Raw genomic sequence first — 144,179 nt, forward strand, 5'->3', positions numbered from 1 at the left:
ACCCCTGACTTTACTCCCAAGACATTCCCAAACCACTCTTCCCCTTTACCCTTGAGCTTCGTTTCACTCAGAGCCAAAACATCCAGGTTCCTTTCCTCAAACAACCTATCTCTCCTTTCTTCACATCTTGGTTACATCCACACACATTTAGACACCCCAGTCTGAGCCTTTGAGGAGGATGAGCACTCCCCGCATGACTCCTTCTGTTTCCCATTTTAGAAAGTTAAAAATACAAGATATAATCTTTGTTGCATACACTCAATCCTTTGGCAGAATACTGTTCAACTTTACTACTGCTTCATACTCAATCATTGAATACTACCATCCTTAACTGAAAGGCATTTTCTGATATAAAACAAAACATTTACTGAAAAATGTTTATTCACTATATCAAACAAAAATTTGCTTTATTAGGAATGTGTTCAGCACCATCAGCAGAGAAATTATTACAAATATCTAGCAAAACTATCAATAAATATACCTTTGCAAGCTCTGTCATGCATAAATCTATTTTGCTATAAAATACTGAGGTAAAAACTTATACACAGAATGCATGCAAAGATGACACTATGAAAAACCTCCCAGCACTAGTAAATTTACATATGCCACCAGAGTACTAGCATTCACAGAAAAATCATATTAAAAACATTCAAACTTTAATCAGAAGTAAGATTTAACATATTTCAATGGAATACATTAAAAAGACATAATTTCCAGGAAGAGCCTCTAATACTGCAGCTTGCAAAGCTCAGCCTCAAAGTATGGCATTTCTTAATGATTGTAAATTTAGGAATAAATTGAAAACCAATATACAGTACATTTCTGTTCAGTTCATTCCTAACATTTTACTGAATATATCCTCAATAGCCTCAATGTAATCAAAATCATGACAAATATTACATCACATTATGAAATCAGAGTATAGAATGTTTAAATGCAAAGATGCAAATATATTTACCTATTCATATACTTGAGAGTGTATGTGTGTGTGAAATTACTTCTCGGCACAATAGTCTGCGTATAGAACTATATATCTGTTTGAGTACAGAAAGTCCTTGATTAGTAATGTTTTGCAGTTATATGACCGACATATTACATTCAGTCCTTAATCAATGTTTCTGTCCAGATGTACTAACACTGCACAATTTATCATGACTGTCAAAAATAGACACTCTTCCAGAACAAAACACAAAAGCAGAGGGGAACAGTAACTTTTTAAGTTAAGTTAGACACGATCAAATATTCTGAAGCTTGTGAATATGTTGCCACATTGCTAAGGTACACCCACATCCATTAACAATCGTAAGGGCTATGGTTAAAGATTCGTTTAAAATCAAAGAATATAAAAACTGCGGCTGCTTCACCGAATGCTTACCTATTCAAAAACATGAATGGATCAATACCAATATGGAATGGTTATAGACTTCAGTAATGAGACAGTAATAAGCTTATTTGAGAATCTGAAGAAAGATTCCAAAAAAGGTTAAACAATGCAGCCTGTTATTTACATCTGGTCTATTGCTATAAAAATCTATTTTTGTTTTCTTAAATAATGTGGAAAGGTTTTTAGCCTTGTTTGTTCACAAAAATATGCTTCTGATCCCTTGGCCTAGAATGCAATCCAAATCTAAAATACTGTCCAAGGGAACATCTATTCTTATTAACAGTTCTAATCTGTGCTCTCCATGAATACATCACTGATGAATGCATTACTGATATTAGTCAAGGATTTTCTGTGTGTAATGATAGGGTAGGAGAGATGTGTGGAAATAAAAAGAGTGCGGTTGGGATAGCAGAAGAGGGTGTATTGAAATGGTTTGGTCACATAGACAGAATGAGTGTGGAAAGATTGACAAAGAGGATATATGTGTCAGAGGTGGAGGGAACAAGGAGAAATGGGAGGCCAAATAGGAGGTGGAAGGATAGAGTGAAAAAGATTTTGAGCGATCGGGGCCTGAACACACAGGAGGGTGAAGGGCATGCAAGGAATAGAGTGAATTGGAATGATGTGGTATACTGGGGTCAACGTGCTGTCAATGGATTGAACCAGGGCATGTGAAGCGTCTGAGGTAAACCATGGAAAGTTCTGTGGGGCCTGGATGTGGAAAGGGAGCTGTGGTTTCAGTGCATTACACATAAACAAATGTGGCCTTTGTTGTTGTTTTCCGGTGCTACCTCGTACGCATGCGGGGGGAGAGGGGGGGTGTCATTTCATGTGTGGCGGGATGGCAGCAGGAATGGATGAAGGCAGCATGTATGAATATGTACATTTGTATATATATATATATATATATTTTTTTTTTTTTGCTTTGTCGCTGTCTCCCGCGTTTGCGAGGTAGCGCAAGGAAACAGACGAAAGAAATTGCCCAACCCACCCCCATACACATGTATATACATACGTCCACACACGCAAATATACATACCTACACAGCTTTCCGTGGTTTACCCCAGACGCTTCACATGCCCTGATTCAATCCACTGACAGCACGTCAACCCCGGTATACCACATCGATCCAATTCACTCTATTCCTTGCCCTCCTTTCACCCTCCTGCATGTTCAGGCCCCGATCACACAAAATCTTTTTCACTCCATCTTTCCACCTCCAATTTGGTCTCCCACTTCTCCTCGTTCCCTCCACCTCCGACACATATATCCTCTTGGTCAATCTTTCCTCACTCATTCTCTCTATGTGCCCAAACCATTTCAAAACACCCTCTTCTGCCCTTTCAACCACGCTCTTTTTATTTCCACACATCTCTCTTACCCTAACGTTACTTACTCGATCAAACCACCTCACACCACACATTGTCCTCAAACATCTCATTTCCAACACATCCATCCTCCTGCGCACAACTCTATCCATAGCCCACGCCTCGCAACCATACAACATTGTTGGAACCACTATTCCTTCAAACATACCCATTTTTGCTTTCCGAGATAATGTTCTCGACTTCCACACATTCTTCAAGGCTCCCAGGATTTTCGCCCCCTCCCCCACCCTATGATCCACTTCCACTTCCATGGTTCCATCCACTGCCAGATCCACTCCCAGATATCTAAAACACTTTACTTCCTCCAGTTTTTCTCCATTCAAACTTACCTCCCAATTGACTTGACCCTCAACCCTACTGTACCTAATAACCTTGCTCTTATTCACATTTACTCTTAACTTTCTTCTTTCACACACTCTACCAAACTCAGTCACCAGCTTCTGCAGTTTCTCACATGAATCAGCCACCAGCGCTGTATCATCAGCGAACAACAACTGACTCACTTCCCAAGCTATCTCATCCCCAACAGACTTCATACTTGCCCCTCTTTCCATATATATATATATATATATATGGGAGCAGGGGGCTGGAAATCCTCCCCTCCCATTCATAATTTTCCAAAAGAAGGGATGGAGAGGTGGGCCAAGTGAGGATAGCCCTAAGGCTCACTCCTCTGTTCTTAACGCTAACTCGCTACTGCGGGATAAGGCGAATATGTATGAAAAAAAAAATATATATGCGGTTGAAATAGCAGAAGAGGGTGTTTTGAAATGGTTTGGTCACATGGAGAGAATGAAAGAGGAAAGATTGACAAAGAGGATATATGTGTCAGAGGTGGCGGGAACGAGGTGATGTGGGAGACCAAATTGGAGGTGGAAAGATGGAGTGAAAAAGATTTTGAGTGATCGGGGCCTAAACATGCAGGAGGGTGAAAGGCGTGCCAGGAATAGAGTGAATTGGAACGATGTGGTATACCGGGGTCGACGTGCTGTCAATGGATTGAACCAGGGCATGTGAAGCGTCTGGGGTAAACCATGGAAAGTTCTGTGGGGCCTGGATGTGGAAAGGGAGCTGTGGTTTCGGTGCATTATTACATGACAGCTAGAGACTGAGTGTGAACGAATGGGGCCTTTGTTGTCTTTTCCTAGCACTACCTCGTACATGAGGGGGGATGGGGTTGTTATTTCATGTGTGGCGAGGTGGCGATGGGAATGAATAAAGGCAGACAGTATGAATTATGTACATGTGTATATATTTATATGTCTGTGTGTGTATATGTATGTATACAGTGAGATGTATAGGCATGTATATTTGCGTGTGTGGATGTGTATGTATATACATGTTTATGTGGGTGGGTTGGGCCATTCTTTCGTCTGTTTCCTTGCACTACCTCGCTAACGTGGGAGACAGCGACAAAGCAAATCAAATAAATAAAAATAAAATATATATATATAGTGTACATAAGATGCAGGTAAAATCACAAGGAAATGCAAAATTTGAAATGTCGAGTGCTTTCATAGAATTATATTATTAAGAATAACAATGTAACAGTACAGAAGCACTTGACACTGTATTTTCCATTTCTTGTGGCTTTATCTGCTAACCCAATATGTAACTTTTCTTAAAAAAAAAGTTGTTATTTACTGGGACAAACTTGATTTATTCAAAAACGTGATTTTTGTAATGGAAAAATAGCGAAACAAAAGAGGATGACAAATACGGAGTACAACCTTCACATATTCCTTCCTTAATGATGAGAAGTAAATCATCAACCACCACCCTTATGCTCCAGACCATCATGACCACTCATTCAAAACCCTGGATTAATTGTTCACATTTGATTTTGTTTTACAGCTACACAATTTCCCTATTTGTTCATCCAACCATATGCTTGTAAATGTCTCTACTTCAAGTCCCTTTCTGTCTGCTTCCTCTATATACCAATTTTGTCATCTTTATAGCGATGATTGGGCTAACATGATATGCAGTGTCTGCAAAAAAATACTTGTCTGCCTCCCATATATTTCCAAAGGTGATACATGGCTAAAGTTTATTGTGAGTTCAAGCATATAACACCCTTAGAGTGATATCATCATTCATATGATCACTGAGACTAGTGTTTCTAATGGTGTGAACACTAGCAACCTGCCTCATTAAGCCTTCGGCTGTTCTGAGGGAATGTTCTTTCTATACTCTTCCAGGATGCTACTTCACTTTAAGAATTTTGCTTCAAGGTGCTGCATTGCTTCCACCTGTGCTTTAAAATGGTTGCCTCATATCTTTCTAAGAAGAATAAGCCTGAATTTTTGTTTGGAAGCAAGAATATGTTAGTACATATGAAATTTCCAAGCTCATTACGCCCTCAGAATGCACAGTTAGGTGACTGCTTTCTGCAAAAACTCATCAGTGCCTCTCCTCAAACAGGAAATCAAGACCCTATGGACCCATAACAAGGACCTAGAATACTTAAGGAACCTTGTGAATTCCAAGTTCAGATGTCTGCAGATGGTAATCAAAGCCATATGGGAGATGAAAGAGTAATAAAATGCATATGAGAGATGAAAAAGTAATAAAATGCAAGTGTGACTGCCTTTGCAAATGTATGGGGAAGTGATCAAGATATTTTTGTGGACACTGATTTTATTACTTTTCTTGGAAAGTATACCGCCTATCTTCAGCTGATGCTTCCGTCTTTGCTGAGCATAGATATAGCAGAGATAATAGTTGCAGGCATGGATACATATATTCTCCCTTCCTCTACAGACATACCCTTTGGTTCAAGTACTCCTATTCTGAGAGTATTTACCCTAGTGCCCTGGTTTGGTGGACCTTAAAAAACTCTCCTTCCTTGAACTTGTATTGGGTTTTCATCTCTGCCCACAATAATTGCAAGTATATTACGGTGTGGTGAGAAATGCTCCTCCTCACAAATGATGTGTGATACCCTCTCTTCTTCTAATAAGGGTCATTCTGGTCTTTCTGCCAAAAATCTTTAAAATTATTCATCATTCTACAAATTCTTTTATTTTTCATTCTAACAGTACTATAGCTGGCTCTACTACTGATAAAGCAAATCTTTCACCAGTTCTCTTTTTTCTCTGCCTCCACCTTGAATGACTAACATTGCTTCACCCCCTTGATACACCATACTATTTCTGTATCCTGAACAAAAACCTTTTTGTGTGCAGTACAAAAAGAAAAACAACAACTCAGGATACAGGCAAACTGTATGAATTAGTTAGCTTCCTTCCTCAAGTTTTGAGAAGGTTTGCTTCTTAATATACATAAAAGATTGATTGTCTGTTTTGTTCTAGTCTGAAAATAAAACTTTTCCTGAAACTTTTCCTTCCTTCTTGGAAATGTGTATTAATAAAGTCTATCCCAATAAAAAGGGACCATTTTACTTCAGCTAACTACTGTTTTATTACTCTGACTTATACTATTTATCTATCTACATCTCCTATGCCCATTCCCTCCAGGAAATCCCATCAAGGGGATGGCCACTGCAAAAAGTCTCCACTTACACTATTCAGAAATTCTTTACATCTTTTATTAACGCCCATTTCTTTATGCATCTCGAATGTCTCAGCCCTCTCTGATCATCAGTATGGCTTTTATAAGGCAAGGTCTATTGGCAATATTATCTTGTATGTTATCAACATCTTGTAATCCTCTGCAAGAGTCTTTGGGGAATCTGTGTTGTAGCCCTTCATAATTTGAATGCTTTTGACAGGTTTTGATCCTAAAGCTCCAATCTTTTGGTTTTTATCCCTTGCTGTGTTTTCTCGTAACTAACTTAATGTCTGATCATCATATTTCTGTAATTATTGATGGATCAACCTCTCCTTCTTTCCATCAACAACAGTGTCCCTTAGGATCCTGTCTTATCTCTTATCTTCTTCCTTCTTTTTATCAACGATCTCCACTCTTCAGTAAATAAGTCAATTGCTCCTTTGCTGACAACTCAACACTGCTTTCCTCCACTTTTTAAACTGTTTCATCTCATCAAGATTACATTTGTGAACAATGATCTGGAAAGGAGTTCTTTATGGGGGTCTCATAACCTAATTAAATCTAAAATCTTTAAAACTCATTTATTTCCATGACTTCCATATTTGATGGTTGTATAATTTTTCCAAGCTGTAAAATAAAAATAAGTATCATAGATATGTCTAACCAATCTTAGAAACTGCATCATACAAATAGCCAAGTCTGCCCTTAAAATGTTGAAGTTCTGTTCAGATGCTGCAGAATCTTATAAGAGGTTGCTCACAAATAGCCAAGTCTGCCCTTAAAATGTTGAAGTTCTGTTCAGATGCTGCAGAATCTTATAAGAGGTTGCTCTAGTAATGTTTAGAGTTGATTCATCCTTGTAAAAAGTATTTCCCTTACTTCTGCAGCAGCAGTTCTAGGTAAACATACTTACTCGACAGAGTTGAATTTAAAGCAACATGGCTTATTAATTCTTCAATCATGACTTTAAAATCTGATCCATTTTCCCTTCAGTTCTCTTTCTTCTGTAAATAGAATTTTGGTTTCTGCTTCAGAGAACTGGCTACTTGAATGCCTCTGCCAATTAGCTAAATCATTATAACAATAGAAATATTTGTAATTTGTCGTGTAAAAAGAATAATAATATACCTAAAAACACAATGGATGAAAATATACAGAGAAAATACAATTCATATAATAAAGACTGGGCTACAACAGGGGAATAGACTTTCAATTGGACAGCCTCTAGGGAGAGGGTTTCAATAAGACGGTCTTTACACAAACTTGCAAGTAATTTTCAAAATATTCACAATGGTTGGAACAAAGCTGACCTTGCAGCAGTAAGTTAAAGTTTTTATGGGCTTGATGTGGTTGTGGTGGAAGACTGCAGCTTGGAAATGGGATATCTGGTTGTAGGATGTTATACTTGTAAGGATGATGCAGTAGCTTCTTGCTAAACTTGTAAGAGGCCCAGATGGATGTTGGAGATAGACAGAAGACCAGTGTACTTTGTGCATCTTGATAAGTGGTGTAAGAAGGTCCAAGAAATTTGCAAAACTTTTAAAGTATCTTTTCAAATAGCCCTCGTTGTGTAGTGGATTAGGAGCAAGACCAGGTCAGGCAGCCATAAGCAGGTTTGAGAGCAAAAGTTGTGAGTGTAGATGTTCTTGAGCTTAAACACAAGGAGTGTAGGTACCTTGAGACTGTGGAGAATGCAAAGAAGATAGCTGGAGGACTTGACAATGATGCTGATGTGTTCTTTCCAGCTTAATTCATCATCTATATTGCAGCCTGGAGGAGGACTGTTCTTTGTGACACAATTACAGTTAGGTTATTGATAACTCAAGGGTGGGCAGTTGTGATGTCTGTTTCTTTCCTTAATAAAACTTTAAAACTCTTTACTTCATGTTTTTCCCAACAGGTGCAATATGTCCATTTTCTAATGAAAGATTTTCCATATCCTTATGAAATATCACATTGTTTTTGTATTTACTTTTCCATTTCTTGAGCCCCTATTACATCAAGGCCTGGCACTGACAAGAACTTTGTCCACTATCAAAGACTTCAGTTCAAAAATACAAAAAAGGAAAAGGCTTACAACATATATGAATAAAGTGTAGTAAGCTCTTAAGTGACGAAGATGAATCTCACATTAGTTTTGTGTTATCTGAAGCATATCCTAACTGCCTAACTGGTGAAGACTGAAGAAGAAGAATATGGGAAAATCAATGCATTTTTATGATCACAGATTACTCACATGGCCCTCTAAAAAGTGAATTAACTTAACTGAGAGGACAAGATAAAGATACTTTCAATGTGTGAAACGAGTGGTATACAGCATTCAATCAACAGTTATGATAAAAGACCATCAATGGTGGATGAAAAAAGATGAAAACTTAGATGTGTATGTTATGCCCCTTTAACATGTAAAACCCATGATAAAAGAAAAGAGAGAACTTTAATAAAAATACAGGAAAATACTGCAATTCTATCTTCTCAATCTTCATACGCCTTATAATAAAAGTAAAGAGAAATGGGGGAACTTTAAAAAAAACATACTTTAAAATAAAAGCAAATAATATCTAATAACATTTCCTCTTTTGAATATACACTCTGGTGAGCCATTAGTTTGTAACGAATGTTGTCTAAAGTTGTATGCATAATGGGAGAACACATTTGCAGCCATTTACAAATCGAGAGAGCATCACCTAAAAAACTACAACTTTTAAGTAATATCGTACAAACAAAAAACTCCATAATCTGCTGGAAATCATAACCTTTGTTTGCTGATCATGACTATCTTGGGCATCCAAACTACTTTTTCTTTCATTTTCCATGCTGAGCAGAGTCATCAAGCGAGACATCCATTTACAAAGTCAGCAAATTGTCAGCAAAACACCAATACAACTGTGAGGCACTGATGGGATACAGTGTCTTTGCCAGCAAAGTTCAAGAAAAATTACAATCATTATACAGTTCACTTGCCATCATTTTCACTACTATTATAATAATATCACACTGGTCCTGAGAGTTCCAATGATATTATCAGTCCTCTTTCTGCCATTATTAAAAGGTTCACAAAAGGTAAAACCTAATACTGTAATTGCCAAAACTTTAAAAGCATTATGTGATAATGGCCAAGTTATATTTCTACTGCCATGGAAGGAGCTATCAAAACTTTTTATGCTAATCATTCTCCTTCATCTAATCATTACCATGAGACCATGAGAATATAAGTATTCATGTCTTCATCCTTCATATAAATACTATTTGTGTTTCTAATGATGATTGCTAACATACAGGGATATTCTTAAAAAAAAAATCTAAAATGAATGATAAAGACATTATCTGTTGTAACACCTAGCAAAAGACATTATCTGTTGTAACACCTAGCATATATTTATCAAACAATTTTTATAATTTCTTTTGCAATTCTATACTACTCATATTTCAATCTAATTTACTAGAAAACTATCACACATCTTTTCACTGGTCCCCTGGTCTTACTGATGAAAAGTCAAAACGTACTTAAACATCTTGTGTGGGGTTCATTGTCCACAAGAGAAATGAGCATATATTCACAAAATTAGTAAAGTTTTGCACCAATATATAAAGAAGCTAACAGAAACAAAACTAATTCCAATTCATTACAGCTAGTACTAATATGTAGAATGAATAACCATGCTCTCATTCAACTGAAACCCGATAAAATAAAAAAGAGGGTTTGCCAGAAAACGTGACTTGGACAGACTCCGAAATGCTGAGAAAGACACGTTATTGCCATATGAAAATGGGGCTGTGCAAATAGTTCGGTAAAAATAATCTATAGAATGTACACAGAAATGGGATAGCACCTGTGCTGAAAAAAAAATGAAGGGATAGCATCAATGCTAAAAAGCATGGAAATGTATCCTATAACTCTTTACCCACGCATACTCGAAATGTGAACAATGATGTAAGATAGATGTAAGATAAAAAACACAGATTACATGTACATTTTGTTAAGAATTAACTGGCATTATCTACATTTGAAGTATCAATTCATAATCATCTGAGGTATTTCATTTTGATACAAAACATTCTAAACTCGGATAAAGCAATGGCAGCATTGTATACACATCATACTTATTTCAGACATGAGTTTTTCTTGTCAGCCACATCCTGTGGTGCATTACTGAGTGTACAATCCTTTTCAGAATCAGTGATACAGTATTATACCTTTGGTAGCATCAAAACTATCTAAACAGGCTAATGTATACAAGATGTCGTAAGTGAAGTAATTAACTTATGATGTATGGGGTTTTTGGGCATCATTCACAAATATATGCAAAAAACAATCTTTTTGATATGTCATGTTTCTGGGATAGCTAACACTTCTGGCCTTTTCTACACCTTTTGAATCAACTCAGGTCACTGATTAATACAAGTAGAATATAGAAAATCCATAATCCTTAGGACCAATTGAAAGCTGAAATTTGGATACTCAACATTTTTAGAAATATTGGGCCACAGATTGTGGCCTACATATAACAAAACTTTAATGGAGTGTTATGCATACCTAATGTTCCATGTTTATCATATATGTGAATATATACTAAATAAAACATTCAATAACATTTACTGAAATCACTGTACAGAACTTACTCAAAATTCCTCCTTGTTCAAACTCTCAAGAGTATCAAGAAGACTACGGCAGAATTAGGCACCTACACAGATTTGTCTCTTTTATCATATACAATACACCAATGCCCTCTTATTTACCATTTTTTGTAAGATTTCTACCCTCAGCAAAATGATAAGTACTGTAAAGTATGCTTCCTCTTTGCAGTGGCACTAATATACTTTTGGATGCCATTACAAAGGCAGAATCTATGAAAATATCATATATATAAGAGAAAAAGCATGAAATTTATGGTAGACAGATAAAATGGTGGCATAGCTATAGCTGTGCATAGTAAACAAGGAAGCCAGCTATGAAAGCTCACACTCCAAAATGGTTTTTAATCTTGAATGCACTGTACCACAGATAATTAAAGTTTAAGGTTTTTAGAAAAAGAATTTTATATTCTACTTGTATTAAATTCAAACATTATTCTAATTATCAAAAGATGAAACATATCTGCTAAATTCTACAATAACATAGCTATTCATTTAATTATCTCTATTATGAATACTATTTTAGATAATTTGCATTCTATAAAAGAGGACTATGTACGTCTTAGGTTAAAAAGTCATTCATAATTTCTTGAAGGGTGGTCATGGTGGAGGCTAGCAATGTGGAAAGCATAGTATTTAACATGAATCACTTTACTGCAAAATTCAGATATATCCAAAAAATCTTGTCCTTATCTGCAATGTTTGCAGTTACCTCATGCCTTTACTGTATATTCCAAAACATGCTTTTGTTAGACATATGGCAGTTTTTGGCAAAATTCTCTGAGAATACAACAATTCCAGTATATATATTTACAGAACATCTCCTGCTTGGTATTTCATTATTCTTATAAATTTTTGGTACAAGTACTGGAAACAGATTATTGATGGAATTTGTAACTTTTCTGAAAAAATGTAAGTTCCAAGATTTATGCAATTTTACAATTTCAAGGTGAGTCTAATGTTGCCTCTGAAAACTTCAACATCTATCAAGTCTGAAATAAAAAGAAATGCCTGATAAGGACTTTCATTTTCCAGTGGATGTTGGTAATTTCTATCGTCACTCTAAAATTAACTATGCAGTGAAATGCTTAAAGTGCCTTTACAGAGAAATTTTTTATGTACCTCCATCATATAACCATATTCTAGTATATATTATTGGTAAAGCCACATTCTAGTTCTTAAATGTTTCTATTTACAAATGTCAATTATAAAACAGGTAGCAGGACAGTAAGGCTCCTCCATGGAGTTAATTGTCTTTACCGTACTACAGGTACACCACTGATTTTCCGGCACTCTTGGTTCCAAAGCCATGCTGGATTAACCATTTTGCTGGACCAACCGTGGTAACGTAATAATAATTCATCAACACACCTCTAACCCACTAATTATACATCTCCTATATGTTTGAACACCCTAAGATGGTAAGTCTGTCCTTAGATTGTTTGAATCCTGTGGGTTCTTCTTTGTCTTCTGTTGTTAGTGTTTTCCTAAGTGTGCATCGCCAGAATAATGGTTTCATCTGCATTATACACCTTCTCAGGACTGAGGTGCTTGTCAGTTATGAGTTTCACGAAATCGTCCACATACTAGGCACCTCCTTTGTGGCTTGCAGACCGCTTTTCTCTGCAGATTTTATTCATGGAAATTCCATGATGCTTCTTGAATCTTTGAAGCCATCCTACACTATAGTCATGCTCTTGTTGTAATTTGAGTTCTTTATGGAACAACGTAGCCTGGTCCATTGTCATGCAACCTGACAAGTCCACTCCATCACTCCAACGCTGTCGAAACCATTCCATCATCACTCCATTGTGCTCAGTACTCTAACCATCTTTCATAGTTTTTCTAATTGTCATTTGCTTCTTGGAATCGCTGTCTGCATAGAATTTCAATATTTTCTACCTTTACTTCTTTATATCATAATCAGTTGATGAACCAATACTATAGGTGTCACACAGCTTATGCACCGAAACATCATGGTCCATTTTTTCAACAGATCTACTTGGATCGATATGGACTGGTGTTTACGTTTGACAACACAGCTGACACTCTCATATGTCTTAGAAGCCATAGCTAGGGTTGAAGTTAAGCAAAATAAGCTAAGAATCTCTCAGAATTGTGGTATCACCTTCAACAAGTGCAGTGTGAAGAATGTAAATAAGTGCGCCCTACACACAACTCCATCTATGGCCGCCCAGTAAACTACTCAGGTGGCCGCAATAATTTCAAGTTCCCTCACATAATTTTGTTCGGATTAAAGGAGGTACCGAACCATCAGTTGCCAGAAATTCAGTGGTGTACCTGTAACAACTTGCATGATTAAGGCTGGGGACACTATTTCTGCAAACTAATTCCCTCAAAAGGTGCACTTGATTCACTCTGTATAAATGAGAATGGAATTAAAAGCTAGATAAATATATATCATGCAATACATAATAAAATCAGGCAAATCTGCTGCATTGTTAAGATCTTTACTCATAAGAGTTTGCTCTACAATCACTTGTTACAATAGATCAGCAAGAAAATGAGTGAATGACACTTCATTCAGATTGGGGTTTCCTATTTTGCCAGAAACTTGGTTTTCAAACTATGCGAAACTTGGACTCATAAAGGCAACTGAAACCTGATACATTCAAATATATACTTTACCCCTAAAAGAGGAAACTGCAAAGTCCTGTTTTGAAAATCTGAATGATAATAATATAAAAAAAAAGCGTTCAAGATGGAATGCCATAACAATACCATATACAATATTCTGCTAAATATCTAAGCAGGGGTTTCTCAAACTTAAAGAAAACTATCAGATACACCTCAATGAACATTTCTGTCACAAGGTCTAATATCTCTGTGTTAAAGTTCAAAGACTAACATGGGAATTTTACATTCTGATTTGCTAGGATATGTGAAACATCTACTTGTACAAGGCAAAACTAAGAATGAAATATATATATTAGGCTACATGTTATAAAGTCACCTGTGCTATGCAAAATTAAGAATAAAAGACGTGAAAATTACAAATTAAATAGCAAGTAAGATAATATCATTGGGTAAAAGAAAGAGTGAGCACAAAGAAAAGGTAATCAGATATTCAAACAAGTTGAGTCTCCTCTCAGTGGATGGGCAATGATTTTACAATGTGTGGACAACAGCACTGCAGCTTTCTACCATAAATGACACAAGTTTAGGATAAGTGAATTTTAGATCATATCAAACCTAGTTGAAAAGTCACAACCTTTCTTTTTATCAAGCCAAACCTGTCAATTCTTACAGTAGTTGCAGAAACTGACTGACCAATTCAAACATGTAAAACTAGCATAATGTGGGTGTTATTAGATTCTGCCTGCACAAGATTACACAGAAAGTGAAAAGACACCTGGATGAAAAATACAATCTTGCCAAGAATCTTCTCACTCTAAAGGGTTGTTCATCTTTTCCTTGCTTCTGACTGCAGAAATTCCTTGAAGCTGCAGGAGCCCCTTAAAAAAGGTCCTTGGGTGACATTTAAAACTAACAAACTGTGCTTTGTGCCCATTTGGCAACTTAATCTAGTGCCAAATATGAAACAAATCAGTTAAGTTACTTTTGGCTGACAATTAGTTTTTGACAGACGAATGGATGGAGATCAATCCTACAATTCCTTACTAGGGTAGCAACATGGGACTAGAAACAAAATAAATGAGTCGAGACTCATCCAACCGCTAGTTCAATGTTCTGGAGTTGCATGAAATGTTTAGGACACTATGCTTCTCAACATTTCAAATGAAACTCTGAACCCTGTCAAGAGGAGGCAACTGGTATATGTGTATGATAAAAAAAAATTGAACTGATAGGAAACATGACAAATCTTCGGTGTTCTACTCACAACAATGCTAAGATGTATAGTGACTAGTTAACATCTTAAAACCCTTTCTCTTTAATTATTAGTTAAGATCTTAAAACCCTTTCTCTTTAATTATTATGTACCATCTAAACCACTGAAAATTGGTCATATCTCCAATGATTAAAAAAAGTATGTAAAAGACAACATAATCAGGATGTCTTAAAATTTCAGTAATATATATCAAATTAAAAAGACGCCAAGTATTATGATGGATATCATATATTGTACTATACTCAGAATAAATTCCCCATGAAAAAATAAACTGTATATATATATATATATATATATATATATATATATATATATATATATATATATATATATTCTACACTGATACACAAAGAGTAGATTAAGTAAAACCATGACACCTTAATGCTTATACAATGAGCAAGTCTCTTTCATTCTGCTCCTCATGTATTCACCATAGTTAACATCACAAATCTTTAACTTGGTAATGGTGATTCATATACTAAGGTCTAAACTGGCAAAATTTTCCAAATATTCCAAAATCATGTATGCGGTAAAATGTAACATTCTTTTTCTTTCTTTCATACTATTCGCCATTTCCCGCATTAGCGAGGTAGCGTTAAGAACAGAGGACTGGGCCTTAGAGGGAATATCCTCACCTGGCCCCCTTCGCTGTTCCTTCTTTTGGAAAAAAAAAAAAAAAAATGAGAGGGGAGGATTTCCAGCCCCCCGCTCCCTTAATAAAAAAATATCTACGAAACCTAATAATCACAGTGTAACTCTGTCCAATGAAAGGAACTAAATTCATTTATGCCTATTATTAAACACTAACTTCTTTTCATGCAATGGATTGTGGGCAAAACCAAACTAGTTCAAATGAAAACCAGTTACTGACTTAACAACAGCATCACTATCTGCATGCATCAATACCAGCAGCCTTCAATATCTTTTTGGGGGAAAAACTAAAGAGCATTGGGGCCTAAAATAGCCCCTAGCTATGTTTTTGAATGCTAAGAGGTATAATCTGAACCTATTTCTAGGACAGACTAAGAGCTTTCCTAGAGGGGTTGTAATGGATAAAAAATGTGACAAAAATATATATGGTCACCAAATTCAGAAGGAACCAATCACACATTTTAGTTACGTAATCCACATAAATGATCTACATGCATACTTACTTTGCAGGTTTGCGTGAATTTCACGAACCATTGGAATCATGAAATATATCAATTTTCATGAATCAATAGTAAAAGCTCATGTTGGTCACATACATTTCAGAGGAACTCTTCCATCTGCAATCTTTCCAAAGTATTCAAACATGTACATATACCCAGAACAACTAAGAAGGTAGTCATGCATGATTATATTCTGCATACTGAAGATACTTCTTATGCAATGATATATATTATACTATTTGTGTATTAGAATAATACCAAGCCATTATTATTCATACTCATGTTGTGCTTTTCCAAAATAATCTGTTAACTACTTGTAGCAGCTTACCATCCTGATTTGTATAAAGCGATTTGCAAGTGTTCAATTACCCTTCCACATTCCCTGTATCATGCGACTTTTAGCTCAATGAAATTGTGAGATTTTGGATGTTTGAATATAATCAAAATGAAAACTCAAAAGAAAAGTATATTAACTAATGGGTAATAAAATGGAAGCATTTGGATCCATGAGAGAGAGAGGCAAGTTATGATGTGTTAAAAAATGACAACAAAAAAGAGGGGCACACAGACCAATAACACATCAATAATAATACCCTGGAAATATTTCTATTTTTGATATAAAAAAAGCTGTGGTATGCCATTTGAAAAAGTGACTGCATACTGCTCAAACATGAGTTTGTGAAAATAGGGAAATAAAGAAAATGGAAAGGAGTCCTAATGCCACCAGGATACACACAAGATGAAACTTTGATGAACTAAATATAATTTTTAGGGACATTGATTGTATCATACAATGCCAGTAAAGTTATGGAACACTTACAAAATATTTCAGAAATGCTTTAATGAGAGAAATAGAAGAGATTCTAATGGCAAAGGAGCCATGAAGCATTTAGAAGGTATAAGAGAGGTACGAGCAGATACATTTTGATAAAAACAATGAACACCATGAATGAGTATCCTAAACTATTTCACAAACTGACCAAAGAAAAAGTGTTCCAAATTGATGATGAGACTAAAGAACTCAGAGGAATGATTACCTGAAAAAGAAAAGGGCTCATATGAGGAACTTAAAGCTAAGTTTCCAAGTGCTTCCTCAAGCAATAACTCATCAGAAAGAGGGACAGATCACAGAAAACATTGACATTAAATGAAATAAAAAGAAGCTCATCAAGGACATCGTATGAGATGCAGAGTCCTGATAGTATCGATGTATTTTTTAAGGGAAGGGGCAAAAAACACTTGAGAGACAAGCTGCAAATTGCTTAGTGCAAACAGAATGGAAGAGAGCAAATCTCATGCTAACATTTTACAAGTGGTGATGTTGAATATATGTATGCTACAGGCTTATGTTAATGTCAACTATAGTTTGTAAACTACTGAAAATCAATATGCAAGCAAACAAATTAGAGCTTATAAAAAGGAAACTAAGCAAAACAGCACAGGTTCAAAGGGAGGAGGTTGTGCATCATAAATCATCTGAACTTTTATAATACAAAGAACAATAGCCTACTAGAGAGATTGTTGTGAGTTACAAGAAGCCAGCTGTCAAAATACCCTTAGAGAAACCCCCAAAAAATAACCTGGCAAGCTAAAGCTATAGAAAAGTTTCTTATGTGGATGGAAGGGAGGAGAAGACACACTGTAAAGCTACTTTTTCAAACTAGGTAAAAAAAAAAATTGTGCAAGGCTAAATCTTGTGGATGCTGTTAATCCTGTCCTATGTTAATTACTTTTCAAAGAAACTCAAATCATCCTGAACAAGTTTGCAGATGATGCTTAACTTTATACAGAGGAGTGAGGAATATTCAGTACTTTGACAACCTACAAAATGACTTACTAGGCTCCAGCACTAGTCAGATATATGACAAATAAATAGTAAGCCCAACCATATATACAGTGAAGATGGGACACAGTAAAATGAGGCCAGACTATGACTATCTCTTTGCTGGGAGGAATTTACAGGAATCCCTCTATTACAGGGATATAGGCATTGATATTGTATCTACTCTGTTGCTAGAAAATGACAATGGGAAGGCTATAAGGGAGGTAAACTATATACTGGTAGATGTTAAAACTGCCTCAAACACATGAACAGGACGATGTTCACAAATCATTCATAATACTTTTTTATAAACAAATTAAAAATATGCATCACCAGTATAGTCACCTCATTTACGGAAAAATGCAGATCTGCTGGAGAAAGTCCAATGGCAAGCAACAAAAATTGTACAGATTTAGGGGATTTCTGCTACAGGAAGAGGACAAGAGCAACAGACTTACCAATGCTAAAAGAGGGAACAATGATATGGCAAATCAATGTTTACCACTTCTTACTGACAGCGGAAGCCAGCTCCATTCATATAATCACAAGTTAAGCAGCACTATCTTTCAGTTTGTTTTCTGTCTATTTTGCATAGCATAACAAGACAATCATGACAAGTACAGAATTCTTGCAAACAATGAACACACTCTAAAATAAATGGTGGACTGATAGGGCTAACTAGTTTTCATATAACCTTAAATAACACCTTCCAAGTAATGTAGGGCAACAACAATACTGATATGTACGTGGACACAAGATGTGTGAAAATGACTGGGCAAGGGGTAGTCAAAAAGTTTTGAAAATGCAGCATAAAATAATACTGTAGAGCTCTGTTTTTATAATGTACAATGAAGAAGAACCTTTGGTTTAAAGTTGGGGCTAATATCATTAATGTTGTAGTACTTGTTTCAGACCAAGAACTTTAAGTTTGGCATCTGAGAACCTTTCGGTTATCAGCAAACTTTTATCACTGTAGTGTTATAAAATGTTCTTCCATAGAAAGTGTTTATGCGTAAGATATTCATCACTGATAGCTGTTTGTATACAATGATGATGGCCTTTATATCCCATAGTAACAAGATGGGCCAAAGAGTTCAAGGGTAGCCTAGAGGGTATTTGGGACAACCCCTAATCAGGATAGCATTCATTTACCACTGTTGAGGGTACTGAGACCCAAGATGAAAACCTGATGAAGGCAGACTGGTGCAGTAACATTGTCGAAATTGCCACTGAACTTGCAAATTAACATGGAAAAATTTGATGACTATCATCTTTGAGCATCTGAGCAAGTCAAAGGACTGGCAAGGTTAGTCTGTGGAAACCCTTGCACTTCGGATTGACACAAGGGGGTCATCTCAAGTTGTGAGGTGCTTGAACCCCATACAGCCAATTCAACCAACTTAATTTCTGGTCTGGTTAGAGACAATGAGAACTGGGTCCATCACTGGGATGTCAAGATCTTGTCTAGATTGGGATGCAATGGAAATAGTGGACCTCTCTGAACCCCAAGGAGTTCCAAATGTAGCCCTTGAGTGGCAATACTTTAGTCTTGATTTTCAGGATGGATAATAGGTTGGTCAGTTGGGCTTTGCACCTATCAACTGCTAAGGTCAGAGAGGTCATCAATGTCAGGTCATAGCCACCAATCAAAATATCTTCGACAATTTTAGGTTTTAAGATAATCATAAGACCACGTATACTCCTACAATGTATGTGGCCCATGATTTCCCGGGATGTCAAAAGGACTTTGCTAATTGACTCTCTGATGTGTAAAAACAACAATCACAGATGATCATCAGACTGGCCTGATTAAAGAATTACAAAATGCCATCAAGAAGAAAAGTCAGTGAATGCAGACTTTAGGAGTGTTCCTGCTCCTTAAGAATGTTTCAGTCATAAGACTCATATCTGCACCAATTATTTACTGCATATGGTTCTGAATAAATTAATGACCCCCATGCAAAAAATATGACCCAGAAGGCAGTTATCTAATTCAGAACTTGATATCCCACCTACATGGTTACCAATTTGAGGATGATAATCTTATGAAAGATTTCTAAAGCTTGGTTTGATCATAAGTTGGATGACCTCTATATGACTGGCATCATGAGCTTCAACTGAAAGACAAATGGAGGAAAGGTATTTAAGTCAATGAAGATTATACTGTACAAAGTGAGAAATGTTTGTTGGTCTCTTTATTTCATATATATATATATATATATATATATATATATATATATAGAGAGAGAGAGAGAGAGAGAGAGAGAGAGAGAGAGAGAGAGAGAGAGAGAGAGAGAGAGAGAGAGAGAGAGAGAGAGAGAGAGAGAGAGAGAGAGAGAGAGAGAGAGAGAGAGAGAGAGAGAGAGAGAGAGAGAGAGAGAGAGAGAGAGAGAGAGAGAGAGAGAGAGAGAGAGAGAGAGAGAGAGAGAGAGAGAGAGAGAGAGAGAGAGAGAGAGAGAGAGAGAGAGAGAGAGAGAGAGAGAGAGAGAGAGAGAGAGAGAGAGAGAGAGAGAGAGAGAGAGAGAGAGAGAGAGAGAGAGAGAGAGAGAGAGAGAGAGAGAGAGAGAGAGAGAGAGAGAGAGAGAGAGAGAGAGAGAGAGAGAGAGAGAGAGAGAGAGAGAGAGAGAGAGAGAGAGAGAGAGAGAGAGAGAGAGAGAGAGAGAGAGAGAGAGAGAGAGAGAGAGAGAGAGAGAGAGAGAGAGAGAGAGAGAGAGAGAGAGAGAGAGAGAGAGAGAGACACACACACACACTACCAACCTGTGCTAAGATTTTGCCAGAAAGGCTTGCTGAAATACTGTATACTGTTTTTCACTGCTGTCATGCCAATAACATAGCTGTCAATCCAAAGTTCATTAGGGACTGATCTTAACCATATACATGTCCTTTTAAATATTTCTGTAGTTACTCACTGTATTAAAATCATTTCCATCTTTCCAGCTGGGCTCTTGAATATTCTTGACTAATATCTTTTAGATATATTCCCAGACAATATTCCAGACCTGATAATTCTGTGCCTTTCCAACTGAGGTGCTTTCAGTTTTAAAACACTAATCTGGTGTTACCAAACTCTTCTTGCAAGATGTTACGCCCAGTGATTAATTTGTAAATGAAAAGGCAGAGGAACACAATATCATGATACGACTGGTGTATATTTACTAAAAACATTAATTTTTCATTAAGCTGATATTCTACTGAAACTTATCCTTTAAAATCTTAACTCCAATTCAACATACTTCTGAAGATACATATCAACAATCACTTTTAGAAAAAATCAGACATTTTCTTAAAAAAGGTACTGGAATGCCATTCATGAGTATTCTTGCCACCAATTAACCACTGGTTACACTGCAACTGAAAAGTCACCATCAGTATGGCTGCATCGTCACCATCATCAGTGGACAAAAAGGAGTGCAGTTTCACTGAAGAGCGACTTGTTCCAAAGGAGTTCATCATTTCTATGCTACTAATCATATTGCAGCAGAGTTCATCATTTCTCTGCTACTAATCATATTGCAGCCTTGAAGCTGTAAGATAATCATAAAAACGGTTCTTGGTTTATATAATTAATCAATCAATGAAACAGTTTAAACCCTACAATTTGCTGTCATTTATCTTTCCTTTCTTCATCATGGATTGTAAAGCTGAAGTTCTTTTGGCCTCTTGAGGTAATCACTTAGCTCCAGACAATCACACTTTGCCTGTTAAATGTTTGCCATTCTTCTCTAATTTGTATTTCTTAAATCATTTGACTGGGGATCTTACAATGTAGCACTATTCATTTTTATTTCTTATGTAGGCATTAAACATTTTCATCATTATCTTTGTTTCTTGTTGTGAAAGTTCTCATTACCATACCACTCTTTAACTGTCCTGACAATACCACCTTATCAATGTGTTCCTTAAATTAAAACTTCTCATTTATGTTAACTCATAGATCTTTTGATATTTTCTTCTCTTTGTCCCTTCCAATTGTAACTTTATATGGAGATAGTGATATGTTGTGAATTGTTCCATAACTTATATGCTAAAATTTCTCTTCATTAACCCACCCACTATGGCTGGTTCATATGTCACAGTAATTCACTTTCTGCTCACTGCAGTTGGGACATGTACAATCTTAGTCCTTGAATTGCCCACGAAATATATGGCCATTTACAATTGTGGTGGCATGCCATGTATTAACATCAGATGCTAGGTCCTCAACTTTTTCTACACACTGGTCAGTCTATGCAAATATGGCAAGGATGTCTGAAGTAATAATAAGTGAAGCTCTGAAGCTCTTAAAAAGTAAGCTATTAGAAAAGAAAACCATTTGCAATCATATGTTTGTGACAAAACTACTCCTAAACATACCTCACATCTTACAACATATGCCAAACAGTATAACTTAAAGGGCGCATAGCTTACATTTGGAATTTCTCATCAAGTTGAGTCATATTTCATTTTATCAAGAAAATTACATTCTAATTAATTCAACTAACAAAATCATGGTATGGAGATATATTCTATAATATGTGAGAGCCTCACACACAGTTTACAATGGACATTAAGACTCTTGGGTTAAAACTGCACTAGGTTCTCATTTGCCCCTTAATAAAAGATGACATTCAATTATTTTTGCAGTTTTCCCTTGTCTTTTGAACCTATCAACTTAATCACTAAAATGTCTTCTGCAAAATCCATGATTATACATACATTCCTTGACCTCCTTGTCTATGTTTGAAATTACTACTGCAAAAAGTACCGAAGCTACTAAATACTGTCCCTTGTGGTACTCCTGACAAAGTTCCTCTGCTTCAGGTACTTCATTTAGCTTCGGCAAAATCTAGGAAGACATGTCCAGAGCTGCCAACTTTGATTAGAAAAAAAGGAACATGGCAAAAATAAGGAATTTTGAGTAAAAAAAAAAAGGAATTTTGCAAAATGAAACTTACAACCAAATGAAATACAGGTTGCACTTTCAGTACAGGAAATTGTGATGTCCATTGCTCAAGCTGTTATAGCCATTCGTTTATCTACATGTAGATAATCCATAACTGTTCATTTATAACCAACAAAGTATCTTGTCAGTAGTGTTTCATTTCCAGTCCCAAAACTAAGTTAATAGAGTTCTAATGTTTGTTCATCCACATATATTCAGTCCTGGCTAAAGAGCTTTTAGTTACAAGCAGTGGTTGCCTGTTTGCACTTCTCCAGAAGCCTTTCACTGAACTTCAGTCAATGACAACTGGTTTTTAGCACTTTCTGTGTAGGAAATCTGATAATGTTTGTGGCAAGACTTGGGCAATATTCAGTGGAGTTTTTCCTTACCAGACTGAAAATTCTCTCATCTTCAGCATTGCTGTAAACAACTGACAGGAAAGCAAACATGATTCTGAGATGTACATACTTTTCCTAATAAGAAGACTTGTCTCTTAGTTGTGGGATGGCAACCTACAACTCATCAGCTCTTTGGTCAAGATATACACCTTCTAAAGTTCAATTACAAAGTTAGTCAGCAGAGTTTCTGGTCTGATTATTGAGTAATCAGTCCATTGACGGAAGAATTGTCCAATGTCACGATGGCTCCCTGACCTGAACTTTCTGCCATGCTGATATGTTTTTCCTGCTTAGGTAGGCCTGAATGTCAGTTGCCCCTCCATATGCAATGCTACAATCCAAAGCACAAACTTGACACTTTCTTGATGGCACAATGCAGGGCCACTTCATGGTGTATTCCAACCGAAAAGTCTGCTTCTTCCTGCTGGATTTTCAACCTGAAATCAATGCTATGAAATGACTTCATTCTTCCCCGGCTCGCTGATGACTCTCTCAATAATGCATACCACGATGCGTGTTATGAAAAACGGCAAGCCAAAACATCATAACATGAGGACCAAGTTTTCCAACGTGGGAGATGGCTGTAACATTCTGACCTCTTCAAACTCTTCCATTATGAAATGGTCATTGTCTAACCGATTTTCCTTATCATATCACTTTTTAAATGTTTTACATGGAAATGATTTGGCATTTGTAGTGGTAATATGAACATTTCACAGGTTTGTTAGAGATTAGCTGCAATACATTTTGCAGGAAAGGGTTGGCATACAAAGTAGTTCATTTTATCCCCGTTAATTAATGGTCAAGGCCCAAATAAACTGATGTGACAACGTAATTTACACGCTGAGGATTTGATTTTTCTCAAAGTTTTCATTGTTACTTTTCATCTGTCATTACTAGAAAATCTTAACAAATTAAATCTTACTACTTTGAAGAACAGCAATTGACGGAAGGGAACTAGTAATTTCTTATCCGCCTCTACTCAATAATTCTGCACAACTTTTTGGAAGCCTCAGGAGGGCCTGGCCTATGAGCAGGACTAGCCTGGTTATACAAGCTAAAGATATGATCGGATGACAAGACAGACTGTGCAACAATATGTGTGCAGTCATTTCTGCGAAATGGTCGGAAGTTGACAGATGTTCAACTGTTATTCTGTACACCTTCAGTACAAACGTGCACGATGAGAATATACAATAAGCATTACACAGTGCACCCCTGTGAACTTCCAATACATTACCTACACAACCTACACAATAAGTGTATAATACATGAACATATGAACAGAATATTAAAAAAAATGTATTTTACTAAGGAAAATTGTACTGCCATATTCATCTAAAAAAAAAAAGTAATAAATATGGCAAAAACATAATGGTTGGCAGCTCTTCATGTCAATTCTCTTTCCTTGTAGTATAATAACATACATATCAATGAAATGATGTAAAATTCAATTTTGTGTACTTTTCTCCTCGTACTATTCTGTGCTGGCCATCGTTTATGCAGTTGTTACTCATCACATGTTTAAGAATGCATTATCTTTATCACTATTTAATATACAGTACTTTAATTGTGATATGAAACTAACTGGTCTATAATGTTTTGGTAATAGCTTAGATTTAATGCATATACTCGTGAGTGTGTGTGTGTGTGTGTGTGTGTGTGTGTGTGTAAAAATTTGTGTTCTGTTACCTCTCTGTTCTCTCTATAACTCTTAATGTTATGATAGAAAATTCCCATTCTTTTCCTTGCATCATTCCCTACTTATATTCTAGGAATGCTAGAATTGCTAGGGGAAGGCAATGTGCATCAACAACTGCCAAATACAGTAAAAAATCACAGCAATACTTTACTGTTTACAAAAGAAAAAGGCGAGTTGAACTGCATACACATTGGTACAATTCACAGTTATGAGCAAAACAGATGAAACAATCCAATTATCTTATCAAAGTTCCTGAATGACTCTATATGAATGTTAGATAATCATTGAATAGGTGAAGCAATGTGTGGCCTGGGAAGAGAATATATGGGGAAAAAGGAACCTCATACTCTTCAGCAGCTGTTTCCTTTAATCACCAGGCACTTACACCTTAGTTTTTATAAAGGATAATATATACTTTCAAATCTTTTGCCTTTGATTTAACCACAATTGTGTCAGAGGTATCCCTCTTTTGCCTTTGATTTAACCACAATTGTGTCAGAGGTATCCCTCTTTTGCCTTTGATTTAACCACAATTGTGTTGAGGTATCCCTAAGTATGATCACTTTACATCTGCAGTTACATTTGAATGTCAAACATCAAGAGTAAGCTCTCACCATTATGAGCACAATACGACTGTGTGAGATGTTGTTCATCTGGAATGTAAATTCCCTAATTATCATAATCTTTAAAAGTTTTTGTTCCACTCATGTAGAGTATACATTGGATTTGGTACTATAGCAATGAATAAAATGCAAATTACAGCCTCATATGTTTAAACCCTGACAATTCCACTAATCAGGTCAAAACAAGTGGTCCCTTACTGTTCTAAAATCAGTCTCTTTCAGTAGTTACAACTCCAACTGATCCAAAACACTTTACCTGAATAATCATTCCAAATACTGAGGCTTAATTACTTTAGTCCTTCGGGTACATTCTACTTCTTTGCCTTTATGGCTTCACTGAAGAATTCCCTAAAAAGAGAAAGAAAATAATTGGTACAGTATATATATATACTAATATATATATATTAGGTACAGTATATATATATACTAATATACATATATTAAGTACAGTAGGGTTGAGGGTCAAGTCAATTGGGAGGTGAGTTTGAATGGAGAAAAACTGGAGGAAGTGAAGTGTTTTAGATATCTGGGAGTGGATCTGGCAGCGGATGGAACCATGGAAGCGGAAGTGGATCATAGGGTGGGGGAGGGGGCGAAAATCCAGGGAGCCTTGAAGAATGTGTGGAAGTCAAGAACATTATCTCGGAAAGCAAAAATGGGTATGTTTGAAGGAATAGTGGTTCCAACAATGTTGTATGGTTGCGAAGCGTGGGCTATGGATAGAGCGGTGCTCAGGAGGATGGATGTGCTGGAAATGAGATGTTTGAGGACAATGTGTGGTGTGAGGTGGTTTGATCGAGTAAGTAACGTAAGGGTAAGAGAGATGTGTGGAAATAGAAAGAGCGTGGTTGAGAGAGCAGAAGAGGGTGTTTTGAAATGGTTTGGGCACATGGAGAGAATGAGTGAGGAATGATTGACCAAGAGGATATATGTGTCGGAGGTGGAGGGAACGAGGAGAAGAGGGAGACCAAATTGGAGGTGGAAAGATGGAGTGAAAAAGATTTTGTGTGATCGGGGCCTGAACATGCAGGAGGGTGAAAGGAGGGCAAGGAATAGAGTGAATTGGAGCGATGTGGTATACCGGGGTTGACGTACTGTCAGTGGATTGAATCACGGCACGTAAAGCGTCTGGGGTAAACCATGGAAAGCTGTGTAGGTATGTATATTTGCGTGTGAGGACGTATGTATATACATGTGTATGGGGGTTGGGTTGGGCCATTTCTTTCGTCTGTTTCCTTGCGCTACCTCGCAAACGTGGGAGACAGCGACAAAGCCAAAAAAAAAAAAAAAAAAAAATTTGTTTATGGATGGGGTTGTTAGGGAGGTGAATGCAAGAGTTTTGGAAAGAGGGGCAAGTATGAAGTCTGTTGGGGATGAGAGAGCTTGGGAAGTGAGTCAGTTGTTGTTCGCTGATGATACAGCGCTGGTGGCTGATTCATGTGAGAAACTGCAGAAGCTGGTGACTGAGTTTGGTAAAGTGTGTGAAAGAAGAAAGTTAAGAGTAAATGTGAATAAGAGCAAGGTTATTAGGTACAGTAGGGTTGAGGGTCAAGTCAATTGGAAGGTAAGTTTGAATGGAGAAAAACTGGAGGAAGTAAAGTGTTTTAGATATCTGGGAGTGGATCTGGCAGCGGATGGAACCATGGAAGCGGAAGTGGATCATAGGGTGGGAGAGGGGGCGAAAATCCAGGGAGCCTTGAAGAATGTGTGGAAGTCGAGAACATTATCTCGGAAAGCAAAAATGGGTATGTTTGAAGGAATAGTGGTTCCAACAATGTTGTATGGTTGCGAGGCGTGGGCTATGGATAGGGTTGTGCGCAGGAGGGTGGATGTGCTGGAAATGAGATGTTTGAGGACAATGTGTGGTGTGAGGTGGTTTGAACGAGTAAGTAACGTAAGGGTAAGAGAGATGTGTGGAAATAAAAAGAGCGTGGTTGAGAGAGCAGAAGAGGGTGTTTTGAAATGGTTTGGGCACATGGAGAGAATGAGTGAGGAAAGATTGACCAAGAGGATATATGTGTCGGAGGTGGAGGGAACGAGAAGTGGGAGACCAAATTGGAGGTGGAAAGATGGAGTGAAAAAGATTTTGTGTGATCGGGGCCTGAACATGCAGGAGGGTGAAAGGAGGGCAAGGAATAGAGTGAATTGGATCGATGAGGTATACCGGGGTTGACGTGCTGTCAGTGGATTGAATCAGGGCATGTGAAGCGTCTGGTGTAAACCATGGAAAGCTGTGTAGGTATGTATATTTGCGTGTGTGGACGTATGTATATACATGTGTATGGGGGTGGGTTGGGCCATTTCTTTCATCTATTTCCTTGCGCTACCTCGCAAACGCAGGAGACAGCGACAAAGCCAAAAAAAAGAAAAAAAAAAAAATACATGTAAGGCATATGTACGTGTAGGAAGAAAGGAAAGTGATTGGTTCTCAGTGAATGTAGGTTTGCAGCAGGGGTGTGTGATGTCTCCATGGTTGTTTAATTTGTTTATGGATGGGGTTGTTAGGGAGGTGAATGCAAGAGTTTTTGAAAGAGGGGCAAGTATGCAGTCTGTTGGGGATGAGAGAGCTTGGGAGGTGAGTCAGTTGTTGTTCGCTGAAGATACAGCGCTGGTGGCTGATTCATGAGAAACTGCAGAAGCTGGTGACTGAGTTTGGTAAAGTGTGTGAAAGAAAAAAGTTAAATGTGAATAAGAGCAAGGTTATTAGGTACAGTAGGGTTGAGGGTCAAGTCAATTGGGAGGTAAGTTTGAATGGAGAAAAACTGGAGGAAGTAAAGTGAATCATAGGGTGGAGAAGGGGGCGAAAATCCTGGGAACCTTGAAGAATGTGTGGAAGTCGAGAACATTATCTCGGAAAGCAAAAATGGCTATGTTTGAAGGAATAGTGGTTCCAACAATGTTGTATGGTTGCGAGGTGTGGGCTATGGATAGAGTTGTGCGCAGGAGGGTGGATGTGCTGGAAATGAGATGTTTGAGGACAATATGTGGTGTGAGGTGGTTTGATCAAGTAAGTAATGTAAGGGTAAGAGAGATGTGTGGAAATAAAAAGAGTGTGGTTGAGAGAGCAGAAGAGGGTGTTTTGAAATGGTTTGGGCACATGGAGAGAATGAGAGAGGAAAGATTGACCAAGAGGATATATGTGTCGGAGGTGGAGGGAACGAGGAGAAGTGGGAGACCAAATTGGAGGAGGAAAGATGGAGTGAAAAAAATTTTGAGTGATTGGGGCCTGAACATGCAGGAGGGTGAAAGGCAGGCAAGGAATAGAGTGAATTGGATCGATGTGGTATACCGAGGTCGACGTGCTGTCAATGGATTTAACCAGGGCATGTGAAGCGTCTGGGGTAAACCATGGAAAGTTCTGTGGGGCCTGGATGTGGAAAGGGAGCTGTGGTTTCGGGCATTATTACATGACAGCTAGAGACTGAGTGTGAACGATTAGGGCCTTTGTTGTTTTTTCCTAGCGCTACCTCGCACACATGAGGGGGGAGGGGGATGTTATTCCATGTGTGGCGAGGTGGTGATGGGAATAAATAAAGGCAGACAGTATGAATTATGTACATGTGTATATATGTATATGTCTGTGTGTGTATATATATGTGTACATTGAGATGTATAGGTATGTATATTTGCATGTGTGGACGTGTATGTATATACATGTGTATGTGGGTGGGTTGGGCCATTCTTTCGTCTGTTTCCTTGCGCCACCTCACTAACGCGGGAGATAGCGACAAAGCAAAATAAAAAATAAAATAAATATATATACACATTATCCCTGGGGATAGGGGAGAAAGAATACTTCCCATGTATTCCCTGCATGTTGTAGAAGACGACTAAAAGGGAAGAGAGCGGGGGGCTGGAAATCCTCCCCTCTCATTTTTAATTTTCCAAAAGAAGGAACAGAGAAGGGGGCCAAGTGAGGATATTCCCTTGAAGGCTCAGTCCCCTGTTCTTAACGCTACCTCGCTAATGCAGGAAATGGCGAATAGTATGAAAAAAAATATATATACACATATGTATATGGTGAGTAATGTGGCAGTTAAGGGAATAATTGGTGTACATGGGGTGTTCAGTGCTGCAAATGGAAATGGTGAAGAGGTTGTAGATTTGTGTGCTGAAAAAGGACTGGTGACTGGAAATTCCTGGTTTAAAAAGAGAGATATACATAAGTATACATATGGAAGTAGGAGAGATAGCCAGAGAACATTACTGGATTACATGTTAATTGACAGGCATGTGAAAGAGATACTTTTGGATTTTATGTGTTGAAAGGTGCAACTGGATGGATGTCTGATCATTATCTTGTGAAGGCAAAGGTCAAGATTTGTAGAGGTTTTCAGAAAAGAAGAGAGAATGTTGGGGTGAAGAGAATGAGTAGAGTCAGTGAGCTTGGGAAGGAGACTTGTGTGAGGAAGTACCAGGAGAGACTGAGTGCAGAATGGAAAAAGGTGAGAGCAAAGGACGTATGGGGAGTGGGGGAGGAATGGGATGTATTTAGGGAAGCAGTGATGGCTTGTGCAAGGAATGCTTGAGGCATGAGAAGCTTGGGAGGTGAGCAAATTAGAAAGGGTAGTGAGTGGTGGGATGAAGAAGTAAGATTGTTAGTGGAAGAGAAGAGAGAGAGGCATTTGGACAATTTTTGCAAAGAAATAGTGCAAATGAGTGGGAGATGATTAAATGAAAGTGGAAGGAGGTCAAGAGGAAGGTGCAAGAGGTCAAAAAGAGGGTAAATTAGAGTTGGGATGAGAAAGTATCATTAAATTTTAGGGAGAATGAAAAGTAGTTTTGAAGGGAGGTAAATAAAGTGCGTAAGACAAGAGAACAAATGGGAATATCGGTGAAGGGGGCTAATAAGGAGGTAATAACAAGTAGTGGTGATGTGAAAAGGAGATGGGGTGAGTATTTTGAAGGTTTGTTGAATGTGTTAGATAATAGAATGGTAGATATATGGTGTTTTGGTTGAGGTGGTGTGCGAAGTGAGAGGGTCAGGGAGAATGATTTGGTAAAGAAAGAAGAGGTAGTGAAAGCTTTGCGGAAGATGAAAGCCGACAAGGCGGCGGGTTTTAATGGTATTCCTGTGAGATTTTTAATAAAGGGGTGACTGTGTTGTTGACTGGTTGGTGAGGATATTCAATGTATGTATGGCTCATGGTGAAGAGCCTAAGGATTGGCAGAATGCATGAATAGTGCCATTGTACAAAGGGAAAGGGGATAAAGGCGAGTGTTCAAATTACAGAGTATTCCTGGGAAATTATATGGGAGGGTATTGACTGAGAGGGTGAAGGCGTGTACAGAGCATCAGAGTGGGGAAGAGCAGTGTGGTTTTAGAAGTAGTAAAGGATGTGTGGATCAGGTGTTTGCTTTGAAAAATGTATGTGAGAAATACTTAGAAAAACAAATGGATTTGTATGTAGCATTTATGGATCTGGAGAAGGGATATGATGGAGTTGATAGAGATGCTGTGTGGAAGGTATTAAGAATATATGGTGTGGGAGGCAAGTTGTTAGAAGCAGTGAAGTTTTTATTGAGGATGTAATGCATGTGTACGAGTAGGAAGAGAGGAAAGTGATTGGTTCTCAGTGAATGTCGGTCTGCAGCAGGGGTGTGTGATGTCTCCATGGTTGTTCAACTTGTTTATGGATGGGGTTGTTAGGGAGGTGAATGCAAGACTTTTGGAGAGAGGGGCAAGTAGCAGTCTGTTGTGGGTGAGAGGGCTTGGGAAGTGTCAGTAGTTGTTCGCAAGTGATACATGCACAGACATATACATATATACACATGTATATTTTCATACTTGCTGCCTTCATTCATTCCCGTCGCCACCCTCCCACACATGAAACAGCACCCCCCTGTCCCTGTGCATGTGTGAGGGTGCTAGGAAATGACAACAAAGGCCACATTTGTTCACACTCAGTCTCTAGCTGTCATGTGTAATGCACCGAAACCACATCTCCCTTTTCACATCCAGGCCCAACAGACCTTTTCATGGTCTACCCCAGATGCTTCACATGCCCTGGTTCAATCCAGCACGTCGACCCCAGTATACCACATCGTTCCAATTCACTCTATTCCTTGCATGCCTTACACCCTCCTGTATGTTCAGGCCCTGATTGCTCAAAATCTTTTTCAATCCATCCTTCCACCTCCAATTTGGTCTACCACTTCTCCTTCTTCCCTCCATATCTGACACATATATCCTCTTTGTCAATATTTTCTCACTCATTCTCTCCATGTGTCCAGACCATTTCAACACACCTTCTTCTGCTCTCTCAACCACACTCTTTTTACTACCGACTTCCATATTGTTTCATTCTACTCATCTTTCATATCAATCTGCCTCTCTAGATATTCTTCCACTTAAAAATAATTCCAATGCACATAACACTATATCTGGATAATCCTGAAACAGTAACTCTTGAAAATCTCCCATCCTAAGAAGCTCACTTATTGACAATCCATCTCTTGTGTGCTCTTCCCAATTTCTTTATCTTAACAAAAGAATTATCCACCATCATTACTAGTGACTGTAACATTGTAAGAGGTTTTCACTGAAACCCTTTTAAAAACTCTCTTCTTGCACACTCTTCTCATCTTCATTTTCATCATTATATCTAAGTATATTCTATTCAAGTATTGAATAAACATCAAATTTTTACTTTCTCAAGTGTACTGTATTCAGCTGAGTAGAGTTCTGTTAGGAATTTATATAATATTCCCCCTCACAAATGCCTTTCAAATCTTTTAAAGCTCTCAGAACAATGCCAACTCTTTTTACTCACACAGTTTCCTCCTTTCACTAAATGTTTCTTGACATCTAAACTTATTCAAAGCTTCTAGTTTCAGTCTCTTCAAGGCTCTCAACATCTTTATCTTGTTTAATTTACCAGAATAATCTAAAATACTAACACAATGTACTGACTTGGGTAGAACATCATCATATTCATACAATGCATGAGAATGCTGCCATTCACTGCTAACATGGCTGAACTTCATCCACCATTCTCTCATTTTCAATCTTAGTTCATAATCAACCTATAATGACACTTAGCCATGGTAACTTAAACAACTCAGATGCACTCAAACTTATTTTCATATCCATCAAGAAATACCTCCATGATTATAGATGAAATTAAATTAGAAAGCTGGTTTCCTCAGCTTAACCTTACTTACTAACTGAACTATTTTTGTCATGTTACGGTCTTTTACTTTATACATGTTTGCTGAAAAAAGGACTGGTGATTGGGAATACCTGGTTTAAAAAGCGAGATATACATAAGTATACGTATGTAAGTAGGAGAGATGGCCAGAGAGCGCTACTGGATTACGTGTTAATTGATAGACGCATGAAAGAGAGACTTTTGGATGTTAATGTGCTGAGAGGTGCAACTGGAGGGATGTCTGATCATTATCTTGTGGAGGCGAAGGTGAAGATTTGTGGGGGTTTTCAGAAAAGAAGAGAGAATGTTGGGGTGAAGAGAGTGGTGAGAGTAAGTGAGCTTGGGAAGGAGACTTGTGTGAGGAAGTACCAGGAGAGACTGAGTACAGAATGGAAAAAGGTGAGAACAAAGGAGGTAAGGGGAGTGGGGAGGAATGGGATGTATTTAGGGAAGCAGTGATGGCTTGCGCAAAAGAAGCTTGTGGCATGAGAAGCGTGGGAGGTGGGTTGATTAGAAAAGGTAGTGAGTGGTGGGATGAAGAAGTAAGATTATTAGTGAAAGAGAAGAGAGAGGCATTTGAACGATTTTAGCAGGGAAAAAATGCAAATGAGTGGGAGAGGTATAAAAGAAAGAGGCAGGAGGTCAAGAGAAAGGTGCAAGAGGTGAAAAAGAGGGCAAATGAGAGTTGGGGTGAGAGAGTATCATTAAATTTCAGGGAGAATAAAAAGATGTTTTGGAAGGAGGTAAATAAAGTGCGTAAGACAAGGGAGCAAATGGGAACTTTAGTGAAGGGCACTAATGGGGAGGTGATAACAAGTAGTGGTGATGTGAGAAGGAGATGGAATGAGTATTTTGAAGGTTTGTTGAATGTGTTTGATGATAGAGTGGCAGATGTGGGGTGTCTTGGTTGACGTGGTGTGCAAAGTGAGAGGGTTAGGGAAAATGATTTGGTAAATAGAGAAGAGGTAGTAAAAGCTTTACGGAAGATGAAAGCCGGCAAAGCAGCAGGTTTGGATGGTATTGCAGTGGAATTCATTAAAAAAGGGGGTGACTGTATTGTTGACTGGTTGGTAAGGTTATTTAATGTATGTATGATTCATGGTGAGGTGCCTGAGGATTGGCGGAATGCTTGCATAGTGCCATTGTACAAAGGCAAAGGGGATAAGAGTGAGTGCTCAAATTACAGAGGTATAAGTTTGTTGAGTATTCCTGGTAAATTATATGGGAGGGTATTGATTGAGAGGGTGAAGGCATGTACAGAGCATCAGATTGGGGAAGAGCAGTGTGGTTTCAGAAGTGGTAGAGGATGTGTGGATCAGGTGTTTGCTTCGAAGAATGTATGCGAGAAATACTTAGAAAAACAAATGGATTTGTATGTAGCATTTATGGATCTGGAGAAGGCATATGATAGAGTTGATAGAGATGCTCTGTGGAAGGTTTTAAGAATATATGGTGTGGGAGGCATGTTGTTAGAAGCAGTGAAAAGTTTTTATCGAGGATGTAAGGCATGTGTACGTGTAAGAAGAGAGGAACGTGATTGGTTCTCAGTGAATGTAGGTTTGCGGCAGGGGTGTGTGATGTCTCCATGGATGTTTAATTTGTTTATGGATGGGGTTGTTAGGGAGGTGAATGCAAGAGTTTTGGAAAGAGGGGCAAGTATTCAGTCTGTTGTGGATGAGAGAGCTTGGGAAGTGAGTCAGTTGTTGTTCGCTGATGATACAGCGCTGGTGGCTGGTTCATGTGAGAAACTGCAGAAGCTGGTGACTGAGTTTGGTAAGGTGTGTGAAAGAAGAAAGTTAAGAGTAAATGTGAATAAGAGCAAGGTTATTAGGTACAGTAGGGTTGAGGGTCAAGTCAATTGGGAAGTAAGTTTGAATGGAGAAAAGCTGGAGGAAGTGAAGTGTTATAGATATCTGGGAGTGGATTTGGCAGCGGATGGAACCATGGAAGCGGAAGTGAATCATAGGGTGGGGGAGGGGGCGAAAATTCTGGGAGCCTTGAAGAATGTTTGGAAGTCGAGAACATTATCTCGAAAAGCAATGGGTATGTTTGAAGGAATAGTGGTTCCAACAATGTTGTATGGTTGCGAGGCGTGGGCTATGGATAGAGTTGTGCGCAGGAGGGTGGATGTGCTGGAAATGAGATGTTTGAGGACAATATGTGGTGTGAGGTGGTTTGATCGAGTAAGTAATGTAAGAGTGAGAGAGATGTGTGGAAATAAAAAGAGTGTGGTTGAGAGAGCAGAAGAGGGTGTTTTGAAATGGTTTGGTCACATGGAGAGAATGAGTGGGGAAAGATTGACCAAGAGGATATATGTGTCATAGGTGGAGGGAACGAGAAGTGAGAGACCAAATTGGAGGTGGAAAGATGGAGTGAAAAAGATTTTGAGTGATCGGGGCCTGAACATGCAGGAGGGTGAAAGGCGTGCAAGGAATAGAGTGAATTGGAACGATGTGGTATACCGGGGTCGATGTGCTGTCAATGGATTGAACCAGGGCATGTGAAGCGTCTGGGGTAAACCATGCAAAGTGTGTGGGGCCTCGATGTAGAAAGGGAGCTGTGGTTTCGGTGCATTATTACATGACAGCTAGAGACTGAGTGTGAACGAATGGGGCCTTTGGTGTTTTTCCTAGTGCTACCTCGCACACATGAGGGGGGAGGGGGTTGTTATTCCATGTGTGGCGAGGTGGTGATGGGAACAAATAAAGGCAGACAGTATGAATTATGTACATGTGTATATATTTATATGTCTGTGTGTGTATATATATGTGTACATTGAGATGTATAGGTATGTATATTGTGCGTGTGTGGACATGTATGTATATACATGTGTATGTGGGCGGGTTGGGCCATTCTTTCGTCTGTTTCCTTGCGCTACCTCGCTAACGCGGGAGACAGCGACAAAGCAAAATAAAAAAAAAATTATTATTATTATTATTATACTTTGTCGCTGTCTCCCGTGTTTGCGAGGTAGCACAAGGAAACAGACGAAAGAAATGGCCCAACCCCCCCCCCCCATACACATGTATATACATACGCCCACACACGCAAATATACATACCTACACAGCTTTCCATGGTTTACCCCAGACGCTTCACATGCCTTGATTCAATCCACTGACAGCACGTCAACCCCGGTATACCACATCGCTCCAATTCACTCTATTCCTTGCCCTCCTTTCACCCTCCTGCATGTTCAGGCCCCGATCACACAAAATCTTTTTCACTCCATCTTTCCACCTCCAATTTGGTCTCCCTCTTCTCCTTGTTCCCTCCACCTCCGACACATATATCCTCTTGGTCAATCTTTCCTCACTCATCCTCTCCATATGCCCAAACCACTTCAAAACACCCTCTTCTGCTCTCTCAACCACGCTCTTTTTATTTCCACACATCTCTCTTACCCTTACGTTGCTCACTCGATCAAACCACCTCACACCACACATTGTCCTCAAACATCTCATTTCCAGCACATCCATCCTCCTGCGCACAACTCTATCCATAGCCCACGCCTCGCAACCATACAACATTGTTGGAACCACTATTCCTTCAAACATACCCATTTTTGCTTTCCGAGATAATGTTCTCGACTTCCACACATTCTTCAAGGCCCCCAGGATTTTCGCCCCCTCCCCCACCCTATGATCCACCTCCGCTTCCATGGTTCCATCCGCTGCCAGATCCACTCCCAGATATCTAAAACACTTCATTTCCTCCAGTTTTTCTCCATTCAAACTCACCTCCCAATTGACTTGACCCTCAACCCTACTGTACCTAATAACCTTGCTCTTATTCACATTTACTCTTAACTTTCTTCTTCCACACACTTTTCCAAACTCAGTCACCAGCTTCTGCAGTTTCTCACATGAATCAGCCACCAGCGCTGTATCATCAGCGAACAACAACTGACTCACTTCCCAAGCTCTCTCATCCCAAACAGACTTCATACTTGCCCCTCTTTCCAAAACTCTTGCATTTACCTCCCTAACAACCCCATCCATAAACAAATTAAACAACCATGGAGACATCACACACCCCTGCCGCAAACCTACATTCACTGAGAACCAATCACTCTCCTCTCTTCCTACACGTACACATGCCTTACATCCTCGATAAAAACTTTTCACTGCTTCTAACAACTTTCCTCCCACACCATATATTCTTAATACCTTCCACAGAGCATCTCTATCAACTCTATCATATGCCTTCTCCAGATCCATAAATGCTACATACAAATCCATTTGCTTTTCTAAGTATTTCTCACATACATTCTACAAAGCAAACACCTGATCCACACATCCTCTACCACTTCTGAAACCACACTGCTCTTCCCCAATCTGATGCTCTGTACATGCCTTCACCCTCTCAATCAATACCCTCCCATATAATTTACCAGGAATACTCAACAAACTTATACCTCTGTAATTTAAGCACTCACTCTTATCCCCTTTGCCTTTGTACAATGGCACTATGCATGCATTCCGCCAATCCTCAGGCACCTCACCATGAGTCATACATACATTAAATAACCTTACCAACCAGTCAACAATACAGTCACCCCCTTTTTTAATAAATTCCACTGCAAGACCATCCAAACCTGCTGCCTTGCCGGCTTTCATCTTCCGCAAAGCTTTCACTACCTCTTCTCTGTTTACCAAATCATTTTCCCTAACCCTCTCACTTTGCACACCACCTCGACCAAAACACCCTATATCTGCCACTCTATCATCAAACACATTCAACAAACCTTCAAAATACTCACTCCATCTCCTTCTCACATCACCACTACTTGTTATCACTTCCCCATTTGCGCCCTTCACTGAAGTTCCCATTTGCTCCCTTGTCTTACGCACTTTATTTACCTCCTTCCAGAACATCTTTTCATTCTCCCTAAAATTTAATGATACTCTCTCACCCCAACTCTCATTTGCCCTTTTTTTCACCTAAAAACAAATTCCACATAAATTGTCTATCATTTATAAAAGTAAGTAGTTTTATCATGAAAGTAAGGTGTGTGTGCAAACTGGTAGAGAGAGGGGTGAATGGTGGGTCTGCAGCAGGGGTGTATGATGTCACTAAGGCTATCTAATTTGTTCATGCAATGGGTGATGAGGAAGGTAAATACAAGGGTCTTAGAGAGAGGGGGCAGGTATGCTATCTGCTGGGGGTTGGGGGACTGGAAGATGAGTCAATTGTTACTTACTTATGACACACTGCTGGTGGCAGACTTGAGTGAGAAACTGCAAAAGCTGGTGTCCGAGTTTAAGGAAAAGTGTGAAAGAAGCAAACTGAAAATAAATGTGAATAAAAGGAAGTTTATTAGCTATAGCAGTGCAAAGAGACAAGTTAGTTGAGGAGCTAATTTGAGAAGAAAACTTGGAGGAAGTGTTTTATATACCTGATAGTGCAAAAGGCAGCGAATGAAAGCCGTGATGAGTCATGGGTAAGTGAGGCATGGAAGATGGTCAAGTCTGAAAGCACAGTTGTCCTGATGCTGTTGTACAGATGGGAGGCATGGGCTATAAATGATACTGTATAGAGGAGGGGCAAATGTGCTGAAATGTTTGAGGACAATGTGAGGATGGTTGAGATGACTGTGGAGGAAGAGCTGAAATGGTTTAGACATATGGAAAGAATGAGTGAGAAGAGGATAACAAAGAGAAATGTTTTGGAAGTGGAGAGGACAAGGAGAAGGTGAAGAACAAGTTGGAGACGGAAGGACAGAGTTAATAGGATTTTGAGTGCTTCGGCCCTGAAAATGCAACAGGGTGAAAGGTGTGCACCAAAGAAAGTGAACTGGAGCAATGTGGTATACAGGGGGTGATGATCTATCACTGGAAAGAAGTAAAAAAGCAGCCAGGGAAAAGCACAAAAAAGTCTGAGCTCTCTTGTATGCTCATATGGCTCCGTTCATAGGTGAGAAATAAAATTTGTGCACCAAGTTTGAGAAGACATTGTTGACATGAATTTTGAATTTCCATGATGAAGTTCTTTCTCCAATTAAATTCCTAAACTAGGTTCAGTCTGAATCTGAGCAAATCTGTCCTTGGCTAAATAACGTCCACTGTTCTATCAATACCTGTATCTGATAATGTACTAAAGTACATCTTTTTACAAGCTTTATTTTTCTGGCAGCCTATTTCTACCTGTTACTCCAATTATATTTTTGTCGATAACATTCACTCAATAAATTAGGACTAAAAGATCTTCCATAGATTTTACCTCGCAAAAAACTCATCCACTTCTACCCAAAATGCAGTCTTGACTCCCTGTACTCATGATTATATGGTACAAAAGAAAATACCATCAAAGCTCAAAAATCCAAATTTCAAGTAAGCATACAGCTCATAAATTGATATAGTTTCAGATCTAAAGCATATGATGCTTGCTATATAACAAAAAGCTAATATATGAAAAAAATCAGATAACTTTTTTTTAGCATGCAAACCTTCTAAAAAGGATAATGTTGGAAAAACAACAATTTGCAAATCAGAGGCAATGTAATGTCATCTTAAAATTTCGTGCTAACCTTGAAACATAAAAAGGGTATGACTAATCATAATTCAATGTACAAAATGAAGTTAGCAGTGTAGTGTATGAAGCAGTGTAGTGTCCAAGTGGTTTAAGCAATGCAGTAATGAAAAGGTGCCTATTTCTGGCTCTCTTTTATGTGAAAAGGCCTGACAGTTTCTACGTTAAAAACTGAGAAATCTTCAGGAACCTACACTTAGCTTGGCCCAAAGGTTTTCAGATCTTTTAGTCTTGACTGTCAAATAACAAAGCTTAACTTATCCAGTCCAATTATGTGCTTGACAGCAATGCAGTCAACCTTATTATCACATCATTCATCTTTAATATCCAATGCCTTCTCTTCCATAACTAATGCCATTCTCTAACAAATGTGTTCATGCATTTTTCCTCCATTCTTCATTAAGGATTCTTTTTCCAACTCTGCCTCACATATGTCATACATATTCAAGCCTTTTTTAACCTAAAGAAGTGTGTGTAAGTTTCATTTGTTTTATGCCGTAATTCAACCCTCTCACATAATACCGAGTCATGCCTGGAAAAGCCATAAAATCATACATAACGAAAACCTGATCTTGGCTTAAAAACTGTTACAACAGTAACTGTCATACCTGAGAATCTGTGGTAGTTCAGGAGCACGGCATATGTATTTATGAGCATAACCAAATTTGGCAGGAAACTCCACAAACTTCACTGGTGGAGCACTCTCTGGGCGCACTCTTTGGGCTGTCTCATACAACTACAAAAAATAGTGGAATAAATAAATTAAATCTTTATATATAATTCTAACATATCTACAATTCATAATCTTACAGTTACTAAAACTGCTGATAACTTTATAAGTTGGAGATGGATAACAGGTCAAAAAGAAGAGACAAAAACAAGATGATTAGTACAGCTTTCTTTGGGTAACAAAGGAAGGACCAGTAATAAGTCATGGCCTAAGATCAAAAGATGACTCACCTTTTGACCTAATGCAAAAGGAACAACAAGGTCATCTTCAGCATGCAGAATAAGGACTGGAGTCTGAACATGCACAATATGGTCGTCACTACGGAAGTCAATCCCAGAAGTTGCCAAAGGCTCCAAGAATAACCACTCAAACCTTGGCATTTTGCGGAATATCTGAAAAGCAATACAAAAATATATGATATTTGTTTCAAGTAATGCCTAAGCACCTCTCTTTATATCTTTCACTAACAACTTAACTTCCTTATCTAACAACTCGCTTCCCTATCTCGCATGCCCACAACCTACCATTCACACACCACACACTACTCTTGGACATGTAAGCACATGTATGCACTGCTTACCTAAACATCTCCCATTCCTCATTCACCCCCAGTTTCATTCACTCTCACCTTCTACCATTCTTCACTCACTCTATCCTGGTATCTCCCCACACAAGCCACTTTTTCATTCTCACTCACTTCCACCATCCTTCTCATTTCCTCTCTTTCTGAAGCCTTTATAAACTTTCATCCTCACTTTCACCATGAAGTAATAAGACATCCCATCAGCTGCCCCTTTGAGCATATTCACATTCAGAAGTCTTTCTTTAGCATGCTCATCAATTAAGGCATGATCCAATAATGCCTGCTTATCATCAGCCCTACTCATCCATGTACACTTATGTATGCCCCTCTTTTTAAATCAAGTATTCCCAATCATGAGTGCTTTTCAGCACACAGCTCAACTAGCTGTTCACCATTTTCATTCACTTCATCCATGCTCGTATTCACATCAAACACCAATATTGCACAATTCCTCACCAAAATTGTTGACATACTCACTCAGCTCCTTCCACACATTGCCTCTCTTCCTTAATCCGTTTGCTACTGGCTGCATAAGTATTAACAATCATCCACCTCATATAATCATTCATTTTCACCCACATCTTTCTGGGGATCACAACCTTAAACTCTACACATTCCCTACAACTTCTTCAGCAAAAGTGCCACCCCTTTCTTTGCTTTCACCATCACACTAATCCCAGACTTTAACCCTAGAACATTCTCAAAATGCAACTGAAACTGCTTGTCTTTTACTGTGATGGACAATAAGTCATCTATACTCCTAGCCAGAGCAGATAATGCTATAATTGCAAGAAATTTCAATCCAGGTTAAAAATTCTATTCATATTTGTTTGTTTACTTATTACTACTTTTCAATATACTGAAAGGGATAGTTCTGTTTGTATCATTTCCCTCTACTGAAGGGATGATTTTGTTTGTATCAAATGCTTAGAAAATGCTGATCCAAGCCCTTGAACTAATGCTATTGCAACTCATGCACCCCTCCTCCCTCCTACAGACATCATCCCTAACCTCACACCAAGATAATAATTTGCTCAGCTTCTCTTTCCATCTACTTTAAAAATTCAACGAACTGGAATAATCGAAAGGATAATCATTAAGTTAGTATATCAATACTGTTACAATATTGATGACATCACTCAACGAAGAGTGGCAATAAATCTAATCATTTGCTTTTTCACTTACTAGGTATATCACATACAGATCTGAGACCATATTTTGAGGGGCCATGTTTCCAAAATCGATAAAACTCTAAACACTGAACACTGACTGATCCTGGGGATTATGGATCTTGAAACTCTGCCTGTACTTACTTTACTGAAATACAACTTTTTAAATTTCTTTTCACCATTCTTACTCACAGTTTTAGCTATTGGGTTTTTCATCTTTAATTTGTGATGAAATTTCCTTTAGCTGAGGCCTTCTGATTCTGATCATGTTTACCTTTTCCATTCAAAGTGCATACTTCATTGAGAGCTACAAAACTTTCCATGTAAATTACACTCCAAAGACCTATCTTATGATTAACTACATCGACAAGATTTTATGACTGAACAGTAATTTTTTTTCTTTTCTTTTGCTTTGTCGCTGTCTCCCGCATTTGCGAGGTAGCGCAAGGAAACAGACGAAAGAAATGGCCCAACCCACCCCCATACACATGTATATACATACGTCCACACACGCAAATATACATACCTACACAGCTTTCCATGGTTTACCCCAGACGCTTCACATGCCCTGATTCAATCCACTGACAGCACGTCAACCCCGGTATACCACATCGATCCAATTCACTCTATTCCTTGCCCTCCTTTCACCCTCCTGCATGTTCAGGCCCCGATCACACAAAATCTTTTTCACTCCATCTTTCCACCTCCAATTTGGTCTCCCACTTCTCCTCGTTCCCTCCACCTCCGACACATATATCCTCTTGGTCAATCTTTCCTCACTCATTCTCTCCATGTGCCCAAACCATTTCAAAACACCCTCTTCTGCTCTCTCAACCACGCTCTTTTTATTTCCACACATCTCTCTTACCCTTACGTTACTTACTCGATCAAACCACCTCACACCACACACTGTCCTCAAACATCTCATTTCCATGCACATCCATCCTCCTGCGCACAACTCTATCCATAGCCCATGCCTTGCAACCATACAACATTGTTGGAACCACTATTCCTTCAAACATACCCATTTTTGCTTTCCGAGATAATGTTCTCGACTTCCACACATTCTTCAAGGCTCCCAGGATTTTCGCCCCCTCCCCCACCCTATGATCCACTTCCGCTTCCATGGTTCCATCCGCTGCCAGATCCACTCCCAGATATCTAAAACACTTTACTTCCTCCAGTTTTTCTCCATTCAAACTTACCTCCCAATTGACTTGACCTTCAACCCTACTGTACCTAATAACCTTGCTCTTATTCACATTTACTCTTAACTTTCTTCTTTCACACACTTTACCAAACTCAGTCACCAGCTTCTGCAGTTTCTCACATGAATCAGCCACCAGCGCTGTATCATCAGCGAACAACAACTGACTCACTTCCCAAGCTCTCTCATCCCCAACAGACTTCATACTTGCCCCTCTTTCCAAAACTCTTGCATTCACCTCCCTAACAACCCCATCCATAAACAAATTAAACAACCATGGAGACATCACACACCCCTGCCGCAAACCTACATTCACTGAGAACCAATCACTTTCCTCTCTTCCTACACGTACACATGCCTTACATCCTCGATAAAAACTTTTCACTGCTTCTAACAACTTGCCTCCTATACCATATATTCTTAATACCTTCCACAGAGCATCTTTATCAACTCTATCATATGCCTTCTCCAGATCCATAAATGCTACATACAAATCCATTTGCTTTTCTAAGTATTTCTCACATACATTCTTCAAAGCAAACACCTGATCCACACATCCTCTACCACTTCTGAAACCACACTGCTCTTCCCCAATCTGATGCTCTGTACATGCCTTCACCCTCTCAATCAATACCCTCTCATATAATTTACCAGGAATACTCAACAAACTTATACCTCTGAAATTTGAGCACTCACTCTTATCCCCTTTGCCTTTGTACAATGGCACTATGCACACATTCCGCCAATCCTCAGGCACCTCACCATGAGTCATACATACATTAAATAACCTTACCAACCAGTCAATAATACAGTCACCCCCTTTTTTAATAAATTCCACTGCAAGACCATCCAAACCTGCTGCCTTGCCGGCTTTCATCTTCCCCAAAGCTTTTACTACCTCTTCTCTGTTTACCAAATCATTTTCCCTAACCCTCTCACTTTGCACACCACCTCGACCAAAACACCCTATATCTGCCATTCTATCATCAAACACATTCAACAAACCTTCGAAATACTCACTCACTCCATCTTCTCACATCACCACTACTTGTTATCACCTCCCCATTTGCGCCCCTCACCGAAGTTCCCATTTGCTCCCTTGTCTTACGCACTTTATTCACCTCCTTCCAGAACATCTTTTTATTCTCCCTAAAATTTAATGATACTCTCTCATCCCCAACTCTCATTTGCCCTCTTTTTGACCTCTTGCACCTTTCTCTTGACCTCCTCTCTCTTTCTTTTATACATCTCCCACTCAATTGCATTTTTTCCCTGCAAAAATCGTCCAAATGCCTCTCTCTTCTCTTTCACTAATAATCTTACTTCTTCATCCCACCACTCACTACCCTTTCTAATCAACCCACCTCCCAATCTTCTCATGCCACAAGCATCTTTTGCGCAATCCATCACTGATTCCCTAAATACATCCCATTCCTCCCCCACTCCCCTTACTTCCATCGTTCTCACCTTTTTCCATTCTGTACTCAGTCTCTCCTGGTACTTCCTCACACAAGTCTCCTTCCCAAGCTCACTTACTCTCACCACCCTCTTCACCCCAACATTCACTCTTCTTTTCTGAAAACCCATACAAATCTTCACCTTAGCCTCCACTAGACAATGATCAGACATCCCTCCAGTTACACCTCTCAGCACATTAACATCCAAAAGTCTCTCTTTCGCGCGCCTGTCAATTGACACGTAATCCAATAATGCTCTCTGGCCATCTCTACTACTTACATATGTATACTTATGTATATCTCGCTTTTTAAACCAGGTATTCCCAATCACCAGTCCTTTTTCAGCACACAAATCTACAAGCTCTTCACCATTTCCATTTACAACACTGAACACCCCATGTATACCAATTATTCCCTCAACTGCCACATTACTCACCTTTGCATTCAAATCACCCATCACTATAACCCGGTCTCGTGCATCAAAACCACTAACACACTCATTCAGCTGCTGCCAAAACACTTGCCTCTCATGATCTTTCTTCTCATGCCCAGGTGCATATGCACCAATAATCACCCATCTCTCTCCATCAACTTTCAGTTTTACCCAGTAATTATATCAATAAAACACAAAATGAATGAGAATAAGCATTACAATATGCACTGCTTGTGTTAATTGATAACAAGGAAACCTATGATGGCAATCTAAACTTACTGAGGACAGTGGGTGGAACTTTATTTCATCTTTGATGTTATTAAAGGGCGATTCCAATACAAGTGCAGTAGGGTGGTCTCCCTCTTGGCACAAATCTCCAACAGCATGTGTTGATACTCTGTAAAAGTAAATGAACATATGAATGCACTGGAAAAAGCATTCTTGCACTTTTAGGAACAACTATTCAGTAAAGTTTCAGCTCAGAGCTTGTTTTTATACTAAACTCCTCCTTTGCCCTCTCCATGTAATTCCCTTCAAGCCACTGGGTTAACCTGCTCAAGGCAGGGAACATATGACCAACAATGTTACTGTAATTAACAACTATATTTGACTATATTTGTAATTACCAACACATGGTACAATGAGGGAGTCTTACCCTTATTTTAAACTTCTTCCATTCACATACGAACATATACGACATTCAATCACCATAATAATATCAAGACAAAGAAACACAAAATAAATGCCCTCTGAACACTACTGGCACCAAATTTGGACATGAAAAAGAATCCTTCAACATCCCATACAAATAATTCATTTACTCTAAACAATGCCTCACCTGTAATTTGTAATTACCAACACATGGTACAACGAGGGAGTCTTACCCTTATTTTAAACTTCTTCCATTCACATACGAACATATACGACATTCACTCACCATAATAATATCAAGACAAAGAAACAAAATAAATGCCCTCTGAACACTACTGGCACCAAATTTGGATATGAAAAAGAATCCTTCAACAATCCATACAAATAATTCATTTACTCTAAACAAAGCCTCACCTGTCTGGTCTTCTAACCTCTCCTAAGCAAATATAATAAAGGTGTAAACCACACAAAATAATGCAATCACAACAATCACTGGCTATTTAACAACCACAAACACTTAATACTTTCACAATAAAATACAGATCTTCCCAATACAGTCCTACCACAACATGCTTGGCACTCAACTCTATGCAACAGCATCTGAGCCCTCCCACCCAAACCACTCTATAAGTAACCACCATCTACTTACACTTCAGTAAACTCTACTCACAGATTTCTTCCCCCCCTTCCATCCCTAACAAGTATGTAACAAGTACAAAACACATGCACACTCATTCTTAAACTCCATCCCAACTGACACATGCCCATCAGAAACTATACTCCTCATACAAAATCGAGTCATACTCTCACACTTATGCTCTGGACATCATCCATCACTACAACACACTTTCAACACATCCTAAGTCCCTACATGCCCATGATGCAACTACCATAATTGCCCTGCAGTCTCTGCACTGATAGAAGGAAATCCTAAGGCATATTCAAAATGAGAGGAGGAAACCCTAAGGCATAAAGTAAATAAGTACTTTTATTCATACTTTGTTGCTCTCTCCTGAGTTAGCGAGGTAGCGCAAGGAAACAGACGAAAGAATGGCCCAACCTACCCACATACACATGTATATACATACAAGTCCATACACGCACATATACATACCTATACATCTCAACGTATACATATATATACACACACAGACATATACATATACACACATGTACATAATTCATACTGTCTGCCTTTATTCATTCCCATCACCACCCTGCCACACGTGAAATAACAACCCCCTTCCCCCTCATGTGTGTGAAGTAATGTTAGGAAAAGACAACAAAGGTCACATTCATTCACACTCAGTCTCTAGCTGTCATGTATAATGCACCGAAACCACAGCTCCCTTTCCACATCCAGGCCCCACAGAACTCTCCAAGGTTTACCCCAGACGCTTTACATGCCCTGGTTCAATCCACTGACAGCACATCGACCCCGGTATACCACATCATTCCAATTCACGCTATTCCTTGCACGCCTTTCACTCTCCTGCATGTTCAGGCCCCGATCACTCAAAATCTTTTTCACTCCATCTTTCCACCTCCAATTTGGTCTCCAACTTCTCCTCGTTCCCTCCACCTCTGACACATATATCCTCTTTGTCAATCTTTCCTCACTCATTCTCTCCATGTGACCAAACCACTTCAAAACACCCTCTTCTGCTCTCTAAACCACACTCTTTTTATTACCACACATCTCTCTCACCCTTTCATTACTTACACGATCAAACAACCTCACACCAAACATTGTCCTCAAACATCTCATTTCCAGCACATCCACCCTACTCTGCACAACTCTATCTATAGCCCACGCCTCTCAACCATATATCATTGTTGGAACCACTATTCCTTCAAACATACCCATTTTTGCTTTCGGAGATAATGTTCTCGACTTCCACACATTCTCCTATGCTCCCAGAACTTTTGCCCCCTCCCGCATCCTATGATTCAATTTCGCTTCCATGGTTCCATCCGCTGCCAGATCCACTCCCAGATACCTAAAAACACTTTACTTCCTCCAGTTTTTCTCCATTTAAACTTACTTCCCAACTGACTTGTCCCTCAACCCTATTGTACCTAATAACCTTGCTCTTATTCACATTTACTCTCAGCTTTCTTCTTTCACACACTTTACCAAACTCCGTCACCAGCTTCTGCAGTTTCTCACCCGAATCAGCCACCGGGGCTGTATCATCAGCAAACAACAACTGACTCACTTCCCATGCTCTCTCATCCACAACAGACTGCATACTTGCCCCTCTTTCCAAAACTCTTGCATTCACCTCCCTAACAACCCCATCCATAAACAAATTAAACAACCATGGAGACATCATGCACTCCTGCCACAAACCAACATTCACTGAGAACCAATCACTTTCCTCTCTTTCTACATGTACACATGCCTTATATCCTCGATAAAGACTTTTCACTGCTTCCAACAACTTGCCTCCCACACCATATATTCTTAATATCTTCCACAGAGCATCTCTATCAACTCATCATATGCCTTTTCCAGATCCATAAATGCTACATACAAATCCATTTGCTTTCCTAAGTATTTCTCACATACATTCTTCAAAGCAAACACCTGATCCACACATCCTCTACCACTTCTGAAACCACACTGCTCTTCCCCAATCTGATGCTCTGTACATGCCTTCACCCTCTCAATCAATACCCCTCATATAATTTACCAGGAATAACTCAACAACTTTTACCTCTGGACATTTTGAGCACTCACTCTTTCCACTTTGCCTTTGTACAATGGCAATAAGCACACATTCCGCCAATCCTAAGGCACCTCTCCATGAGTCCATACATACATTAAATAACCTATACCCAACCAAGTTCAATAATACAGTCAACCCCCTTTTTTAATAAAATTCCACTGCAGACCATCCAACCTGCTGCCTTGCCGGGCTTTCATCTTCCCCAAAGCTTTTATTCCTCTTCTCTGTTTTACACAAATCATTATTCCCATAACCTCTCACTTTGCACACACCTCGACCAAAACACCCTTACCGTCTGCCATTCTATCCTTCAAAACACATTCAACAAACCTTCTGAAAATACTCACTCAACTCAATCTTCTCACATCACCACTACTTGTTATCACCTCCCCATTTCGCGGCCCCTCACCGAAGTTTCCATGTGCTAACCTTGTCTTACGCACTTTATTCACCTCTTCCAGAATCTTTTATTTCTACCCTAAAATTTAATGATAATCTCTCATCCCCAACTTATTTGCCCTCTTTTTGACTCTTGCACCTTTCTCTTGACCTCCTCTCTTCTTTCTTTTATACCATCTCCCACTCAATTGCATTTTTTTTCCCTGCAAAAATCGGTCCAAATGCCTCTCTCTTCTCTTTCACTAATAATCTTACTTCTTCATCCCACACTCTCTACCCTTTCTAATCAAACCACCTCCAAATATTTCAGCCACAAGCTATCTTTTGCGCAATCCATCACTGATTCCCTATTACAAATCCCTTTCTCCCCCCCCAACTCCCTCTTACTTCCATCGTTCTAACCCTTTTTCCATTCTGTACTCAGTCTTCTCCTATGGTATTCTAACACAAGTCTCCTTCCAAGCTCTCTTACTATCACCACCCTCTTCACCCAACAATCACTCTTCTTTTCTGAATGACAACATACAAATCTTAACCTTAGGCTACTCTAGACAATGATTCAGACATCCCTCCATTACTCCTTCTCAGACACATTAACATCCAAAAGTCTCTCTTTCGAGCGCCTGTCAATTGACACGTAATCCAATAATGCTCTCTGGCCATTCTCTACTGTACATATGTTATAATTATGTTTATTCTCGCTTTTTAAAACCAGGTTATTTCCCAATCACCAGTCCTTTTTCAGCACAAAATCTACAAGCTCTTCACCATTTCCATTTACATCACTGAACACCCATGTATACCAATTAATTCCCTCAACTGCCACATTAATCACCTTTGCATTCATCACCCATCACTATAACCCGGTCTGTGCATCAAATCCAATATCACATACATTCAGTGCATGCCAAAACACTTGCCTCTCATGATCTTTCTTCTCATGCCCAGGTGCATAGCACCAATAATCACCCATCTCTCTCCATCAACTTTCAGTTTTACCCCAGTAATATATCAATAAAACACAAAATGATGAGGATAAGATTACAAATTGCACTGCTTGTGTTAATTGATAACAAAGGGAAACCTATGTGGCATCTAAACTACTGAGGACAGGTAGGGTGGAACTTTATTTCATCTTTGATGTTTTTAAGAAGGGCGATTCCAATACAATGCAGTAGGGTGGTCTCCTCTTGGCACAAATCGCAACAAGCATGTGTTCGAATACTCTGTAAATAATAACTGAAACATATGAATGCACTGGGGAAAAAGCATTCTTGCACTTTTAGGAACAACTATTCAGGGTAAAGTTTTCAGTCTCAGAGCTTGTTTTTATTACTAAACTCCTCCTTGCCCCTCTCCAGTAATTCCCTTCAAGCCCTGGGTTAACCTGCTACAAGGAGGGGAACATATGTCCAACAATTGTTACTGTAATTAACATCTATTATGTGACTATATTTGTAATTACCCAACAATGGTACAATGAGGGAAGTCTTACCCTTATTTTAAACTTCTTCCATTCACATACGATACATATACGAATTCTATAACCTTATATTATCTAAGGAACAAAGAAACACAAAATAAATGCCTCTGAACACTTACTGGCACAAATTTGGACATGAAAAGGAATCCTTCAACATCCATACAATATAATTCATTTACTCTAAACAATGCCTCACCTGTAATTTGTAATTACCAAACACATGGTACAACGTAGGAGAGTCTTACCCTTATTTTTAACTTCTTCCATTCACTACGAACATTATACGACATTCACTCACCATAATAATATCAAGACAAAGAAACAAAAAAATGCCCTCTGAACACTACTGGCACCAAATTGGGACATGAAAAAGAACCTTCAACAATCCATATCAAATAATTCATTTGACTCTAAACAGAGCCATCACCTGTCTAGTCTTCTTAACCTCTCCTAAAGCAAAATATAATAAAGGTGTAAACCACACAAAATAATGCAATCACAACAATCTTGGTATTTAACCACCACAAAACTTATACTTTCACAATAATATACAGATCTTCCCAATACAGTCCTACCACAACATGCTTGGCACTCAACTCTATGCAACAGCATCTGAGCCCTCCCACCCAAACCACTCTATAAGTAACCACCATCTACTTACACTTCAGTAAACTCTACTCACAGATTTCTTCCCCCCCTTCCATCCCTAACAAGTATGTAACAAGTACAAAACACATGCACACTCATTCTTAAACTCCATCCCAACTGACACATGCCATTTAGAAACTATACTCCTCATACAAAATCGAGTCATACTCTCACACTTATGCTCTGGACATCATCCATCACTACAACACACTTTCAACACATCCTAAGTCCCTACATGCCCATGATGCAACTACCATAATTGCCCTGCAGTCTCTGCACTGATAGAAGGAAATCCTAAGGCATATTCAAAATGAGAGGAGGAAATCCTAAGGCATAAAGTAAATAAGTACTTTTATTCATACTTTGTTGCTCTCTCCTGAGTTAGCGAGGTAGCGCAAGGAAACAGACGAAAGAATGGCCCAACCTACCCACATACACATGTATATACATACAAGTCCATACACGCACATATACATACCTATACATCTCAACGTATACATATATATACACACACAGACATATACATATACACACATGTACATAATTCATACTGTCTGCCTTTATTCATTCCCATCACCACCCTGCCACACATGAAATAACAACCCCCTTCCCCCTCATGTGTGTGAAGTAATGTTAGGAAAAGACAACAAAGGTCACATTCATTCACACTCAGTCTCTAGCTGTCATGTATAATGCACCGAAACCACAGCTCCCTTTCCACATCCAGGCCCCACAGAACTCTCCAAGGTTTACCCCAGACGCTTTACATGCCCTGGTTCAATCCACTGACAGCACATCGACCCCGGTATACCACATCATTCCAATTCACGCTATTCCTTGCACGCCTTTCACTCTCCTGCATGTTCAGGCCCCGATCACTCAAAATCTTTTTCACTCCATCTTTCCACCTCCAATTTGGTCTCCAACTTCTCCTCGTTCCCTCCACCTCTGACACATATATCCTCTTTGTCAATCTTTCCTCACTCATTCTCTCCATGTGACCAAACCATTTCAAAACACCCTCTTCTGCTCTCTAAACCACACTCTTTTTATTACCACACATCTCTCTCACCCTTTCATTACTTACATGATCAAACAACCTCACACCACACATTGTCCTCAAACATCTCATTTCCAGCACATCCACCCTACTCTGCACAACTCTATCTATAGCCCACGCCTCTCAACCATATATCATTGTTGGAACCACTATTCCTTCAAACATACCCATTTTTGCTTTCGGAGATAATGTTCTCGACTTCCACACATTCTCCTATGCTCCCAGAACTTTTGCCCCCTCCCGCATCCTATGATTCAATTTCGCTTCCATGGTTCCATCCGCTGCCAGATCCACTCCCAGATACCTAAAAACACTTTACTTCCTCCAGTTTTTCTCCATTTAAACTTACTTCCCAATTGACTTGTCCCTCAACCCTATTGTACCTAATAACCTTGCTCTTATTCACATTTACTCTCAGCTTTCTTCTTTCACACACTTTACCAAACTCCGTCACCAGCTTCTGCAGTTTCTCACCCGAATCAGCCACCTGGGCTGTATCATCAGCAAACAACAACTGACTCACTTCCCATGCTCTCTCATCCACAACAGACTGCATACTTGCCCCTCTTTCCAAAACTCTTGCATTCACCTCCCTAACAACCCCATCCATAAACAAATTAAACAACCATGGAGACATCATGCACTCCTGCCACAAACCAACATTCACTGAGAACCAATCACTTTCCTCTCTTTCTACATGTACACATGCCTTATATCCTCGATAAAGACTTTTCACTGCTTCCAACAACTTGCCTCCCACACCATATATTCTTAATATCTTCCACAGAGCATCTCTATCAACTCATCATATGCCTTTTCCAGATCCATAAATGCTACATACAAATCCATTTGCTTTCCTAAGTATTTCTCACATACATTCTTCAAAGCAAACACCTGATCCACACATCCTCTACCACTTCTGAAACCACACTGCTCTTCCCCAATCTGATGCTCTGTACATGCCTTCACCCTCTCAATCAATACCCTCCCATATAATTTACCAGGAATACTCAACAAACATATACCTCTGTAATTTGAGCATTCACTTTCATCCCCTTTGCCTTTGCACAATGGCACTCTGCAAGCATTCCACCAATCCTCAGGCACCTCCCAATGAGTCATTCATTTTCTTATTTCTATTTATTTATTTTGCTTTGTCGCTGTCTCACACGTTAGCGAGGTAGCGCAAGGAAACAGACGAAAGAATGGCCCAACCCACCAACATACACATATATATACATACACGTCCACACATGCAAATATACATACCTATACATCTCAACATATACATATATATACACACACAGACATATACATATATTCACATGTACATAATTCATACTGTCTGCCTTTATTCATTCCCAGTGCCACCCGCCACACGTGAAATAACCCCCTCCCCCCCCTCATGTGCGCAAGGTAGCGCTAGGAAAAGAAAACAAAGGCCACATTCGTTCACACTCAGTCTCTAGCTGTCAGGTAATAATGCACCGAAACCACAGCTCCCTTTCCACATCCAGACCCCACAGAACTCTCCAAGGTTAAGCCCAGACGATTCACATGCCTTGGTTCAATCCATTGACAGCATGTCGACCCCGGTATACCACATCGTTCCAATTCACCCTATTCCTTGCACACCAGTCACCCTCCTGCATGTTCAGGCCCCGATCACTCAAAATCTTTTTCACTCCATCTTTCCGCCTCCAATTTGGTCTCCCACTTCTCGTTCCCTCCATCTCTGACACATACATCCTCTTGGTCAATCTTTCCTCACTCATTCTCTCCATGTGACCAAACCATTTCAAAACGCCCTCTTCTGCTCTCTCAACCACACTCTTTTTATTACCACACATCTCTCTTACCCTATTATTACTTACTCGATCAAACCACCTCACACCACATATTGTCCTCAAACATCTCATTTCCAGCACATACACTCTCCTGCGCACAACTGTATCTATAGCCCATGCCTTCGCAACTATATATCATTGTTGGAATCACTATTCCTTCAAACATACCCATTTTTGTTTTCCGAGATAATGTTCTTGACTACCACACATTCTTCAACGCTCCCAGAACTTTTGCCCCCTCCCCCACCCTATGATTCACTTCCGCTTCCATGGCTCCATCCGCCGCCATATCCATTCCCAGATATCTAAAACACTTCACTTCCTCAAGTTTTTCTCCATTCAAACTTACCTCCCAACTGACTTGTCCCTCAACCCTAATGTACCTAATATCCTTGCTCTTATTCACATTTACTCTTAACTTTCTTCTTTCACACACTTTACCAAACTCCGTCACCAGCTTCTGCAGTTTCTGACATGAATCAGCCAACAGCGCTGTAACATCAGCGAACAACAACTGACTCTCTCCCCAAGCTCTCTCATCCACAACAGACTGCATACTTGCCCCTCTTTCCAAAACTCTTGCATTCACCTCCCTAACAACCCCATCCATAAACAAATCAAATAACCATGGAGACATCACACACCCCTGCCACAAACCAACTTCACTGAGAACCAATCACTTTCCTCTCTTCCTTCACGTACACATGCCTTACATCCTCGATAAAAACTTTTCACTGCTTCTAACAACTTGCCTCTCACACCATATATTCTTAATACCTTCCAAAGAGCATCTCTATCAACTCTATCATATGCCTTCTCCAGATCCATAAATGCTACATACAAATCCATTTGCTTTTCTAAGTATTTCTCACATACATTCTTCAAAGCAAACACCTGATCCACACATCCTCTACCACTTCTGAAACCACACTGCTCTTCCCCAATCTGATGCTCTGTACATGCCTTCACCCTCTCAATCAATACCCTCCCATATAATTTCCCAGGAATACTCAACAAACTTATACCTCTGTAATTTGAACACTCACTTTTATCCCCTTTGCCTTTGTACAATGGCACTATGCAAGCATTCTGCCAATCCTCAGGCACCTCATCATGTCATTTTTTTTTCTTTTTTGCTTTGTCGCTGTCTCCCGTGTTTGCGAGGTAGCGCAAGGAAACAGACGAAAGAAATGGCCCAACCCACCCCCATACACATGTGTATACATACGTCCACATACGCAAATGTACATACCTACACAGCTTTCCATGGTTTACCCCAGATGCTTCACATGCCCTGATTCAATCCACTGACAGCACGTCAACCCCGGTATACCACATCGATCCAATTCACTCTATTCCTTGCCCTCCTTTCACCCTCCTGCATGTTCAGGCCCCGATCAAACAAAATCTTTTTCACTCCATCTTTCCACCTCCAATTTGGTCTCCCACTTCTCCTCGTTCCCTCCACCACCGACACATATATCCTCTTGGTCAATCTTTCCTCACTCATGCTCTCCATGTGCCCAAACCATTTCAAAACACCCTCTTCTGCTCTCTCAACCACGCTCTTTTTATTTCCACACATCTCTCTTACCCTTACGTTACTTACTCGATCAAACCACCTCACACCACACATTGTCCTCAAACATCTCATTCCCAGCACATCCAACCTCCTGCGCACAACTCTATCCATAGCCCACGCCTCACAACCATACAACATTGTTGGAACCACTATTCCTTCAAACATACCCATTTTTGCTTTCTGAGATAATGTTCTCGACTTCCACACATTCTTCAAGGCTCCCAGAATTTTCGCCCCCTCCCCCACCCTATGATCCACTTCCGCTTCCATGGTTCCATCCGCTGCCAGATCCACTCCCAGATATCTAAAACACTTTACTTCCTCCAGTTTTTCTCCATTCAAACTTACCTCCCAATTGACTTGAACCTCAACCCTACTGTACCTAATAACCGTGCTCTTATTCACATTTACTCTTAACTTTCTTCTTTCACACACTTTACCAAACTCAGTCACCAGCTTCATACATACATACATTAAATACCCTTACCAACCAGTCAACAATACTATTTGCCATTTCCGTTCTAGCATCACCACTACTTGTTATTACCTCCCCATTAATCCCCTTCACCAATGTTCCCATTAGTTCCCTTGTCTTACGCACATAATTTATCTCCTTCCAAAACATCTTTTCATTCTTCCTAAAATTTAATGATACTCTCTCACCCCAACTCTCATTTGCCCTCTTTTTAACCTCTAGCACCTTTCTCTTGATCTCCTGCCTCTTTCTTTTATACATCTCCCACTCATTTGCACTATTTCCCTGCAAAACCTGTCCAATGCCTCTCTCTTCTCTTTCACTAATATTCTCACTTCTTCGTCCCACCACTCACTACCCTTTCTAATCTACCCACCTCCCACATTTCTCATACCACAAGCATCTTTTGCGCAAGCCATCACTGCTTCCCTAAATACATCTCATTCCTACCCCACTCCTCTTACGTCCTTTGCTCTCACCTTTTTCCATTTTGCACAGTCTCTCCTGGTACTTCTTCACACAAATTTCCTTCCCAAGCTCACTTACTCTCTCCACTATCATTACCCCAACATTCTCTCTCCTTTTCTGAAAACCTCTACAAATCTTCACCTTCGCTTCCACAAGATAATGGTCAGACATCCTTCCAGTTGCCCCTCTCAGCACATTAACATCCAAAAGTCTCTCTCATGCACCTATCAATTAACACGTAATCCAATAACGCTATCTGGCCATCTCTCTTACTTACATACATATACTTATGTATATCTCTCTTTTTAAACCAGATATTTCCAATCACCAGCTCTTTTTCAACAAACAAATCTACAAGCTCTTCACCATTTCCATTTACAACACTGAACACCCCATGTACACCAATTATCCCCTCAACTGCCACATTACTCACCTTTGCATTCAAATCATCCATCACTATAACCCAGTCTTGTGCATCAAAACTACTAACACACTCACTCAGCTGCTCCCAAAACACTTGCCTCTTGTGATCTCTCTTCTCATGCCCAGGTGCACAGGCACCAATAATCACCTATCTCTCTCCATCCACTTTCAGTTTTACCCATGTCAATCTAGAGTTTACTTTCTCACACTTTATCACATACTCCCACCACTCCTGTTTGAGGAGTAGTGCTACTCCTTCCCTTGCTCTTGTCCTCTCACCAACCCTTGACTTTACTCCCAAAGCATTCCCAAACCACTCTTCCCCTTTACCCTTGAGCTTCATTTCACTCAGAGCCAAAACATCCAGGTTCCTTTCCTCAAACATACTACCTATATCTCCTTTTTTCTCATCTTGGTTATATTGACACACAATTTAGACACCCCAATCTAAGCCTTCGAGGAGGATGAGCACTCCCTGCGTGACTCCTTCTTCTATTTCCCCTTTTAGTAAGTTAACATACAAGGAGGGGAGGTTTTCTAGCCCCCCGCTCCAACAGCCAGGATAAAACCCAGGACCCCTATGCAACAAGCGGGAGCGCTACCACTAGGCTATGATTGCCCCTAATAGGGAAATGACTATTCGAATACTATGTACTCGAATTCCTTTCGTCTCGCATAGGTGAGCAATGGGGTCTACACTGGTCACTTCCCATCAGGCTCACACAGCCAACAGATAGCATTTTACCGAACCTAACTGTACAAGGCGGAGGTATATGAATATGAACAAAGTGCATATGAACGCGCACCAGGATCGAACCTGGGACCCCTGTGCAACAGGGTCTAGCTGTCATGTGTATATCCTCCCATATAATTTCCCAGGAATACTCAAGAAACCTATGCCTCTGAATTTGAACACTCACCTTTATCCCCTTTGACTTTGTACAATGGCACTATGCATGTATTCTGCCAATCCTTATGCACTTCATCATGATTCATACATACAATGAATATCCTTACCAACCAGTTAACAACACAGTCACCCCCTTTTATAACAAATTCCACTGCAATACCATCCAAACCTGCTGCCTGGCCGGCTTTCATCTTCTGCAAAGCTTTTACTACCTCTTCTCTGTTTATCAAACCATTCTCCCTGACCCTCTCAATTCACACACCACCTCGACCAAAACACCCTATATCTGCCACTCTATTATCAAACCTTCAAAATGCTCACTCTATCTCCTTCTCACTTCATCATTATATACATTTCTTTTCATACATATTTGCTACTTCCCACATTAGTGAGGCAGTGTCAAGAACAGATGACTGAGCCTTAGAGGGAGAAACTTTACCTTGGCCCTTCTATGCTCCTTCTTTTGGAAAGGTAAAACAAGAGGAGAGGATTTCCAGCCTACCGCTTCCATCCCTCTTACAACATGCATGGAATATGTGGACAGTATTCTTTCTCCCCATCCCAAGGGATAATAAATGTATCCTTGTCATACTTAATACTTGAAGCCACTTAACTCACACCATTCATTCTTCATAACTCTAGTTTTTCCCACGGTGAGCACTATGCGCTAGCCCTGCCTTTTGGAAAAATGGTTGGAGCAGGTGATAGTTGTAGTAGGTAGGAACATTCAAGCTGGAGCATAAGGTAGTGGTAGTTGGTAGGAGCATTAAATAAAAGTAGTCAGTAGGAACAGTAGGTAGAAGCCTCAGCAAACACTACACTACAGTTGCCCAGTGCCAGTGGCCTGTTAAGGGTGTGACACTATAGGCTAAGAAGCGGCAATGAAGTTCACTTGTTATAGTGACTCTATTAACATGGCCACCCCTTTGAGGGAATTTCAACTGGAACAGGTGTCAGGCAATCAAGGTTAATAGGTAGTATGTTTGAGGAGAGAAACCTGGATGTTCTGGCTTTGAGTGAAATGAAACTCAAGGGTAAAGGGGAAGAGTGGCTTGGGAAAGTCTTAGGAGTAAAATCAGGGGTTGGTGAGAGGACAAGAGCTGAGGAAGGAGTAGCACTACTCCTGAAGCAGGAGTTGTGGAAGTATGCGACAGAGTGTAAGAAAGTAAATTCTAGATTGATGTGGGTAAAACTGAAAGTGAATCAAGAAAGATGGGTGATTATTGGTGCCTATGCACCTGGTCATGAGAAGAAAGATCATGAGAGGCAAGTGTTTTGGGAGCACCTAAGTGAATGTGTTAGCAGCTTTGATGCATGAGACCTGGTTATAGTGATGGGTGATTTAGATGCGAAGGTGAGTAATGAGGCAGTTGAGGGTATAATTGGTGTATGTGGGGTGTTCAGTGCTGTTAATGGAAATGGTGAAGACCTTGTGGATTTGTGTGCTGAAAAAAGACTGGTGATTGGGAATACCTGGTTTAAAAAGACAGATATACATAAGTTACATATGCGAGTAGGAGAGATGGTCAAAGGGCATTATTGGATTGTGTTATGATAGGCGTGTAAAAGAGAGACTTTTGGATGTTAATGTGCTAAGAGGGGCAGCTGGAGGGACGTCTGATCACTATCTGTGGAGGTGAAGATTTGTATAAGTTTTCAAAAAATAAGAGAAAATGTTGTGGAGAAGAGAGTGGTGAGAGTAAGTGAGCTTGGAAAGGAGACTTGTGTGAGGAGAGAGCAAGTACAGAAATGGCAAAAGGTGAGAGCATATGACATGAAGGGGAGGGTAAAGAATAGGATGTATTTAGGGAAGCAGTGATTTTTTTTTTTTTTTTTTTTTATACTTTGTCGCTGTCTCCCGCGTTTGCGAGGTAGCGCAAGGAAACAGACGAAAGAAATGGCCCAACCCCCCCCCCCCCCCATACACATGTACATACACACGTCCACACACGCAAATATACATACCTACACAGCTTTCCATGGTTTACCCCGGACGCTTCACATGCCTTGATTCAATCCACCGACAGCACGTCAACCCCTGTATACCACATCGCTCCAATTCACTCTATTCCTTGCCCTCCTTTCACCCTCCTGCATGTTCAGGCCCCGATCACACAAAATCCTTTTCACTCCATCTTTCCACCTCCAATTTGGTCTCCCTCTTCTCCTCGTTCCCTCCACCTCCGACACATATATCCTCTTGGTCAATCTTTCCTCACTCATTCTCTCCATGTGCCCAAACCATTTCAAAACACCCTCTTCTGCTCTCTCAACCACACTCTTTTTATTTCCACACATCTCTCTTACCCTTACGTTACTTACTCGATCAAACCACCTCACACCACACATTGTCCTCAAACATCTCATTTCCAGCACATCCATCCTCCTGCGCACAACTCTATCCATAGCCCACGCCTCGCAACCATACAACATTGCTGGAACCACTATTCCTTCAAACATACCCATTTTTGCTTTCCGGGATAATGTTCTCGACTTCCACACATTTTTCAATGGTTCCATCCGCTGACAGATCCACTCCCAGATATCTAAAACACTTCATTTCCTCCAGTTTTTCTCCATTCAAACTCACCTCCCAATTGACTTGACCCTCAACCCTACTGTACCTAATAACCTTGCTCTTATTCACATTTACTCTTAACTTTCTTCTTCCACACACTTTACCAAACTCAGTCACCAGCTTCTGCAGTTTCTCACATGAATCCGCCACCAGCGCTGTATCATCAGCGAACAACAACTGACTCACTTCCCAAGCTCTCTCATCCCCAACAGACTTCATACTTGCCCCTCTTTCCAAGACTCTTGCATTTACCTCCCTAACCACCCCATCCATAAACAAATTAAACAACCATGGAGACATCACACACCCCTGCCGCAAACCTACATTCACTGAGAACCAATCACTTTCCTCTCTTCCTACACGTACACATGCCTTACATCCTCGATAAAAACTTTTCACTGCTTCTAACAACTTGCCTCCCACACCATATATTCTTAATACCTTCCACAGAGCATCTCTATCAACTCTATCATATGCCTTCTCCAGATCCATAAATGCTACATACAAATCCATTTGCTTTTCTAAGTATTTCTCATATACATTCTTCAAAGCAAGCACCTGATCCACACATCCTCTACCACTTCTGAAACCACACTGCTCTTCCCCAATCTGATGCTCTGTACATGCCTTCACCCTCTCAATCAATACCCTCCCATATAATTTACCAGGAATACTCAACAAACTTATACCTCTGTAATTTGAGCACTCACTCTTATCCCCTCTGCCTTTGTACAATGGCACTATGCACGCATTCCGCCAATCCTCAGGCACCTCACCATGAGTCATACATACATTAAATAACCTTACCAACCAGTCAACAATACAGTCACCCCCTTTTTTAATAAATTCCACTGCAATACCATCCAAACCTGCTGCCTTGCTGGCTTTCATCTTCCGCAAAGCTTTTACTACCTCTTCTCTGTTTACCAAATCATTTTCCCTAACCCTCTCACTTTGCACACCACCTCGACCCAAACACCCTATATCTGCCACTCTGTCATCAGACACATTCAACAAACCTTCAAAATACTCATTCCATCTCCTTCTCACATCACCACTACTTGTTATCACCTCCCCATTTACGCCCTTGACTGAAGTTCCCATTTGCTCCCTTGTCTTACGCACCCTATTTACCTCCTTCCAGAACATCTTTTTATTCTCCCTAAAATTTACTGATAGTCTCTCACCCCAACTCTCATTTGCCCTTTTTTTCACCTCTTGCACCTTTCTCTTGACCTCCTGTCTCTTTCTTTTATACTTCTCCCACTCAATTGCATTTTTTCCCTGCAAAAATCGTCCAAATGCCTCTCTCTTCTCTTTCACTAAAGATGCACATGGCATGAGAAAGGTGGGATGTGGGAAGATTAGAAATGGCAGTGACTGGTGGAATGAAGAAGTAAGGTTGTTAGTGAAAGAGAAAAGAGTGGTATTTGGATGATACTTGCAGGGAAGTAGTGCAAATGACTGGGAGTTATATAAAAGAATGTGGCAGGAGGTCAAGAGAAAGGTGCAAGGGTTGAAAAAGAGGGCAAATGAGAGTTGGGGTGAGAGAGTATCATTAAATTTTGGGGAGAATAAAAAGACATTTTGGAAGGAGGTAAGTTGATGCACAAGACAAGAGAACAAATCAGAACATCGGCAAGTGGGTGGGCAACAACAGGTAGTGATGAAGTGAGGAGATGGAGTGTATTTTGAAGGTTTAATGAATGTGTATAATGATAAGAGTGGCAGATATATGGTGCTTTGGTCAGGTTGGTGTGTGAAGTGAGAGGTTCAGGGAGAATGGTTTGGTAAAGACAGAAAAGGTAGTGAAAGCTTTGCAGAAGATGAAATCTGGCAAGGCGGCGGGTTTGGATGGTACTGCAGTGGAATCTATTAAAAAAGGGGGTAAGGATATTCAATGTATACATGGACCATGGTGAAGTGCCTAAGGATTGGCAGAATGCATGCATAGTGCCATTGTACAAAGGTAAAGGATATAAAGGTGAGTATTCAAACTACATAGGCATAAGTTTGTTGAATATTCCTGGGAAATTGTATGGAGGGGTATTGATGGAGAGGGTGCAGGCATGTACAGAGCATCAGAATGGGGAAGAGCAGCATGATTTCAGAAGTGGATCAGGTGTTTGCTTTGAAGAATGTATGTAAGAAATACTTAGAAAAACAGATGAATTTGTATGTGGCATTTATGGATCTGGAGAATACATATGATAGGGTTGATAATGATGCTTTGTGGAAAGTTTTAAGGTATATAGTGTGGGAGGTAAGTTGCTAGAAGCAATGAAAGTGTTTACCAAAGATGTAAGGCATGTGTATGAGGAGGAAGAGAGAAGAGTGACTGGTTCCCAGTGAAGGTCGGTTTGTGGCAGGGATGTTTGATGTCCCCATGGTTGTTTAATTTGTTTATGAATGGGGTGGTTAGGGAGGTAAATGCAAGAGTTTTGTAGAGAGGGGCAAGTATGCACTCTGTTAGGGATAAGAGGGCCTGGGAAGTTGTTTCCAATGATACGGTTCTAGTGGCTGATTCGTGAGAAACTGCAGAAGTTGGTGACTGAGTTTGGAAAACTGCATGAAAGGAGCAAGTTGAGAGTATATGTAAATAAGAGCAAGGTTATTAGGTTCAGTAGGGTTAAGGGTTAAGTTAATTGGGATGTAAGTTTGAATGGAGAAAAATTGGAGCAAGTGAAGTGTTTTAGATATCTGGGAGTGGACTCAGCAACGGATGGAACCATGGAAGTGGGAGAGAGTCACAGGGTGGGGGAGGGGGCGAAGGTTCTGGGAGTGACGAAGAATGTATGGAAGGAGAGAACGTCATCTTGGAGAGCAAAAATGATCATGTTTGAATGGTAGTTCCAACAATATTACATGGCTTCAAGGTATGGGCTATATATAGGGCTGTATGATGGAGGGTGGATGTGTTGGAATGAAATGTTTGAGAACAATATGTGGTATGAGGTGGTTTGACTGAATAAGTAATGAAAGGGTGAGAGAGATGTGAGGAAATAAAAACAGTGTGGTTGAGAGAGCAGAAGAGAGTGTGTTAAAATAGCTTGGACATATGGAGAGAATGAGTGAGGAAAAATTGACAAAGAGGATATTTGTGTCAGGTGGAGGGAACAAGAAGCGGGAGACCAAATTGGAGGTGAGAGGATGGAGTGAAAAAGATTTTGAGCGATTGGGGCCTGAACATACAGAAGAGTGAAAGGCGTGCAAGGAATAGAGTGAATTGGAACAATGTGGGATACCGAGGTCAATATGCTGTCAATGGACTGGACCAGGGCATGTGAAACATCTGGGGTAAACCATGGAAAGGTCTGTGGGGCCTTGATGTGGATATGAAGCTGTGGTTTCAGTGCATTACACATGACAGCTAGAGACTGAGTGTGAATGAATGTGGCCTTTTTTGTCTGTTTTTCCTGGCGCTATCTCACTGAAGCAGGGGGTAGCGATACAGTTTCCTGTGGGGCGGAGTAGTGACAGGAATGGATGAAGGGAAGCAAGTATGAATATGTACATGTGTAAGTATTTATATGTCTGTGTGTGTATGCATATGTATGTATATGTTGATATGTATATGTATGTATATGTGCGTAAATGGGCGTTTATGTATATATATATGTGTGTACGTGAGTGGATGGGCCATTCTTCGTCTGTTTCTTGGGGCTACCATGCTGATGTGGGAAACAGAGATTATGAAATATATACATATACATTGGTATTTATATTCATTTATCATACTTGATTGCCGTTTCCCGCATCAGCGAGTAGTGCCAGGAAACAGGCAAAGAAAGACCCATCCACTCGTATACACACATACATACATATGCGCCCATACACATACATATACATATCAACTTATACACATACATAAACACACATGCACATATTTATACCCACTTGCCTTCGTCCATTCCCAGCGACATCCTACCCCAGAGGAAACAGCATCGCTACCCCCTCCTTCAGCGAGGTAGCACCAGGAAAAACACACAAAAAAGGCCACGTTTGTTTACACTCAGTCTAGCTGATAAGTGCAATGCACTGAAACCACAATTCCCTATTCACATCCAGGCCCCACAAACCTTTCCATGGTTTACCACAGATGTTTCACATGCCCTGGTTCAGTCCACTGACAGCAAGTTGACCCCAGTATACAACATAGTTCCAATTCACTCTATTCCTTGCATGCCTCGCACCCTCCTGCATGTTCAGGCTCTGAATGCTCAAAATCTTTTTCACTCCAACCTTCCACCTCCAATGTGGTCTCCGGCTTTTCCTTGTTCCCTCCACCTCCGACACATATATCCTCTGTCAACCCTTCCTCACTCATTTTCTCCTTATGTCTAAATCATTTCGACACACCCTCTTCTGCTCTCTCTCAACCACACTCTTTATTATCACACATCTCTCTCACCCTTTCATTACTTACTCGATCACATAAGTCCTGAAACATTCCATTTCCAACACATCCACTCTCCTCCGCACAACCCTATCTATAGCCCATGCCTCACAACCATATAATATTGTTGGAACTACTATTCCTTCAAACATGCCCATTTTTGCTCTCTGAGATAATGTTCCCTCTTTCTACACATTCTGCATCACCCCTAGAACCTTCACCCCCTTCCCCACCCTATGACTCATTTCTGCTTCCATGGTGTCATTTGCTGCCAAGCCCACTCCCAGATATCTAAAACAATTTACTTCCCCCAATTTTTCTCCATTCAAACTTACATCCAAACGAACTTGTCCCTCAACCCTACTGAACCTAATAACCTTGCTCTTATTCATATTTACTCTCAACTTTCTCCTTTTACACACTTTTCCAAACTCAGTCACCAACTTCTGCAGTTTCTCACTCAAAGCAGCCTCCAGTGCTATATCATTGGCAAACAACTTAACCACTTCCCTGGCTCTCTCCTCCCGACAGACTCGCCTCTCTCCCCAAAACTATTGCATTTACCTCCCTAACCACCCCATACATAAACAAATCAAACAACCACGGGGATATCACACACCCCTGCCACAGACGCCCTTCACTGGGAACCAACTACTCTCCTCTCTGCCCACTCTTACACATGCCTTACACCCTTGATAAAAACTTCTCACTACTTCTAGCAGCTTAATCTCACACCATATATTCTTAATACCTCCCATAAAGCATTTCTATCCAGATCCATATATGCCACATTGGTATTTTTCACAAACATCCTCTACCACTTCTAAAACCACACTGCTCCTTCCCAATCTGGTGCTCTGTACATGCCTTCTCCCTCAAGCAATATCCTCCCATACAATTTTTCAGGGATTCTCAACAAACTTATGCCTCTATAGTTTGAAAAGTCACCTTTATCCCCTTTGCCTTTATACAATGGCACTATACATACATTCTGCCACTCATTAGGCACTTCTCAATGATCCAAACAGACACTGAATATCCCTACCAACCAATCAATAACACAGTCACCCTTTCTTAATAAATTCAACTGCGATACCATCCACTTTTGCCAGATTTCATCTTCTGCAAGGCTTTCATCGCCTCTTCTCTCTTCACCAAACCACTCTCCCTAACCCTCTCACTTTGCACACCACCCTGTCGAAAACACCTTACATCTGCCACTCTATCAACAAACATTAAGTAATCCTTCAAAATCACTATATGTTATCACTTCCCCCTTTCCCCCTTCACCAATGTTCCCATTTCTTCTTTTGTCTTTTGCTCATTATTTAACTCTTCTCGAAACATCTTTTTATTCTCCCTACAGTTCAGTGATACCCTCTCACCCCAACTCTCATTTGCCCTTTTTCATCCCATGCACCTTCCTCTTGACTTCTTGCAGCTTTCTCTTATACATCTCCCAGTCATTAGCACTCCTTCCTTGCAAGACCATCCAAATGCCTCTCTATTCTTTTCCACTAGCAAATCTACTTCTTTATCCCAACTCTCATTACCCTTTCTAATCTGCCCATCTCCTATCTTTCTCATGTCACATGCATCTCTTGCACCTGACATCACTGCTTCCTGAAATATATCTCACTCCTCACCCACTCTCCTCACTTCATTTGCTCTCACCTTTTGCCATTCTACACTTAACCTCTCCTGGAATTTCTTCACACAAGGTTCCTTTCCAAGCTCACTTACTCTCACTACTCTCTTCTTCCCGGCATTGTCTCCTCTTTATTGAAAACCTCAACAAATCTTCACCCTTAACTCCACAAGATGGTGATCAGATATCCCACCAGCTGCCTCTCTCAGCAAATTTACATCCAAAAGTCTCTCTTTTACATAATCTAATAATGCCCTCTGACCATCTCTCCTACTCACATACATATACTTGTGTACATCTCTTTATTTAAAACAAGGTATTCCCAATCATGTCTTTTTTCAGCACAAATCCACAACCTCCTCACCATTTCCATTCACAACTCTGAATATCCCATGCACACCAATGATACCCTTAATTGCCACATTATTCACCTTCGAATTCAAATCACCCATCACTAATAAATGGTCTCACGCACCAAAACTGCTGACACACTCATTTGCTCCCAAAACACGTGCCTCTCATGATCTTTCTCTTCTCATGACCAGGTGCATGAGCACCAATAATCACATATCTCTTGCCATCCACTCTAGTTTTACCCAAATAAAACTAGAATTTACTTTCTTAAACTCTATCATGCTCCCACAACTCCTGATTCAGGAGTAGCTCTACTCCTTCCTTAGTTCCTCTCCTCTCACAAACCCCCAACATAACTCCTAAGATGTTTCCAAACATATCCATTTCCACATGACTGTCTAATGACAGGATTAAACAAGGAATCCCATTACAGACTCAAAACCATCTGAAAATAAAAAACTTCAGGTTATTACATCTGCTATTACATTCATCTGAAATAGATGTAAAGACATATCCTCCACTGAATCTAATTCATTCATGAATGAACACAAGGCCTTTAATATTTTTACTCTAAGATTGGTTCACTTTCTATCATTGTATTTGTTTGGCCTTAATACACTGATACACTGTCACTCATGTATTCTCATTTGCTCCATAACTTATATGTTCAAATCTATCTTCATTAAATTCCATAAAGTTCACCTGCCGATTTGTCACATGTCGTCTAATCTTTTTTGGCATTTCCTTATGATCAGCTTTTGATGCAATCATTCTGTTTATGCTGGTGTCATTTGCACAGTGCCTTGCTATGCCTTCTTTTAATGCTCTGTTGATGTCCGATATTAAAAAGAGTAAACAGGCTAACATCATTCCTTGTGGTGTGCTTGAGAGAACTTCTTCAGACATGATTCTGTTCTGTTTGCTACAACTACTTCTGAACTTCTGTTAGTTAAAATTCTGTATTCCATCTAATCATCTCACACATATAGTTATGTTTAGCTACTTTCTCGAGTAAAATGTGGTTTGCTTCTTCAAATGTCTTTGGATAATCAAGAAAAAGTGTACACTCTCTCACCTTGCATCAGACTTTCAAATGTCATTGGAAACAGCTAATAATTGGGTCTGCAAAGTTTTTCCTGGTGCAAATCCATGTTGGCCTTTGTTTATGTGGCCATTTTGGATCAGGTATGCTTATATGTCCTTTATTGCCCATTTAGAGACTTCTATTACATGTGAAATCAAGCTAACTAACCTATGCTGCTTAGGTATTAGCTTGAATCCTTCTCCGAATATCAATACTGCATGTACCATTTTGTGAATGCCTGAAATTTTGCTTCCACCCTGACTTTGCTCTATCATAATATCATTAGTTTTGCAAATGCTGCTTTTGTCTTCTGAAAGATGACAAGTATATCATCTGGTCCTAGAGCTCAATTTTTCCTGGCCAGATAATTGCTCAGATAATGTCATCTGATATCTCAATATGTAATTCATTTTCATCATTTTGATAAAAAGTTCATTATTCACTTTTTCTCTGCATTCTGAGCTGCATAGCATTCTTTTTATTGTTCAGTTAACATTCTGCATATTTCCTTCGAGTCATTTTCATACTTTTCTCGCACTTTCAAGGGTCGTCTCCAATTTCTTGCATAGTGGTATGCGAACAATAACTTTGGGTTCCTTTCCACATTTTGTATAAATCTCTCTTCATTCATTCTCTGTTCACTTCTATGGTATTTCATTATTTCCTCATCTGTATTCCTTATTTTCTTAACAAGCTCTAACCTTTTCTTCTTTTCCCATGCTCTTTTATATTCAATCACACTTTTCTGTCCCTTGGTATCTTTTGTTTTGTTTGGTATTAACCCAATGACTATTTGTCTAATTTTCTCAAGAGTACATTTTTGTGTTTGTGACTAGGATATTACCTTTAAAGATCATATTCCAAACTGTATTCAAAATGTTTTCAGCGACTGTGTTTGTTACAAGGTTATTACCTTTGAATAGGCTTCTACAGCTTATATTCAAAATCCTTTCGATGATTGCTCTCCCGTCTGATGCTTCATGTCATTTAACCTTTTGATGTCCTTCGCTGCTGCATCCCACTCACATTTGTTTATTTCCACAGAGTATGCTGCAGTGAATTCTATGATATTATTATCTGATAGAGGCCGGTTTCATTCACTTGTAACCTTAAAATGTGTTATAAAATGTGTTATGTCATTTGTGAAGATACAATCATTGTATTATTCCCTCTTATTGGTCTGTGGTTTACTGTAACTGGAGAGAGAGAGAGAGAGAGAGAGAGAGAGAGAGAGAGAGAGAGAGAGAGAGAGAGAGAGAGAGAGAGAGAGAGAGAGAGAGAGAGAGAGAGAGAGAGAGAGAGAGAGAGAGAGACAGAGACAGAGAATCATTATCATATATATATAAACACCATATTTTTATCATTACAAAATAATTCCAAAAGTACATACCCTGTGCCAAGTGAGTGACCCCAAACAAATAAAGGTGAAGAGCCAATCTTTTCATGTACATATCTATACACAACTTTTGCATCATGCACCACCCCTGGTTCATTTGGCTGCACAGGGGAAGAGTCTGCATAGCCTGTAGGTAAAGACACAGAAATCTGATATAGCATCCGTCATAAAATTATATTTTCCTGCTCAAATGAGTTATACCCTATTTGCAACTACTTGCTTGTACTGTTCACGTAGGGAGTCAAACGTGTGAGCTCCAATCTCTTAAACATACTCTACTCTCATTTAGCTTATAAATCTATGTATGCCGACTTGTATTGACCATACATTTAATCACTTTATTCCATTCCTCCACTATTCTTATGCTATAAAAGATATTTAATCACTTTATTCCATTCATCCACCATTCTTATGCAATAAAAGAAGGTATCTAACATGTTTCTTGGTTGATTTCATGCTGTGTCCTCTGATTGTCGTAACTCTACATCTCTAGAAGAACTGTTCACTGCCTTCATCATTAATCTGGTTTAGAAACTTGAAGGTCATTGATGAGGTCATCCCTCACTCTATTCTCTTCCATGATGATTAAATTAAAGGTTTCTAGCCTTTCCCCTGTACCTCAGCTCCCTTAATTTTGGCATCATCTTTGTTGCCCTACTCTTGAGCTTCTGTATTAGCTCTTTGTTCCTCTTTTGGTGTGGTGACCAAACTTAGAGAAGTTATTTTCAGTTTTGGCCTTAAGAGGGATATGAACCAGCTTAATAAAAATTTCTCAATCATATACTTGAGAGCTATTCTCATATTTGCCAGTAGACAGTTGGTTTCCTTACTTATTTTGATACTGTGGGACTCTGGTTGTGGGTTAGGGATGATGTTGACTCCCAAATCCTTTTCACAAACAGAATCCTGGATCTTGTTACCACCTGGAAACAATCATATTGAGGCCCTCTATCAATATGATCCATTGCCATTACATTTGTTGAAGATAAATTTCATCAAACACGTGTCAGACCAACTTTGGAGTGTGGCAAGGTCCACTTGCAATATGATGCAATCCTCCACCTTTTCATCATCTAAGGAGTCCATATCTTTAAGAAAGTCATCTAAATAGACCAAGAGGATAATGGTTCTAGAGCAGACCCCTGTGGCACTCTTCTGATGCCCTTGACCCATTCTGAGAAAACTCCCAACATGCATCCTTTGTTCCCTTCCACTTAGATTATCTTCAATCCATTGAAGAGGTTTCTCCCTGAATTTGACAGGTGACTCAACTTATTAGTCAGCCTCCCATGCAGTACAGTGTCAAATGCTTTCTGGCAGTTCAAATATAGACAATCTACCCAGTCTTCCCTTTAGTTTATGACAAAGCTCTCTCTTGTAGAAATCTAAGTTTGTTACACATGACCTCCTTTCCCTAAAACCATGCTGTCTATCACTTCAGTGATTTCTCTTCTATGGAAAGTCATTCATATTCTTTCTATTATCTTCTCTAGAGCCTTACAGAACACACTTGTCAAAGACCTGTTTGTAATTCAGTTTTCCTGATATCCTTTGTTATACATAGGCAAGATGTTTGGCACTGCTACTGTGCAATGACATCTTGAACTGTCCACCAAGAGGTGTCTCTTGGCATCTGCATATATATTCAGCAAATATGGTGAAATTTCAGTAGGAACATGAGCCTTGTATGGGCCAAGACCTTTGAGCATTTTGTTAATGTCTTTTCTAGATATCTCAGCATTTTCTAAAACATCCTCTCCAGTAAAACTCACTGGTGATGGGGCTATAATGCCTTCCACCGTGAAAAAACTATTGAACTTGTGATTCAGTTCCCCACATATCCTTACATCATCCTCTACAATTCTTCCTTTTGTAACTGTTAGCTTGATTAGCTTATCTTTAACTCACAATTTACAAGTGATGAATTCTTAGAAGTTTTGGATATTTTCCTGCCTTGTCCACAATCTTCTTTTCAAAATTTCTTTGTACTTCTCTTATCCTGCTATACTCATTGCTTGTTTCCTTACACCTAGCAAAATCTGGCTGGCTGGAGTGTCATCTATATCTTCACATTTGCACATCTTGAGGCTCCTTTGCATTTTGACATTTTAAATTGAACCATTTTTCCCTCCACCTTAACATTTCCTCTATATTCAAGGATATAGGTACCCACAATCCAACTCTTTTACTGTAAATTTCACAGAAACTCTTGACTACTGGTTCTTGGCTACTGAACTCAAATTCCCAATCTGTTACTGTGGACACTGTTGAGGTTTAAGTAGTTTCCATGATCATACCTCCCCTTTAGATCTTGTTTCACCTCTGTTCTTTTTAATTCCTCACTTACCACATAGTTAAACTTAAACAGTACACAATCACTTTTTCCAAATGGTGTATCGAATACAATGTTCTCATTACCTGTTACTGTGTGAAGGTAATGCCTATTGACACTCTTACAATCATATGTCTCCATGACTCCCTGTAATCATGAGAATTTTAACTTTTCCAATCTATTTCTTTATTGCTGGAATCCTCAATCATCAGAGAAGTGCATGTTTTATGGCTTCCTGTATCATCCTGATTGTTCCTTTGTTGTATATTTGTTCTGGATCATCGAAAGTCTTTCGAGGATTACATAAACAAAACTGTACATTTATTTCCTTCAGTTATTCTTCCCATTATGTATTGTCTGAATGGGCCATCTTCCCTTATTTCTTGAACTTATGGCTATCTTTTATTAATAGACCCAAAGTGTCCCTTTCTTTGCCTCACATAAACCTCTTGGCAGACCAGGTGGGACTTTCTCTCTTTGGTAGATTTTGCTCCCACAACTTCACCAATAGCAGGTGCAATTTTGCTACTACAATCAATAAACTCTAGCTCTTTACCAATTACTACCAATATGTCAATGTTTGTACACATTACACTCACTCTGACATATCCATCACCTAAAATTCCCGATCTGTCTGCAGTGCTGTAAGGGCTTTCTGTCCTTTATCCCTTTTGACATCTCTCCCTTTTTTGCCTTCTGATTGTATTTTTGCTTTTTCATTTATGATAACTCCAGGACCTCTTTTTAAGAGAGTCTTGACCCTAACCACGACCTTTTACCAGAGGTGCCTGTAGCCCTGAGCTGTACTACTTCCAAAGGCAGGAAAATGGGGACTCATTTGGAGGGAGACGTTCGATGATGAGACTACTTCCTCTGATACAGCCTCATCAAAGGTGACTTTTCACTTGCGGTGGAAACTCGTGCAAGTGGAGTCTGGTAACACCTTCATGTCTTTATGTCATCTATCTTTTTATGATTATCCCAGTCTTATTATCAAGTACGGACTATACCTAAAAAAGCTTACCATCAATATACCACACTCTTTTATGATGTAAAAAAGACTATCTAATTCAGCAACTGTTAGTGCTTCATAGGCAAATCAAATGACATATAGATTCTTACTGGTGATGAAGGATTGAGGTAGGTGGTGGTGGAGTGGGATGAATAGTTTGTCAATCAATCGAAATTACGTTTATTCATTTCAGTGGTATGCAATATCTTAGTAAAATAAAGATAGGTAGAGGTATAAGTATGGAAGTGATGAAAGAACCAAGGGAATGGAGCATGTGGTACAGCTAAACTGAGTGAAAAAAAAAAAGAGGGGTTGTATGAGAGATCTGGCATGGCAGGAAATGCAAAGGGATTAAATCATGGAGTGGTATAGCGGGTGAAATGCAAGATTCTGAGGTGGTTAGGAAATGTGGAAATAAAGCAAGATGGGGAGTTTACATGAAGAGTATACAATAGTATGATTAAAGGGTTTAGTGAGAAAGGAATACCACCAATGACATGGGGAAATAGAATGGAGGAGAAATGGTGAAAGACAGAGGAATGTTGCACATAAGGGAGGCATGTATGGTTAGGGACAAGCGGTGACTCTTTTGCCATGACCATCCAAATGATGGGAGTTCCAGGAGGGGACGGGCATCAGAGATATATACAGTTAGTATGTAACATCTATGTTGGTGTATTTGGCCATTATATTACCTATTCTAATAATCTTAAGTTATGAGGATCTCACTTTCATAGCACAATAAAAATACTACAGGAAAATGATGATCATTATATCAAAAACACCAGCAGCAGCTGGAACCAATAAGATTCTACTGCTATATTACTTGATATCATATTTATTTTTATTTATTATACTTTGTCGCTGTCTCCCGCGTTTGCGAGGTAGCGCAAGGAAACAGACGAAAAGAAATGGCCCAACCCCCCCCCCCATACACATGTATATACATACGTCCACACACGCAAATATACATACCTACACAACTTTCCATGGTTTATCCCAGACGCTTCACATGCATTGATTCAATCCACTGACAGCACGTCAACCCCGGTATACCACATCGCTCCAATTCACTCTATTCCTTGCCCTCCTTTCACCCTCCTGCATGTTCAGGCCCCGATCACACAAAATCTTTTTCACTCCATCTTTCCACCTCCAATTTGGTCTCCCTCTTCTCCTCGTTCCCTCCACCTCCGACACATATATCCTCTTGATCAATCTTTCCTCACTCATTCTCTCCATGTGCCTAAACCACTTCAAAACACCCTCTTCTGCTCTCTCAACCACGCTCTTTTTATTTCCACACATCTCTCTTACCCTTACGTTACTCACTCGATCAAACCACCTCACACCACACATTGTCCTCAAACATCTCATTTCCAGCACATCCATCCTCCTGCGTACAACTCTATCCATAGCCCACGCCTCGCAACCATACAACATTGTTGGAACCACTATTCCTTCAAACATACCCATTTTTGCTTTCTGAGATAATGTTCTCGACTTCCACACATTCTTCAAGGCCCCCAGAATTTTCGCCCCCTCCCCCACCCTATGATCCACTTCTGCTTCCATGGTTCCATCCGCTGCCAGATCCACTCCCAGATATCTAAAACACTTCACTTCCTCCAGTTTTTCTCCATACAAACTCACCTCCCAATTGACTTGACCCTCAACCCTACTGTACCTAATAACCTTGCTCTTATTCACATTTACTCTTAACTTTCTTCTTTCACACACTTTACCAAACTCAGTCACCAGCTTCTGCAGTTTCTCACATGAATCAGCCACCAGCGCTGTATCATCAGCGAACAACAACTGACTCACTTCCCAAGCTCTCTCATCCCCAACAGACTTCATACTTGCCCCTCTTTCCAAAACTCTTGCATTTACCTCCCTAACAACCCCATCCATAAACAAATTAAACAAACATGGAGACATCACACACCCCTGCCAAAAACCTACATTCACTGAGAACCAATCACTTTCCTCTCTTCCTACACGTACACATGCCTTACATCCTCGATAAAAACTTTTCACTGCTTCTAACAACTTGCCTCCCACACCATATATTCTTAATACCTTCCACAGAGCATCTCTATCAACTCTATCATATGCCTTCTCCAGATCCATAAATGCTACATACAAATCCATTTGCTTTTCTAAGTATTTCTCACATACATTCTTCAAAGCAAACACCTGATCCACACATCCTCTACCACTTCTGAAACCACACTGCTCTTCCCCAATCTGATGCTCTGTACATGCCTTCACCCTCTCAATCAATACCCTCCCATATAATTTACCAGGAATACTCAACAAACTTATACCTCTGTAATTTGAGCACTCACTCTTATCCCCTTTGCCTTTGTACAATGGCACTATGCACGCATTCCGCCAATCCTCAGGCACCTCACCATGAGTTATACATACATTAAATAACCTTACCAACCAGTCAACAATACAGTCACCCCCTTTTTTAATAAATTCCACTGCAATACCATCCAAACCTGCTGCCTTGCCGGCTTTCATCTTCTGTTTACCAAATCATCCTCCCTAACCCTCTCATAAGAGGCATAATATCTTAAAAATCCTTTCAATAATCTTAAATATTCTATCATTCATTGGAAAGAACATTAAAAAAAATTCATATTTTCTTTAAATCTCTTGCCATTGCAAAAACTAAATTTTGTTACATGAACTTCCAACTTTAATTCTCAAATGTCACTACTGCAAAATGTCTATGAGAGCCACTGTTCTTTGGGAACCTCCAGTATAGAAATATTCTGGTAATGTGACATATTCAAATGGCATATTTCTAGGTGGCAATGGAGAATGACATCAAAATCTTACCTCTGTAATCAAATGCCACCACATGATAATCCAGCTTTCTGAGGACATTGTACAGTTCTATCCTATGAGCAGTTGCACGAGATGAAGTGTTACCATGCAAATACAAAATGACTGGCCTATGATCACCTAAGCTTTCTTCGAACCAAGCCACGCGGTCAGCTGATTCCTCCTTTGGGGCTGAAGAGATTAGAGAATCTGGTAGTATGTGCCTGGAAAAAAATCGTTTTCAAAATTGAAAAACAATTTCCTCACAATAGGCATAGCCTTGTGAGCATGTGAAAGAGCATCTTCTAAGTTGGGAGGTTAAAACACCATACCTCCATAAATAGAGCATATCCATGGGGATTCACCTTCTTCAACCACCATAATAGCTACAGGGCTGTTGATTCTTATTAATATTGACTAACAACAATTCATCAACCTGCCTGTACCTATGAAGTTGTGTGGAGGTGAGGTACTGTCATGCAGCCAGCCAACACCATCACTTGCTGACCAGTGAAGTCTTTGCCAGAGCCTTTTACTGGTAAGTGTTAAGAGGTGGTGTTATGAAAATGAAAGAGGGGATGGAAGGATGATAAATATATGTGGATGATCATAAAGTTCTGTGTATGATGCAAAAATGGTTTTTCTTTCTCATAAACCTATATTTCTTACCTGCGGACATAAACATACGACAGCCTACCCACATGAAGTAAAACTGACTTAAGAAAAACCAAATTAGAATATAAAAAAAGAAAGAACCTTATCATAGTGACACTTGGATTTTGCTCTGGATTATATTCTTATGAGGGCAAGAAAGCTAATCCATGCTGAGAGATCAATCAGATCTAAGAATAGGTGTTACTTTATCAAGCTTTCATTGAAAGCAACAATCTATTTATTTATATATATTTTGCTTTGTCGCTGTCTCCGGCGTTTGCGAGGTAGCGCAAGGAAACAGACGAAAGAAATGGCCCAACCCACCCCCATACACAATGTATACACACACACACGTCCACACACGCAAATATACATACCTATACATCTCAATGTACACATATATATACATACACAGACACATACATATATACCCATGCACACAATTCACACTGTCTGCCCCCATTCACTCCCATCGCCACCTCGCCACACATGGAATACCATACCCCTCCCCCCTCATGTGTGCGAGGTAGTACTAGGAAAAGACAACAAAGGCCCCACTCGTTCACACTCAGTCTCTAGCTGCCACGCAATAATGCCCGAAACCACAGCTCCCTTTCCACATCCAGGCCCCACACAACTTTCCATGGTTTACCCCAGACGCTTCACATGCCCTGATTCAATCCACTGACAGCACGTCAACCCCGGTATACCACATCGATCCAATTCACTCTATTCCTTGCCCGCCTTTCACCCTCCTGCATGTTCAGGCCCCGATCACACAAAATCTTTTTCACTCCATCTTTCCACCTCCAATTTGGTCTCCCACTTCTCGTTCCCTCCACCTCTGACACATATATCCTCTTGGTCAATCTTTCCTCACTCATTCTCTCCATGTGCCCAAACCATTTCAAAACACCCTCTTCTTCTCTCTCAACCATGCTCTTTTTATTTCCACACATCTCTCTTACCCTTACATTACTTACTCGATCAAACCACCTCACACCACATATTGTCCTCAAACATCTCATTTCCAGCACATCCACCCTCCTGCGCACAACTCTATCCATAGCCCACGCCTCGCAACCATACAACATTGTTGGAACCACTATTCCTTCAAACATACCCATTTTTGCTTTCCGAGAAAATGTTCTCGACTTCCACACATTCTTCAAGGCTCCCTGGATTTTCGCCCCCTCCCTCACCCTATGATTCACTTCCGCTTCCATGGTTCCATCTGCTGCCAGATCCACTCCTAGATATCTAAAACACTTTACTTCCTCCAGTTTTTCTCCATTCAAACTAACCTCCCAATTGACTTGACCCTCAACCCTACTGTACCTAATAACCTTGCTCTTATTCACATTTACTCTTAACTTTCTTCTTTCACACACTTTACCAAACTCAGTCACCAGCTTCTGCAGTTTCTCACATGAATCAGCCACCAGCGCTGTATCATCAGCGAACAACTGACTCACTTCCCAAGCTCTCTCATCCACAACAGACTTCATACTTGCCCCTCTTTCCAAAACTCTTGCATTCACCTCCCTAACAACCCCATCCATAAACAAATTAAACAACCATGGACACATCACACACCCCTGCCGCAAACCTACATTCACTGAGAACCAATCACTTTCCTCTCTTCCTACACGCACACATGCCTTACATCCTTATATTCTATTCATATTTATTTTATTATGCTTTGTCGCTGTCTCCCGTGTTAGCGAGGTTGTGCAAGGAAACAGACGAAAGAATGGTCCAACCCACCCACATACATATGTATACACATACACGTCCACACACCCACATATACATACCTATACATCTCAACGTATACATATATATACACACACACAGACATATACATATATACACATGTACATAATTCATACTGTCTGCCCTTATTCATTCCCGTCGCCACCCTGCCACACATGAAATAACAACCCCCTCTCCCCGCAAGTGCCATTTACTTACATCAAGAGCTTCATTTGATAACCTCAGCTTTGAAAGGACTGCCAACATCTGACTCCAACACAAAAGGATATTACTCACATAAACTGAAAAGAACCAAGAAGACTTAACAAATGTTCTATGCATTTCTATGAAACATAAAAAAACCTTTCAGCAACAAATTCTGGTACTGAAAAACTATATTGATTAAAAATAAACTTCCACTTAGAAGACTCTAAAACCATGTACAACACAGCAGCATATTCACACTCTTCTCCTAGGTCCTGAAGGCTAAAAGGAGCAGTTTTTCTCCTAAGAAAAGTTGCAAAGACATATTTCCATTACTTTGATATTAATAAAACAAACCAGCTATGAAACATAAAAAAATCTTTAAAAGCGTCCATCTATGATGTGAGCAGGGTTCTACCAGAATCCAAAGAAGAAAGGGTTTTAACAATCTCTACCAGATCAAGCTAGACAAATTCTGGTACTGAAAAACTATATTGATTAAAAATGAACTTCCACTTAGAAGACTCTAAAACCATGTACAACACAGCAGCATATTCACACTCTTCTCCTAGGTCCTGAAGGCTAAAAGGAGCAGTTTTTCTCCTAAGAAAAGTTGCAAAGACATATTTCCATTACTTTGATATTAATAAAACAAACCAGCTATGAAACATAAAAAAATCTTTAAAAGCGTCCATCTATGATGTGAGCAGGGTTCTACCAGAATCCAAAGAAGAAAGGGTTTTAACAATCTCTACCAGATCAAGCTAGACATTCTTAACTAAAAATTCCACCAACAATGGCTCCTGCAAAGCACTACTCCATATAGGTTGAGAGTTACTAGCATCATTCTTGCTAGAAAGCTGGAGACCAACTCTAAACACATCGATTCAGGAACTAGTGCTGACTGGTGATGGAAGGGTGAAGGAGCACAAATCATTTCCAAACTTTCTTCTCTACTCTATTAGAAAAAATAAACATGAAGATTTCAAGAAAAAATTCTAAAACTGAATTTCTTTTTGATGGAACTGACTCTGCAAGAGATTCTGAGGAATCTCATGGGTAGGAAGGGCTCAACTGCATTAATCTCTGGCACTCAGGATGTCTATTCCACTTTTTTAAAAGCTACCAGAGTCACTTAACTTCAAAAATCAGAAATAATGATGTACACTACCTCTAAAATCTTCACAGAAGGAAAAGAAATCAGCTTATGTAACTTTGCTCATTAGGTCAAGGTATTAATACTAGCTACCCTTGAAATGAATTTCTGAGAAATAAATGTTCTGAGAAAAGCATTTGGCCTTCATGGTTAATACCTCTAGCTGAGTGTTCATCTCTGACAAACTGCATCAAATTTAAAGCGACCAATTTCATAATCTTTTCAAACTGCAAAGTCCTTGACCTCAATGGGACAACTACCAATAATCATGCAAAATTCATCATGGAAGAGCACTTGAAAAGCCCGATTCTTCTTGACTATTGATCTTTGTAGGTAACTGATCAATGCCAGTTTAGAAGGGTATAAACCTGTTTATAAAATGGATGCTCTCCACACCCTGAAACTCACAAATTTTCCTTGCTGGTCCATCAAGTGTTTCTTAAAGTCCATATGGTACATCTCTTACTATAATTATAAATGTAACTAACTGACCTCCAAAATGCCAACTCTTGGCCAGTAACACTGCTAAGATGCTGTACAGGACTGCATCACTATTCTTCCAACTAGATGATTTGCATTTAATGCTCTGATGATTAATCCCTTGTTCAGTATCAAACTGAAAGGACCAACTGCTATATGACTGACATTCAGTCATATACTCAGACTTATAAGACCATCTGTTCTAGAATAAGAAAATTTCCCACAACAAAGATTAAACCTACTTCAAGAAAAAACAATGCCAAAGAAAAATGCCACATCCACATTCCTTTGACCTAAGAAATACAATAGAGATTTTGAAGGGTGAAAAAACTATTCTCTCTAAAATGGTGTCCTGTAAGCAGTGAATGAATAAATCTTGTTATATGCCTGTTAGGGCTTGTTCAACCTCTTCTTCAATGAGGATGCAAGAGCCTAAAATACTCTTTGTTAATGATGATGATGTTAACAGCAAAATGCTCGTCTTAATGGGGTCTACTCAAGGCCAATCAACATCCACCAATGAGTTTTGAGTTACTGGACCTACCTCCTACTGACTGCTCAAAGCTTATACATTTGAAAGACTGTGAGTGCTAGTCCAAGGTGGTCACAAAGTGTAAGAAAAAAGGTTTTTCAGGAAACTGCCTGTAGGTAATCACTGAGGAGATAAAAGGTTTTTCAACTACCAAAACCTACATTTCTCTCCTCTGTGGTCTGTCCTGCATGCACTGAAAGCATACTCACATAAAGGAAGAGGTTTGGAGAAAAACCTGTAACCAAAAAAACAATAGTTTCTACCCTAATGGTCTAAGAATTTTCTGAAGAATGTCAAGCAGAAAGAAAACATCCTGTCATTTGCACTACAGCTGTGGCAGAGATTGCCCAAGTCTCAAGCTCTAAAATGAATGCTTTTATAAGGCATGCTTTAGAATCACATACTCTGTCAGTAGGAGGAAGGTTTTAGAAGAAGCAGTGTATCAGAAGAAGACTTACTAATGATATGAATGTCCATTTTCTTTCTCAATAATACTCTGTATCATTCAATTTTTTTTTTAATCCAGGGAGAATAATTCTAAATTCAAAAGTGGGGAACTTCCTTAATGACATAACTACTCTGGAAAGGGTCCAAATCAAGACAAGATCTACACCTCTTTAAACCAATACCAGCACCAAACCCTAAATTGCACATGACAAGAGGATTCTTGCTCTCTTCAATTTGTGGTGCACAAGGAGAAACCTTTACATATGCCCTACTCTTCAACAACAGAAATTGCAGTCTCAATGTGCAAGAGTTCTCAAAAAATGATAAAAAATATCTGCCTTTTGCATAATGAAACACGCAAAAAGGATAAAGATACAACTGTGATAAAAGACCAAGGCAGTGATGAAGATACTGCTGATTGATGTAATTATGGTCAACAGGTCCACACTATGCAAGCTGGAGCAAGTGCATGATGGTGGTTGGCCAATTAGTGCTAACTCACCTCCATTGCATGAGTCACTGGCCTGGGAAGGTTCTTCTATGGTTGTTGGTCCTTATGAGCAGAACTCTGCTAGCTCATGGTGGTCAGGGTAATGAATCCTCCAGGACACACACTACTTAGGTGGGAGGAATGGTACTTTAATCCTAACCAAGCAAATACTATCGAAGATGCTCATACAGCTTGTTGTTAGGTGAAAATGTAAGTAATAAAGATTTCTCAAGAATACATACTTGCTTCTACATCGCTCAGGTTCAGCCTCCTAAAAAGTTTCAAACTGAGAGAATCATAGGATGATCAGTCATCTCTATTCTATAGCTTCCCTAAACTGTAAGCAAAATGTAATCTATACTGCTGCTTCAGCTTCGTTCTTCATTTATATCACTTAACCTTACACTTAAGTATAGTTTATGCTCCATAGTGGAATACATCTAACAGTACTGACAGGAAGAAATGCAAAGTAAAAACAATGAGTAAACTTACACAAACTGAAGGAGAATGTTCTTAGAGATCTAACTATAACTACTACAAGAGACAGTTAGAAGAGACAGTATGTAACAATAAGAATTGAAAAAATGACTTACCATACTCCAACTCTGACATTCTTTTCTGTCTGCAAATAGAAGTTGCGTGTTCCAGGTAATCCTTCTTTCTCAGGAAGATAGTAGTTCACATGTTTTGGGACATTTACTGCCAAGGAGAATGAAAAGTTTTATATGAATCAATTGCAAAAGAAATGAAAACTGAGGAAAAAATCTGTTCTATGATCAAAATGCAGAAAATTTAAGTACAGAAGCAATATAGAGAATAAGGTAGAGAACTGCACAGAAGCAGTATGGAGAATAAGACCGAAAACTGCACACAATAAAATATACAGTATGTGAAAAATCCATTCTTATTTTCAGAGTACTGCTCTGGATGCTAGAATGTCCCTGTAGGAAAGAAAAGAACAGGAGTGCCATTAGTCTGAAACTCTCTTAAAGGAACTGCAGACACACAAAAATAATCATACAATGAAAACAGTGAAGGAGCTATCAGGATGGTGAAGGAAGCAATGAGACACTCCTCCCGCAGAGATGGTAAAGTTTCAACAATGGGGATATATATTTTCTTTCATGCTAGCTGAGATGGCATGGGCAGCTGAGGTCCTAATCAAGGCCAACTCATTAATGCTATAAATATATACTGTATAACCCAGCTTGAGCCAGGTACCCATTTCATTGACCAACAGCTGCGTTGACTGTGGGCTGACTGCTGCAACCAGGATTCGAACCTATGTGCTTGACTCTATGAGTCACGGTCAGAAATGCAAACTGCTTCACCATGGGAAGTCATATTGATTATAAGGAACTACAACGGGAAAATATAGACTCTCATATGGATAGAAGTTCATAGATATACAAGTTCCTAAAATGTAAACAGAATATTTTCCTATATCAGCCAATCATGGAGCATACAAAAACCAAAAGGCCAATACATCATCTCTGCTTGGCATCATCTTACATATAGAGGCATGGAAACTGAATCTACACACATAGAAGCATGGAAATTGAACATTTTTTATTATAATCATTATTATACTTGATCGTCATATCCTGTGTCAGCGAGGTAGTGCCAGGAAACAGATGAAGAATGGCCCATCCACTCACATACACATATATATAAATAAATGCCTATACATGCAGATATACTTACATATACATACACAAAGATATACATAAAGACACATGTACATATTCATACTTTCTTGCCTTCATCAATTCCTGTTGCTACCCCGTCCCACAAGAAACAGCATCACTACCCCCAGCTTTAGTGAGGTAGCACCATGGAAACAGACAAAAAAGGCCACATTCATTCACACTCAGTCTCTAGCTGTCATGTATAATGCACCAAAACCACAGCTCCCTATCCATATCCAGGCCCCACAGTTCTTTCCATGGTTTACCCCAGATGCCTCTCATGCCCTGGTTCACTGACAGTATGTCAACCCCAGTATACCACATTGTTCCAATTAACTCTATTCCTTGCACGCCTCTCATCCTCCTGTATGTTCAGGTCCCAATTGCTTAAAATCTTTTTAACTCCATCCTTCCACCTCCAATTTAATCCCCCACTTCTTGCTCCCCCCACCTCTGACACATATATCCTCTTTCTCAATCTTTCCACACTCATTCTCTCAATATGTCCAAACCATTTCAACACACCCTCTTCTGCTCTCTACCATACTCTTTCCATTTCCACACATTTCTCTTACCCTTTCATTAATTACAAATTCAAACCACCTCACACCACATGTCCTCAAACATTTCATTTCCAACATATCCACCCTCCTCTGAATAACCCTATCTACAGTACATTCCTTGCAACCATATAATATTGTTGGAACTACTATTCCTTCAAGCATCCCATTTTTGCTCTCTGAGATAACATTCTCTCCTTCCACTATTCTTCATCGCTCCTAGAGCCTTCGCCCCCTACTGCACCCTGTGACTCGCTTCTGCTTCCATGGTTCCATTTGCTGCCAAGTCCACTCCCAGATATCTAAAACACTTCATTTCTTCCAGTTTTTCTTCATTCAAACTTACATCTCAAGTAACTTGCCCCTCAACCCTACTGAACCTAAAAATTTTGCTCTTATTCATATTTACTCTTAACTTTCTCCTTTCACATACTTTTCCAAACCCAGTCACCAACTTCTGCAGTTTCTCACTCGAATCAGCCACCAGAAATGGATCATCAGCGAACAACAACTGACTCACTTCCCAGGCCCTCTCATCCCCAACAGACTGCATACTCACACCTCTCTCCAGAACTCTAGCATTTACCTCCCTAAACATCCCATCCATAAGCAAATTAAACAATCAGGGGGATATCACACACCCCTGCTGCAAACCGACCTTCACTGGGTACCGATCACTCTCCTCTCTTCCCATTTGTACACATGCCTTACATCCTTGGTAAAAACTTTTCACTGCTTCTAGCAACTTACCTTCCACACCATATACTCTTAAGACCTTCCACAAAGCATCCCTATCATATGCCTTCTCCTGATCCATAAATGCCACACACAAATCCATCTGTTTTTCTAAGTATTTCTCACATACATTCTTCAAAGCATACACCTGATCCACACATCCTCTACCACTTCTGAAACCACACTGCTCCTCCCCAATCTGATGCTTTGTACATGCCTTTGCCCTCTCAATCAATACCATCCCATATAATGTGACGTATTGACTTAAAGTGCTTGCTGCAAAGCTTATCCCTCTGTAGTTTAAGCACTTATCTTTATCTCACCTGCCTTTGTACAATGGCACTATGCATGCATTCCACCAATCCTAAGGCACTTCACCATGATCCATACATCAACTGAATATCCTTACCAACCAATCAACAACACAGTCACACCCTTTCTTAATGAATTCAACTGCAATACTATCCAAACCCGCCACCTTGCTGGATTTCATCTTCCGTAAAGCTTTCAATACCTCTTCTCTCTTAACCAAGCCATTTTCCCTGACCCTCTCGCTTTGCACACCACCCTGACTAAAACACCCTACATCTGCCACTATCATCAAACACATTCAACAAACCTTCAAAATACTCACTCCATCTCCTTCTCACTTCATCATTACTTGTTATTACTTCCCCCTTGCCCCATTCACCTATGTTCCCTTATGTTCTCTTGTCTTACGCTCATTATTCACCCCCTTCCAAAACATCTTCTTATTCTCTCTAAAGTTTAAAGATACTTTCTCACCCCAACTCTCATTTGCCCTCTTTTTCAACCTTGCACCTTCCTCTTGATATAACATATCAAATGTAATACATTAATCGAGAAAAGTGATCAGGTACTCCTTGAAGTTGACCATGTAGGTTATCAAGACACATTAGTGGAAGCAGAAGTTAAAGGTGGACTCAAAGAGAAGACATAATCATGGCAAATCTGGAGAGACGAATAAATTCTCTTAAGAGTAATAAGAAAGGAGTTCTAAAACCAGAGTACCGGCCAATGATATAAAAGGTTCTGTGAAATCTATATTGAAAGTCATACAGGGGTGACAATGGATGCAAGTAGAATAGATTGGTCAAAAAAAGAGACACGATTTAATAGAGAGAGCCAAAAAAAGCAGAAGAGCTTGGAAATACAGAGGACATTTTAGCTACTCAGTATTTGGAAGGTATGGGAGGGCAAGAAATGAAATCTGCAAAATAAGGAGGTAGGAGCAGAGAATCTCTGAAGAGAGAACTGAGAATATGGTACAAGACTATCCAAAACTTCCGAAAACTAATCAATGATTTAAGACATGGTTTAATAATGAGAGCCAACAAGGTAAAAGAGATTGGAGATACACACACTTCAGCTATTCATGACTTGAAAGGTATAAAAGGACAAGAAATGAGTACTGCAAAATAAGAAGGTAGGATTAGAGAATCTTTGAAGTGAGTACCAAGAACAAGGTATCAGATAATCCTTAATTCCAAAACTTTTCTTCATGTTCATTAGGAGCAAATTATCAGTAGAAAAGCAGTTAATCAGCCTACAGAATCTGAATGGAAGAAGCACCGTAGATGATAAGGAAATATGAGAAGCACAGACAGACTGTCAGGGTGGAAGGGGTCCAGAATGGCCATGCTCCCCTCTAAGGTAATGTTCAGGATCCGTATAAATAAATGTTCTGCCTTTCACTATTGTCTGAATTTTGCAAGATATTTTGTCATTTTTGAATTTGTCTAATTGGCTTTAATGCATGAGGTTTTGTTTTTCTAGCTTCTTTATCATAATCATGAGTGGTTACTAATGACATTGTTTTGATTGGCTGGCTGGTAGATATCCTCCTGTGACCCCACTTCCCCCAGTATGAGTTACACCGGCATGATGGGAGTTAATTATCAAATGATAGCTTGTGAAAAATGTTGGTAAAATCCTTGTATTTGTTACTTGAACTCACAGGCACAGTTAGGGTACTGGGGTTTGGGTGGGATTACAACTTTATAGTAACAATTCCCCACAAACACACAGAGAAAAGCTTAAATCTGCTCCTCATGTGAAGAGTTAAATGATCACTTTAAAAGTGTTTCCACAGTGAAGACACTATTGCCCTAAAGTCAGCAAGATGGGATGGGGAAGAAGTCTTAGAGGTTACTGAAGCGGACAAAAAAAAGACATACCCAAGCTATCAAAACACCCTGACCAATATAAGGGTCATGTTCCCAATGAAGTTTCTCCATATGTGCTGAAGGAATGTGCAGAGACAATTGCTCAAAAGGTTACTAAAGGAAGGCACAGAGATATAAGAGTGGAAACGGGCAAATATCATGTCTGTTCAAGAATGGTGATAAGGAAATTGTGCTGAACTGTAGACCTATCTCTCTGACAGGAGTGGAAAAGATAATCGGAATGCATACAGTCATTTGTTTGCAAAAGAGAAACTACCCAACTGGGAGACAAAATGGATTCAAGGAAAGGAGGTCAAGCATTACAGATCTTAAACCTATATGGCAGAATCAGCTTCATTTTAGATGGAGATGCAGACTGTGCATATCTGGACTGACTGAAAGCTTCTGACAATGCACCAAATTGGGGGATGAATAAGAAGCAAAACCCACGATCTGAAATAAGAGGTAGGCTCCTTCACTGGATGGAAGATTACCTTAGCGGAAGGGAGCAAAGAACAGAGGTTAAAAGGGCACTTTTGGAATAGGCTGGGGTCATCAGCTGCATGCTACAAGGCTCAGTTTTGGGCCTTCTATTTTTGGTATTTGTAAATGAGTTTCCTGAAGAGGTAAATTCTTACTTGAACATGTTTACAGGTAATGTCAAGATCATGAGACCAGGAAGGAATAATGATGATTCCATTAAATTACTCCCAAGTAGGTCTGATAAGTGCATAATGAAATTTAATCCAATACATGCAAAGTAAAAAGGATGGGGAACACTTAAAGAAAGCTTTGGTACAATTATCACCTTGTGGGAAACATGCTACAAGATTCTGTATTACAGTGACATTGTGCCAAACCTGTCACCAGAATGCCACCTTAGAAGAACTGTTAAGGAGGCAAACTGGATGCTGGCAAATACCAGTGGCACAGTATCACATTTAAGTATATGATAAGAAAATCTCTGGCAAATTGTGAAAACAATCAACATGATCAAACAAATTGTTAGAATTCCCAGCTTTCTTTCTACAAAAACAAAACAATAATACATTTGCTTACGTAATGTACAAAAAAAAAAAAAAAAAAATGTGCAACTCCATGGATGACATCAGCTCAACATAAAAGTTAAAGCAAGTTGTTAATTTGTGACCTGTAGCCAGGTGAATTACCATCTAGGAAGGTGAGAGGGGATACTCTACTGTTATTAAGCGATGCCAGTGTAAAGTGGAACTAATATATTCATGATAACTCAGTTAAAGAGTAAAAGGATGAAGACAGGATGATCAATTTTGCATTTCAAATTTGTAGGGTCCAATCTGGTTTACATAAATATACAAGACTAAAACGAGTCCAAATATTACTAATGAAAAGGAAGAAAAAACTGACAAAACAATGTACTTTTTGGTAGGATGCATTAACATCAATTATGCACTTTACATCAATTATGCACTTTCGTCACATTACTAAATTCCTTACCAAAATTGAGAAAGACAATGGTTCGCTGGAGAGCTGGTGAGTAGTGAAAGATCAGTGGCAGAATAATGTATACCACAAATAAAGTTATGACAGCACCAATTACCACTGTCTTCAAGGCTCTGCAAGACATAAAACTGAGTGTAAACAACGTAAAAAAGCTACGACACAATGACGTACAAGAGCGAGTTATAATGTCAGTATTAAATGAAATGAAAGTACATAAAATGGTAGATCCATACAGGTTTCATACAAGAATATTGAACAAATCCAAAAATGAGAAAGCTGACCCTTAAGAGTGGTACTGACTGCAGTGGCCAACATGAATATGATTGAAAAACCTAAAACTTTTTCCTTTACAAAATGATATATCAGCATTCAAAAACAAAAAAAAAAAACTTAAAAAGTTATATGAAGACCTCTGTTTTGGCCTAGTCCACTAGAGTGAGGGTCTGACAACTTCCAATTAGAGAGAGAGAAAAAAAAAGCAGCCAAGATACTGTTTTCTTACTGTCTTTTCAACTCGATCTCATGGTCTATTCTTATTCTATTCTCAGGCACAGCATTGGTGATGAATAACATGAATATTTCTAGAAATATTACAGTGTATACACAAAAAATCAGTGTGATTGGCCGACTTGTGTTGGGGGGATATAACGAAGGCTATATTTGTTCCCTAAACTTTTCACACTCTACTCTTCTTTCATACATAAGAACAGCACTAGTGGTGAACACCCTGAATACATTTATCAAAAATAATACACTGATCACACAATTTTTTTTGTAATATCTTTCAATAGTGAAATTTTTCTAATTATATTCACATTACTCACCAGCAGTGCTGTGCCTGTGTAAGGAATACGAGCAGAATGAGAGCCAAAGCTTAAGATTAGGAAAGCAACAAAAGCTTCCATCTCCTCTCATGTACCACCCACATTCCATCACAATGATTTGCAGTGTGACAAATGTGATATCTTTTAATATAATCATGTTTTTCATTCACCATCAACACGGTTCCTGTGTCTGAAATAAGAATACAGCAGGGAAACAAGTCAAAGAAAAAGGAAGAAACAAGATCTCTCCATTCCCACTTCCTACAAGGAGCAGTCAGACATGTCAACCACTCCTCCCTTTACCCCTCACTCAGATGTGGACCAAGCTTAAAAAAAAGAGAAGTGTATTTTCAATTACTTTTGAATAACAATCCATCATTTCATGGAGGAAAAAAAAAAAAATTTATTTTTTCCTGCACATTCTGTTAGACTTTTTGGACCATGTCTGCAGATAAGGATTAATGAAAATTCTTGGCTAATATGACTTAACCTTATCCCTTATAGTTCAACACAGCATAATCAAAGGTATCATGGAGAGACATTATTTGAATGAATACTCATATAGATCCTTGAAATTCCCACACAATGATTTCCATATATCTTCAGAAGAAAAACCAAGTGTGTTTTATTGAAAACTGTGATGTAAACTACAGAAGCAAATCAAAGTAACACGAGCTTTATACAGGTACTTCATTCAATTAACAGTCTTATATAATTATAAGATCAGTGCTGATAAGACAAATGTGTGGTAAATATGATGATCATCCAGTCCATCCCCAATAGCCACGTGTAAATATCTTCCTTGTGTCCACATAAATGATTGTACAAACCACGTGCCACTAAGCCAACGAAGACCCCAATGGGGATGAATCAGAGTTCATGTGCCCAAGGCATGTACTTGAAAAATGGATGAACTTCTGATGTATATACTTCATAATTGGCAATATCCCATACCTGAAGACATAAAGTACATGCTTCAAGGAATTCCTTGTATCATAGAGAAATAAAACGTGAAGGCAGTGATGTAGCTTTAGCATACTGTGAAAATATCAGCCCTCTCGGCCAAACTGCTGGTTGTAGACAATGACCACAGAAATCTCAAAATTCATTGGAACCAGAGCTAGAAGAATGGTGCTGATGCAGTTTGAATGTGCATTGAATATTTCAGCCCTCTTGTTCAAACTGTCTGGTGTCCATGATGAAAACAATGCTTTGCAGACTGGTGGATGAACCAACGAAGATGACAAGATTAACTAAAGATTTTCATTATCTGCATAAATCCACGTGCATTTATTGATATCAATGGACTTCTCAATATGTTACTGATAGCCCCTCATGATTAGTATGAGAGGCTGAGAGCCATCTAAAATAATAGTTCTATTCTAAATTGATGTCTTTGACTATTATGATTTCCAAATTAGATTTTAGAAGGAAATCCTGTGATAAGGCCTACTATCATACTATCACTGATGGAGACAGAGTGCTGATGTCATACAGAATATCAAAATACCAACAAAAGAGAAATACTCAGCATAGTATTAATACTGCTGATATAGTTACTTACATTCCACCCATCCATAACGATACAAGGAAAGTGAGGTATAGGAGACGTTTGATCATTTTCTATGTTGCTAGAGTTGCCCCCTGTTGATCATTGACCTGGGAATAATAAATTACCTGAACCACAATACAGTCTGGCCAATTCCTGTATGTTTAGCCCATTCATAAGATATTTTCACAATGTGAGAAATATGGCTGCCATAGAAAGGTAGAAGTCATCTAGTTAATACCATGATCTCAATGTGGTTATAACATTCTTCTACCACACTGCAGCTCAAGAAAACTTAAGCTGAACCAGTTAACAGTAGAATTTGTAATTGGTTATACTAATAGAAAATAACAGAAATACTAGAATGAAATAATAGAAAAGTCCTCATTAAAAAATTAACAAGCATAGTGAATAAATGAGGAACCAAAAGTGTACATTATTTCAAATGATTAGATGAAAAGTTTATGTATGATGCAATCATCTGCGTAAAAGAAAAACGCGTAATTATACAGCAGGTAATTCATTAGAAATATGCAAAGGTTCTGGCTTTGAGATCTTTGTACTCCTAAAGAATCAATGTTTTGTACAAAAATAAGGCTTTGAGCATTTGGGTTTTTCATAAACATCATTCTTATCTTTTGAAAATAAATACCCCAATGAGAGGATGGTTTTTCCTTAATGCTGACATCTCTTACCTTTCAAAAATAGCTATCCAAGAGCAAGGAAGGTTATGAAGGAGAGGGGAAAATGGGGTTGAATAATACAAAAAGTAAATCAAAATAAAATACTGAAAAACAAAGTTATTTTGAAATACTAAAAATGATATGAACAATATTATAACAAGTACTGTCCCTTGTTTAAAAGGACATGAACTTTTTTTTCATATCTAGTGAATAACATCATACAACATAAGGCTCGAGATGAAAACGTAAAAGACAAAGTAATACATGTTTTCCAAAAAAATATGAGAAGCTGATATCTCTAGAAATTCTTTTTAATATCTGGTACCGTTCAAATATAATATGATACTTTTAGAATTTGCTATCTTATTCTCTGACAGAGATGGAATACCAACTTCTCTTTAGAGGAGTGGAACATCCAACTGGATTTGGAGTATGTTTCTACATGAAAAAAGGGAAGACAATTACATAGCATTGTTATGATATTATGAAATAAATATGTTGCATTGAATGTTCGGTGTGTGATGTGCAAGAACTGGTACCCCAATATGGATGGAAACGACAGTACTTTATTGGATATTTAGTAGTCTTGGTTCAAAAGTGCTATTTATGGTAAAAATAATGGCCACACAAGTTCCTTATCAGTGCATGAAAATCATATACCTGACAATATGGGACAGTGATATACTATATTCGTCTTTTGTTGTATTTACTATCATGCTAGCCAAGACAAGTTGCTGGCTGGCAACATTCATCCACTTGGCACTTTGCTAAAATTTGTAAATCAATTTAGGAACCCAATAAAGATCTATTAGCTATTAGCAAAATACTTTCATATGCATCCCTCTTGGTCGACTTTTATGGATTTTTTCCAAAAGTATGCCAATCAGTGCCTTAAACTATTGATTGGATACCGTATGGTCTTATTCCACTATACTCCTCCACTTCAAAGCCCTGCCCACTTTGTGAAGACTGTTTTGAGAAAGCAGAAGCTGCAGGTAAAAACCCATTGTACTTCAGCTTTACAGTGTCAGGAATTCATTGGTAACACGTGTCAAAATCTATACGGAAGATATGCATCTATTTCATAATAAATTATCTTACAACACTTACCCACCAATTAATTTTCTCTCCTCTGATTATACAAACACATGATTTGGATTCCATTTGACATACCTACTGCATTACAGCTACTTTTTAGTCTGCAAGTCCTGGCACAGAAACTTTGAGCATGTAGATCGATTCCACAACTTTTTTCCTCTTTGCGGGTCAAATGAGTTCAAATAATCTTGTTTCATTTTGATAAGCAGGGCCATAATTAAAAAATCTGTACGATACTAGGGCTTTAAAAAACCCAGTTTATTAACTACACAATCTTCCTACCACACTCACTTCCATTAGGGTATCAAAGTATTTAAGCATAATTTCTTAAAGAAACATAAGGGAGAAGGATGCTACCGTGCAAAAGATACAACGACTATCATGACTGGAGAAACTAGATTGCTACAGTGATAAAACATAACGCAAAACGTAAATAGAAAAACAGTCTCTCTGAATAAGATTTTTGCAAGAAATATTTCACCTATAAAGCAAGTGATAGTAATATAAGTAACACAACAATGACATAAATAATAATAATAATAATAATGATAATAATAATGGTAATAATAATAATAATAATAATAATAATAATAATAATGATAATAATAATGGTAATAATAATAATAATAATAATAATAATAATAATAATAATGATAATAAATCAAACCCTGTTGCATGTAGACTTATAAAACTATCATTACCTAGTGACAATTTATGAAGTTTGAAGCGTATTAACCACCCATGTAAACCAAGAGGTTCTTTGCACAAAGAGAATCATATGACATCCTTCACTTTTCCGTTCACCCAAAGACCCTGAAATTGCTAACCTACTTATCTGGTTTTTTAAGTCTTAAATATGAGATTCAACCGATCCAAATCCAAATATTAATGTTTGTCTGATAGTCAAATACCCACTTGTCTCCCGAATTTCTATCCGATGCGAGAATCTTTAGAGAGGAAATTATATGCTTACCACCTTTAAGGGTTGGTATCAGCTGAGCCTTGATTGTTATGCTATGGCGGCGATGTAAACACCACCCAGAATGACAGCTGGATCAAAGAAAACGTGGCTTCGCTGTTGAGGGGTAACCAAGTGTACATTTTCGCTTACCCCCCCTAACAAACTCTAGTGATATCAGTTAGATTTTGGCATAGGTTTTCGTAAATGCCTTGAGAAAAATAGGTCTAATCTCTCAATGGCTGAAGATACCCGAGCGTTTGAAAACTGGAAAATATGTTTAAGAGGTTTTAATTGACTCTAAGCGCCGAGATTTCGAAACTTATATTGATAATTGGCTACTCTGCCGGTGGTTGACATCGATAGATTAAATGTTATTTTGCTCATCAGTTTCTTTTGCACTATCTTTGTTTCGTTAAGGTTAGCTAACGTTTCGCTGAGGTATGCTACCATCCCGTAATTGATGGTTGGAAAAGGTATATTGGTTTAAGCGTTTTACAATAGCCCATATTTTAAGGTGGAGGCTACCATGATCTCTAAGGCGACCTCTGTGGTTTGATTAGATTGGCTTCAGACGCATCAACTGCCAAGGTTACTTTCATCATACAACAATTCTGAAGGAAATCTTAATCAAATATGACCTTTTCGCTCATCAGGAGTGTTTTATGGGCTATGGATAGAGTTGTGCGCAGGAGGATGGATGTGCTGGAAATGAGATGCTTGAGGACAATGTGTGGTGTGAGGTGGTTTGATCGAGTAGGTAACGTAAGGGTAAGAGAGATGTGTGGAAATAAAAAGAGCGTGGTTGAGAGAGCAGAAGAGGGTGTTTTGAAATGGTTTGGGCACATGGAGAGAATGAGTGAGGAAAGATTGACCAAGAGGATATATGTGTCGGAGGTGGAGGGAACGAGGAGATGTGGGAGACCAAATTGGAGGTGGAAAGATGGAGTGAAAAAGATTTTGTGTGATCGGGGCCTGAACATGCAGGAGGGTGAAAGGAGGGCAAGGAATAGAGTGAATTGGATCGATGTGGTATACCGGGGTTGACGTGCTGTCAATGGATTGAATTAGGGCATGTGAAGCGTCTGGGGTAAACCATGGAAAGCTGTGTAGGTATGTATATTTGCGTGTGTGGACGTATGTATATATATGTGTATGGGGGTGGGTTGGGCCATTTCTTTCGTCTGTTTCCTTGCGCTACCACGCAAACGCGGGAGACAGCAATATATATATATATATATATATATATATATATATATATATATATATATATATATATATATATATATATATATATATATATATAGGAGGAGAAGTGGGAGACCGGGTTGGAGGTGGAGAGATGGAGTGAAAGGGATTTTGAGTGATCGGGGCCAGAACATGAAGGAGGGTGAAGGGCGGGCAAGGAATAGAGTGAATTGGATCGATGTGGTATACCGGGGTTGATGTGCTGTCAGTGGATTGAATCAGGGCATGTGAAGCGTCTGGGGTAAACCATGGAAAGTTGTGTGGGGCCTGGATGTGGAGAGGGAGCTGTGGTTTCGGGCATTATTGCATGACAGCTAGAGACTGAGTGTGAACGAATGTGGCCTTTATTGTCTTTTCCTAGCGCTACCTCACACACATGAGGGGGGAGGGGGATGGTATTCCATGTGTGGCGAGGTGGCGATGGGAATGAATAAAGGCAGTCAATGCGAATTGTGTGCATGGGTATATATGTATGTGTCTGTGTGTGTATATATATGTGTACATTGAGATGTATAGGTATGTATATTTGCGTGTGTGGACGTGTATGTATATACATGTGTATGGGGGTGGGTTGGGCCATTTCTTTCGTCTGTTTCCTTGCGCTACCTCGCAAACGCGGGAGACAGCGACAAAGCAAAATAAATAAAATAAATAAATAATATATATATATATATATATATATATATATATATATATATATATATATATATATATATATATATATATATATATATATATATATATATATATATATATATAGGAAGTCTAGTGAATAAGCATTGCTGAAGCAGGATTTGGCCAGCAGGAGAAGAACCATCATAATGGGGTCACAACTTGCAATGTAAGACCACTTGATTAAGCGTCGCGTCATAAGAAGAACCATCATAATGGAGTTGCACGGACTGTGATCCTTGCTGTGGTTACAAGAATGTTCTTCCGCCCACCAGTGATGTTACTACGTTTGTGAATCAAGAACCATTGCAACACAAACCTCGCCAGGTGGTAGAGTGTCCCGCAGTGTATCGAGACAGACTTCCCCAGAACTTTTTTAAAGGGGAAGTAAATGTTTATAGTTGTGTTACTGGAGTGATAGTTTTCATACATGGTGCTTTGACAAGAAAATAGTGAAATTGGAAAAAATGTAGCTTAGACATTGAAGCTTATTGATACAGTGGTTAAATTGATGAGAACTACTATTGATGTTTGAGTAAATAAATTATACATTTCCCTTTTCCATAGCCAGAGGTTGAACCATTATGTGACATTCATTTTCTCATTTCATTTCAAGCTAGAAGTTTCAGTTTTCTAAATTATTTCTTACATTTTTCTTATGTATATATATGTATATGTGTGTGTGTGTGTGTGTGTATATGTGCGTGTGTGTGTGTATGTATATATATATGTATATATATATATATATATATATATATATATATATATATATATATATATATATATATATATATATATATATATATATTTTTTTTTTTTATACTTTGTCGCTGACTCCCGCGTTTGCGAGGTAGCGCAAGGAAACAGACGAAAGAAATGGCCCAACCCACCCCCATACACATGTATATACATACGTCCACACACGCAAATATACATACCTACACAGCTTTCCATGGTTTACCCCAGACGCTTCACATGCCTTGATTCAATCCACTGACAGTACGTCAACCCCGGTATACCACATCGATCCAATTCACTCTATTCCTTGCCCTCCTTTCACCCTCCTGCATGTTCAGGCCCCGATCACACAAAATCTTTTTCACTCCATCTTTCCACCTCCAATTTGGTCTCCCTCTTCTCCTCGTTCCCTCCACCTCCGACACATATATCCTCTTGGTCAATCTTTCCTCACTCATTCTCTCCATGTGCCCAAACCACTTCAAAACACCCTCTTCTGCTCTCTCAACCACGCTCTTTTTATTTCCACACATCTCTCTTACCCTTACGTTACTCACTCGATCAAACCACCTCACACCACACATTGTCCTCAAACATCTCATTTCCAGCACATCCATCCTCGTGCGCACAACTCTATCCATAGCCCACGCCTCGCAACCATACAACATTGTTGGAACCACTATTCCTTCAAACATACCCATTTTTGCTTTCCGAGATAATGTTCTCGACTTCCACACATTCTTCAAGGCTCCCAGAATTTTCGCCCCCTCCCCCACCCTATGATCCACTTCCGCTTCCATGGTTCCATCCGCTGCCAGATCCACTCCCAGATATCTAAAACACTTCACTTCCTCCAGTTTTTCTCCATTCAAACTCATCTCCCAATTGACTTGACCCTCAACCCTACTGTACCTAATAACCTTGCTCTTATTCACATTTACTCTTAACTATCTTCTTTCATACACTTTACCAAACTCAGTCACCAGCTTCTGCAGTTTCTCACATGAATCAGCCACCAGCGCTGTATCATCAGCGAACAACAACTGACTCACTTCCCAAGCTCTCTCATCCCCAACAGACTTCATACTTGCCCCTCTTTCCAAAACTCTTGCATTCACCTCCCTAACAACCCCATCCATAAACAAATTAAACAACCATGGAGACATCACACACCCCTGCCGCAAACCTACATTCACTGAGAACCAATCACTTTCCTCTCTTCCTACACGTACACATGCCTTACATCCTCGATAAAAACTTTTCACTGCTTCTAACAACTTTCCTCCCACACCATATATTCTTAATACCTTCCACAGAGCATCTCTATCAACTCTATCATATGCCTTCTCCAGATCCATAAATGCTACATACATATCCATTTGCTTTTCTAAGTATTTCTCACATACATTCTTCAAAGCAAACACCTGATCCACACATCCTCTACCACTTCTGAAACCACACTGCTCTTCCCCAATCTGATGCTCTGTACATGCCTTCACCCTCTCAATCAATACCCTCCCATATAATTTACCAGGAATACTCAACAAACTTATACCTCCCCTTTGCCTTTGTACAATGGCACTATGCACGCATTCCGCCAATCCTCAGGCACCTCACCATGAGTCATACATACATTAAATAACCTTACCAACCAGTCAACAATACAGTCACCCCTTTTTTAATAAATTCCACTGCAATACCATCCAAACCTGCTGCCTTGCCGGCTTTCATCTTCCGCAAAGCTTTTACTACCTCTTCTCTGTTTACCAAATCATTTTCCCTAACCCTCTCACTTTGCACACCACCTCGACCAAAACACCCTATATCTGCCACTCTATCATCAAACACATTCAACAAACCTTCAAAATACTCACTCCATCTCCTTCTCACATCACCACTACTTGTTATCACCTCCCCATTTGCGCCCTTCACTGAAGTTCCCATTTGCTCCCTTGTCTTACGCACTTTATTTACCTCCTTCCAGAACATCTTTTTATTCTCCCTAAAATTTAATGATACTCTCCCACCCCAACTCTCATTTGCCCTTTTTTTCACCTCTTGCACCTTTCTCTTGACCTCCTGTCTCTTTCTTTTATACATCTCCCACTCAATTGCATTTTTCCCTGCAAAAATCGTCCAAATGCCTCTCTCTTCTCTTTCACTAATAATCTTACTTCTTCATCCCACCACTCACTACCCTTTCTAATCAACCCATCTCCCACTCTTCTCATGCCACAAGCATCTTTTGCGCAATCCATCACTGATTCGCTAAATACATCCCATTCCTCCCCCACTCCCCTTACTTCCATTGTTCTCACCTTTTTCCATTCTGTACTCAGTCTCTCCTGGTACTTCCTCACACAAGTCTCCTTCCCAAGCTCACTTACTCTCACCACCCTCTTCACCCCAACATTCACTCTTCTTTTCTGAAAACCCATACAAATCTTCACCTTAGCCTCCACAAGATAATGATCAGACATACCTCCAGTTGCACCTCTCAGCACATTAACATATATATATATATATATATATATATATATATATATATATATATATATATATATATATATATATATATATATATATTATCCCTGGGGATAGGGGTGAAAGAATACTTCCCACGCATTCCTCTCGTGTCGTAGAGGGCGACTAGAGGGGACGGGAGCGGGGGGCCAGAAAAACTCCCCTCCTTGTATTTTCTAACTTTCTAAAATGGGAAACAGAAGGAGTCACGCGGGGAGTGCTCATCCTCCTCGAAGGCTCAGACTGGGGTGTCTAAATGTGTGTGGATGTAACCAAGATGTGAAAAAAGGAGAGATAGGTAGCATGTTTGAGGAAAGGAACCTGGATGTTTTGGCTCTGAGTGAAACGAAGCTCAAGGGTAAAGGGGAAGAGTGGTTTGGGAATGTCTTGGGAGTAAAGTCAGGGGTTAGTGAGAGGACAAGAGCAAGGGAAGGAGTAGCAGTACTCCTGAAACAGGAGTTGTGGGATTATGTGATAGAATGTAAGAAAGTAAATTCTCGATTGATATGGGTAAAACTGAAAGTTGATGGAGAGAGATGGGTGATTATTGGTGCATATGCACCTGGGCATGAGAAGAAAGATCATGAGAGGCAAGTGTTTTGGCAGCAGCTGAATGAGTGTGTTAGTGGTTTTGATGCACGAGACCGGGTTATAGTGATGGGTGATTTGAATGCAAAGGTGAGTAATGTGGCAGTTGAGGGAATAATTGGTATACATGGGGTGTTCAGTGTTGTAAATGGAAATGGTGAAGAGCTTGTAGATTTATGTGCTGAAAAAGGACTGGTGATTGGGAATACCTGGTTTAAAAAGCGAGCTATACATAAGTATACGTATGTAAGTAGGAGAGATGGCCAGAGAGCGTTATTGGATTACGTGTTAATTGACAGGCGCGCGAAAGAGAGACTTTTGGATGTTAATGTGCTGAGAGGTGCAACTGGAGGGATGTCTGATCATTATCTTGTGGAGGCTAAGCTGAAAATTTGTACGGGTTTTCAGAAAAGAAGAGTGAATGTTGGGGTGAAGAGGGTGGTGAGAGTAAGTGAGCTTGGGAAGGAGACTTGTGTGAGGAAGTACCAGGAGAGACTGAGTACAGAATGGAAAAAGGTGAGAACAATGGAAGTAAGGGGAGTGGGGGAGGAATGGGATGTATTTAGCGAATCAGTGATGGATTGCGCAAAAGATGCTTGTGGCATGAGAAGAGTGGGAGGTGGGTTGATTAGAAAGGGTAGTGAGTAGTGGGATGAAGAAGTAAGATTATTAGTGAAAGAGAAGAGAGAGGCATTTGGACGATTTTTGCAGGGAAAAATGCAATTGAGTGGGAGATGTATAAAAGAAAGAGACAGGACGTCAAGAAAAAGGTGCAAGAGGTGAAAAAGAGGGCAAATGAGAGTTGGGGTGAGAGAGTATCATTAAATTTTAGGGAGAATAAAAAGATGTTCTGGAAGGAGGTAAATAAAGTGCGTAAGACAAGGGAGCAAATGGGAACTTCAGTGAAGGGCGCAAATGGGGAGGTGATAACAAGTAGTGGTGATGTGAGAAGGAGATGGAGTGAGTATTTTGAAGGTTTGTTGAATGTGTTTGATGATAGAGTGGCAGATATAGGGTGTTTTGGTCGAGGTGGTGTGCAAAGTGAGAGGGTTAGGGAAAATGATTTGGTAAACAGAGAAGAGGTAGTAAAAGCTTTGCGGAAGATGAAAGCCGGCAAGGCAGCAGGTTTGGATGGTATTGCAGTGGAATTTATTAAAAAGGGGGGTGACTGTATTATTGACTGGTTGGTAAGGTTATTTAATGTATGTATGACTCATGGTGAGGTGCCTGAGGATTGGCGGAATGCGTGCATAGTGCCATTGTACAAAGGCAAAGGGGATAAGAGTGAGTGCTCAAATTACAGAGGTATAAGTTTGTTGAGTATTCCTGGTAAATTATATGGGAGGGTATTGATTGAGAGGGTGAAAGCATGTACAGAGCATCAGATTGGGGAGGAGCAGTGTGGTTTCAGAAGTGGTAGAGGATGTGTGGATCAGGTGTTTGCTTTGAAGAATGTATGTGAGAAATACTTAGAAAATCAATTGGATTTGTATGTAGCATTTATGGATCTGGAGAAGGCATCTGATAGAGTTGATAGAGATGCTCTGTGGAAGGTATTAAGAATATATGGTGTGGGAGGCAAGTTGTTAGAAGCAGTGAAAAGTTTTTATCGAGGATGTAAGGCATGTGTACGTGTAGGAAAAGAGGAAAGTGATTGGTTCTTAGTGAATGTAGGTTTGCGGCAGGGGTGTGTGATGTCTCAATGGTTGTTTAATTTGTTTATGGATGAGGTTGTTAGGGAGGTGAATGCAAGAGTTTTGGAAAGAGGGGCAAGTATGCAGTCTGTTGGGGATGAGAGAGCTTGGGAAGTGAGTCAGTTGTTGTTCGCTGATGATACAGTGCTGGTGGCTGATTCATGTGAGAAACTGCAGAAGCTGGTGACTGAGTTTGGTAAAGTGTGTGAAAGAAGAAAGTTAAGAGTAAATGTGAATAAGAGCAAGGTTATTAGGTACATGGAGGGTTGAGGGTCAAGTCAATTGGGAGGTAAGTTTGAACGGAGAAAAACTGGAGGAAGTAAAGTGTTTTAGATATCTGGGAGTGGATCTGGCAGCGAGAAGGAGATGGAGTGAGTATTTTGAAGGTTTGTTGAATGTGTTTGATGATAGAGTGGCAGATATAGGGTGTTTTGGTCGAGGTGGTGTGCAAAGTGAGAGGGTTAGGGAAAATGATTTGGTAAACAGAGAAGAGGTAGTGAAAGCTTTGCGGAAGATGAAAGCCGGCAAGGCAGCAGGTTTGGATGGTATTGCAGTGGAATTTATTAAAAAAGGGGGTGACTGTATTGTTGACTGGTTGGTAAGGTTATTTAAAGTATGTATGACTCATGGTGAGGTGCCTGAGGATTGGCGGAATGCGTGCATAGTGCCATTGTACAAAGGCAAAGGGGATAAGAGTGAGTGCTCAAATTACAGAGGTATAAGTTTGTTGAGTATTCCTGGTAAATTATATGGGAGGGTATTGATTGAGAGGGTGAAGGCATGTACAGAGCATCAGATTGGGGAAGAGCAGTGTGGTTTCAGAAGTGGTAGAGGATGTGTGGATCAGGTGTTTGCTTTGAAGAATGTATGTGAGAAATACTTAGAAAAGCAAATGGATTTGTATGTAGCATTTATGGATCTGGAGAAGGCATATGATAGAGTTGATAGAGATGGTCTGTGGAAGGTATTAAGAATATATGGTGTGGGAGGAAAGTTGTTAGAAGCAGTGAAAAGTTTTTATCGAGGATGTAAGGCATGTGTACGTGTAGGAAGAGAGGAAAGTGATTGGTTCTCAGTGAATGTAGGTTTGCGGCAGGGGTGTGTGATGTCTCCATGGTTGTTTAATTTGTTTATGGATGGGGTTGTTAGGGAGGTAAATGCAAGAGTTTTGGAAAGAGGGGCAAGTATGAAGTCTGTTGGGGATGAGAGAGCTTGGGAAGTGAGTCAGTTGTTGTTCGCTGATGATACAGCGCTGGTGGCTGATTCATGTGAGAAACTGCAGAAGCTGGTGACTGAGTTTGGTAAAGTGTGTGGAAGAAGAAAGTTAAGAGTAAATGTGAATAAGAGCAAGGTTATTAGGTACAGTAGGGTTGAGGGTCAAGTCAATTGGGAGGTGAGTTTGAATGGAGAAAAACTGGAGGAAGTGAAGTGTTTTAGATATCTGGGAGTGGATCTGGCAGCGGATGGAACCATGAAAGCGGAAGTGGATCATAGGGTGGGGGAGGGGGCGAAAATTCTGGGGGCCTTGAAGAATGTGTGGAAGTCGAGAACGTTATCTCGGAAAGCAAAAATGGGTACGTTTGAAGGAATAGTGGTTCCAACAATGTTGTATGGTTGCGAGGCGTGGGCTATGGATAGAGTTGTGCGCACGAGGATGGATGTGCTGGAAATGAGATGTTTGAGGACAATGTGTGGTGTGAGGTGGTTTGATCGAGTGAGTAACGTAAGGGTAAGAGAGATGTGTGGAAATAAAAAGAGCGTGGTTGAGAGAGCAGAAGAGGGTGTTTTGAAGTGGTTTGGGCACATGGAGAGGATGAGTGAGGAAAGATTGACCAAGAGGATATATGTGTCGGAGGTGGAGGGAGCAAGGAGAAGAGGGAGACCAAATTGGAGGTGGAAAGATGGAATGAAAAAGATTTTGTGTGATCGGGGCCTGAACATGCAGGAGGGTGAAAGGAGGGCAAGGAATAGAGTGAATTGGAGCGATGTGGTATACCGGGGTTGACGTGCTGTCAGTGGATTGAATCAAGGCATGTGAAGCGTCTGGGGTAAACCATGTAAAGCTGTGTAGGTAGGTGTATTTGCGTGTGTGGACGTGTGTATATGCATGTGTATGGGGGGGGGGGTTGGGCCATTTCTTTCGTCTGTTTCCTTGCGCTACCTCGCAAACGTGGGAGACAGCGACAAAGTATAAAAATATATATATATATATATATATATATATATATATTATATATATATATAATATATATATATATATATATATATATATATATATATATGAGAAATGGTAGTAAGTGGTGGGATTAAGAAGTAATGTTGTTAGTGAAAGAGAAGAGAGGTGTTTGGAAGACTTTTGCAGGGAAGTAGTGCGTATGACTTGAGATGTATAAAAGAAAGAGGCAGGAGGTCGAGAGAAAGGTGCAAGAGGTGAAAAAGAGGGCAAATGAGAGTTGGGGTGAAAGAGTATCGTTAAATTTTAGGGAGAATAGAAAGATGTTTTGGAAAGAGGTAAATATATATATATATATATACATATATATATATATATATATATATATATATATATATATATATATATATATATATATATATATATATATATATATATATTTTTTTTTTTTTTTTTTTTTATTATATACTTTGTCGCTGTCTCCCGCGTTTGCGAGGTAGCGCAAGGAAACAGACGAAAGAAATGGCCCAAACCCCCCCCATACACATGTATATACATACGTCCACACACGCAAATATACATACCTACACAGCTTTCCATGGTTTACCCCAGTCGCTTCACATGTCTTGATTCAATCCACTGACAGCACGTGAACCCCGGTATACCACATCGCTCCAATTCACTCTATTCCTTGCCCTCCTTTCACCCTCCTGCATGTTCAGGCCCCGATCACACAAAATCTTTTTCACTCCATCTTTCCACCTCCAATTTGGTCTCCCTCTTCTCCTCGTTCCCTCCACCTCCGACACATATATCCTCTTGGTCAATCTTTCCTCACTCATTCTCTCCATGTGCCCAAACCACTTCAAAACACCCTCTTCTGCTCTCTCAACCACGCTCTTTTTATTTCCACACATCTCTCTTACCCTTACGTTACTCACTCGATCAAACCACCTCACACCACACATTGTCCTCAAACATCTCATTTCCAGCACATCCATCCTCCTGCGCACAACTCTATCCATAGCCCACGCCTCGCAACCATACAACATTGTTGGAACCACTATTCCTTCAAACATACCCATTTTTGCTTTCCGCGATAATGTTCTCGACTTCCACACATTCTTCAAGGCCCCCAGAATTTTCGCCCCCTCCCCCACCCTATGATCCACTTCCGCTTCCATGGTTCCATCCGCTGCCAGATCCACTCCCAGATATCTAAAACACTTCACTTCCTCCAGTTTTTTTCCATTCAAACTCACCTCCCAATTGACTTGACCCTCAACCCTACTGTACCTAATAACCTTGCTCTTATTCACATTTACTCTTAACTTTCTTCTTCCACACACTTTACCAAACTCAGTCACCAGCTTCTGCAGTTTCTCACATGAATCAGCCACCAGCGCTGTATCATCAGCGAACAACAACTGACTCACTTCCCAAGCTCTCTCATCCCCAACAGACTTCATACTTGCCCCTCTTTCCAAAACTCTTGCATTTACCTCCCTAACAACCCCATCCATAAACAAATTAAACAACCATGGAGACATCACACACCCCTGCCGCAAACCTACATTCACTGAGAACCAATCACTTTCCTCTTTTCCTACACGTACACATGCCTTACATCCTCGATAAAAACTTTTCACTGCTTCTAACAACTTTCCTCCCACACCATATATTCTTAATACCTTCCACAGAGCATCTCTATCAACTCTATCATATGCCTTCTCCAGATCCATAAATGCTACATACAAATCCATTTGCTTTTCTAAGTATTTCTCACATACATTCTTCAAAGCAAATATATATATATATATATATATATATATATATATATATATATATATATATATATATATATATATATATATATATATATATATATATATATATGAGAAATGGTAGTAAGTGGTGGGATTAAGAAGTAATGTTGTTAGTGAAAGAGAAGAGAGGTGTTTGGAAGACTTTTGCAGGGAAGTAGTGCGTATGACTTGGAGATGTATGAAAGAAAGAGGCAGGAGGTCGAGAGAAAGGTGCAAGAGGTGAAAAAGAGGGCAAATGAGAGTTGGGGTGAAAGAGTATCGTTAAATTCTAGGGAGAATAGAAAGATGTTTTGGAAAGAGGTAAATAAAGTCCGTAAGAGAAGAGAACAAATGGGAACATCGGTGAAGGGTAAAAACAAGTAGTGATGAAATGAGAATGAGATGGAGTGAGGATTTTGAAGGTTTATTTAATGTGTTTGAAGACAGAGTATCGGATATAGGGCGTTTTGGTCGTGGTGGTGTGCGAAGTGAGAGAGTCAGGGAGAATGGTTTGGTAAACAGAGAAGAGGTAATGAAAGCATTGCGGAAGATGAAAGCTGGGAAGGCGGCGGGTTTGGATGGTATTGCAGTGGGATTTATTAAAAAAGGGGGTTACTGTGTTGTTGACTGGTTGGCAAGGATATCAAATGTATGTATGGTTCATGGCGAAGTGCCTGAGGATTGGCAGAATGCATGCATAGTGCTATTGTACAAAGGGAAAGGGGATATAGGTGAGTGCTCAAATTACAGAGGTATAAATCTGTTGAGTATTCCTGCAGAATTATGTGGGAGCATCTGATTGGGGAAGAGCAGTGGGGATTCAGAAGTGGTAGAGGACGTGTGGATCAGGTGTTTGCTTTGAAGAATGTATGTGAGAAATTCTTAGATTTGTATGTAGCATTTATGGACCTGGAGAAGGCATATGATAGAGGTGATAGAGATGCTTTGTGGAAGGTATTAAGAGTATATGGTGTGGGAGGTAAGTTGCTAGAAGCGGTGAAAACTTTCTATCAAGGATGTAAAGCATGTGCACGAGTAGGAAGATAGGAAAGGGATTGTTTCCCAGTGGATTTCGGTTTGCGGTAGGGGTGCGTGATGTCTCCATGGTAGTTTGATTTGTTTATGGATTGGGTTGTTAGGGAGGTGAATGCAAGAGTTTTAGAGAGAGGGGTAAATACGTAGTCTTTTGTGGATGAGAGGGCTTGGGAAGTGAGTCTGTTGTTATTCACTGGTGATACAGCCCTGTTGGCTGATTCGGGTGAGAAACTGCGGAAACTGGTGACTGAGTTTGGTGAAGTGTGTAAAAGAAGAAAGCTGAGAGTAAATGCGAATAAGAGCAAGGTTATTAGGTTCAGTAGGGTTGAGGGACAAGTCAATTGGGAGGTAAGTTTGAATGGAGAAAAACTAGAGGAAGAGAAGTGTTTTAGATATCTGGAAGTGGATTTAGCAGCGGATGGAACCATGGAAGCGGAAGTGAGTCACAGGATAGGTGAGGGGCGCGAAGGTTCTTGGAACGTTGAAGAATGTGCGGAGGCAAGAATGTTATCTCGGAAAGCAAAAGTTGGCGTGCTTGAAGGAATAGTGGTTCCAACAATGTTTTATGGTTGCGAGGCATGGGATATAGGTGGGGTTTTGCGGTGGAGGGTGGCTTGTTGGAAATGAAGTGTTTAAGGACAATATGTGGTGTGAGATGGTTTGATCGAGTAAGTAATGAAGGGGTGAGAGAGATGTGTGGTAATGAAGGTAGTGTGACTGACAGAGCAGAAGAGAGTGTATTGAAATGGTTTGGTAACATGGAGAGAATGAGTGAGGAAAGATTGACAAAGAGGATATATGTGTCAGAGGTGGAGGGAACGAGATGAAGTGGGAGACCAAATTGGAGGTGGAAGGATGGGGGTAAAAGATTTTGAGCGATCGGGGTCTGAACATGCAGGAGGGTGAAAGGCGTGGAAGGAATAGTGTGAATTGGAACGAAGTGGTATACCGGGGTCGACGTGCTGTCAATGGATTGAACCAGGGCATGTGAAGCGTCTGGGTAAACCATGGAAAGTTTTGTGGGGCCCGGATGTGGAAAGGGAGCTGTGGTTTCGGTGCATTAGCAAGGAAACAGACAAGAGGGTGGCCCAAGTCCCCCACATACACCTGCATATACATAAACGCCCACACACGCACATATACATACATATACATTTCAAAGTATACATACATATACATACACAGACATATACATATATACACATGTTCATATTCATACTTGATGCCTTCATCCATTCTCGTCGTCACCCCGCCACACATGAAACAGCTCCAGCCCCCTTCTCCCCTGCGTGCGCGCGAGGAAGCGCTAGGAAGAAACAACAAAGGCCACATTCGTTCACACTCAGTCTTTATCTGTCATGTGTAATGCACCGAAACCACAGCTCCCTTTCTGCATCCGGGCCCCACAAAACTTTCCATGGTTTATCCCAGACACTTCACATACCCTGGTTCAATCCAATGACAGCACGTCGACCCCGGTATACCACATCGTTCCAATTCACTCTATTCTTTGCAAGCCCTTCACCCTCCTGTATGTTCAGGCCCCGATCGCTCAATATCTTTTACACACACACACACACACACACACACACACACACACACACACACACATATATATATATATATATATATATATATATATATATATATATATATATATATATATTATCCCTGGGGATAGGGAAGAAAGAATACTTCCCACGTATTCCCTGCGTGTCGTAGATGGCGACTAAAGGGGGGGGGAGCGGGGGCTGGAAATCCTCCTGTTTTTTTTTCAATTTTCCAAAAGAAGGAACAGAGAAGGGGGCCAGGTGAGGATGTTCCCTCAGAGGCCCAGTCCTCTGTTCTTAACGCTACCTTGCTGATGCGGGAAATGGCGAATAGTTTGATAAAAAAAATATATATATTAGTGGAAATGAAGATAAACTCTGATCGTGAAAATAACGCTTGACTCACCGGTATCAACTATTAGGTAAATGAAGTGAACTATGATCTCTCTTATGTACTGCTTTGCTCTCCAAGGTTAGTGTCACCTAGGGACCTTGACTTTTGACCCTGACCCCAGAAACGTAGAACGTTCGAAGAAGTATTTCTGGTATAAACTAATTTACTAACAACTTGTAGACGACCATTACATGAGTAAAGCCTGACCACCAGTAACTAAAAATCAGGAGAATCTCTATTAGACTGGCCGACGAGAGAAACCCAACACAAGTTTATGGGTAGAAGTTTTAGTTTGTGTAAAGTTATCTGACTTCATATGAAGGAGCACCGATGTTATATTATACGAACATCCCAGAACCTGCAATTTACAGGGAAATGTGGCAAATATATTCGTGATGAAGTTAGAACTATCAGCAAGTTTCATACCACTTTGAACTTATTAGAGTCTGAACAGAGGGAGAGAAATTTAAGAGCCCCAAACACCTGAAATACAAGATTGTTCGTAGACAAAGAAAAAGAAAGAAATGCAAGAAATAGAAAATCCTATCACCTAGATTGCCGAGGCAACCATTGGCCATAGTTTGGTCAACCTGATTACGTTGATGTGGTCCAAATGTTTTGGAGATTTCTCATGAAAATTCATACGTATTAGAATGTGGGCTGGCTGACCAAGCCACTCTGATGATGAACTAAGGCAGGCAACTGTTTGTTGCGGTAGTTGTCAGTTTGCCGCAGGGCCTGCCTCAAGGTCCTGGGGACCCGGGTGTAAGGACTGGTGTTGGGGACCTGCATCACAATGTGCATGGTATTACACACACACACACACACACACACACACACACACAAATATATATATATATATATATATATATATATATATATATATATATATATATATATATATATATATATATATATATATATATTCTTTCTTTTTCTTTCATACTATTCGCCATTTCCCGCATTAGCGAGGTAGCGTTAAGAACAGAGGACTGGGCCTTTGAGGGAATATCCTCACCTGGCCCCCTTCTCTGTTCCTTCTTTTGGAAAATAAAAAAAAAAAAAACTAGAGGGGAGGATTTCCAGCCCCTCGCTCCCATATATATATATATATATATATATATATATATATATATATATATATATATATATATATATATATATATATATATATTTTTTTTTTTTTTTTTTTGCTTTGTCGCTGTCTCCCTCGTTTGCGAGGTAGCGCAAGGAAACAGACGAAAGAAATGGCCCAACCCACCCCCATACACATGCCTTGATTTAATCCACTGACAGCACGTCAACCCCGGTATACCACATCGATCCAATTCACTCTATTCTTTGCCCTCCTTTCACCCTCCTGCATGTTCAGGCCCCGATCACACAAAATCTTTTTCACTCCATCTTTCCACCTCCAATTTGGTCTCCCTCTTCTCCTCGTTCCCTCCACCTCCCACACATATATCCTCTTGGTCAATCTTTCCTCACTCATTCTCTCCATGTGACCAAACCATTTCAAAACACCCTCTTCTGCTCTCTCAACCACGCTCTTTTTATTTCCACACATCTCGCTTACCCTTACGTTACTTACTCGATCAAACCACCTCACACCACACATTGTCCTCAAACATCTCATTTCCAGCACATCCATCCTCCTGCGCACAACTCTATCCATAGTCCACGCCTCGCAACCATACAACATTGTTGGAACCACTATTCCTTCAAACATACCCATTTTTGCTTACCGAGATAATGTTCTCGACTTCCACACATTCTTCAAGGCTCCCAGAATTTTCGCCCCCTTCCCCACCCTATGATCCACTTCCGCTTCCATGGTTCCATCCGCTGCCAGATCCACTCCCAGATATCTAAAACACTTCACTTCCTCCAGTTTTTCTCCATTCAAACTCACCTCCCAATTGAATTGACCCTCAACCCTACTGTACCTAATAACCTTGCTCTTATTCACATTTACTCTTAACTTTCTTCTTTCACACACTTTACCAAACTCAGTCACCAGCTTCTGCAGTTTCTCACATGAATCAGCCACCAGCGCTGTATCATCAGCGAACAACAACTGACTCACTTCCCAAGCTCTCTCATCCCCAACAGACTTCATACTTGCCCCTCTTTCCAAAACTCTTGCATTCACCTCCCTAACAACCCCATCCATAAACAAATTAAACAACCATGGAGACATCACACACCCCTGCCGCAAACCTACATTCACTGAGAACCAATCACTTTCTTCCTACACGTACACATGCCTTACATCTTCGATAAAAACTTTTCACTGCTTCTAACAACTTGCCTCCCACACCATATATTCTTAATACCTTCCACAGAGCATCTCTATCAACTCTATCATATGCCTTCTCTAGATCCATAAATGCTACATACAAATCCATTTGCTTTTCTAAGTATTTCTCACATACATTCTTCAAAGCAAACACCTGATCCACACATCCTCTACCACTTCTGAAACCACACTGCTCTTCCCCAATCTGATGCTCTGTACATGCCTTCACCCTCTCAATCTATATATATATATATATATATATATATATATATATATATATATAGAGGTGGACTCCCCGTGGACTCATAGGAATATATATATATATATATATATATATATATATATATATATATATATATATATATATATATATATATATATATATATATATATATATTCCTATGAGTCCACGGGGAAAATGAAACACGAAAAGTTCCCAAGTGCACTTTCGTGTAATAATCAAATCATCAGGGGAGACACAAGAGAGAAATATAAGTCAGTTGATATATTGTCAGTTGACAATCAATGTTTACCAAATGGCGTCCTAGCTTCGTCTCTTCGATGTATATCAACTGACTGTTATATTTCTCTCTTGTGTCTCCCCTGATGATTTGATTATTACACGAAAGTGCACTTTGGAACTTTTCGTGTTTCATTTTCCCCGTGGACTCATAGGAATATATATATATATATATATATATATATATATATATATATATATATATATATATATATATATATATATATATATGGGAGCGAGGGGCTGGAAATCCTCCCCTCTCGTTTTTTTTTTTTTATTTTCCAAAAGAAGGAACAGAGAAGGGGGCCAGGTGAGGATATTCCCTCAAAGGCCCAGTCCTCTGTTCTTAACGCTACCTCGCTAATGCGGGAAATGGCGAATAGTATGAAAGAAAAAGAAATATATATATATATATATATATATATATATATATATATATATATATATATATATATATATATATATATACAAATAAACACATAGATATACATGTTGCAAGAGGTCATAGAGGTGAGCGTGATCTAGTATATCAATATAACCGCGAGGTAAATGAAACACGACGTGTTTCATTTACCTCGTGGTTATATACATATACATATACATACACATACATATGCATATATACGCATGTACATATTTATACTTGCTCTCCTTCATCCATTCCCGACACCATCTCGTCCCACAGGAAACAGCACAAATGCACAAAGGAAAAATAAAAAAGAAGTGATATAAACATTCTTTTCTCCCCACACCCGATTGCCACCCCCCTGCGTCAGCGAAAAGCCCCAGGAAACGGACGAAGAAAGGCCACATCCGCTCACACTGTCTCCAGCTGTCACCGAAACCACAACTCCCTGTTCACATCCAGGCCACACAAACCTTTACATGGTTTACCCCGTACGTTTCACATGCCCTGGTTCGGTCCATTGACAGCATGTCGACCCCAGTATACCATATCGCTCCACTTCACTTTATTCCGTGCACGCCTTTCACCCTCCTGCATGTTCAGGCTCTGATCACTCAGAATTTTTTTCGCTCCATCCTTCCATTTCCAAATTGGCCTCCAGGTTCTCCTTTTTCTCTCCGCTTCTAACACATATATCCTCTTTGTCAACCTTTCTTCATCCATTCTCTCCACATGACCAAACCATATCAACACACCTTCTTCTGCTCTCCACACTTTTTTTTCTTTTTTAGGTTTTACACATCTCTCTTATCCTTTCATTACTTACTCGATCAAACCACCTCACACCGTATATAGTCCTCAAACATTTCCCATCCAACACATCCACCCTCCTCCCCACAACCCTGTCTAGAGCCAATGCGTCACAACCATATAATACTGTTGGAACTTCTATTCCTTCGAACATACCGATTTTTGCCCTTCGAGATAACGTTCTCTCTTTCTACACATTCTTCATTGCTCCCAGAACTTCGTCCCCTCCCCCACCGTATGACACTTCCGCTTCCATGGTTTCATTCACTAACAAATCCACTCCCAGATATCTAAAACACTTCACTTCCAGTTTTTTTTCCATTCAAACTTACATCCCAACTAACTTGTCCCTCAACCCTGCTAAACGCAATAACCTTGCTTTTATTCACATCTACTCTCACTTTTCTCCTTTCACATACTCTTCCAAACTCAGTTTTCACTCGAATCAGCCATCAGTGTTGTGTCACCGGCGAACAGGAACTGACTCACTTTCCCTGCCCTCACATCCCCAGCAGATTGCACACTTGCACCTCTTTCCAAGACTTGCATTTACCTTCCTCAACACTCTATCCATAAACGAATTAAACAACCATGGTGACACCACACACACCTACTGCAGACCGACCTTCACTAGGAACCCTTCACACTTCTCTCTTCTTACTCGTATACACGCCTTACACCCTTGATAAAAGCTTCAAAGCAAACACCTGATGTACACATCCTGTACCACTCCTGAAACCACATTGTTCCTCCCCAATCTGATGCTCTGTACATGCCTTCACCTTCTCAGTCAATACCCTTACATACAACTTACCTGGTATATTCACCAAACTTATACCTCAGTAGTTTGAACACTCACGTTTATCCCCTTTGCCTTTATACAATGGCAAAACCAAAACACCCTATATCTGCCACCCTGTCATCAAACACATTAAACAATCCTTCAAAATACTCTCGCCATATCCTCCTCACTTCATAGCTATCTGCTATCTCTTCCCCTTTTGCCCACTTCATCAATGTCCCAATATGTTCGCCTGTCTTTCATACATTATATTCCTCCTTCCAGAACATATTTCTATTCTTTCTAAAGCTTAATCATACTCTCTCACCCCAACTCTCATTTGCCCTCTTTTTCAACCTCTGCACCTTCCTCTTGACCCACTGTCGCTTTCTCTTCAACATCTCCTAATCATTTGCACTCCTTTTCTGTAAGTGCCGCCCAAACGCTTCTCTTCTCTCTTTTGCTAGTAACGTATTGTATCATCCCACCACCCGCTACCCTTTTTCAATCTGCCCACTTCCCACATTTCGCATGCCACATGCATCTATTACACATCCCGTCTCTGCTTCCCTAAATGCCTCGCATTCTTAATCCACTCCTCTCGCTTCATTTGCTCTCACCTTTTGCCATTCTACATTCAATTTCTCCTGGTATTTCTTCACACAAGTCTCCAACTAAGCCCAGTTACTCTCATCACTCTCTTCTTCCTGACATTGTCTCCTTTTTTTTGAAAACCTCTACAAATCTTTGCCCTCGAGTCTACCAGACAGTGATTAGACATCCCACCAGCTGCTTCTCACAGCACATTTACACCCAAAAGTCTCTCTTTTACACACCTATCAACTAATAAGTAATCTTATAACGTCTGTTGACCATCTCTCCTACTTACACACGTATATTTGAGTATATCTCTCTTTTTAAACCAGGTATTCCCAATCACCAGTCATTCTTTTTTTCTTTTTTTAGCACACAACTCCACAAGCACTTCACCGTTTACATTCGTAACACCGAATACCCCATGCAAACCAATTATACCCTCAACGCCACATTATTTACTTTTGCATTTAAGTCATCTACCACTAATACCCGATTGCCGTACCAAAACCTCTGACGCAATCACTCAGCTGCTCCTACAGCGATTGTCTCTCATGATGTTTTGTTTCTCATAGCCAGGTGCGTAAGCACCAATAATCACCCATAACCAGCTTTTAAGTAAAAAGTGAATGTATGTAGATGCAAAAACTACTGCAAGGATTAATATATATATATATATATTTACAACAATTTTAGTTCATATGAATCTTCTTGCATTATAGCTTGCCCAGTCTTCTGTCAGGGTATTGAACTGAGGCGATCTAGATTCACTGTCGATCACAAATATGATCTGTTTGATTTCAGTTTCAGTTAGGTGTATCATTGCGATCTTCTGAGGTGTAATTTTTTCTTCACTATATTGTATTTTCCACTTGTCTCTGGGATTACAACTGAAATCCTTTGCCGCTTGCTTTAAGTTTTCATCACAGCTGTTTTATTTTCTTAAATAACTGCGGAAAATGGAAGCTATCTGTTATTTTGTGAATATTACTGAATCGCGGTGGAAGACACATCAACACAGCATCAACAAGAAAGTAGCTATTCGTTGATGTCTTGGATTACTAGGAGTTTCATCTTAAGAAATTTCATCATACTATTTCTTTCTCTCATGTGAAGTGCATAGACGGGAAAATATTTTTGCCACTAGTTTCCTCAGCAACTGCCTTCCTTTCTTGTTATGCCGACTTTCATCTTTATTTTTCAGTCTAACATTTATCAAAGATCTTACAGATTCTGAGGCTGCTTCCCCTCTTTGTGAAAAGATTAGTAATCTTACTAATAATGTTTAGTAAGTCATAGTGTATAGTAAACGAAATGGCGATAGGCAAAGAGTGAGTATTTTCAAGCAAAGAGATTGCTTCAGAGACAACAATATTATCAAAAGTTGTTTCAGTGATTTTACGTAAGGTATCACAGGCCTCTTGAATCCGATTCCGAATAGGTTTGATCGAGTAAATGATTCCTGACCCACTTCTTGTGTTGCTCAAGGGTTTTAAACTTATCTTCAATTTTTTGTAACGTTCCATCGTCTTGTTGAAGCAGAAAAAAGTAATCAATCTTTGTTAATTTCATACATGGTTTCGTTACACTAGAAACTGCTTGATGCTCTGTTCAAAAAGTGTTGGTGTTTGTTCATCTTTAGATCTTTTTTCATGTTTCAGGTTCCAGTCACAGACAAATATCCACATCAAGGCCGAGCCTTAATTGAAATATAGAGAGAATTATGAAAGGAAAAAAAAAAAAAAACAAGACAAGGGAGGGTATTTGCGAATTTTGGAGACAGTGAAAACCTCGTCTTTTAAAATGTGCCAAGTCATGGTTATTGGGATAGACATGAGAAGGCAGGGAGCTCCAAAGCTTCGACGTGTGAGGAAAGAAGCAGTTGTCACAACTGCCCACCCTTAAGTTGCCGATGGCCACACAGTAATCATGTTACACAACAGCTTGCCGAGTATTGCGTGGTCTAGCTTGTGGTGGAGGCACACAAGCAACCAGCTCTTAGGAGAAAAAACCAAAGTAATACCTATGGAAGAGGGAAAGTGAACCAACATTGCGGCGTAGGGCAAATGGATTGAGTTAACAAGTTAGCGTGGAACAGTCTATAAATCGGAACGCTTTCGACTCAACTCTGTCAAGTAAGGAAGCAGAGTTAAAACCACCCCAGATATGAGAGCTGTGCCCCATACAAGGATGAATCAGTCCCTTGTATAAACGGAGCAACTGTTCAAAAGAGAAGTTTCGACATCTAAACAAGACATCCAGTTTCTTTGAGCTAGATTTAGCTACTCTTGTAATGTGGGGTTTCCAAGAAAGGATGGATGTTACAGTAATACCAAGTATGTTCATTGTGTCAAGAGGTGGAATTATAGAACCGTCAAAGGAGAGACGAGAATTGTGAGGAGTTTTCGATAGAGATGGGTAGAACCTGGGTTTTGGAGGTGTTAAACTTAAACCCTACTGAGACATCCTATCCGAGTTTATTGAGAATGCTGTGTCAAGACGAGATGCAGACTGAATGAGAGATGACGAAGTAGAATTGAAGGATGTGGATGAATGGAGAGTTGAGTTGTCAGCGTATGAGTGCGTTGGATCATTTGTGGAGGAGGGAAATCGTTGAAAAAAAAGGAAGAAAAAATGTAGAGAACAGGACAGAACCTTGAGGGACACCGCTGTTGATGGAGTAAATGGGGCTGGGGAAGCTGATCCATCAACAACTACAGAGACAGATCTGCCGGAGAGGAAGCTTGCTATGAAGGAGCAAAGTGAGGAAGGGAAGTCAAAAGAGGAGAGCTTAAGATGAGATCCCGATATCCCACACCCTGTCAAAAGCTTTGGATATGTCAAGGGCAACTACACATGACTCACCAAAGTCTTTTAGGGATGATGACCAGACATTAGGAAGATAGGAAAGAATATCACCGGTGGATCTCGCCTACGGAAGCCATACTAGTGATCAGAGAGAAGACTGTGATTTTCGAGGTGTTTGAGGATGGGGGAGTTGAGGAAGGATTCAAAGACTTTGGAAATGGTAGATGTCAAAGCAATAGGACGATAGTTAGAGGGGTCAGAAAGGTCACTCTTCTTAGGGATGGGATGTATCAATGCATACTTCCTAAGAGAAGGAAAAGTTTTGTTTTTTAAACAGAAACGGAACAGACGAGCAAGCACAGGTGCAAGTTCAGAGGCACACTCTTTGAGTACACGGGGTTGGATGCCATCAGGACCATAAGCCTTGCTTGTGTCCAGAGAAAGAAGCGCTTTTGAGACAGTCCTTAAGATTAATCACGGGAAGGGGCATAGTATTAGTTACTGGAGCATCAGAAGGTGAAGGAATGTTAGAGTCATCCAAGATGGAGTTAGAGGAGAAACGGGAACCAAGAGTTGCTTTGTCTACGGGAGAGACATTTAGTTACCGTCAACACGGAAAAGTGAAGGAAAGGTAGAGCGACTGAAGGAACGCTTTGCCTCACGGATAACGTGTTTACAGTGAATACAGGCAGTGATAAGAGCTGAATGTGAGCTCGAGGAAGGAGAGTTTTTCCAATCTCAATATGGATTGGATGAAGTCATCTTGGAGGAAGAGTGGATAAATGCTTCCATTCCCGCAAGAATAACTGCTATGCGTTTGGCGTAGACACTAGCATCACCACACAAGAGACGGTGATTTATCCAAGGAGTCAGAAAAGAAGTTACGGAAGTTATTCCAGTCAGCTTTGTTGAGGTGCCAGTATTTACGCTTAGAAGGGGCTACTGGGAGTGGGGGAGGGGGGGGGGGTGTTAGAATAGATACATCTATGAGTCTGATCAGATGAAGCAAATGGAGGCAAATTTGTATACTTACAGCGGGATGGACTAGAGGTGAAAAACAAACCCAGAATATTAGGAGAGTGGCCACAACGGTCAGGAATATGGGTAGTGTGGGAGAAAATTTGCTCTAAACCATTGAGAATGGAAAAGGTCAGGGCTTCAGTATTCCCACCATCCGTATGGTTGGAATACAACCATTCCCTATAGTGAACATTGAAATCCCCGAGCAAGAAGATCTCAGCTTGCAGGAGAGAGGATGTTAAAGTCTCATGGCAGAGTTTAGATAGTCGAAGAAAGATATAGATTTTGCAGAATTAGAAGAGCAGTTGGCGAAACAAAGGAAAAGTGTGGTATTAGGGAGACAGACCTTGAGCCATATAACATCAAAGTTTGGGGACTCAAGGTCCTTGAGGCATGCAACAGGTGTGTTGATGTTGGAATAAGCTCAAACACCACCTTTGAACCGGAATCGTGAGTGGAGGTTAGAATCACATGGGATAGAGGGACTAGTGAGAACATCATTAGACAACTATGTCTCAGGCAGAAGTAAGATGTTAGGAGAGATGCTAGACAGATGGTGTTCAACTGAGGAGAGGTTAATAGAGAGACCACGAATGTTGGTATGGTGAATAGATAAAGAGGAAGATCTGAAGGGAGGGAAAGGTCGTGTGAGGAGCAGGTACTACTACTGCCACAGCCCTCCCTCTCATTGGCAGTGGAGTTAGGCAGAAACCCGGGGATTCTTAGCACCCCGTGATGCAGGGTACTAAGGGCCATAGATTTGTCGGACTCTGTGATGATGAGACTTAAAAATGTTTGAGTGGACAGGAATTGGCAAGAGTACTTATGCGGAAAAAAGTAATAATAATAAGCAAGGTTTGGGTAGATGTATGATGCTTGTAAGGAGAGGATGGCAGGATAGACCGGTAAGTAAGTAAGACCAGAGATCCTGACATGGAGGGTGTAGGATGCTTTCAGGGACCGCTTTAACGCTCCTCAGTCAGGATGGTAGTACCATCCTGCCCTTTATATTGGCGATGTCACCTTAATCCTCACCATAACAGTTCAAAATGTCGGACCATCACCTATAACATCCACAGCCGAAAAACTAATACAAAAAAGTATTCTTTAATTTCAACTTTTGTACAGCAGTTTTAGTCAATTCTGAGATATCGCAAAACTAAAGATGTTCGTTCAACGCACGAAATTTCAGGATTAGTATACGATGTATATTGAAATATTTTGCACCTTTTGAGCAAAAGTTTTCTTTGGAACTTCACCAATTTGAATTTCTGGGAAATTACTGCGAGGGTCGTTTTGAAAGATAGCTGCCTTTTTATGTTCTATATAAGCTCTGATATATGGTCTTGTAATGCAAGCAATTCAACGAGGTTGAAAAAAAAAAAAAAAACTGCTAAATCATACTGGCTATCTGTTTCTACAAATTCTGTATTTCTAGTAATCACTTTACATTTAATCATAATACCACTATCAGAATTTTCAGTATATTTATTTTCATACTGACTTTTCCCCCCCCAATTTCTAATGATTCTTTGGCACCCGACAAATTATTTTCTTTTGAAAGAATATATATGTAAATTTTTTCTATAATTTGAACTCACAGAATCTTAGGTTGAATTCTTTTGCGAAAAATCAGATTAGGAAATCAAAATTCAAGCCGACGACTCAACACGCCAATGCTGGATGGAAATCAAACATCTTCGTAACTACAAATTATCATACCACACCCCGAAATTATCGTAAACTCCAAGACATTATCGTAAACCCATCATAAAAGACGACATATTAGTAGTACATTTTGAACAACATGTTAAGAAAATTAAAGGAACGAGTGGATAACATATGAATGACTCAAATCGAAGAAGGCTTTACTTCATCCTATTAATACTAGATTTTTCGAAATTATTTTACATATTTTACCCTGTGTTCGAATTCGAACGCCGTTCCGTACGCTTTAGTTACGGAAGAATTATGGAAAACTGCGCACTGTTTTGTGCGAAACGGTAAATGCAGGAAATCATTTACTAACACAATTCAGCAGATAAAAAAAACAAACTATAGAAGCATACTCGATAAACGATCGATTTCATTTAATGATAATTATATATTGCGGCACTTCATGGCAACAAGGAGACATTCCTTTGTTACGTCAGGAACAGTTATTCTTCTGTTGCAGGGAGGACGAGCTGTTGTTTCCCACAATTCCCTTCTGTATTTACGTGAAAGCTGTGGTTTAGCCGGAGTTGCAGTATCTTGGTTACAGTATTACACAGACTTGAGGCTCAGGTTGAGATGCAGCGGCCTTTAGATGGGCTCCTTATGTGTTGTCCCTATTCTTACGCACAGGTTTGCGTTATCAGTTGAATGTCTCACAGCATTACTGATTTGTCTTCAAAGCATTAATGATGCAGTTTACTTTCAAGAGTGTCATGCGACTGAAAGATTAAAGGAAAACAATAATCATACAATCAGTTATAATGCTTCACGGCTTTATTGCCATGCTGTTGTAAAGTACTTTAAGATTAAGGTTATTAGAGGTCATGACAAGTGAATAATACAGGACTACTACATTGTTAATGTGAGTGATGGTTAATAGTGTAGAAGCGGCCCAATCCACTTGCAGACATTACCAACACGCTGTAAACAGTGGATATCACCCACACACATCGTAAGTGGGAGCCCAGTCCGCATGTAGACGGTGGTCATTACTCACACAAATCGTAAGTGGGAGCCCCAGTCTACCAGCAGGTATTAACCACAGACGACATATGTGGAAGCCTACGTCCACCTGCAGATACAACCCAAGCGGCCGGGAAAGACCACAGCGTTGTCGAGGATATTTCCTGTCTTAACTTGGACTTGTGGAACACTACGAAATGGAGCAGCAGCAGTCTAAGCACCTCCACCCGCTTGCCTTGTATTTTCTGGTGACTAGGAAGCCAGACATTGTTAGTCTGACTATCCCAGCTGTTTTTAAGTCTTACCAGTTGACAGGTCTCGAGTCATGATGATGCACTGTGACTCCTGGTCAAAGAAGGCTCTGGTTAGTATCAAGTAATGCCTAGCAACGGTCGGGAGGGTAGTAAATTTCGTGTCCGACTGTTTCTCCACGACCATGACTAATTGTTAGATGGTCACCGCTTCTGCTCTGTGGGTTTCTAAGGGATTAGGTTCCTTCAATTTGTTTCAGGCACAAAGGCCTGTGGTGCCTGCCATCGATGGATATTGATGTTGTGCGCAGCAGGTGGATGTTTTTTGCTGACACTCATGGCTAAAATCTTTAAGTCTGTATTGACTAGATTTTATAGTGGTTTATTTAGGGTTGGCCAATGCTCGTCATGGCAAGAGAAACATCAATATGTGGATCCGGCCGAGGCATCTTTTGATGGCAATTCCCTTCAGTAGGCCTTTCTTTCTCCCCTACTAATCTAGAGCAAAACACCATTTTTGCCTCAAGAAACTGTGCCCTTTGAGGAGGTCCTTTTTGGCATAACAATTTGAAGTGTTTCATTTCTTATAAGCTTTCTGTCTTCATGATCGTTAATCATATCCACGGACATAAATGGACGCTTCTGAAAATTTGCCCCAGAAGTGAATCTTCCTGAAAAGAAGCCCTGGATTCAGCACCTGTAGCACACACTTGGTACATACATACTGCATCCGATTTGGTAGACGATGGAAGCTTTCACTGAAAATGAAGAAGCGGTAATTAACTCGCGGTAAGTTTGGGCTGCTGAACTGTTATGTTGTATTTCAAGTTAGAGGCAGGAGTGGTGGAACTCCGTCTCAGGACTTGCTTATCATCAGTTTCGGAGAGGCGTTGAATGATATCCTTGACACCCTGTTTTACCTCCTTCACTAAATATCTGTGTTTTTGTTGCACTGCCAATATGTAAACATCGAAACTTTTAACTTATACGGAAGTTTACAGAACAAAAATAGACTTGAGTAGCACAATGGCTTCGTTGAGTGCTCGCGTGCTACCCATTTCTAATGATTTATTGATAGTCATTATAGAGACATTTCTGACAGCTTTTACGCCTGAGGTCTGAGGTCTAACAATAAAAGGCAGGTATGCTGTTTAGTCAGATCTTCGTATGCATACCTTTCTTTGAAAGCAACCAAGGTATAATTGTAATTCGCCCCTGAAGTCTGACAGCTTTCAGTAAGCCCTTGGGCTGGTTCCATGAGGCCGGACCTGAGGCAGGTCATCTCAGGGATTTCATCAAGGTCATCACGATCGCCTATCAAGGACTTAAAGAACTCCTAAAAAGAAACCCATTCCGAAGTTCAGACTTTGGTTTAAACTCTTTGGTTCATTTTGTAGCTGGTGGACGTCAAAAGGACAAAAAATCGACCCACTTTTTTGGAGTTATGCAATCACCATCTCCAGTGCCAAGTTGGTTGAAACGGATTCTTGATAGTCTTTAATGGCACAGGTAACATGATCGTTCTTAATTGTCACTCTGGCTGTACTTATACTATTCACTTTGGCATATAATGTGCTGTTTGAACTTTCTGTTCAAAAAAATATTGAATGACAACTGTAAGTATCTGGCTGATTCACAATCAGTCTAACTGAAATGCGGTGTTTTAGGGTCGTCCAGTGGTAATTCAAGGGATAATCATTTATTTCAGTGGTTACTTCTCTTTTCCACGCGATCATTGATTGAGATAATGTCAGCAACAGTTGATCACAGTAGTAGCTTTTCAATTCATAATTTGGTCTGAGAATAACTTTTAAAGATATCTGAGGATATTCTGGTCAATACGCAATTTCCGGGTGAGGTTAGAAATCTAGCTGGTTTGCTAGTTTAGTCTGTTTGCTGTTAACTTCACGATGGAAGCATTCATTAGCTCAAACATTTAGATGATGATTGATACGAATAGTGAGTCGAGGAGAAATACGTTAAGAAAGAAGTTTGAAAATGTACCTCATTCGGGCAGTGTCCTTCTCTATAGGGACGAGTGCTTAAATACATTACATGGACATTCTTCCTCTTCAGAATCTTGACCAAATTCTAATTCACACTTCTGGCTACTCGTGTACAAGTATCTGGACTAACAACCGAATACATATCCGAGACTTTAATTTCTTGTTAATCAAGGTCTGAGGTAATCGTCTATTTGATTTAAGTCATTTGCAATTTTTATTGACGAGCAACTGTCACAGACATCATTATCCTCCTCTGGAAACAGTATGGTTATATCACGCATGTCCTCTCGCTCTGGCTGCAGTCTGGGCTGAGACCAGAAGTCTGTTAATTGTACTCCACCTAATATGTTTATGATTGTCTCGCCACTGGAATATTATCAATTACATTGGGTGTTTGTGAACAGGGTTTAATCATACGGGACAATCAAAATGATATATGGAGTAATTCCAAAGCCTGTCATCACCTGGAGTATTTGTGACCACGTTTCATTAAGCATTTAATCCACTAATTAATCAACCTGTGCTAATTGTCAAATCAACATTGAGTTACTATCCAACCAAGCCTTTGTGAGTGGCTTTGGCTTGGCGTCCAGCTGTAAAATTGGCTAATCACTTTTTGTCATCAGTGTGGAGGATGTTGTTAAGTATCCTTTGTGTAAAAATGTGTCGGGAGACGGTGCCGAAGGGTTTGCTGATACCAAATGCCACTTATTATGTACAGGAGAGGTGGTTGTGGTTGGTTGAAGTCATCCAGAATGTGTTTTGTAAGGCTTGTGTGCTGTGTGGCGGTGGAATGACTGAGTTTAAAGCTGTGCTGTGTGGGTGGGGGATATTTTGATTGATTCGTTTGTAGATTAGTTCTCAAAGAGTTTGGATAATAAAGACAGCAGGACAAAGGTATAATTCCTTTTCTTCAAACCTCTTTGTGGGTTAACATTCAGTCTGTGTATCTTTTCTGTGTGAGTTTGTCTGATCCTTATATAACAAGCAAATCAATCTTAACTCTTTTCCATTCATATCTATTTCATCGACTGTGTTCTATAAGAGGTACGAAGGGATGTCTTATTTCTGATGGATATTCGTCAAAATACTTTGGGTAATTATAAAATCCACTGGGGCATCGTATGATAATGTCTAATACTATACACTATATGTACAATGTTGGTTTCTTGTCGCGAGATACAGTAACACTAGCACGTGGCAATTACTGTACTTCCTTTTTTTTTAAGTTGCGTGAAAAAAAATCGAAAGTGGGGACCGTGGCTGACAACAGTATTATTCTGTAGCAATGTTTCATTGTGTTTTAGTCTAGTTTTGGCAACAGTGTGACTTTGCATTGTGGAAGTGTAAACTTACAGACATCCAGAAAGGCTGCTACAACTTTGTAATTTAATTGTGACAACGTTGTAGAAGTGTAATTTGTGTAGACTCACAGAAAGGTTGCTGCAACTTTATGAGATGAAACTGACGTACAGACCTCTGTATCACCTTCGAGTACAATTCCTCCAACAACAAGCAAATCTGGGTCTACAGCCTTGAGTAGAACTCCCTCATCAGCAACATATACATCTGCCTCAAGTGCTCTTCCTACAAGAACAATATTAACAAATACAAGTACAGAAACAACTACAACTACAAGTTCAACTTCAAGAAGACCTAGTTTTGATGTATATGAACAAGTAAAATTTCATCAACCGCATCTACATGTACAACTCGTACAACATCCACATCTACATCTACGTATAAAATGAATTTGCGACTTCTAACTCTACAACCACATATACTACGGACAACTTTCAACAAACACCAAATTTTCATATACTTCAACAAGCACAACTGCTTTCCTAACCACATGCACATCTACTAAAGAAAAACAAAAAGTACAGCTACAAGTACAACTCTTACAACGCTACCACCGTCAACAACAGCAACAACAACATCGGCATCCACATCATCATCAACTATATGAATGTTTACAACTCCAAGAACCTCGATAGCTACAATTATAACTCATGCTACACTAACAATATTGAAAAATAGAAGTAGATGGCAGCATCTCTTTAGTACTCAAACTACACCCCATGTTGACACAAGCCGTCAGCAAAGGTCAGCAACAGAATATTCAGCGTCATCCAGTACTCAGATACGCTCTCAGTAAAAGTAATAACCTCAGTGGGTCTTGTCAACCTAGCATTAAAATACATACCAACACGCCAAGCCAGAAGAGAAAGTTAGATCGTAAGGCTACTAGAACTCACTTGTATTATGGATGACTTTCCTGCGAGACATAAAAGCCTCAGACACTTAAAAAAACAATAATAGATATTAAATATAATGAAACATACGATACTACGGTGCACAACACCTGAGCCGAATTTTCCAAACTTATGGGACGCTCAGCCTTACCACCTGTGATATCATTCTTGGAAGTGGAAGAAAAAAAAAATAATCTCACTATAACATCCACATCAAGCAGGGTGATCCCAGACCCCGAAGAGAGCGATCTATACGCATGACAGTTGCTAAAGTAACCACACTAATCTTCATTCTTGGAGCATGATGGCTGGCAACTCAAGAGAAACAATAACCTGCTTAGAGAAATATGAGATGATGATTTATCCACTATAGACCTTGTGGGGAAGAATACTGTGGAACAAGATAAAGCATTTGACGTTTGGTATGTAAACATCAGAAAGGCGCAGTCATCAGCAATCCCTAACAGCAAATGCAAAAACAATATCGTATCCACCTCCCATTCAAGCAATCAAGCACCGCCACACCAGCATACGAGCCGACGCCCGCATCAAAGGATATGAAAAGCGGTACATATTACCCACCTGCAGGTGTTGTTGTATTTTCATCACTGTAAACTATCATTTACAAAACACGAAATAAAATAGAATACTCTCTCTATCGCAGCGTCACCAAAGTTCATAACTGTCGTGATTTTGTCATCATTCCAATATTACTTGGTCACAGTTTTCCTGCTGAAGTGGATTCACTCGCGCATGTTTGGAAGCTGGTCGTCCCTCTGGACTAGGCTAGCTCAGGTCAAGGTCGAAACATGCTTTTGGAATATGGACACGACCCGCTTGTCAACTCTGACTTCCATGAGACCGTTCTCAAGCTCAGGCTGCCTGGCACCTAAGACGAAACGGACGAGTCTCAAGAATTTGTGTCATAAATTTCTTTGAGGCTAACAAAGCGTCCGACGTTCCCTCACACCACAAAGGGGAGAGAATACGACAAACATATTCATATAAGCCATATAGTTCAGTATTATATCATCCAGTGAGATTAACTGCATTTGTGTTGGTTATTATATCGCTAAACGTGAACATTGCTCTTGTATGAACCTAATGATGTATACACACATACAGAAATGTATTTTCTCTCTCTCTCTCTCTCTCTCTCTCTCTCTCTCTCTCTCTCTCTCTCTCTCTCTCTCTCTCTCTCTCTCTCTCTCTCTCTCTCTCTCTCTCGTGTGTATGTGTGTGTGTGTGTGTGTGTGTGTGTGTGTGTGTGTGTGTGTGTGTGTAAATACTATTTGTGATTTCTTTTTCTGTATTATGAGAATATGGTTTTACACTTGTGTTGCTCCATCTCTTAACCTTGTGAACGTACCGTGTCTGTAATCTTATTCATACACAGACAGACAGACGGACAAATATCCCCTAGGGAAGGAAGTACACTTGGATTGGCTGTAGGCTGACCGCCTCGCCCAGGATTCGAACCCGGACGAGCCCATTCGTGAATCATGGTCAGCAACGTTGTTACACCAAGGAAGCCCGTGTGCGTTTGATAGTTAATTGTGTTACGGGGAGGTATATTCACACTTGTGTTGGTCCGTCTCTTAACCTTGTACATATACACCATGTCTTTATACCTATGCTTGTACACACACACACACACACACACACACACACACACACACACCATACACCCCAGACTAACCAGGTACTTGCTGTAAAAAGCCTCGAGGAAAAGATGAACACCTTTCAGGCACGACCCCGGGTGAGCTCGTGCTGACTCATGGTCATAACGCTAACCACCACACCACACGTGCATGTCAGTGCGAGCGGACTTGTTTTGCAAGTGGTAACACTGAGAGCCAGGTCACCTTCCATGAGGCTGTGTCTGTGTCAGTGGACGAAAATGAGTACAGTGACGTTCAATATCTCACCCGAAAGGGATCCATCTGCGCAAAGCGGAACCACGAAACTCCAGGAGTTCAATAAAATTGTTCTTATGGTCATGTGTGAGTATATATATATATATATATATATATATATATATATATATATATATATATATATATATATATATATATATATATATATATATATATATATATATATCACTGTGATGTTGTTCGTAAAGTCAGGTATACCTTCATGAAAAGAAAATATGTTGAACTGACATCTACTGATATATCCATCAGGTTCGTTAAGCGTCACCAGTAACTTCGTCTGACTCCATCAAACTATAGCTAACTCTTCAACTGATGAAGCCGCTCTTACCGGTATTCCCCTTTGACTCCACAGTGATTGATTCAGTTCGTATTTCCCCAGGCTGAACCTCCTTTATTTCCTCTGCGCAGAATCTTTTGAGCACAGTCTAGATGGAGTAACTTCTCAAGTCGTAAGGGAGTGTGCCCCTGAGCTAGTTCCGATCCTTGCTTGCCCATTTTGTGTCTCTATGTACAGTCCAAAATCTTCCTTCTTTATGGAAGAATGCCTCGGTAGAGCCAATCCCTAAGAAAGGAGACCGTCCCAACCCTTTCAATCTCTCTCCATGGCTTTCTTTAACTCTTATTTTCTCAAAAACTTAGAATCTGATTCCCTGTCTTCTTTCATAGAATCAATGAGGCTTTCGGGGCACAAGATTTAATGGTGATCTTCTCTTCTATGTGACTCACCTCTGGTCCTCCTCGTTCAGGGATTTGGGTGAATCTTTTGTTGTGGCCCTCGACATCTCCAGAGCATTTAACAATGTGCCTTAAGTTCCTGCTTTCTGAACATTATTCTACGTTACTTTTTTTTCTTTTCTCTTCATTCTTTAAAGTACATCTTCCCATCTAGTTACTTCATTGCGGTAGTCGTTAACGAAGCCACATCCTCCCCTTGTCCTACAAGCAGCGGTGTCCCTCAGGGTTCTGTCCTATTGCCTACTCTCTTTCTTCTTCTTATGAATGATATCTCTTTAGCTCTCTTGCATATTTCAACTTACTTACCCTCTCCTTCTGACAACTATACTTGTTCTCTCTCTTGCACTGAACATACGTCATCTCTTCATTCGGACTTGTGCACCATCTTGCAAAAGTGAAAACAGTGAACTGGTGAACTTGAATATTGCAACGTTGTAATCATGACATATTTTTCCTCTTAGATATCACTCGTTGCCTCTGTTAAATTTCAAACATTACGATTCAACCCTGAACACATAATATGTTTGACATTAGCATTATTTCCACTTTATCCCAGACACCCAAGATAATGAACATCCCAAAGTCAGCTTCCGAAGGTTGAAGGTGTTAGACAAGTGCTGCAATTCTCATTTTTCTTGTAAGTAGCTGTTTCATATCTACACGGGATTTATTCGGTCCATAATGGAGTACAGCTTGCATATCTGGGTTGGCTCTTTCTCTACCTCTCTCTTAGCCACAATGGAATTAAGAACCTTCTGTCACTTTTCTATAACCGTTCCTTTCTGTCCACCATAATGTTGCTGCTCCCCCCCTGTTCTGCAGGTATCATTTCAACTTCTTATCTTGTGAGCTGTCTGCGTGAGTCCCAGCCATTAAGACTAGGATCCGAGGCACGCGTTTGGCTGTTGCTTCTTAGAATTTAATTTCACACGAGGACTGACCTTCTTTCTTCGAACAGCTTAGCTGTGAAGTTTTCTTTCTTCTTTCGTCTTTTCCTCTTCCTCTAAACTTATCATCTTTTGAGGGTCAGGTCTGCAAACATCCGAGGCGCTCTGATCAACGTCGTCGTTTTCTTTTCCATAATCTGTTTTTCTTTCATCCCAGATGGCCAAGACTGGGGCATGATCACGGAAGCGCTCATGGTTACTTAATAAGGCTAGAGAAATTACACACACACACACACACACACACACACACATTATATATATATATATATATATATATATATATATATATATATATATATATATATATATATATATATATATATATAGTATATTATACTTTGTCGCTGTCTCCCGCGTTAGCGAGGGAGCGCAAGGAAACAGACGAAACAATGGCCCAACCCACCCACATACATGTCCACACACACACATATACATCTCAGCGTATATATATATATATATATATATATATATATATATATATATATATATATATATATATATATATATATATATATATAAACACACAGGCATATACATATATACACATGTACATAATTCATGCTGTCTGCCCTTATTCATTCCCGTCGCCACCCCGCCACACATGAAATGAAAACCCCCTCCCCCCGCATGTGCGCGAGGTAGCGCTAGGAAAAGACAACAGAGGCCACATTCGTTCACACTCAGTATTTAGCTGTCATGTATAATGCACCGAAACCACAGCTCCCTTTCCACATCCAGGCCCCACAAAACTTTCCATGGTTTACCCTAGACGCTTCACATGCCCTGGTTCAATCCATTGACAGCACGTCGACCCCGGTATACCACATCGTTCTAATTCACTCTATTCCTTGCACGCCTTTCACCCTCCAGCATGTTCAGGCCCTGATCACTCAAAATCTTTTTCACTCCATCTTTCCACCTCCAATTTGGTCTCCCACTTCTCGTTTCCTCCACCTCTGACACATATATCCTCTTTGTCAATCTTTCCTCTCTCATTCTCCCCATGTGACCAAACCATTTCAAAACACCCTCTTTTGCTCTCTCAACCACACTCTTTTCATTATCACACATCTCTCTTACCCTTGCATTACTTACTCGATCAAACCACCTCACACCACATATTGTTCTCAAACGTCTCATTTCCAGCACATCCACCCTCCTGCGCACAACTCTATCCATAGCCCACGCCTCGCAACCATACAACATTGTTGGAACCACTATTCCTTCAAACATACCCATTTTTGCTTTCCGAGATAATGTTCTCGACTTCCACACATTCTTCAAGGCTCTCAGGATTTTCGTCCCCTCCCCCACCCTATGATCCACTTCCGCTTCCATGGTTCCATCCGCTGCCAGATCCACTCCCACATATCTAAAACACTTTACTTCCTCCAGTTTTGCTCCATTCAAACTCACCTCCCAATTGACTTGACCCTCAACCCTACTGTACCTAATAACCTTGCTCTTATTCACATTTACTCTTAACTTTCTTCTTTCACACACTTTACCAAACTCAGTCACCAGCTTCTGCAGTTTCTCACATGAATCAGCCACCAGCGCTGTATCATCAGCGAACAACAGCTGACTCACTTCCCAAGCTCTCTCATCCCCAATAGACTTCATATATACACATATACATATATATATATACATATATATATATATATATATATATATATATATATATATATATATATATATATATATATATATATATATATATATATATATATATACATGAACTGTGTATTTGTGAGAAAGAGGGTGTGTGTTTATGCGCGTGTCTCTATGCATACCTTTCGACATTTCTCGCCACACCATCAGAGTAAAAAGAGTCCAGAAAATTAGAGATCTTGTGACTTTCATCTAATACATCCGTAAGACGAGAAAAAGAATACACTTCTGAGCATAAGACAGAGAATGATTCTTGACTTGACTCAACTCAGCTGGAGACCCCATTAAACCAGTGTGGACACACACACACACACACACACACACACACACACACACACACACACACGCATACACACACACACACACCTGCAGCGTAATTAGTATGCATAATGAAGTCTTTAAATATCCCGACAGATAATCATGTAAAAACATCCCGGCTCCAGCAAAAATACGGTATTGATAACTCTCGAAATCCAGCAAAAATACGGTATTGATAACTCTGGAAATCTAGGATTAGCGATGATATTTTTCTGCGGACTGATAGGCTGTGTTAGGGAGGGACGAGGGTTTGCGATGCGTGCTGTTAATTGTTCGTGCACTCCGCCGCGATTACAGTGTGTGTGACACGCGACTCTGCCACGTCCGCACGCACGTGCCACGAGCATTACTCACCTCGTAATTATGAGGATCATTTTAACTCGTTTTCACCTGGTGTGACCCCCTGAGGAACAACGAAACGACCTGTACGATCACTGAATACGTGAAGACCTGTGACGATTCGTGAGCACGACGGCACGACTGTTGGGTATGATGCGGTCATGAATCCTATCCTCAGAAAAAAAAATAAAGCTCCAAACCAACCCAGAAAGTAAGAACAGAGCTTTCAACCAACCGAGAAAGTAAGAACAGAGCTTTCAACCAACCGAGAAAGTAAGAACAGAGCTTTCAAACAACCGAGAAAGTAAGAACAGAGCTTTCAACCAACCGAGAAAGTAAGAACAGAGCTTTAAACCAACCCAGAAAGTAAGAACAGAGCTTTAAACCAACCCAGAAAGTAAGAGCAGAGCTTTAAACCAACCCAGAAAGTAAGAACAGAGCTTTAAACCAACTCAGAAAGTAAGAACAGAGCTTTAAACCAACCCAGAAAGTAAGAACAGAGCTTTCAACCAACCCAGAAAGTAAGAACAGAGCTTTAAACCAACCCAGAAAGTAAGAACAGAGCTTTCAACCAACCGAGAAAGTAGGAACAGAGCTTTCAACCAACCGAGAAAGTAAGAACAGAGCCTTAAACCAACCCAGAAAGTAAGAACAGAGCTTTAAATCAACCCAGAAAGTAAGAACAGAGCTTTAAACCAACCCAGAAAGTAAGAACAGAGCTTTAAATCAACTCAGAGTGAGAACAGAGCTCTAACCCAATTCAGAAAGTGAAAACAGCTCTAAACCAACCCAAAAAATGAAAACAGCTTTAAACCAACTCGGAAGGTGAAAACAGTTCGAAACCAAATTAGAAAGTGAAAACAGCACTCTAAACCAACCCAGAAAGTGAAAACAGAGCTTTAAACCGACTCAGAAAGTGAAAACAGAGCTCTAAACCAACCCAAATAGTGAAAACAGCTTTAAACCAACTCAGAAAGCGAAAACCAATCCAGAAAGTCAAAATAGAGCTGTAAACCAACTCAGAAAGTGAAAACAGAGCTCAGAAAGTGAAAACACATTTGTATGAAAAGAAGGTGAAAACAAAGCTCGTAACCAACTTAGAAGCTTGAAAACAGAGCCCGAAACCAATTAAGCACGTGAAATAGAGCTCCCTGCCTTAGCAAAGCAACCAAGCACGTAAACACAGAGCTCCGAGACAAACAACGCGCATGAAAGCACATCTCTCTCTCTCTCTCTCTCTCTCTCTCTCTCTCTCTCTCTCTCTCTCTCTCTCTCTCTCTCTCTCTCTCTCTCTCTCTCTTCGGGCAACGAGACAGATCGTCAAGGAGATATGTTCTGCTTCCATCCATCACGAGAGTGAGCGGCAGTGAGTAACACCTGGCTATCGGTCAGCCGGAAGCAAATCTCCCGGGGTGTGTGTGTGTGTGGTGCGGCAACAGAGAGAGAGAGAGAGAGAGAGAGAGAGAGAGAGAGAGAGAGAGAGGAGGGGAGAGGGGGGGGGGGGAGTGCACGTGCCAGTATGATCAATAAAAGATGGGGAGGAATTTTTTTTTACCAACTATTTGCATATGGTTGCAAAATGCGCTCAAGCAAGTGATTCCAGAATATATATATATATATATATATATATATATATATATATATATATATATATATATATATATATATATATATATATATATATATATATATATATATATAAGGATGTAAGGCATGTGTACGTGTAGGAAGAGAGGAAAGTGATTGGTTCTCAGTGAATGTAGGTTTGCGGCAGGGGTGTGTGATGTCTCCATGGTTGTTTAATTTGTTTATGGATGGGGTTGTTAGGGAGGTGAATGCAAGAGTCCTGGAAAGAGGGGCAAGTATGAAGTCTGTTGGGGATGAGAGAGCCTGGGAAGTGAGTCAGTTGTTGTTCGCTGATGATACAGCACTGGTGGCTGATTCATGTGAGAAACTGCAGAAGCTGGTGACTGAGTTTGGTAAAGTGTGTGGAAGAAGAAAGTTAAGAGTAAATGTGAATAAGAGCAAGGTTATTAGGTACAGTAGGGTTGAGGGTCAAGTCAATTGGGAGGTAAGTTTGAATGGAGAAAAACTGGAGGAAGTGAAGTGTTTTAGATATCTGGGAGTGGATCTGTCAGCGGATGGAACCATGGAAGCGGAAGTGGATCATAGGGTGGGGGAGGGGGCGAAAATTTTGGGAGCCTTGAAAAATGTGTGGAAGTCGAGAACATTATCTCGGAAAGCAAAAATGGGTATGTTTGAAGGAATAGTGGTTCCAACAATGTTGTATGGTTGCGAGGCGTGGGCTATGGATAGAGTTGTGCGCAGGAGGATGGATGTGCTGGAAATGAGATGTTTGAGGACAATGTGTGGTGTGAGGTGGTTTGATCGAGTAAGTAACGTAAGGGTAAGAGAGATGTGTGGAAATAAAAAGAGCGTGGTTGAGAGAGCAGAAGAGGGTGTTTTGAAATGGTTTGGGCACATGGAGAGAATGAGTGAGGAAAGATTGACCAAGAGGATATATGTGTCGGAGGTGGAGGGAACGAGGAGAAGAGAGAGACCAAATTGGAGGTGGAAAGATGGAGTGAAAAAGATTTTGTGTGATCGGGGCCTGAACATGCAGGAGGGTGTAAGGAGGGCAAGGAATAGAGTGAATTGGAGCGATGTGGTATACAGGGGTTGACGTGCTGTCAGTGGAGTGAATCAAGGCATGTGAGGCGTCTGGGGTGGACCATGGAAAGCTGTGTAGGTATGTATACACGTGTGTGGACATGTGTATGTACATGCGTATGGGGGGGGGGGGGTTGGGCCATTTCTTTCGTCTGTTTCCTTGCGCTACCTCGCAGACGCGGGAGACAGCGACAAAGTATAAAAAAAAAAAAAAAAAAAAAAAAAATATATATATATATATATATATATTTTTTTTTTTTCTTTTTTTTTTTTTCAAACTATTCGCCATTTCCCGCATTAGCGAGGTAGCGTTAAGAACAGAGGACAGGGCCTTTTTCGGAATATATATATATATATATATATATATATATATGCATAGTCTTATCAGCCGGACATTCAATCATTCAACTCTTTTAACTCGTCATCCACGCATACATCAAACCTTTTCGTTCCACAGCCTTCCATGCAAGCCCTAATCTCTCTCTCTCTCTCTCTCTCTCTCTCTCTCTCTCTCTCTCTCTCTCTCTCTCTCTCTCTCTCTCTCTCTCTCTCTCTGTGTTCCTTTCGACCCATCTCTCTCAGTTCCTTTCTACCCATTTTCTTCCACCTAAACCATTTACTTTCACACCACCCACCCTACCATTCCCAGTCACAAAGTTCCACTTCATTCCCTCAAACTCGTCCACGCTTTCTTTTACACAGAGACCCGAATCTCTCTCTCTCTCTCTCTCTCTCTCTCTCTCTCTCTCTCTCTCTCTCTCTCTCTTATACACGCACATTCATTCACCGGCCATGGGGCTGGATGTAGCGCATTGCAGCTGCACCAAGACCTCCACATGGGAACCACTACACACTGGAGACCTTTCCATGCTGGAGACCTCTCCATGTTGGGGACCTTCATATGCTAAGGTCTTCCACTTGCTAAGGCCTCCACACGCTGGGAGCCTCCACAGTTGTTGTGACCTTAACGTTAACAACTGCAAGATACACCAGACTCCTTCATAGGTTAAGAACGACCAGAACCATACCAGGGTTTGTTTAATCACACCGAGAAGTTGTCGTTATGGTGAACGACAACGGTTTAGATTCCAGCCTTCAAAGTACTGAGACAAGCTCACTACAAAATGAGTAAACAGTTCATGAAATAACTGAGTCTTACCACAAAACTGATGAAGGAAGAGAAGTAGAGGCTTGTTAACATGAACAACAGCGTCACAAGCTGAGGATCCCGATCATAGGCAAGAATTATGCGTCTTTGAAGACCAGCAAAACCATTACATGAGATGATTGAATCCAGGGTAAGAGAAGGAAGATCAGACCTTCACTACCACAAAATGGCGGAAAATTTCCTCCAATCACGTCAGAACGTTTTGTAGGTAGATCAGTCTCCCTTTTTCTCTACAAATGTTTTAACGAACGCCATCAGACAGCGGGGAAAAAAAGGTTCCCGAAGTTGTCTGTGTAGTTCTCCTTGTGCTGGCAGAGTCTGGTGCTGAGAACGTAAGGTATTCAACACAGGTCAGGGATCACTGACCACTCTCTGGACCCATGTTGTTCCCGCGCCAGGAGCTCATGAAAGATCAAGTATTCCACTGCGTCTCCATGGTAAGACCGCTACAGCGAGACAAAGACCATCGGACAGATTGACCATGATGTACACGATGTACTGGCTGATTATCTCTCGCATTATGGCATGAAATCCCTCGGGGTGCAGAAGCAGGACCATACACGTACTGTATATTGTTGCTTTGGAAGTTGAACAGAATGGAAGAAGGTCGAGGGGGTAACCTTGCTGGACCCCTTCTGTTGAATTGATCCCAAGCCAACGAAAAAGCCAAGTCGATGATGCGTTGTAACGTAAACGAAAGAAAGAAAGGAGAGATAAAACAAAGTCCTTTGACAACTGCTTCTCCTTTTACAAGGTTGACAACGCTTTCAAAATTTGATTTGAAATTTGCTTTATTGCGGAAGAGGCGACAAACGGGAGAAAGAACATTCCCAAGGAGGATTTCTCACATATGTGGATAGGATCGGCCACACACAACAACAGCTTCTGAGTCTCATGTAGAATGCGTATATGGCGTGGGTAGACCTGTAGACATCAGTACCTTATTTCATCTTGGAAAATCCCACAGAAACACAGGAAATTTAAATGGAAATTCAATGGGATGAAAACAATTAGCGTGAAACCGTGAAGGGAACCTCTCTGCAATTTATGTGTCTTGTTGAGGTCATTCTTCAAGCCTAGTCGGTGAAGCTACTGTTGATTGTTGTCGGTGTGCCAACATTTTTTTTAATTTCATGCAACTGCTGTATCACTTCTTTACGTCTGTTTGCCCATACCCAGAAGACTCAGCGATACCGAATGGTCTGCTCACATAGACGCAACGGAAGCTCCTGTGTCTGATATTAGAAAAGTCTTCACTGAAACTGTAAACGATGTAATAGAATAAAAAGATAAGGACGGTGATATAAGTGGTCCTTATGGTGATATAAGTGGTTCTTACGATACGAAGTGTATGATCGAACTAGAATTTTTGATGATATTTGGTCATATAGTACAGTTACATTCATTTGCACCTGCAAAGCACTGCTATCTCGTTGTTCAAATTCATCGAACCATTTGTCCACTCTCAACGTGTGGTCGAGGTGATGAAATCGAAAATAAAAGATGGTGTAGAACGTTTGGTACAGGAGAATACCATAGAAACCCGCGTTCGATGACACAATGTACTGTTTCTGAATCCCATCTGTTATGGGCAAGCGCTTGAAGTTCAGCGGACTCTAGAATCCTTATTTCGTCTTTAATATCCACGTCCAGTTAACCAAATACTATTTTCAACTTTGTCTAAAATGTTGCGGCTCCTATAATGAGATTCGTGGGCAGTTTCGACTCCGATAGAAGTTAGATAGGTTATGAGATTCAATCTGCGGAGATCAACCTTGTCTATGTAAACAATACATATCTCCGTATCATTCTCTATATACTTAAGTCTGGACGACAGGATTTCCCCGTGGAACATTCACAAAATTGATACTAAATAACTTTCTATTTTTCATCGTAAACTCCCCTCATAACTTACTCATGTCCTTCGATTGCTCTGTAACTCCATCATAATATCGTACTGTCTAATGAATCTTGAAAAACTATCATTTCATTATTAGCTAAGTGTATCTTTGATAATATGGGAGTTCAGCGTATAGGGGCCATATATATATATATATATATATATATATATATATATATATATATATATATATATATATATATACCTCCCTAACAACCCCATCCATAAACAAATTAAACAACCATGGAGACATCACACACCCCTGCCGCAAACTTACATTCACTGAGAACCAATCACTTTCCTCTCTTCCTACACGTACACATGCCTTACATCCTCGATAAAAACTTTTCACTGCTTCTAACAACTTTCCTCCCACACCATATATTCTTAATACCTTCCACAGAGCATCTCTATCAACTCTATCATATGCCTTCTCCAGATCCATAAATGCTACATACAAATCCATTTGCTTTTCTAAGTATTTCTCACATACATTCTTCAAAGCAAACACCTGATCCACACATCCTCTACCACTTCTGAAACCACACTGCTCTTCCCCAATCTGATGCTCTGTACATGCCTTCACCCTCTCAATCAATACCCTCCCATATAATTTACCAGGAATACTCAACAAACTTATACCTCTGTAATTTGAGCACTCACTCTTATCCCCTTTGCCTTTGTACAATGGCACTATGCACGCATTCCGCCAATCCTCAGGCACCTCACCATGAGTCATACATACATTAAATAACCTTACCAACCAGTCAACAATACAGTCACCCCCTTTTTTAATAAATTCCACTGCAATACCATCCAAACCTGCTGCCTTGCCGGCTTTCATGTATATACATGTGTATGGGGGGGGGTTGGGCCATTTCTTTCGTCTGTTTCCTTGCGCTACCTCGCAAACGCGGGAGACAGCGACAAAGTATAAAAATATATATATATATATATATATATATATATATATATATATATATATATATATATATATATATATATATATACATATATGTATATATTTTCTTTTTTTTTGCTTTGTCGCTGTCTCCCGCGTTTGCGAGGTAGCGCAAGGAAACAGACGAAAGAAATGGCCCAACCCACCCCCATACACATGTATATACATACACGTCCACACACGCAAATATACATACCTACACAGCTTTCCATGGTTTACCCCAGACGGTTCACATGCCCTGATTCAATCCACTGACAGCACGTCAACCCCGGTATACCACATCGATCCAATTCACTCTATTCCTTGCCCTCCTTTCACCCTCCTGCATGTTCAGGCCCCGATCACACAAAATCTTTTTCACTCCATCTTTCCACCTCCAATTTGGTCTCCCACTTCTCCTCGTTCCCTCCAACTCCGACACATATATCCTCTTGGTCAATCTTTCCTCACTCATTCTCTCCATGTGCCCAAACCATTTCAAAACACCCTCTTCTGCTCTCTCAACCACGCTCTTTTTATTTCCACACATCTCTCTTACCCTTACGTTACTTACTCGATCAAACCACCTCACACCACACATTGTCCTCAAACATCTCATTTCCAGCACATCCACCCTCCTGCGCACAACTCTATCCATAGCCCACGCCTCGCAACTATACAAAATTGTTGGAACCACTATTGCTTCAAACATACCTATTTTTGCTTTCCGAGATAATTTTCTCGACTTCCAAACATTCTTCAAGGCTCCCAGGATTTTCGCCCCCTCCCCCACCCTATGATCCACTTCCGCTTCCATGGTTCCATCCACTGCCAGATCCACTCCCAGATATCTAAAACACTTTACTTCCTCCAGTTTTTCTCCATTCAAACTTACCTCCCAATTGACTTGACCCTCAACCCTACTGTACCTAATAACCTTGCTCTTATCCACATTTACTCTTAACTTTCTTCTTTCACACACTTTACCAAACTCAGTCACCAGCTTCTGCAGTTTCTCACATGAATCAGCCACCAGCGCTGTATCATCAGCGAACAACAACTGACTCACTTCCCAAGCTCTCTCATCCACAACAGACTTCATACTTGCCCCTCTTTCCAAAACTCTTGCATTCAACTCCCTAACAACCCCATCCATAAACAAATTAAACAACCATGGAGACATCACACACCCCTGCCGCAAACCTACATTCACTGAGAACCAATCACTTTCCTCTCTTCCTACACGTTCACATGCCTTACATCCTCGATAAAAAACTTTTCACTGCTTCTAACAACTTGCCTCCCACACCATATATTCTTAATACCTTCCACAGAGCATCTCTATCAACTCTATCATATGCCTTCTCCAGATCCATAAATGCTACATACAAATCCATTTGCTTTTCTAAGTATTTCTCACATACATTCTTCAAAGCAAACACCTGATCCACACATCCTCTACCACTTCTGAAACCACACTGCTCTTCCCCAATCTGATGCTCTGTACATGCCTTCACCCTCTCAATCAATACCCTCCCATATAATTTACCAGGAATACTCAACAAACTTATACCTCTGAAATTTGAGCACTCACTTTTATCCTCTTTTTAACTTTCTAAAATGGGAAACAGAAGAAGGAGTCACGCGGGGAGTGCTCATCCTCCTCGAAGGCTCAGACTGGGGTGTCTAAATGTGTGTGGATGTAACCAAGATGTGAAAAAAGGAGAGATAGGTAGTATGTTTGAGGAAAGGAACCTGGATGTTTTGGCTCTGGGTGAAACGAAGCTCAAGGTTAAAGGGGAAGAGTGGTTTGGGAATGTCTTGGAAGTAAAGTCAGGGGTTAGTGAGAGGACAAGAGCAAGGGAAAGAGTAGCAGTACTCCTGAAACAGGAGTTGTGGGAGTATGTGATAGAATGTAAGAAAGTAAATTCTCGATTAATATGGGTAAAACTGAAAGTTGCCGGAGAGAGATGGGTGATTATTGGTGCATATGCACCTGGGCATGAGAAGAAAGATCATGAGAGGCAAGTGTTTTGGGAGCAGCTGAATGAGTGTGTTAGTGGTTTTGATGCACGAGACCGGGTTATAGTGATGGGTGATTTGAATGCAAAGGTGAGTAATGTGGCAGTTGAGGGAATAATTGGTATACATGGGGTGTTCAGTGTTGTAAATGGAAATGGTGAAGAGCTTGTAGATTTATGTGCTGAAAAAGGACTGGTGATTGGGAATACCTGGTTTAAAAAGCGAGATACACATAAGTATACGTATGTAAGAAGGAGAGATGGCCAGAGAGCGTTATTGGATTACGTGTTAATTGACAGGCGCGCGAAAGAGAGACTTTTGGATGTTAATGTGCTGAGAGGTGCAACTGGAGGGATGTCTGATCATTATCTTGTGGAGACTAAGGTGAAGATTTGTATGGGTTTTCAGAAAAGAAGAGTGAATGTTGGGGTGAAGAGGGTGGTGAGAGTAAGTGAGCTTGGGAAGGAGACTTGTGTGAGGAAGTACCAGGAGAGACTGAGTACAGAATGGAAAAAGGTGAGAACAATGGAAGTAAGGGGAGTGGGGGAGGAATAGGATGTATTTAGGGAATCAGTGATGGATTGCGCAAAAGATGCTTGTGGCATGAGAAGAGTGGGAGGTGGGTTGATTAGAAATGGTAGTGAGTGGTGGGATGAAGAAGTAAGATTATTAGTGAAAGAGAAGAGAGAGGCATTTGGACGATTTTTGCAGGGAAAAAATGCAATTGAGTGGGAGATGTATAAAAGAAAGAGACAGAAGGTCAAGAGAAAGGTGCAAGAGGTGAAAAAGAGGGCAAATGAGAGTTGGGGTGAGAGAGTATCATTAGATTTTAGGGAAAATAAAAAGATGTTCTGGAAGGAGGTAAATAAAGTGCGTAAGACAAGGGAGCAAATGGGAACTTCAGTGAAAGGCGCAAATGGGGAGGTGATGACAAGTAGTGGTGAAGTGAGAAAGATATGGAGTGGGTACTTTGAAGGTTTGTTGAAGGTGTTTGATGATAGAGTGGCAGATATAGGGTGTTTTGGTCGAGGTGGTGTGCAAAGTGAGAGGGTTAGGGAAAATGATTTGGTAAACAGAGAGGAGGTAGTAAAAGCTTTGCGGAAGATGAAAGCCGGCAAGGCAGCAGGTTTGGATGGTATTGCAGTGGAATTTATTAAAAAAGGGGGTGACTGTATTATTGACTGGTTGGTAAGATTATTTAATGTATGTATGACTCATGGTGAGGTGCCTGAGGATTGGCGGAATGCGTGCATAGTGCCATTGTACAAAGGCATATATATATATATATATATATATATATATATATATATATATATATATATATATATATATATATATATAGAGAGAGAGAGAGAGAGAGAGAGAGAGAGAGAGAGAGACTATATGACATGAGAATAATTCTAAACACATGAAAGAGATCCATAAGTTCAAGCACACTCGGTTGGTAGTTATAACTTCAAAGATGATGGCCATAATGACCCTGGCAATCGATAGGCCCAAAAACCAACCAACCATCCTGTTTAGATGCCAAAGAATCTTCTCTTTTGAACAGTCACTCTGATGGTATAAAAGACTGACTCGTTTTTGTAAGGATCACTTCCCTCACATCTTGGGAGGTTCTATCTCTACATATTTGACAGAGTCGAGTTCCAAGCAATCTTACTTATCAGGACTTCCAGTATGGCCTAATACTTTGACCAGTTTTCCCTTCGCCGCAGTGTTGGTTCTTTTTTCCCTCTTCTATAGATATCTCCTTGGTTTCTGCACCCGAGGACTGTCTACTGGTGTGCCCCCACCACGTAATACGCGACAAACTATTGTGCAACAGGATTACATTATGGCCCTTACCAACTGCAAGATAAGCCGTTGATAAATCCGATTTTTTCTTTATATCATCAACCATGGAACTCTTCACCTTCTCATATCCTTCCTAACACCTTCAACCTGTCCATTTTCAAAAGACAGGGTGTTCCATTACCTCCATATTTAGTAGAAAACTTTTCTTCTTCCCTTTTTATTTTCCTATCTATTAAGCCCCCTTTTTTTTTTTTTATCTTTTATCTAAGGCCTGGCTTAGATGACACACTTTTTTGTGAGACCGGAGTCACACATTTCGGTAATTACTTCATTACGGTTAGATTGTAAGTAATTATTGTTTACCGTGGCTTCAGTGAATACACGTTAGTTAGCAACCATGATTAAAGGAATTTAGTTCTATTTTCCTCATATCTTGGAAGCAGAACATTCAGGGGAGTGTACCCTCGACAACAGGATAAAAATTCTGTTGACTCTTTAAGCAGGGTAAAGTGTCTGGCTGAACATGAAGGAGTGGATTACTGAACAGTAGTGATTACCTCCATCAGTTCCTCTTGCCCTATACTTCTCCCCTCCTCCCTATACTCTCTCTCTCACATTCTTTTGTTTTCTTTCACCTTTTCTCTCTGCCTTTCTTCAGGCTTACCCCACTACCCGCCATCCTCACTCCTCTTTCCCCTCTCACGTCTGCCTTTGCCTTTATCTTTCTCTTCTCTCTTCGTCTCCCTTCTTGTATGCACTCCTCTGGCTACCACTACACCCAGCTCTCCACTATCGAGGAACGTGTTGTTGTTGCTCAGGCAGGAGGGAATAACCTGGCTTCGAGGTAGGTCAGAGGAGATCCTACGTAATTATAGGGCGATCATCTGGAAGCTTGAGAATAGCTGTGGAGAGGTTGTGGTAGTGGGACTGCCACTTAAGTACGATCTAGGATCCGTAGCTTAAGGGTATCTGCACGACTGAGGAGGTGGACTGAAGAGAATTATGGAATAGTTTAGTATCGGCAGGAGCCTGTTTGGTAAGGACAGCGCGCACCAAAACAGGATGGAAACGGCAGGGTTAGGCAGGGTATACATGGGGACAGAAATAATGAACACGTATCCAATCAGGTTTAGGTCAGCTGGATCCAGGAAGGCAGTTGTTAGTTATGCTAGGCGACGATGGAGCGTGGCCACCAGATGAGGGTAGAGTCAGGTCAGGAGAGACCTATTTGACCACGAGTGACAGGTCAGAAGTCAGGTCAAAAACTACTGGTACAGGTGGGATGTTAACTTAATCTGATCTCCAGGATCCGAAAAACTGTCTTAAAATCTTTACCATTTTCTGTGAATCTTTTTTTTTTTTTCATATCAACGCAAGAATTTTATAAACTTGTAGCAGCATGAAATCACAGTTTGTGTACTATTTGAAAAGACAGATACATAGTAATAACAGACACCTAGACAAATGCAGCAAATGATTACTTATCAACAGGAGTAGCAATACCTGGATCTATAGCTTTCAGTAAGAATAGATTAGATAAGGCGGATGGCAGAGTCGTGCTTTCTGTCATTGCGGAAGATAAACGTAATCAAGTTATATGTAATAAAGTCGACGTATAACCTAACTCTATATCTAACTGATAAATAAGATGACCAGAATCATTGTTGGAGGAGTATAATGATCTCAAGTTTGTATAATGATATTGAATTTTGTAGCAGATAACAAAGACACAATCGCTGTACAAGGTTTTCAGCAATCGCAGCAGTACATGAGATTTTTCCTTTTAACACGTAGTCAACAGGAAAACGAGCGTGAGCCAATCTCTTTAACAAACGATGTTTTCATAAATGAATGATTCATGACCCGACGCGAGGAAACAATATTTTAGATCTGGTCTTAACCAGTGAGGTCATGGCTAAATCACAATGACGGGTGTTATCATCAGATGTATGGTAGATTTCTGTTTCGAATGACAGGATGTCACTAGACCTTACATTAGCAAGACTGATAAAATTCATGAAAATGTTTGTAATGTAAACCAGATCAAGCTATTAAATGTCTAAATAGATGAAAAGATATGGTGGAACTTTAAGAATGCAATAAGTGTCCATGAGAGGAATTGTATAGCCTGAAAAAAAGAAAGAAATAATGAAAAAAAAGTGTCAGTCTGGGTGACTAAAGAAGCAAAAGGTTCAATTAGACTTAAAAGCAATGGGATGCGAACAAGATTACGATTAGACTGTAAGAAGAGAATTAAGTCAGTGAAAGAGAATTTGGAAAATGTACTTCTTACCGAGTGAAGAATAACCCATAAGTATTTTTGAAATGTATGTGGTGCAAGAGATTATTATCATTATTACTATACTTGATCGCCGTTTCCCGCTCGGCAAGGTAGCGCCAAGAGACAGACGAAGAACGACCCATCTTAAGTACAGACACACCCACCCACACACACACACACACACACACACACACACACACACACACACACACACACACACACACATACATATGTTGTTCACATCCTTCTGTTTTCTATTCTGTTCATTTTCTCCTAATTTCTGCCATCAATCTCCCAGTCCACTTTTATATATTTGCTCTACCTTTTCAATTCATACCTGCTCTTATCGGTTCCCTCATATCATGTCTCCTCTCATGAGTACCTCTCACTTCCCCCTCTCATCCTCTCGTCCTCTCCCTCTCACACCTGTCCCTCCTCCTCTACCTACACCGCATCTACTCTAAATCCCTCCGGCCTGGAGGCCCCCTGGACACCTGCGGCTGGTAACCTGGCTTGTGATGGATGAAGATTGTTAGTGACGGGCGAGCATCACGCCCTGCCCTGCCCACGCCAACTTCACTTCATCCCCCCTCAGTGGGTGTTGCGCCCTGCCCTGCCCACGCCTACCCACGCCTGCCTCATCCTCATCCTCCCTCAGTGGGAGTTGCGCTCTGCCGTGCCTACACTTGCCTCACATCAGCGAGCGTCATACCCTGCCCTACACTACCTCACCTTAGCCTCTCTGACAACATAATGATTGCAGGAAGAAAGTATAAGTCTATAAAAGAGAAATTGTTGCATCGTGGAGAAGAACCTTAAAGAACTTTTCCTATGTAGAAACAGTCAGCTAATCGTCAAAGGTAATATAAGCCCGAAATGTAACGCAAATGACACCTCAGCAAAGGATATCATACAGATAGCTCTCTTATCAGATGAGCTTTTGATTCAGTGTTTACTATCAAAAACGTATTTCAAAGGACAGAAAAAGAGAATTCAAAGCTACAAAGCGTAGAACTTAGGTATATGTGTAAAGAAGATTAAATATGACGGTCTAACTGTTGCTAACAGCCTATTGCTCTCGCCACGTCCACACACCGAAATGCTCTAACGAGAGAATTACAGTGTACATCACAAGGATGGGTTTGGTTCTGCTCTGGATGAGCGCCACTAGACCCCTTCCCAAATATGCTCCATGTAATTTACCTCAGAACCCTCTCACTTTTGATTCATTATATCTGCCCCTGTAGGGTCTTCCGATCACAACCTTATTTTGATCATTCATATCAGGGCGCGTCCACTCACTAAACCTTCTCGAAATGCCAACAACGGCGCTTTTAGAGAGCTTGGTGTTTCCCTAGCGCAGCTATCGTTCAGACTTTCCTCGAGACCAGTATTACTTTGCCGACCGGGATGCCTCCAGCTGTGCTAACACAGATCATTTTGGCTGAGATGGAATCGGACGTTCTTTTTATCAAACATCTATCGCTTCAGTCATGGTCTGATCGCTCTTGATCTGCGGTTTCTTGCATCAGGAACAGAGCATGCCGGATCTGGATATTTTCCCCTTTTTTGAACGTCATTCTCTCTCCATTTCTACTTCGGAGCACGCTAACAAAAGAAGATTGTGGTGATTCAGCTTCCTCTACTGGCGAATCTTTCCAGTCCTGAACCAAAATCATCTCCGAACTCGGAAATTCAACCTGATCACTCAATAACTGATCCTCCATCTGATAAAGTTGTTCGACTGGGCTCATTATTTTTCATCTACCTCCACTTGGGAGGACTCCACCACCTCTAGTCTCCCATCCCCAATATTCTCCAACTGAAACTACACATTTTCCTCCATATTTTCCTCGTGTAAGATCACCCAGGTTCTCTTAGCTGCAGGTGACGGGTGACGTCGTGGCTTGCCATACCCACACCTGCCCTGTCCCCGCCTACTTCACTTCACCCAACTCTCAATGAGCATTACGCCTCGCCTTGTTCTGCCCATCTGTCCATGTCTGTCTCATCTTACCCTCTCTCAGTGATGGACGAACATTACGCTCTGCCCTGCCCGCGCCTGCCTCGCTTCATCATAGTGACGGATGAGCACAGGATGGAAATACATCAATGGGGGAAAAAGAAATCATGGGAA

At 40.0% G+C, this 144,179-nt stretch overlaps 1 protein-coding gene across 2 annotated transcripts; it reads right to left on the reverse strand.

Moving 5' to 3' along the window:
* Nucleotides 1-23,812: 23,812 nt before the first annotated feature.
* LOC139752800 (lysophosphatidylserine lipase ABHD12-like) lies at nucleotides 23,813-92,574 on the reverse strand. 2 transcript variants are annotated; one of them, XM_071668716.1, is made up of 10 exons: nucleotides 92,481-92,574; nucleotides 89,742-89,836; nucleotides 87,348-87,466; nucleotides 81,296-81,401; nucleotides 75,000-75,208; nucleotides 68,797-68,929; nucleotides 44,948-45,065; nucleotides 40,050-40,211; nucleotides 39,698-39,825; nucleotides 23,813-25,756 (listed from the first exon to the last, which is right to left on the reverse strand). In XM_071668716.1, exons 2-10 carry the CDS (start codon nucleotides 89,795-89,797, stop codon nucleotides 25,720-25,722), a joined length of 1,068 nt encoding a protein of 355 aa, XP_071524817.1. In that variant the 5' UTR covers nucleotides 89,798-89,836; nucleotides 92,481-92,574; the 3' UTR covers nucleotides 23,813-25,719. The 2 variants fall into 2 exon arrangements, with proteins under 2 accessions (XP_071524817.1, XP_071524818.1); XM_071668717.1 differs by having other exon boundaries at nucleotides 92,484-92,506.
* Nucleotides 92,575-144,179: the final 51,605 nt, after the last annotated feature.

Source organism: Panulirus ornatus, chromosome 13, assembly GCF_036320965.1.
Source record: "Panulirus ornatus isolate Po-2019 chromosome 13, ASM3632096v1, whole genome shotgun sequence".
Taxonomy (NCBI): domain Eukaryota; kingdom Metazoa; phylum Arthropoda; class Malacostraca; order Decapoda; family Palinuridae; genus Panulirus; species Panulirus ornatus.

Bases quoted from the DNA above. Each gene is read 5' to 3' on its own strand.
- LOC139752800 (XM_071668716.1), bottom strand. From the start codon at position 89,797: ATGATCAAACGTCTCCTATACCTCACTTTCCTTGTATCGTTATGGATG. The intron at 45,066-68,796 runs GTATGTACTTTT...TTACTTTTACAG, and splicing joins GGTCACTCACTTGGCACAGG to AGTATCAACACATGCTGTTG. The intron at 25,757-39,697 runs GTATGACAGTTA...TTCTCTTTTTAG, and splicing joins GAACTACCACAGATTCTCAG to GGAATTCTTCAGTGAAGCCA.